Source organism: Cyanistes caeruleus, chromosome 6 (genome assembly GCF_971803275.1).
Source record: "Cyanistes caeruleus chromosome 6, bCyaCae1.hap1.1, whole genome shotgun sequence".
Taxonomy (NCBI): Eukaryota; Metazoa; Chordata; class Aves; order Passeriformes; family Paridae; genus Cyanistes; species Cyanistes caeruleus.
In genome coordinates, this window is record NC_141706.1 from 43,433,551 (window position 1) to 43,555,446 (window position 121,896).

Sequence of the window (121,896 nt, forward strand, 5' to 3'; positions counted from 1 at the left end):
AATCCAGCACTGGCCTTGGCAGCCCCTCGAAGGGGGCATCGCCATGAAAGGGGCATCACCACTATGCCCACTGCTTAGCAAGGACCCTGGACTTCACACTCCCCAGGGCAGGGCTCACCCCTGCAAAGAAGAAAGAACTAGATGTTCATTTCCTCCTCCCATCACCTCCTCTCTCACTTGCCACATCATCTTCCCCACTGTCAGCCAGACCAAACTCCCTTTCTCATCCAACTCTGCAGGCACCTCTCTGCCAATGTCCTTCCCCTTTTCCTTGCCTTCTTTCTGAGCTTTGTTTCGGCTGTTTTCATGCTCCTCACAGCCTGTTTTCTGACTCAGGGTACTGACTTCTCCAATGGGCCCTTGCTACAGCACCCAGTGCTGCCTCTGCCATCTGCACTGATCTCCAAGCCTGTGCTTGGCACTGCCTCCCATGTGTCCTTCACCAACACTTTTCAGCTGCTCTCTTAGATGTCTGAGTAGGACAGATTTCACCTTTTTGCCTTTCATGCTGAAAAAGACGGAAATATGAATACCCTGTCGAGTTCAGTGCTTACTGTCTGGAGTGCTTCTATCAACTTGATGGCAGTGAGCGCAGTGCCTGGCAGTGCTCACCGAGCTGGGCCTTTGGATAATGGGGATATTTATAGTATGTGCATTGCTTATGTACCGATAGCTGCCAAAGTAGTAAACAAACAAATGCTCTCCATAAAACAATGAGAAAGTAGGATCATAATCTTTGATCGATGAATGAAGATGACAGGTTTAAAAAGGCTTCCTCGCTCTTTTATGCAGATTGCTTTTCCAACTGCCTGAATCTCAGCCAGCATGAGGAGGCTGAAAGTCTGGAAATGGATTGGGAAGAGCAATTCCACACTGCAATCCACCCACTGCTGGAGAAGGATGTGAATGTGTGTCTAGCACTGACCCTACAGGGCAAGAGGACAGTCTCTCCAGGTGCCCAGAGGGACAGCCCGGAGCCGCACTGAAAGAAATGCACCATGCAAGCTTTACCTGCAGGAGAAGGATATGGACAGGGCATAGACAAAAGCTTGTTAGGCCCTTTGAGACAGATCTGCTGCTCAGCAGGGGCTTCCCAGACTGGTGGAGACCTCAGTGGGTGTAAGAACAATCTTCTGCAGAAGCTGTTCTGAAGGGCATTTCACTGAGGTTTGCAACCTGAATCTACTCCGGGAGGACAAGTCTAGGCATGGTTCATCCAACAAGTCCCCCAACAGGATGCATTAGAGAAACTTGTTAAAACTAAGATCCATATATTGCTCTGGATCTAAGCTCTAAATTAGTGTCAAATCTGCCTGCAAACTCTAAATTTGCATTTGTATTTCCCTCCATATACCTGCATTAAAATAAAAATATGCTCAGGGCAACTTCATATATGTTTGAATTCAGATAAAAACTAACCAATCTGCGAGTCTGAGCATGGCTCCATACACCTTCCTGGAAGTCCAGAGATTTAAAATCTGTGATCTTGACCAAGATATCTAATAACTGATTAAATTCCATTTAGATGTTTGTTTAGTCACGACCTCAGTAAATTGCAGTATGAGTGGTTAAAAAAGTGGCTCAACAAAAAATGTGGGACACTTGTACCACGCTATAATCCAAGACAGTTCATGGTGGTTTTGAACTATTACATGTCAATGGCCTGGCTTCCAGATTGGCATGCAGTAATAACTACAAGTTACATCAGTGGGTGTTCCTATCTTTGAAAACCAGGCCAATGGAGACATTCACCTTGAAATTATATTAAAAATATTAAAATATTAGTGTGGACCCACTAAAATAGTATTATTATGAAAGATCTGTATTACCCAAATAAGAACTATTATTTGTTGATTGAAATACAGAATAAAATTAATGTTGATGACTCAACTAATAACTTCGTATTTAAACAACAAGTTTCAAGCAAAGGCTCCTCAGGCATTATGGAGATGGGAAGCATAAACATGCCATTACAATTTTAGGTAGGCAGAATGCAATTATCCAAATTGGATTCTGGCCAGAACAATGGGCACTTACCCCCTCCTATTCTTGTTTTTAAAAAAGCTCCCTGACAAAAGCGACAACAGCTGTTACGAGAGAGGAATCCATCAGTTGCTCACACCACCCACATCCTTGATTTAAACATCCTAAATTTCTACCACAGACAAACAGCAGAGAGAAAGAAACTGGCCCATCACCTACACATGGAATGCTGCGTGCTAATATTCTCCTTCCTCTTGGACTTTATGTAGGAAAAATTCAAATTTCTTGCTTGCACTTGAACTCCTTTAATTTTTCCTGGAAGACGGGGGTCCAGAGCAGCTCTGAGTGGGGTGAACCTGCTGGGAAGATATTACCCTGTTGGGCCAGACTTACTGACAGATGCAGGGGAGAAATGGGTGTCTCCTCAACCATCCCATACCCCTGCCACTCTACTGTATGCATAGCACTGGTAACACACCTGCTGCTGCATCTTCCCCACCTCTCTTTGCACTCTAAGGCACTAGGATCTTTCCTGATAAATGGGCTTTGCATATACAGATGGTAATTTTCTTTGTGCCCACTGAGTTGAGCACGAAGACCACAGCTTACAGGAACTCTCCCTGTGCCAAAATGGGACTGCAGAGCCATGATCCCCTCTAAAACCTATTCCACAACTTTACTATCCCAAAATAAATAATCTCAAAAGACAAGCCTTTTCTCTACAGTTTCTCCTTAAATTACAAGGCATTATGTAGTCTCTCCAGGATTCAAGTATCATCTCAATCACAGAACAACCTCTAATGGCCATTTAGGATTCACAAAAGCTGTTTCAGTGGAGCACTCAAGCCTGACTCCAGATGATCAGAAACTGCAGATCAGGAAGGCACTTACATCCTGGAAAAATGATAGGACTGAGGTGCACGTCCAAATCCCCCCTGGATAGAGAGGAGGTTATTCACACTTTAAAATGTTTTTTGTTTTTGGGGCTCAAGATTCCCAGAAGAAATGCACTGGACCAGTATTGAACCCTGCCAAAAAAAAAAAACAAACAATATTATCTCTGTCCTTTCCTCCTGAAATGCCTCCAGAGCTGTTAGCAGACCAAGGCTATTCTAGAACTAAAAAGGGAAATTTATTCAACAAGCACTATAGCAGGTGGCAGCTGCTAAACAATCTGCCACCAATCAGCAGTTTATGAAAGAGAGTAAAGAATCCAATAATAACTCACAGTTGGGGAGGGAGACACCAAGCTTGCAGTTATTGAGGGAAGCTCATAACAACACAGAGTCAACTCTTCAGCAAAATTATTTCTCCTAAAATCTGCTTAATTGCTGAAGTTGGCACTCCCTAGCTCCTGCAGTCAGGACAGCCACAGCTGACCCACCATAATGTAAGCTGTAGGTTAGAGCTGGGGGGCTTCTCAGGAGGGCCGAGTTGGTAAATACTGAGCCTGGTGGAAAACCCAAATATTTTTATCTCTGTTCTTTTGACCATTTCCTTCTCCTGGAGAAAAGTCTATCCTTATGCAAGAGCTCTGGATTTTTAAGACATCCAGCCCTTTCCAAGATACAAGTATGCAGATCAGTCAATGGCCAAACGATTTTTATCCAATTCCTTCATGGTGCCAGTCTGGTGAGGTGGACCTCAGGCTGTACAAAGTAGGAGGAGGATGGTGAAGGTGCTGTGCCAGAGTACCTGAGCCCATCTGCAGGTTCCTATTCCACTTCATCTCCAGTGAAATAAGTTTGCTGTGGTTACTCAGAACTCAAAATCCTGCAGGTATGAAATCAAACAAAATAGATCTGAGCTCAGCTTCTGAGGACTAAGACAACTCCATCCAGCCTCATAGTAAATCTATTTTTTCCAGTTATATTACAGCACCATCTACAGGCCTCTCTTGATGGAAACCTTGCCTCAGACAGGTTGTTTCACTATCTGTGTATAAATATTTTGTGGTTAGCAGCATGTCTAGTGCAGTGACAGACTGCACAGTCCAGCTTAGTGTAAATGGGGAAAAATGCCATTAGACTGGGCTGAGAAAATAGTTGGGTGACAGATGACAGACAGGTTTGCTTCTTCAATTAGTACGTTAATTACTGAGTGACCTTGGATTTCAATAGCTTGACTCAAAAACACAGTGTAGGGGTCCATCAATTCATTTTTACTTTAAACATTCAACTAAAAATGCATTTAGTTATACAGTTCTGTTTAGAACACTGAATCAGAACTGCAAGAGATAAAAGTAAAAATGCAGAAATCAGATTTCAGCTAAAGATGGAACAATAGATTTTTTACTGCTATAATATAGGATGAAAATACTACTGTCCATGTAGGACCACATATGTGAATGTAGTAAGTGGATCCACCAGGATCCATTATTCTTGTCTTAGCTGTTTGACACAGGCAGAACTCTCTACAAGACATCTGGCTCGTGGCTTTCTGGAGACTATTATTTGCTAAATTACATGAAAGAATGAAAGAAACTTAATTGCTGCTATGCATTTATAAGATCCTGGGATAAGCATTGGTTCCATGTGAATGGGATGTGATGAAGCAAACCTACAGGACAGCAACTATTTGTAGTAAAACAGCATCTCTTCATGCAAAATTTATCTGCCATAAGAAAGTGATTCTGTCTTCATCTGAAGCATCAAGCTACAAACACAGTGTAGACTGATAATTTCTGGCACCAAATGCAGTCACTTGAAATCCACAAGAAAGATCCAAACAAGTAAGAGCTAAATGGGAACCAAAAACTCCAAAGACTGGGGTGGGGGGAGGAGGGGGAAAGGCTGGGAAAACTTTACTTTCCTCCTGATGTTATTTGGCTCTTGAGAGGGGAAATGGTATTTCAAGATGTTCTCTGCAGCTAAGGAGAGAAATGGGCTTTCCTTTTTTGATAGGAAATTTAAGAAAAATCACATGTATAGAAAACCTAAAGCTTTAGGACAGAATATTAACCATCACAAGGCTCATGATAATATCACAAGTGCTGGCAGCACTTTGTGAATCAGCACACAAAGCCTACTGGAAATTTTCAGTTTTTGAATCTCTGCCATGAAAATAATTTAGTTCTAATATGGATGTCATGTGGGGACCACATGCATAAATGCCTTTTAAATTACATTCTCCCTCTCATTCCAAAATGGAGAAAAGGTAAGTGGTCAGGGGGATATGCACATGTCACAGTTACCACCTGTGCAAGGATTTTGTTATCTAAAATGAGGTTGTCTTGAATACTACACATCTTATGGAATTAAAAGTCATGAAGTTGCTGTCTTATTGATGTGTAACAGCACAGAGTGCACACCAACCGCTTTGGATTAATTGCACATATAAAAACAGATTTCTTTTTTAAAAGCCTGCACACAGAGAAGAATCATTAATTTCACTTGAAGTGATTCCCAAACAGGATACGGAGCCTCTAACAGCCCTTTGGGTTGAGCCAATTGTTTTGTGCAGGTGTTTAATCCAAGTGCTCAACCGCACGTAGGGAACAGTCGTTCTGCAAGCACCGGGTGGAGTGGGAGCTGCATGCTGGTGTCACATAACTGCAAGGGGTTGATTCCTCAAAATCAGCAGAAACCTCAGGAAGCTGCTAATTCTTGTAAATAAGAGCTTGGCTTTTATGGAGCAAAATGGAGCAGAAAACACTGAAGTACATGAGAACCAAATCCCTTCTGCAAAAGCCTCTTTTATTATACTAGTGAAGCACTAAAACCTGCCATAAACAAGCTGATTGCTCATTTCAGCCTCTCTCTCTGCAGTCAGGAAAAGCAACAGCAACCACAGACTGAGCTGAACGGCTGGAATAGGAAACATCTCTTGAAGGTCAACGTTCCTTGTATTTTTAGGTTTCATTAGAATTTCCTCATTCACACGGACTTGAAAACAATATATATACATATAGGATAAAAGCTGAGCTGCAATTGTTGTATGTACAACACATCCCACCCTTTTCCCTCTCTTTGTAGCATTGCAGTTTGATAGCAGAAAGCAGGCTGCAGAAAGATTGGATGGCTCTGAGGTGACGGAAGGGGAGAGGTTCCAAGGCATCACGAAGAATTTTTGAACCTACCACATCTGACTGTGAGGAGCCTGATGAAAAGAGAGGCTCCCTTAAAAGCCAGTATGGTATCTAGTGAAACAGATTGCAAGCCCACCTCTGACTTGCAGGAAAGCAGCCCTGCTGCAGGAACCAGGTTGAGTCATTGGCAGTGTCCTGGGAGGATGAAAAGAAAGAAGGGGAGGAGAAAGTCAAGGAGGATGCAGGAAGGCTGCACCCCACAGCCTTGCACAATCAAAATATGTTTCCAAAGGGACAGTGACTGCAAAGCTCTGTGCAAGGCTGTCTGTAGAGACTGAGTCACAGTCTCAAACCTCTTGGGACGTTTTGTCCCAGTCTCTTTCTCAGAGGCCACCTGCCACAGCTCTTCTTTCTCTGACTCAAGTAGGTCCTCAAAGTGATTCCCATTCAACACTTCTGAAATTAACTCCAGGCAGTATCAGTTTAGAAGCTTCTAGAGATGTGGAATCAAGGAAAATAAAAAAAAAGTAGAAAACTATGAAATGGGTGTGAAGGCTACACATGACATTGTTATCAAAACCCAGAAAGCCCAGGAGTTCAGCCCTTAAAAATGGAACATGGTCCCACAAGAATCTGCACTCCAGCCTGTGCTGGTCCAGAGCTAGCAACAGATTTCACTCAACTCTACATAAAGATCTGTGCTGCTTTAAGTATTGTCAGGCCGAATACACCAAGTTACTGAAGCAGCTGAAGCGCAGGAGCTAAGCCATGGCAGCTGTGTGACTCACAACGCCCGGCGTGCCCGCGACACCGAGAGACGCGGTGAGCGCTTCCCAGCTCGGGGTGCCCCAGCCCTGCCCGCACCACACTCCTGCCCACACAAACTGCAAAACAACTTCTTCCACCAAATGGGATCGGTGCTATGGGCAGCCTGGAAGGGAGCACACGAGCTCAGACTGGGTTTCACCAATGAAATGTAGCTGGCACAAAGCAAGTGCATTGACTAATGAATTATTCCAAGATAATTAACAGTCTGAGGGAGATATTTGCAACTGTTTAATGCTTACTGTCAAAGGAAGCCAGCACCAAGCTCAGCACTGCTTCACCAACTCACAAAGGGAAACAAAGCAAAAATACAAGGGAATAAAACATCAATGAAAAAAATATGGCATCTGAGAGCTGTTAATTATAAAGGTGCACATGTTGGAGTAACAAGTATGCCAACAGAGTTTTATTAGTAGACAAGAGATCTGGATTTGGTAGCTTTGTAAAAGAGGCAGCACCCAGTGGACCCAACACTGGGCTGGTGCAAACAGCATTTGACTGAAGACCATGCAGACCTGACTTTGGCACTGTCTGCATCACCCAGCTCCCTGGAAAAACTGCCTGCAAGGTGCACAGGGAGCTGCAGGGTTCTGTGCTTTTCACACACTAGGTGGTTTCATGCCTGGTGTTTGATATACATTTGCATCTTTCAAGCCCTAAAACATGTTTGTTTTTCAGTCTGCGTACTGGCTGGAAGCGTAACACTCAGCCCAGTAAGGTGCTGGGCAGCTGAAGCCCCAAGCACAGGCAGAGTGGCAGCTGGCACACACTGCCTCTGCAGGGAAGACACCCACAGGAGATTAGTAGTTTACACATATAACAGGGATAAATAAATGGCAAATAATCTGATATCAATCTTACAATGTGGGGTTTTTTTTACTATGCTCGAGGCAACTTAACTCAAATGCTTCTGTGCAGTCATTATGCACAGAGCCAACATGAGCTCCCACTTATTAAAGCATATTTAGCACCCGTACTCTGAAGCTCTCAGATCAATGGAGTCCACAGTCTTAATCTCACATTGCTCTTGCTAACAATGTGGTTACTGTAGTGTTGGCCCCGATTCTCAAAGGAAAGAGGATATTAGAGCAGAAACCTCTGGTAATGAAATCTTGTGTAATGAAAGAGTGTTTACAGTGAAATGTTCACATGTTGCCAGCAAATCAGAGCCTTACAAGGTGATTTCTGAAAGCCTCTGTAATTATACAAGTGCCACAAAGTGCAGTTGGGTGGCAGGCAGGTTATTTAACATTTATTGTTACCACATAACACACTACAACTCTGCAAGCAAAAAGGGTGTGAGGGATGGCAGTAATATTTCACAAAATACACACAACATAATTAAGAACCACAGGCTTGGAACATTTATAAGTGCTTCCAGTATATGTTACTCCTTATTAAAAACAAACTGCATGCAGCTCAAGAGAAAGTCCTGTAGATAGCAAGAACCTGTAGAGAGCAAGAAACCACAAGGGATAAATCTTTCCAGTGGATACTAAAAGAGTGCAGCAGCCATATAATGAGGAAGGAAGATGACAAGGAGAAAGCCTGTGTGCTATGGAAGTGCTACCCTGTGGGACAAGGTGTTTCAGCCTACATTGTAACTGGTGACAGGTGAATCAGAGCAATCTTCTTGTCACCAGTGGTATGAAAAGACTGGAATCCTCACGGTGCTCTAAGTGTGGACAAAGGCTGTGCATCTGCAGATCCTCTGTATGCGACGATACCTCAATGCAGAAAGGTTATCTGTGTTGTGAAGGGTTGCAGGATTAGGCCCTCAAGGTAAGAATTCAAGCAAAGGGGAGCAGAGTTACTTGCATGCACAGGTGTTTTCCCTTGTGTCAAGAAACGTAGCTAAGACATTCGCTTTGGGCTTGTCCTCTGCGTTGAAGCTTAGTGACTAAAACCATCTTCACCTCTTGCAGATCTAATGTCCATCCTGACATTCAGCAGGAATTTGGCAACCCTCATTCTGCTACAAAAATAGTAAAACTTTCATATTTGAAACATCCTTTCAGGATGTTCTCAGAAATATCACCTTTCAGACAGATGTACCCATGTAATCATCAACCAGTGGATCATCTACCTTTTACGGTATCCCACATTAGTTACTCTCTCTGCAACCAGAAGGTTCATAAAAAGACACTGGTGTTTGGCTCCTTGTTACCAATTTAATTTCAGAGGTGGTGTAGGGGTTAATAGATCAGGTACTAAGAAAGCCAGGAAGCCAGATGTCTCCTCTGCACGAACAAGCATGCTAGAAATATGTCTGTCTGCTTGGCCAGCTCTGCCAAGATCAGCTTCCACTGAGATCACTCTTTCAGGATAGCACAGGTGCAGCCTGTGAATCCAGTATATTCATCAGCAGAGCCTGAAAACTCTATTACAAATTGGAGCTCATTTGATCTAGACACCATGTTGATACATTAGAGGCAGGTCCTAACGTGGGCTATTCAGTGTCTGAACAAATAAGGCAGATAAAGACTTGGAGGGAAAGAGACAACACAACTCCCCCATGATCATAAAATAAAGGAAGAACCAGGAAAAGAAGTGCTGTAGTCTACTCCATCTGCTGTGCTGTGCAAGGACCTTCTATTTTCTGTTCATTACTTGTTAATTATTTCTGAATGCTGGAGAAGGCAAAAAGCTAAAGACAAACAAGCCCCCATAGAGTTAGAAAATATCCCTGCTGTAATGCAGACTGAGATTGGTTGAGTTTGCAGCCAAAAGCATTCCCAGGAGAGGGAGCAGCACTTTCTTCCACAAGAAAAGGGCCGTGGACGTATAAACAGAGACAAAGCTTGAGACAGAAACTTGGAGAAAACTGCATCATGGAAGCTGCACACACACACGAGCAGGCTGTGGCTTTCAGAGGATGGGAATGTGCACTAGCAGGCTGCCATGTGCAAGCACATGATACTGGGACACAAATGTGCCACAGTAAACCTGACTCCATAGGGCTGCCCCAGTCCTGCACTCTGCTGAGCTTCACAGGTTTTAAACATCAGGTGGCCTGGTCACTCTAATCCTGTGTCCCTGTAAGCTAAACAGCAGACATAAAAAACCATCTTGGTGCCACTGAAATCCCACTTTTCTCTACTGAGGAACAAGTGTCTGGTGGGCTGGGTGAGCACTTTGGTGGACAACTTGAAATGATTTGAAAATTGAAGTGTGGGAATGTACATATTATCAAAGGTACTCTGGCCCAACACAGATGCTGTAGATGCTTATGCAATTTGCACAGTAAACTCACCTAAGACACCGAGCTCCAGGAAGTATCTTCCATTTTGAGGTTTTATGTCTCCTCAAGTCAAAAGTCAATAAAAATTAAAATATGACAGCTGTATAGAATTTTATAGCAACAGCCTCAAAATTGTGATTTACATAAACGTTTTTTTCTTTGTTGTAGACAAAATATGAGGGGCAATCCCTTGTGAGTAAAGACATATCCTTCAGTAAACAAATTTAAAAACCTGATAATGATAAAGGGCAAGGTTTAATTTTTAAGTGCTTGCAGTACCTGTACCAGTGCACATATCGTTTATGGCTTTGCTTAACATTTAATCTTTACCTTTTTTCCCCCCCTAAAAAAAAAATTCTCAGATAAATTTCTAACATATATCCAGAGATATTTTAATATAAAGTTTTGGGCTTTTTTTAAGCTCTTGTATGAACAAATTTCCAAGTATAAGAGAACTGAGCAACAGTTTTCTTTGTCAGAGTTAACAGTAATGTTGTGTCAAGCAGAAGAGCCCAACTTTCCCTGCTGTTTGCAGCATTTATTACAATAGTGCTTAAATGAGCAATCTGAAGCTGCCTGCTTTCATTTCTTGCCTGAGCTCTGCCCTTTCCGTGGTGAATTCTGTTTTGACTGGGCAATGGGGACTGATAGCCACTCCTCACCCGCAGGCCCCTGTTGAGCGCAGCAGCAGAGGGAGAGTGCAGTCAGACATGAACACCACTGCCAGCAGTGCATCCTCAGGACAGCAGGGATCTGATGGGGCTGGGGCAGGCAGCTGCTGGATCCCCAACCACCACCTCTGCTCCTGGGGGAGCTAAAAAGTTCCTAGTGAGGAACTTAAACAAGTGGCATTAATCCCACTGCACTTGACAACCAGCAATTGAATTACCCCTCTAAAAGAGTGTCTAATCTTTGAGCCCATTTAAAGCCTTGTTCTCTAGTCACATTAAAAAAATAAGAGCTGTACAAAATTAGGAGCTGTACAAAACAAGAAGTCTATTTTATTTCCTGCCTGAGAGGTCCACAGGTTACTCAAAAGAAGCTACAGCACTGCTGTATCATCATGAGCACTTTCATCTCCCATTGGCTTCAAAAAGCTCTGTGAACTCTTAGCAACTACTAAAAACCAAGTCAAATATAAACAGATAACCTAAATTACATGCACATTTCCTTTCTCATTCATCTTTCTCTACCCTACAGAAATGCTGACTTTCCTAATGATGTTTTAGACATATTGGGAAAGTGTATAGCCCATTACATAGCCATAAATATAACTATGGAATTACACTAGTTTTCTGATTGTCTAAAGAATTAGTAGGGACATGAATGCCCCAGCTTGCAAAATCAATCTGCATATTCAACTTAGATGTTTACCCATCAAAACATTTTAATTTCCAGTTCAAATCATTATCATGAATTCTGCTCTGATCTTCTCGCCAGAGATGTAACTCAAGTAACAAAGATCAGAGAAAAAGCTAAAAAGGAAATCAGTGAAAGTTCTGTGATGAGAAGGTCAAAATATTGTTCAGATTTGAAGAGAGGCAGTGGTGGTGTCTATGCCAAAAGAGAATCTGTATTACTCACTGCTGTTCCCCAGGTGGGTAGCTTTGCCAAGCATCATATTCTGCTGGGTTTCAGCTACACTTGTGTGGATGTTGATCCACAGATAAAGGACCATAACAGAGGGAGTGATCCTCATAAACGTGCTCCTGCACCACTGATTTGGTTGCAGAGCTATAATAGTTATTATGTTACCACTAATCCTCTCTTTCCTGGTCAGCTTTTACATGTTATGGCTGAGACTGGAGTTATTTCTTTTTAGTGGTACTTCACACAGGTCTCTTGTTCACACAGGTCCAGGCAAAGTTCAACTCAGGCATGCTTTAGAAATGCCACCACAGCTTCACAGACCACAGACAACAGACGTGCAAATTCATGGCCACTGTAAGGCACGGACAGTCAAAGTGGTGGTGAAGAGCTTCCACTGGTAAAACATGTGGGAATTTCATAATAAATTTCAAATAACATTCAGAAAGGTTTAACATACTCACTGCAGATGACAAGGATCCTGAATAATTGCTCCAGGAAGCATGTGCAGTATACAGCCATTTCAGTGTAATAAATCAGGTGATTTGGTTTGAATGCATGTCTCGGTGTCATCACTCCTGCATGGATCGTGCTGCCAGACCCCAGATAAAGTGTCTACCAACAGCCTCAAGACAGGGAGGGACTGGTTGGTCCTGGCCACCAGTGGGGTGGCAAGTTTCCCTCTCCACAGCAATGCCTGTGTATGAAAAACAATGTGAAGTAAGCAGGTTGTTTGCAGGCATAAACACACATTTAATCTGTCTGCCTCTAAACATGCACTGTCCAGAGCTGCAATTAATTTACAGATCAGTCTGTCACATCCAGACTCCATCTAGTTCCCTCTCCAATGTTTTCTTACAGATCTTTGATATGAACATGATCTGTGGATGGAGATACAAAGAAATAAAATGGATAGGAGTAAGATTTGAAGTCCATCAGCAATTTGATTCAGCTTGTAACTATGAACATTAATGGCTAGGGTAATATCCCTGGTTTTAAACAGTTTCTGGTATGGAAAATTGGAAAACCACAGTAACTGGAATCAACCTGATGAATTTAGTACTAGAACAGTGTTTTGGAGGGGGATTTATGTAACTTATGTAAGTTCTGTTGCTTTCCTTGGATCAGCTCTAGTGTGGGGCAACTCTAACATCAGGTAAAAGATTTTGATGTGTCCTTGGTATAATGTTATCCAGCCACACTTTTTATAATTTATTGGTAAATTTTGAGCAGAAAACAAAAGTCTTGAATTTGTTTCAGCAGACATTCTGATAAATGTCTCATAAAATTTATAGCTTTCCTCCATTTTGTCCTATCCATTACATTTTGCCCTGCAGCTCTGTTTGAGGGTTGCTTTCTTGGTTGGTTTAAAGGATTTTTTAAGGGGAGACAATGAATTTTTTTTTTAAGGTAGAATTGCACCTGCTGCATTTTCAGTATGCCTTTACAGGTAGACTAATCTAAATCTTCCTTACTTGTCATTTTCCTAGGTTACAGTCATGTTTCTGGCAAAATGAGATGTGTTTTCAGTTTACAGGATCCAGATATGATTTACAGAATTTCCAAAGGTTCTCAGTGTTGATCTGTTTTCCTTTAAAAATGACTTTCCATTTGCCAGCAGTGTGGAGAGGACAAACTAGCACAAAGCACTTTTGAACCTACCCTTAGTACACTAAACAAAACTACTTTTTAAATTATTCTTCTTCTATTTTCTTCCATAACTTCTTTACTCACTCTTATTCTACTACTTATCTGTGGTTATCACATGGATCTCATACCTTCAGAAATGGGTCTCTTTTCTCAAATCTAGACACTGTTATTTGACCTAATGCAAAATTTGTTTTCTTTTCCTTTCCTTCACATTTCTTGCCTTTCAATGAGCTTCACTATTAATAACCTTTCTAGCCTTGCCATACAAGGGTTATTCCCTCTGAAGGCACACTGGTAACTTTTATCAAAGCACACTTCCCCATGTATCTTGTGATCTCAGCTCCCAAAATCTCTAGAAACTTGCCTGCAACTGAAGTTCAATTTACTAGCCCATTATTTCCTATTACCATACTGCTTCTTTCAGAGACTAAGATAATGTTAGTTTTCTTTGTGTCCATTTACACCACTCTGCCTCCTTATAGAACTATTAAATACTCATTATTAATTCATTCTGTATTCTCCTACAGTGAAAAAACTCATCACACTCCTATCCCTCCTGCTTGCCAAAGACCAGCCAGCAAGCAACTCATCTGAGACCACAAATGCTAAAATTTATAGATGTGGCCACTTTTTTTGTCATTTCCCAAAATAACACAAGTTTTCTCAGAATTGCATTTAAATTAAATAATAGCTTTTTAGAAACATACACTCTAGATTTTAAGAATTACCACTGCTGAGAAACCCATTGCAACCTATATGAATTCGACTTGAATTTGGCTAACTTAAATTTTGTCTTGTAACAAAACTACAAACAAGTCAACCCTAAACTTTCCTTCAATGCACATAACCAGATGCTTGCATCTGTAGTTCATTGATGAACCTATTTATGTTGCTATAACCATTTTGGGTGATAGACCTCAGCAGGGGACAGGTTCTCCATCACATGTGGTCTGGCAGAGGGACAGTGCCACCAGCCTGGTCCTACCCTGCGTTCTGCAGTGTGAGCACTGCTCTGTGCCACGGTGTTGCTTTAGGGCCTCATGTTACCCAGACATGTTACCCATGTGTTTGTGTAACTGCTGAGGTTTTGCCAGCAACCTGAGACAACAGAAAATGAACTAAAAAAATCAATCAATTCAACATCCAAATTTTCTTTCTCAGTTTTTCTTTCAACTTTCTGCTCTAGGTTTCTGCAGTTCAGTAAAATCTTCATTCTTAGCAGCAAGAAGCTACATTTTTCATGAAAGGAAGTTTCAGCATCTGTGGATGCTAATCCATGATGCAATTGGTCATTTTTAGTGATTCTTTTTGACTCTCCCTTGCTCTAGCCAGTGTAAACTTTTACCTTTTACACAAATGGGTGTAGGATTGGAATCCCCCTTACATAGCATTAGTCCAGCAGTATCAAACCCCACTTGTGTAACAGTTCTGTTTAAAACAGTGGAATACAGTTCTAATGCTCAGGAATAGATAAATATATCTTGGCATTTCTACCCAATATTTATAAAAACCTTCCAGGTCAGTATAACTAGGTTTAAAAATATCTTATATGGCAAGACTTCCTAGATTCCTATGGTCCTATTTTTGCCAGACCTGAAGCTCTGCATGAAAATGTTCAGGACCACATATAACAATTCACACACATAATCATGCAAGCTAGACCTGTAGATAAAAGTGTTTATTTAGAAGGGAGGAGGCTAGGGGTCAGAGGCAGGAGTGAGAACATAATAAACACTGAGTAAAAAGAAACCTTTGATACAACATTAATTTTCAAAAGGCAGACTGAAGTGGTTCTGCTCCTTATGGCATAGGAAAAGTGCAGGAACCTCTCTGGCCAGACATGTGTTTAGAGGTAATGCCACTAAAAGTGGGGGGGAAAAAAACCCAGAGCTAATTTGTAGTTCTGGCTTTAAAACTACCTTTTTCAAGAGTGCATGGGAAGTGCAAAGCAGACCTCAGGACGTCACCTGCCCTCTCCTGCTCTGTAAGGCATAAGGAAATGAATCACACTTGCAGGAAAGCAATGTGGCTGATGTGGCCTTTAACAAAACACATTTCTGGGTGCCTTGCTCCCCCAGCTCAGCTCTCAGCCTCTCCCAACAGGGTCAGAAGGCACCTGTGATGCTGGAGCTGCTGGTGATATCACCCGTGTGGCAGAGGCTGCACATCAGGACAGGGAGTCCACAGCCACTCCCATTTCACAATTCTTGGCCACAAACTCTTTTCCTGGGTCGGGACGCTGAATAAATTGGCTATTACTGTCTTGATAAGCAAACACAAAATATTCCTGAGCCTGTAGACCCACCCTGAGAATTTTTTCCCTTTTACTGTAATCAGATTTTTCCACAGGCAGACAAGCCTGGGAAGGTCTTCTTGGAAATCCCTCCCCAGAACATTTCTTTGGAGCCAACCTGATGACAAAAGAGCGAGTAGCTCATTAGCTATGAGGAAAACTCCGGTGGCCTTGCAAATGACCCTTGCCAGGAGATTTGAAGGCAGGGGACCAGGGCTTCCAGGAGCTCTGTGTGCCTTTGCATGGGCCTGGTGGGCTGGCCTGGGCTTGGGAGGAGGCTGGTGTGGGCTTCCTTGACTGGCAGGATCTGGCCAAACAACAGTGGTTTGACAGAGCTTAAGCCATGAATCATTTCCAAACACAAGAACAGGCCTGCCAGTCCTAAGTCTCTCCTGAAACTCTGGGTTTCCCAAACAAAGGCAAAAAAAGGTGAAATGAAGCAAATCTCTCCTGGGCTAAACTACAGACTATGTCCAACCCCTCCCCACTTGTATTAACCCTAGCAAGTCTAGGTGATACTCTTTGTATCCAAAAGAGCATAAAGCAATATTAATTTAACCATTAGTTTTGATTTATAATTTATGACAAATCCTTTACTGAACTTAAATACTTCATGCAAAGAGAGATGCTTGCACATGGGCTTTTGGTGCACACACCTTTTGGGGATTTAATTAGAGGCTGGTTTGCTAAGTTGCACACCTAGTAGGAAGCCTGGCTCTTACTCATCTTTCTCCTAAAGTAAACCAAAGTAATGGGCCTCATGCAATCAGCAGCAATGGGTCTGATCCTTAAAAACAACATTTGAGGAAGCAGGTGTCTTCCAGCGAGCCTCGCGCTCCGCAGATGGGCTGGGCAATTAAGTGCTGTGGGAAGAGCTGCATGGCGCTGCAGAAGCCATACCAACAGCTTGGTAATGGCACTGTTCTCATGAGGAAAGCAGGGTCATTATTAAGTGGATGGAAACTGTTGGTTGTAAAAGGCATTTATACAAACGTAAACCCTTCTTTACTGCCACATTAAATTTATCACAATGCAAAGAACTGTCAGTAAGAGGGTGTTCAGTCTTCCCCATCTACCACAAGCCCATATAAAGCAGATAACTTCATCACTGGTGTCTTAATCCAAAACTATATGTTCAAAAGTTGATCAAAATACTAATCCTCCCTTAATCCTTTGCATTCCTGGTAGAATACCTTTCATTTGTGATCAAGGTAAAGTCAGTTACTGATTTCATGACATACTGGGAGCAATGCTTATATAGGGTACTTAACACCTTTCCTTATAAAAGAGAGGGACAGAAAGAGAGAGAGAAATCGTTCTTCATGAATGAATTTGCATGCAGCTATTACAGCAGATCTATGACATTTGGTTTGAAGAAAAATGCCTTTACTTTCTTTCATAAAATTTCACTTGTGCTTTTCATAGCTAGCAGCTGAGAAGAAACCTGTCTTCTCTGGCTTCCATTTTCTGGGGAATAGCAGCTCCACAAGCCAATCCATAAGCAACAAGCAAGCACCACAATTTTTTGCTGGAAATCTGAGCAATTTCTGCAGCACTTGGAAAAGCAGAATGGAGAAAAAGAGGCTGGCTGTTACCCAGCTACAAGGTCTGTACAGCTTAACACCCCACCAACACCCAGAGACAGCAGAAGCACTCCCAGAAATATGAAAAATAAAAAAAAAAATTAAAAAAAAAAAAAGTCTGCCATAATCTTTCCTCACTCTGCTGAACATCACCAAGACCCAACAAGTAACTTTAACAGTCCTATCCATCACTAGGATAACAGGATCTCCTGCTATCATTAGTTTCCAGTTCAAGTGGTAGTAGTCTCTGCTGAAATGCTTAAGGAGATGGATGAAAATCCTATAGGTGACAGGGAAAAGGCAATTCATAGCATCAAACAGTACTCAGTTCAACTGTTTTTATTTAAGGAAGTCCTTGTTTAAAACCAATGCTTTGCTTTTTAAAGAGATGTTCTGGTTTTTAAACAATGTTTTCCAATTCAAGCACTATGAAATATCATTTCTTCCTGAAATACACCCCCACATGGCACACTTAAGGGACATGGTCTTGGACTAGCATTTCTCCACAGAAACCTGTCTCAGTCAATGTACAGATTGAAAAATTAAAATCAGAGCAGCAACTAAAGCCTTCTTCAATGAAGCTGACTGGGTTTTGAATGTAAAATTAGTCGTGATGCATAATTAAGAAAAAAAATCAAAACACCCAGCTGTTTTTTACAAAGGAAGTCAATTTCATTTAGTTATTTGTAAAAATATTTTCCCCAAAAAGAAATTAACAGGTGGATACAGACTGACCTTGAAGTGTTACACCATTATCTTTTGTGATATCCAGCAGAAAAAAAACCCCACAAATTATTTTATAGGCACCTGGCTAATTATGCCTTACAAATTAAATCCTCATTTATCTATATGCACCTAACAGTACCTATTCATCGCCTTCACTTAAAAACACATTGCCCTTCTTTCTAGCCTTGTTAATTTCCAGATGCTAATTAAATTTAAACTCATAAGTGTATCTGTTTAGCATGCATGACTAGATCATCCCTCAATATCCATTATCCATTGTACATTCCAACATGTTTACCTACTGCTTTTGTTTTGGTTTGTTTTGTTTGGATCCATTTCCATCAGTTTAAAGGAGGGAGCTTATGAATTTAAGTTTCCTATTTTGATGCTGGGTGGATGGATTCTCAGGCTTAGTGCTTTTGTAAACACCTTTGTCTCAACCTACTGTGAGGCAGAGGTATTTTCAGGTTATAGCATCAGAATATGATTAATATAAGAGCAGAATGGAAAAAAAATGGAAAAAAATGAGAAAAAAATGGGAAAAAAATGGAAAAATGTTTCCATCCCTCTGCAAAGCTGCATATGGAGCATTTCAGCAAAGACAGAAATTCTTTTTTTCCCCAATCCTGCCCTGCCCATTGCAAAGTCTGGCTAAAATATGGTTTTTTTATTCCCTGCTCCACTCAGTGCAAGGAGCACAGCCCAAACTCATGAGGAAGGGCCTGGGACTGCCATGATGGAAAACAGCACCTGAGTTCTAGCCTGATTCCTCTCACAGTTTGCAGGATCTGGCCAGGAGGATGACCTGGCAGCACAGCTGAGCACTTCCCTGGTGACCTGACAAGCAGGTACGTGACTGCCTTCAACTTCTGTACCTGACCAAGCACAGAGCCTTGGAGAGAAGTCCAAATGGAGAAAACCTGAAAGGTCTCTAGAGCCCTTTCTAGAGTTCTCACTGCATCTGTCCAGACTCGCAGCACTGGGCAGCAGCACCCTGGCTGTCCCTGCAACTGGTTCACACACTTCCCCAGCCAGCATCTGGCTCTTAGGGGAGGGACAACAAAAGACAGCTATTTCTTCTTTGTTTCTGAGCCTTCTGTACCAACTCCATGGTCTCAAAACCTGGTCTACTCCACACTCTCCATTTTTGTGTGTTTTGCACTTTTTTGGCATCAACTAATGCCGTCAGCTTTGGTCTGCAACTTAGTGACTGAGATTTATTGTCATGAAGGACACTCGTTCTATAAAAAATCCTATGATTTCAACAAAAGTCTCTATTTCAAAATAGGATTAAAAATCTGCTTTTTAGCAGTGGAGAGCATTTTGGGAAAAAAGAAAAATCTGCAAGTTTTGTTCCTCTTCTGTCTCCCTTACTTATATTTCCTTACTGAATTACATCAGCCAGGGAGGAGTTCAACCCACTTTGACATTTCACAGTGCAGACTGCATATCAACATAGCGTTCCCTGCCCTTCACTGAAATTAAACCTCAGATCTGTCTTAGACTCCTAAGTATCTCATTCCAGGTTGTTCCTTCTCCCCTGCTATGCTCTGTCCCCCGCCATGACCACAAAAAGCGTGACTTCCAGCACGGCTCTTTCAGTCAGAAAGTTCCATGTAGATGGAAAATGTATCTGTCCAGGAAGTCTAGGGTCAGAGGAGCAGTGAGGCTCAGTGTCCACAAACTTCCACTAGCAGTGGCCATTGCAGCACTTTTTAGGACACAGATGAATGCTGATTCAATACAAAAGCTATCCAGTTATGACTGAAATCAAGTACATGCTGAATTGCACCAGTTCAATGCAAAACAGCTCCTACCCTCCATTTTTTCTGTGAAAAACATGACTGTGCAAAGCCTACTTTTTTCTGTTAAGAAAATGTAAGTAAAACATTCCCAGTGTAGAACTGGTACATGTGAAACTTGTACATGCAATGCTTACTTAGGGAGAACTCAAAAACTTGGTTTTAGCATGCCCCTAATGCATGTCCCCAAAACTACCAAAATACATCACTGCTCACCAATTTAGTGAAAAAGATTCTTTAAAAAAATTCGGAAATATTCCAAGAAGGATGGTTTGACTGATGCATTTGGCTTTGAAGATTACAGAAATGGCCTAGTAGGAAGAAAATAGGAAATACAGCTCTTGCCACGTGGGCTGGTTTTACTGCTGGTAAAGCGAGGAGACTCCTGCTGTAAGGAATACCTGAGACTCAGTTTGCTGCAAAAGCAGAGGCAAACAATGGAGGCTACTGGTTCACTTACACACCACCAATTCAGTGATTTGCTTCGGCACAGGATCTGCAGTGATATTTCATTCACTCTAACACAGACAATCATTATCTGCATGTGGGTGCTGAGAGGACAAGGCACGAGCGTGGAAATCAAGGTCAAGGAAGCAAGAACTCCCTAGTTTATCCCAGGGAACAGTTATTCCATTCTGCAATAATGCAGGTTAACAAATAATGTAATAAAGATTGGCGTGCTGCCAGGATGACTGAATTGATTCCTACACAGCACAGCACAAATCTTTTGATCTCCCCATAAAGAATGGGAAATTATAGCCACAGTGTGTACCTTGCAGGGAAAGCAAATAAAAATGAAATGAACATTTCTAGCAGTTTTGACCTTGCTTTGGGGAATACTGCTTTAAATTTGATTGCCCTGCCCACTTATTATTTCACAAGAAGACACAAGCAAGTCACAAAGACAGTTTTTAGTATTCCCTTTGATGAGGTAAAAAACTGGATTGTCTTCTCCCACCCACTTTTTTTTTTTTCCCCCTTCGTTCTTACACTCAACAGAAAAGATTTTATCCAGGCTTTGATTTGATTTTCAGGATTTCTGGTGGGAAATTCTTACAGCAGATATTTTGCTTCCATTGGGGTTTATGGTGCTATTCTGTCTAATTATTTCTGGCATTTTGCCCATCAAATTGTGAGTTTCTTCAAAGGAACGAAATGACAGGAGGCCTCCTTTAGAGCAATCATGGATCGGGTTTGAATTTTGTTGTCTTGGAAACAAGCTAGTTCTTGTCATTGAATATATTCATAAAATAATGGTTGAAACATCGCTGATAATAATGGGCTCTTTCCTTGTCAAAATTCATGTTCTGGGGACTTCGCTGCAAGAGACTCTGTCAAAGAGTTTTTGCAGATGTTGAAGATAATTTCAACACCTCTTTTTAAAATCTCCAGCTCAGGATTCCCATCTCTCCACACCTGCGGCCAGCTCTGTTGATGGGAGGGGTCAGTGGGGGTTAGGAAATCCCCAGCATCCCTTCACAGCCCAAGGAGCACCAACTAACTGCATCCCTACACCTCGACAGGCACCCTCCTGTCCCCTTGGTCAGCCAACAACAGATCCAAATCGGGGGGTGAGCACCCAGCATGGAGAACTCAGTCTGCATTGTGATTAGGTAGAAAAATGTATTTACCCCTTTCTTGCTGATCTAAGTCCCCACGTTCGGGGTATTTACACTCTCTGTCAGGGGTCTTACCAGCTTTCCAGCAGGTTCTTCACTTTTCAAACAGATGGATATTGACTGATGAGTAAAACCCAGAGACCTAGAGAGGTGGTGCTTTTCAGGAAGACTATTTAAACCAGGAACCCCCTGTCTCTGAGCTTCTGTATCAGTTAATCTGCCTTTGGTTTCAGGTTTTTTCATATTTCCCTTAGTTTTAAAACCAAGGGGAAAAGAGCCCCTGCATCAAGATGCTGATGGTTTCTGAACAGCGTGAATTAAACTGAGAACTGTGCAGGACTTGACAAACTCCTGTGTCTGAGACTTCTTTTGTGTGTGTCTGTGTGGACGTGCATGCGTGTGTGCACAAGTGTGGCACACAAATACGGAGGAAGAGGGGGTGAAGCTTTAAAAGCCACCAGTGGGGACAGGTCATAAAAAGCTTCCATTCTGCCAACTTGTCCGTGAAGCATTTGGCTGGATATAGTAAACCTGGGGGACGCTTGAGAAAATTAAAACTCTAAATTATTATGAGTGAGACTAGCTATAATAGATCTGCTGTGAGAATCTTACTAGCAGTTTTATGATTTTTTTCTGTCCTTCTCAAATCACTACATAATGACACTCAATACTCAAATGTCTAACAAGGCCATTTAATGTAGCCTGCAGAAGAGGATTCTCCTGTGAAATTTTACTACAGCCTCTTTAGCACAAAGCTTTCTCAGATTATTAGTAATTTGCATTAGGTCTATTTAATTTTGAGGAGTGCCAGTTCAGTGACCACATGCATATTAGAGCTTAGCAAGTGCATGTGTCTAAAAAGTTACCAAAAGGTCATAGGAATTCTACAAGGCATTTGGGATTTTCAAATTTTCTCTTCATTACAGCAAGGGAAACCAGCACGAACCTTTTCATGAGGCCAGAGCCTCTCATCTGAGACATGATGAGTTGCAATGCTATGCAATGCTCATGTCCCTGCAGCAGAATCCTCTTCCACTATACATAAGAGTCTTTTAGCAAAATTTTCCCATTTCACTGTGGAAGAACAGTCTGATGATAGGGAAAAATCCTTCCAAGAATTCTGAAAGAAAAGCACAAAAAGCACAAAGTTCCTTGCAAGAACTGGTAAGAGCCCCCTCTTTCCAAGCAAGAATCACATGAGCTGGTGTGACACATATGCTGTCATGGAGCTAGGGGGCACAAGAAACTCCATGGCTCTTGAAGACAGGGCTAACAGAACAATCAAATAAAAAAGGATAGCAGCAAATAAAAGCGATAGAAAGAAAAGTCAGCTTCCTTCCACAAAGACATTCCTACTTTCTCCTTTCAAAATATCCAACTTCATGCTTTAAGTGTCTCTCAAAGCCTACAAGAAGTGTAACACCAAAATGAACAGGTATGACAAACCTTTTTTGAGAACCCAGTTGCTTGGTAGCTGTGTTTCAGCACAAAGGCCACGTCCTGCACCCAGCTGTAAGGTTAAAATTGTAATATAGTGGATGTAGCAATTGGTCTTGGAGCCATGTAGTCTCCTGACACAAACACCAGATGAAAACTGCTTCTTCCCCTTGGTGAGATGGAAAAAAGCCAGAGTGTCTGCTGTCCTGTGCACCAAGGGCACATGAGCTGTACACAGCCTCACCACTTTGTGAGGATATTTTTATGCTTTGACTACTTTACACACATGCAATATTTCAGGCTTCTATCACAGCCACCCGAACACCAGAAAAAATATGATTATACTTGCTCAAGAAAGCAGGAACTTGCCAACAAAATTAGCTTGTCCTTGTGAGTCAGACACTCCAATCAAGATTATAGAGTCTCCTACAGTAGGTCTGAGAGAAACACAGCTTTACAAGGACAGAGCATTTCAGGCTGTCCCACACCAGGATTCAGAATTGATTGGTGTTATGTGTTGTACCATTGCATTAGTCTGAATGTACACTGAAGCCCAGGAAGGTGAGGAGCAGACAGGAAGGAGAAAACTCTGAAATCTGTTCTTCGTAAGTCAATGATTATGAATCAGTTATCTAATGAAGCAGTAATAGGAATGATGACTAAGTAAAGTAGCTAATAAAGCTAATTTATGTGAAGTTGAAATTTTTAGTACTGTGCATTAAAATAAGCATGATGTCTCAGCATAGTAGGGACAATATTAGTGCTATATATACCAAGCATTTGCAATGCTTCAGGATGGTAATACAACTAGATATGCTGAGCTTCTGCATTTCTGATTGAAAGCTTGGTTCTTCAGCACAGACCACCCCACTGGCCTTTCCATGCCACCCCCATGCTTGCTGCAAAACACACCCCGTTCAGAAGTCCTGGGTGCCAGTATCTTCTCAGCCCCACAGGGAAAGAGAATAAACAGATGAAGGGCCTGATAAAACAGACATTTTTTCCTATTACCAGCGTCTCCATTTATTTAGGTTTTTTTTTAAAAAAAAAAAAAAATGAAACCAAACACGAGCATCTTACTAACCTTGACTGGAATGAACCTGATATTCTGCAACACATATAGTGGGCAATAAACTATGGCACATATAGCATCCCAATACTGCATTTCCATTTTAACTGCTCAGCTATGAGAGTATTTCACTCATACGCTAACTCAAATGATTACAGATTACCTTAATGCAACTTGCTCTTTTTTTGCCTTCATGGGCTTCAGAAAATTAATAGGCATAAGCAAGCTTGCCAGGAAGTTTGAAGGCAGAAACAAATGAAGGTCTTGGGAGCCCAAAACAAGAGCTACTTAACTACTCAAACTATACCCTTCTGAGAGAGGAAATGTGTAGTGTGATACATTTGTTTGCTGTCACTGGCAGGAAGGCCTGCCAGGATAGCCTCACTCTTCTGGCACATGGTCAAGTTCTCTCCCCGCACACAAAGTCAAACTGAAGACAGGGGCACAGGGACACTCCAGGGCTCTTGCTACCTTTGGCTAAGAACACTTTTTCTAGAGAAAAGATAGCTGTGTTTAATCAAAAACTGATATTTGGGATAAGACTTCACAGTTCAAGCTCCCAAGCGAAGAATTTGAATGCACCCATCAAGGCATCGGTTCATCCCAGCACAGAGGTGAAGGGCAATGGGTGCACAGAGATTGCGTTCTTGGGACCCCAAAGAGGCAGAGCAGCTGGCAGCTGCCACCACCGAGACACAGAGGAGCATGTCCAAGAGCCCTGGCCAGACAAAACAGCCCATGCCACCACTCGAGCACACTTTGCCCCAGAGGGACCAGTGCTCACCGTACAGGATTGCCATGATGTGGGACACACCAAAGTGCTCATGCACAGCTGCCTGCAACCCAGCGTCCTCACCATCCTGAAATCACAGTAGGAACTTTGAAAGTTGATTTTTTTTTTTTTCTTTTGTACTGGTATCAAAAGACAGACAATACTTTATTAAGATGTAATTTGGGGGCAAGAACGATCTACCAAAGGCAGTAGCCAAAGGGCCAATAATTCTGAACACAGGCATTTTATTGCTTATCATTTCTCCTAACCATTCTCTCTCCCTCTCTGAGCCTCCGCCCATGAAATTGAAAGATTTCTAGTAGAAATGCCTTTGTTGTATCAGCTTTGGAAATATGGATTACACTATTCTGTGAAAAACATTTATTACTCTGAACTGTGACTTGGACATTGTTGCATTTCTAGGGTTATAGATTTTCTTTCAGCTAAACTAAGGCTGTAAGTCACAGTGACAGTTGTAATGTGTGTAATACCACAGTACCAGATTCTATTACATACATATTTTTGCTAGAGGTTTATGATGTTAAAAATATTTCTTTTTTTTCTCCAATACCTTTCCCTACCTGTTGTGTAAATATATTGGAACCTATAACACTGAAGTCAATTTCCAGATGAAATGTGCATGGGAACAAGTAGTTTTAGCTTTTTCAAAAAAAAAAAAACAAAAAAAAAAACAAGGATGGGGGAAGGGTACACTGCATAAAACCTAATTATATTCAAGCACAATATTGAATTGTAATAAAAGATGAATGAGAGAAAGTGTGTGTCATTGTGAGGAATGAGGAAGGTTACAGAAAACTGAGACTAGGGAAGGATTTATCATGTGTGATGCTTCAGGCATTGTGTTGAAAGACCTGCAGACTTATTTGCAAGACTGTTTTACGGGAAAAATAGAGCAGTCTACATAGGAAAGGATTACTATAGATTTTCATCCTTTATACAAGACAAAGATACAAAGATAAAACACTGTTTCTGTTAAAAAAAGAGAATCTGTGGAAGAAGTCCCAGTTGCAATACAGAGGGGGAAACCTTTCAAACTGAGCTCTGAGGCCATCAACTGCATAAATTCAGGGAACAGACAGTTGTTAAAATACAGCTGATCCATAATTTTTAATGTAAGCACAAAAGTGTGCTGGGTTTAAAAAAAAACCCACAACTGCAACAACTAGAAAGCTTTCCAGTTTTGCTTGCAAAATCTCGGTGCACATATACACGCAAACAAACCTTTTGGCTGGTTGTTAGAATTCAGCTCTAGTACAGTCATAACACAGCTGTGGAAGCTGGAGAAATAATGGCATTCGGGTTGTATTAGTATGCAAACGGGCATGCCAACACTTCCACTCCACTTCCAGAATTCATCCAGTATGTACATGTCATGTTTCAAACCAAATAGGGCTGGGAACCAGGAGGGTCAAGTACACCTGACATTCCTTTTCAGCCATTCCTCCTTAACCTAGCACCCAGCTGGGGCAGTACAAGGCTGCTCCACTGCCTCTCCAAGCAGAGGTGGGATTAAGATGCTCTAACACCACTCCTCACAAGCATGAACCTCCTTTTGGCATTATGTTTAATTGCTACAGAAAGACTCTGGTTGGGCTGGCCTGTGCACCAGACCCACAGAGTGCATTGGGAGATTAAGCTCCCTACCAAGAAGTATGTTCTGCTCTTCCATCGTGCTTCCAACAACAGAGTTCAAAGGCCTCTAAAACAGGAATATCTAAATTAAGCTTCAGGAGGTGTTTATCCAGCTCACAAGGGTATTCTGCTCTCTGTTTTACAAATGGAAAAACTGGGTCACTGAGAGGTTAAGTAACTTGCCCAAGGTCATTGTGCTGAATCAATTTCAAAACTAGGATTAGACGGAAATTCATTCTGAGCATCTCATCACAGAAACACAGACAGCGTTGACTTTTTTCTTTCCAAAAGAAGCTACTTATATGCTAAGCTATTTAGGGTTGAAAGGCAAAAGTAAAGAGCTTATTTGAAAAGTGAAGGGATTTGTTTTTAAGGAGTTTAAATTCAAGGAAGAAAGAAACAGGATGCCACTGTACAACATCCCCTTCAGACTTGGAGCCTCCTCTTGGGTACCCACCAGTCAGCTAATGCAGTCCTTAACCCCAAAGGCTGCACAGCCTGTCCACATGTCAAAGTCCAATCCATAGCACCCCAAAAAGAGCCATTGTAGCAGGGAGGACAGGTTCCAACCCCCAGGGCTCTGCATCCCCATGCATTCCAGTGAAGGGAAGAATGGGATCATGACCTCTAGCCTGCACCTCCATCTCCCACACAGCAGCTTCCCTGATGGCACTGGGCAGCTTGGAGCAATGCCAGCAGCCTCCCAGCCCATGACAGCTAAGAGCCAGGATGGAGAATCTGCCCTCACCCTCTCTGCCCACCCCATCAAAGATGTTTGAATGGCATGGGGGCATTGACATTTCAGTCCCCTTCTGTAAACTCCACTGCATTCTGATTTCTCTGTGTGGAATTAAAAATAACATTAGGAAAGAAGGCTTACCAACCACAGAAACTCAATTATTGGGGCTGTCAAAACTCTGGCAGACTTCAGTGCCACCAGGATTTCAGATGCAATCCCCATGACAACTTTAGCTTGACCCTTCCGTACATATGAGCTATGATAATGGCTACACAGCTTTAAAAAAGCTTCCTTTTTTTAACCACAGGCAAGTGCATCTGGGCTGATTCCCACAATGGATCACATTAAAGGGGATATAGCACACCCTTCTGAGCTGCTACACAGCCTTTTATCTCGTCTGCAGTCTCAGAGAATCCAAAGCTTCAGCTGGGCTTGAATGAGTTGCATGAGCTATTAGGAGAAGAGAAGACAAGGGTCACTAGAACAACAAATGCCCACTATGTTCTGCTGCTAGTAAACTCATGTCTATTAATTGCAATAAAGTATCAGGTTATATGAGCAAAGTGACACACAAGAAGTTCTCAGAAAAATAGATAATGACAGGAAAAACAATCAGGCTGCGGGTTTTGTTTGCCACTCCCCCAGAGACTATGTAAATTGAAGCATTTTTTCTTATGCAAAGAGTGGCACCATGTAAAGAACAGAATTTGCAAAACTGCTGAGAGTCATATGGAGTATGAATACGCATTACAATTACAGAACCAATTTTTAACTGCCAGCAGCAGGAGCAACTCCAACAGCAACACCAGCAAATGCAGTGATGTCTGGCTGGGACCAGCATCCCATCATATCCATTCATGTATGACCACAGAAGGACATTCTTAATCTAAACAGCATCTCATCCAAAGATACATTCAGAGATCTACCCTGTTCTGCTGGAGGGCTTTGAGAAACACTAGTGCTAACAAACACCTAACTGACAATGTCTTCTGGAAAATGTGTTATGTATTCTGGAAAATAGGGGAACTTTCTGAAAACTTTAGTGCCTAAAATGAAATTTCACATGTATTTAATTCGTTCTTAGGCAAGCTTTCCTTTGTGTTTTGCAAAACTCTTTTGAAATTACAGAAAAGCAAAGTAACTTATCATTTTTCTGTGCAAGTAGTGTTTTAGATACTGGCCTTTGTTCAAAAAAGGGGCTGTGAGGTTACAAGATGACCTCCACAGATTAACTAACAGGTTTAATAGCTCATCTGAAATATGACATTAACATTGATTTTTATACTTAACAGCCTGCTGAAGTCTAGAGCACTGGCACAAATTCATTCCATTTTCCATTTGTCATAGAAAACCTCCCAGTTTCACCCCCTCCCATTATGTGGCCATCACCGCCACTCTCCTTGTTCCAAAAGAGAAATACATGCACATCATGCTTCAGCTGTGCTGCTACCAGCATTGTCCAGGCTGGTGCAGTAGAGGTGTTCCCCCAGTTACAGGCAGCACAAATGCTGTCTGAGAGCACAATTTAGAGATGTGTTACATCCTTTGTGCAGCTTTTGACCATGGCACACAGGAACAGACCAAATGACATGCTCAAGGTCACACTAGGAAGCAGAGACTGACCCTAATTCATATCTTCAGGGGTTCCCCTCAAAGCCTACACCACCTGCATGCTGCCCTTCAAGGTGCCCACACAGGCCAAGCTCCTCTTTCACCCATTCATTTGGGGAACAAATGCCAGAGAGGATGTTTCCTAAACCTAAAAGAGCTTTCTTCTGGATCCTAAGAGCCAGCCTCAGGAGTCAATCCAGATCAATAAGCCTAACAAGCTTCTGGAAGCATTTTATTCCAACAAAAAGCTTTTGGGAAGGGAGGAGACAAGACACACACAAAAACAACACAGAAATCATACGTGCTCAGGAGAAAGGAGCAGAAATAAATTGCACAGCACTAGACAAAGGAGAGAAACTGTTCAGAGATCAGATTGTGCCATGGTGCTTCCCAGCAGTCACAGGTAGCTGGACTGGTTAAATTCACTTTCCATAACACAGTGTTATTTGTGAGAGCTTTCAGCAGAAAGTGATCTGCAGACACCTTATTATAAACTTCTGCAGAGGTGAAGTCAGTCTTGAAAAGCACTTCTTGTTCTGTCTTCTTCCTGCCTGCCTTGTTCCTCACATATCATTTTCTTTTATCAAAATGGATGGCAGTATCAAAATTGAAAGGAAGTAGAAGCTGTGAAAATAACAGACCCAGGAAAAGAATTTTTAATTTTGCCTCAATTTCTTTGATGATGAAACCAGTGCTGAATATTAAACAAGTCCTGAGAGTTGAACATCAAGAATAGCTGGAAGTTTTGCTTCTGTCAGAAATGTGAGCAGAATTCCTCTATGGCCCACTTCAGCTTCTTTTTCAGATACAGATAAAACTCTCCTCAATTTCCCTGGACAGATCCTGCTGTGTCCACCCTATCCTTGGACTTGCCTGTGGCATCCGAGTTTGTCTGTGTTTTAACCAGAAAGGGTAGGGAAGCTTTCCTCCATTTAAAACCAGGGCAGATTTTTATTCCAATACTTAAAAATAATTTCAAGAAATTTATTCAGTAAATGAAAAAACTTTTTAAAAATACTGTGATAATGATTATTCTATCATTCTGTTTGGTTTATAAGAACTTAAATTACACTTTAAGGCCTAAGGGCAAAGGAAAACAAATAACATTTTTCTTTTTGACAAAATCCAAAACCACAGTGGAAGACGCTTTCCAAACTAGATTACAGTAATGGTCTCTTCTAGCCCTAAAAACCTCTGAGCCTCCCTTGATGTGATTAATAATAAAATTGTATCTAGGGCAAACAAAAAAGAAAGTTCCACGTTGCCAGCCCTGCGCAGGGACAGTAGCAATTTATAAAACCTGAAGCAGAAACACTACCAGAGGCAAAGGGACTGCTTCCCAGGAGGAGCACTGCAGAATCATGCTGGAGGGGCTAGCTGCTTCTCCCAGCATGGAGCAGGGGTGGCAAGGGGAGACAGCGACAGCACTGGGTCCTGGGACGGGTACAGAGGCACTCACTGATGGTGGGTGAGGAGAGGGCTTGGTTGGACAAGACTTTCCATACGCTTCCCAAAACAAGGGGCTTGAAATTACAGAACCCTGGCCAATATTTTGTGTTGCATTACATGTTAAGGGTCATAATAAAAACATCACTTATTAATTTTTAATCTCACTTCCTGAAGCAATGCAGTTGATAGGATTGCAATGCCTGAATTTCCAGGTTCTACTTCTATCCAGTAATGTCAAACCTGTTGTCCAGTTTTATCCAAATCTGACAAGAGCATAACACTTCTGCTAAAAAAAATATCATATGATGCCAGAAAATCTATACTGGAGATATTTTATACATGCTATAACCACAGGACAAGTTTTGATCAATCTTTGCACTCTGTTGGGCAAGAGAGATCCTCACCATGAGCTGCAAATGAAGTTCAATAAGTTCCACTGCTCACTGACCTCGAAGCAAAAGGGCTGCTATGGGGAGTTCCCCTCTACTCCCCCCATGCAGGTGGGAAGCACCCAGGAGGCACCCAGCCCTCCTCTTCTCACCATCCAACCTGGTCAGGTCCAGAAGACCCTTCTTACCAACATTCTCTCCACTGCCATCAGAAAGGTTCTTTAGTCTCATGCAGAGCTTTTGTGGTGCCACTGTGAGGAAATACAAAGACTGTACAAGGACTTCTATGGACGATTAAAATCTGACCACTTTTGCTTGTGTCCACCAGCAGAAGTGATGGTGATCTGCATGCCCAGCACCTGCCAGAAACACCTGCAGCACTCAGGAGCAAAGGCAAGCAAAACAAATGACCCAAGGACCATGCTGCCAAGTGGGCAACAGCTCAGGAGAAAGTGCCTGCAGTCCAGATGCAGAGGCAGAAACTGAACAAGTGAGAAGGCTCCCAGCAAGCCTGCACAAGGGAATTAGAGGAGGAGGATCTCAACAACTCTCCTACCTAATTCCATTTCAGTCTCTGGAGAGCACTAGGATGGTGTCATGGTTTAACCCCAACCAACAACCAAGCCCTGTGCAGCCACTTGCTAGCTCCTCTACCTGCAAGAGCAGGGAGAGAACTGGAAGAGTAAAACCTAGGAAACTTGTGGATTGAGATAAAGACAGTTAAAAGGAAGAGCAAAAGCTGTGCAGACAAGCAAAGGAAAACAAGGAATTTATTCACTACTTTCCACAGGTGTGACCAGGCAGATGTTCAGCCTTCTCCAGGACAGCAGGGCCCCATCATGCATAACAGTGACTTGAGAAGCCAAATCACATCACTCCAAATGTCTCTCCCTTCCATACTGAGCATGTTTCGTGTTTTGGAATATCCCTTTGGTCAGTTTGTGTCATCTGCCCCAGCTGTGTCTCCTCCCAGCTGCCATGTACACCCAGCCCCTCACCAGCAGAAAAGGCCTTGGCTCTGTATAAGCTCAGCTCAGCAATGACAAAAACATCTCTGTATTACCCTTTGTTCAGCACAGATCCAGAACAGAGCCACTGTGAAGAGTTAGCACTACTCCAGCTGAAACTAGCACAGATGGCTGCCCTGCCTTCGACACAGCCACTTTGTCCCTGAGCACTACTCAATCATTCCACTGCAAACCTGGAGCAGGAGAAGACACTTCACTGTCTTGCATTAAGCATGTTAGGGACTAAAACAGAAAATCCAAATGCTGTCACAGCTGCTCCCCTACTTTTCCTTACCAGCTATCACACCTTTGCCCTTGCACCCACTATACCACTCTTTGGAACCCAACTGCTTCCAGAATTTGTGCTTACTATATATATATATTTATATTTATATATCTGTATTTATATTATATATATTTATATGTTTTATTTATATTATATATATTTACATATTTTTATTTTTATATATTTGTATTTATATTTTATATATAATATTTATTTTTATATTTGTATTTATATTTTATATATATAATATTTATTTATATATTTGTATTTACATATATGTATGACTTATCTAAGAAGTTCATGTGACTGCAGAAAACAAAACCGCAGATGACCAAGCCTCCCGATGACCCAGCATGGGAGCACCGGCCAGGAGCCCGGCAGGACAGTCTCTAAAGCAGCACTTCAGCACCAGCACAGCTTCTCCAGCAGAATAACCTCACAAAGAGATTAACAGGCAACTCCAGTGCCCCCAATGGACACACAGGAGCAGCTGATGAAGGGGGTTTTTGCCCAACGCATAATCGGAGCACAAAGGAGACTGATCCTTGCGCTAGAACGCAGCCTGACAGTCCCCAAACCGCGAGCCCAATTTTGCCTTTGTTGTCAGAGTTATTTGAAGGGCTGACAGACCAGCTTGAGTTGTGCTGGATTGCCCCCTGCAGCCCACGGGCTGCATCGTCCCCAGCTCAGGGCTGGGGCATAAAATCAATCCCCGAGAAAAGGCTCTGCCATCATTTTAATAACATTTTCCTTTCTGACTGTAACCAGAGAAAGCTGTTTTGCCTGTTTGTTTCCAGATGGTTCCATCTGATTACAAGGGGAGCTTGGCAAAAGAAATTACCTTTTAAGAAACACTACAGCCTCACGTAGTCTTTTCTTTTGCTTGTGGAAAGCAAACATCTTTTCCTAGGTATTTCCTCTCTTTTCACAATATGAAAAGTTGAGGAAAGAGAGAGAGAGAAAGAGGAAAGGGACAGAGAATAAGTGATAAAATTTCTAATTCTCCCAGGTAAATGAAAGCAGCAAAGGAGATGTCAAAAGAAAGTGCTTTTTTCCCCCTCTCTACACACTTCAAAGATATTTATCCTTGTATAAAAGATACAGTACAGATGGCCAGAGATAACTTTGAAGACTGCACAGAGCACAGAAGTGGAAAAAACCAGGGTAGGCCCTATTTTGTTTAGCAGCAAAAGCAGTACCAGATAATCAGTTATTTTACTCATGTACTTATGTCTCTGCCTCACCACACTGCTGTGAAACTTTTGAAGTATCATGGTTTACTTGCCAGTAAATGCTGGACTTCAAAGGAATAGGAAATGGATGCTGAATGGCAAAGTGACCTTTTATTACCCCAGCTACAGTTTGTAACCTGGAACGTGACAGAACATTTTTCATTCTACTTTAACAAAAAATATCCCACAAAAGATCACACCTTCAAAGCAGCTTCAGTCCAAACATTACAGAGCAGTTTTGACAAGATACTGAAGTATATTTTCTAGTTCTAGTCACGCAGCATGGACCAGGGTGACAGGAGGTTAGAGCTCATTGCAGAAGTCTCTCTCTGGCTTCATTAGCTGTCATTATAGGCTCTTTTCTGGCCTCAGATATTGCCCTCTCACTATCTCCAGATGTTTTCACTGGCAGAAGCAATCTTCAATTTCTGTAGGTAAGTGGCTGCTACTGTACAAGGTGGGTGACTGAGGTCTCCCCAGTGAGCACTCTCTAATTTCAATATTCACAACCCAGTGGCACATATCAAAATTTGGTGGCCATTTTGCAAATCTATCTACTTGAATGATATTGCCTCTTAGGAATCGTCTCACCATGAGAAAAGCCACCATACAACATCTTGTGTTCATGTGTTTAGTGAATTCACCTTCAGCTAGTGTAAAACAAAAAGATTCTGGCAGAGATTCAAGATGAACTATTTATTTGAGGCTTCACAGTCCCACCAAATGAAAGCAAATGAGTAGCTTTTGACTGCAAGACAGGGTTCATAAGATACACTACAATATAGTATACAATACTACAATATTTATATTGCCTTGGCACTGAGTAGTTTGGCAAGTAATATGGGTCTATCCGTGCATCAGTGCAACCCAGGAAGGACAGCGACGATTTGTGCTACTACACCTAAACTATGTTGTTTAAAATGCACTAACAGCGAAGATCCCATCACTACTTCGACTTGAGCTCCTGGCTCTAAGTCTTGGCACAATTTCTAGTCTGGGCAAAACAAAATGAGCAGATGTGATGCTTGTCACATCACCATCACTCACATGACATTAAAATACAGCACTCTTGTCCTGTTTTGGCATGCTTGGGTGTCCCTAGGCAGCAAGAGCTAAAGACAGGCAGGGAATTTAGCTCCCCCTGTCATACCCAGCACAGTAAACCTGGCATCTCTCCTTGTAGGCCCCTGCTCAGAGAGGCTGGCACTCCCCAAGACCTCCCCCAGGCTCAGATGAGATCTTTGATCCACCCTCACCTCCTACCACCCACCCCCGCTCCAGCCTTTTTGTTATCTTTGAGGTAAAGGCTGCAGGGCCTGACCAAATCCTCTTATGCCAAGGATGCAGAGAGGATGAAAATGTATTCAGTAGAAAAGTAAGTGTGGAAGGACTTTGGAGAACAGGGAGAGTGAACTGCAGCAACCATATGATGACAAGCAAGGTCAAGCTGATGCAACACATTGGCAAATAGTAGTCAGGACACAAGAAATAAAAAGAAGGGAAAGACAAAAGCCTGAGAAGAGAAAAAATATTATACCTAAAAGGGAAAAATGTTCAGCCATTTGAAAATTAAGAAGAATATAACTGGAAAGAAATATATGCTAAGAATAGGTGAGAGAAATAGGAAAAATGGATAAAAAAATCACAGTCAGAAATTCATACAAATTCCATAGCAAAGTGGGAGACTAAATGAAGTGCTCAACAAAGCAAAATATTAACATTATTGGCACCATATCCTATAACCATTTCAGGTGTATTATGATGTGACTGAATGAAGGTCTATTTCTTTCTGCTTTTCCAGAAATTGAGAACATGTGATAGTGCATCCAGACCAGGCAGAAAAGAAAACCCAGTGGTTAGGAGGGTAAGTCAGGACAGGTGACTTACCATGTTCTTTTCTTCATCTGTAACAAATGGATTTAGCACAGAAAAAGTAAAAAGAAAGAAAGTATAATTGGATTAAAGGAAAGGTAGGGGGATCTAGAAAAAGAAAAGTATGGCTAAAAGAACAAGGCAAGAACTATTCAGGATAAACATTATGGATTTTTAAATACTATCAACATTTAAATATGGCACTTTAGAAAAAAACACTGACTTTAATAATCCCATCTGTGAATTTAATTTCCCTAAGCTTGAGAGGTTCTAAAGTTCCTCAGTCAAAGGTTTCTCTGATGACATCCTTGCTTGACCCTGAAACATCTCTGCTTCCTCCCAACTGGATTTAAGGGTCCCCACCATCCTTGAGAGGGAGATGGGTATGTACCTAACAACAAAAAACTTGCATGGGGAATTTTAAAAAATTTCAGATGAGCTACTCAAAGAGAAGAGCTGGAGAAACCTACCTCCCTGATACAAAGAAATTAGAGAAGGCCATACTGCCTACACCACCCCAGCTGAAACCAAAGAGTAGAAACTCCAACTGCACTTAGTCTGTGGTTTTTTTAGAGAAATAATTTTTAAAGTGTTTCTCTCCACCTGGTGAGGAATAAAGCTAGCATTTTGGCTGAATGTCAGAAAATTTGTAAACACAAGCATGGAGCCTCCATAACCAGCTTAAATCAAGGTTTTCTTCCAAGCACGCTGATACAGAGAGTGTGTGGGAGACAAATTTAGACATCAAACAAGGGCCCGCACAGTAGAAATCCATCTGGCTACACTCAAAAACGGGCATTCACTGACTCAGACGTGCTTTTACATTATATACTAAGCCATTTGGATGACAGTAAAACTGAGCCAGTCAGAAACATCATCATGTTTATATCTGCCAGTTCTGCCAGGATAAAGTTGGTACATCATTTATGAGCATTCAGCATTCCACAAGGCTCACAATATGGGAAATTTATCTACGGCCTCCTGTACATAAATAAATATTGCATTATCTCCTACGCTGGTATTACTGATATTGTGCGGGAACAGATTTTGTCTTCCATCAGCAGACTGGTGGAATTTAATAACATTTGTGGTCATCCCATCCAACTGGAAAGACACATCACACCCATTACATTGAATGGCTCATCATCAGCTGAATATATAAATCTGAGAGAGCTGCAAACAGCAAGAGAGTGACAGAGTCTTTTATTGAACATGGATACATTTTTCTCTGACAAATGGGAGTCTCCAGGGACTTAGAATTTGTCAGTTGTGCACCAATAGTGTGCTCAGTATTGCACATGACTCAATGAGAAGATGGGCCTGATGAATTTGCAATCCAAGGTACTGAATTCTGGAAATGCTCTGGTTGAAATATTCACAGGCATGAAATTAATATGAAATGTCTGGTGGATTGGGTGATGTCTAATGTCCATGGAGAAACAAAGTGGAACATTACATTAAAATCAGAACTACCACCAGAGTTTTGCAGTCCGAAGGTTTCTCGAATAGCAACCGATACCAGCAGCAGGTAGCAAGTTGCCATCAGAAACACAGCAGCAGTGAATGTCTCCAAGGCTTTCTTTCAGTTTATATGGTGACTTTTTTCTCTCAGTAACCAAGTCCTTCCTCTACAGGATGAAATATATTGACCAAAAGACTGAAAACCAGTTCATGGCCCTCTGCCTAGGACTACATGGCCATTAGACATTACCTAAAGGTTGTGGCAAGTTCCTGTTTCCCATATGTAGGTTCAAACTGGATTTAGCCCTGGAGCTTCCCTCTAAGTGGTACCTCAGCTGTGGTATTTCCCCACTACTTCCATATGGCATTTTAAGACATCTCAAATACTCCCATGATTGCAAATTCTGGTTTAGATGGCAGCTGCCTTCTTTTGCTTCTGCTTACACCATTTCTCTTTGAAGCGACAACACTCCTCAGAAGGGGACAGTACCTGCTGTGTTCCCACCTTCTCTCTCTCTCATCAGGGACTGAATTTGGTCCTAACCCAAATATGTGATCCTTGGGAAGCCAGAGGGACAATGACTCTTCCATGAGATCCCACTGAGGAACTCACATATGACTTTGGCCAAAGTCTCATCAAACTCCTCTCTTTATATTTTCCTGACTCAAGGTCCACTTTCAGCCATCCAAAGACTTGTCTTTTGCCTCCTGCTGCTTTGCTGTAAAGCTGCTGCCTATCAGAGGAAACTGAGAAGCAGAAAATGAGGTAGAGGCTTTGCCATAGAGCATGAGAGATTCATTCCTAGGGCCAGAAGACCAGTGCCATGGGAATAGCCAAAACACAGCCAGCAGCTGCCTGGGCACGGGGAGCAGAAAGAGGGAAGGAGATCAGAAGATGTAAAGGTGATGCAGAGGTTTAGGAGACACCTAGACGAAAATCCCTGACCAGGCATCCTTTGAGTTCAATGGAAGTATGATTTCACTCCAGTTGCCACTCTGGCACATGAAAAAGACACTGTGCTCCCTTCCTCTCCAGTGAGATCTCACCTATTCTAACTGCTCTGAAGTGCTGCTCCATTAACCCTGCTCTGGATGCTGTGCCTTATTTTAATCTCTGTTCTTTGCATGAAGAATAGAGTACAGTTGAGTAAAAGTAGACTTTCAGCGTAAAGTCTAAGGCATTACAATAAAAGCAGAGCACATCTCAGGTGTAAGAACCTGTTCTTAGCTGATGCAAACTAATAGGAGGCAGGTCTAATTCCAGCAGTTTCCCCAAAATCCTCCAGCTGTCTTTTTCAGTTATGAGAAAGATATCAGAAAGGCTGCTGAAATTCGATAATACAGTGAATCTGCTTTTAAAAGAGACTGAGTTCTGGGATCATCCCCATTTCCTCTGGAAATCCCATGTGTTATTTCTGAACCTGCAGACACCATTATGTTTTTTTAATTAAATTAACTTCCAATAAAGCTGCTTATACTGGAAACAATAAAACTCTTTCTACCATGTCACTCTTCTGTCTTTAACACACATGCAAAACACACAGAAGCCTCAAGAAAGCTCCAGGCACTCTAAGAAAAGAAATAACCAAATACCACCAAATATTTAATTTTCTATGCCGGAAATGAGAAACAGGTGTAATTAAAATAACACTTTTTAAATTAAGTGACCTCTCTTGACCAACCATCTGTGAATAATTCAGATTTTTTTCCCATTATTACTGCAAAATTAAAACTAGGGCATATAAATGACGAGATCCTCTTTAACTATCTTTAAGCACCAGCAATATATATTTTCCACCAGTTAAAATCCTTAATGATACCAAAAATCTGTCAAGCATAACTCCCCCAATTCATTTGCCTGAAACCATCAATATTTTATCATGCATTTGCAGTTGGCTTTAATTTAACAGTCCAGGTTACTAATCAAACAAAACACCCAAGTCATTAAAAGTTAGCGTGCCATTTAGAAAGTGCATTTCACGTTTATTAAAATATCTTTCATGGAGCCATTAGAAGGCTAAAGTTTTAATTACAATCAGATATTTAGTTCTACTTCAGTTATGCTTTTGGCACTCTCTTGCAACTGCCTTGATTAATCTTCCAGACAGAGCTCATCCATTACCTCCTGAAATTATTTTCCTCTTAACTTCTTCATAATTCATCTTTTTTGTTCCCCCCTCCAAACATGTAAAATGCATTAAAAAGGTGTGCACAATACCTGCCTGAAAGATAAGTCATTAGAAAGATTCCATTTCAAATGCAATTTATTCTCAAAAGTACCAAATAGCCATAATTCAAACAGATGTATTGAAATTGAAATGTAGGTTTTCTTGTCTTTGTTGTCATTTTAACTATTTTCCTACAAATGAGAGACTAATCTGTGCTGCTCTTTTTCCTGTCTCAGGTTTTGAAATATACAGTTCAGCTGAATTTTGCCTGGGTAATTCTGAGGGCATCTCAAGCTCACACAGAGTCTCTGTCATAGAAAATTTCCCATTTTTTTCCTCCTCTTTAATATAATGGTTATATTGCAATACATTTTACCAAACTTCTGTGCTGAGACCATTTCAATGGCTCTTTTCTATCCATTTTAACTAACATCATATGAAACCTCAGTCAGCAGTAATGAGAATATACTCTCATGTTGATTGATATTTTAGAGCTAAACAAACACCTACACAATGTCTTGCAAAGCTTCACCCTAAAGAGATGTAGAGTTTCAAGGACTGAGGAAACAAATTTGGAGGAATTAATCTGACCCAGAGATCCCTTTCATTTCCAGCTGAGCTTTGACATTTCCCCTGGATCTGGCATAGAGACAGATTCAAATCCTTTAAACTGCACATTTCTTATTCTACATGGTTTTTTTGCTGGAGGTATAGACAGATTTGGATTACACACACAAAAGCAAAGCCTTGAAGCTGTCCAAATGGACAACTGAAGATCAAGCTTGTCACCCACTGGTTTAGATTCTTAGGCACGTTGTATATTACAGCCCCTTCTCCAGGGCTCAGCCTCATCCTCAGGTTGAACAGGATCAGAGAATGGTCTTCTCAGACTCTGTTATGCATCATCATCCTTTAATTGATCCATAGCTGCAGTAAGTCTATTGAGAAACAGACTGGAGAGCTCTTGGCAGATCACAGACAGCCCTTTCCTCCCCCACAGCTGCCCATTGCCTACTTCCAGGAGTCTCCTGGGGAGAACAGGCTGGCCTGGCTCCCATCCCAGACCAGGAGCCAGGTAACATGGGAGAGAGGTTTAGCCATGCTCCCAGCAGAAGGCTCACAACAGCACCACAAAAACCCTTAACCTGTCTCTCCTCCTTCATCAGATAGATCCAGGGCCACAGCCACCTGCAAAAGGAAACCTCTATGTTCCTGTTGGTCTGAACCAAACACAATTCAACACCTCTCCTTACAGCAGCATCTCACTACAACACTGAAGCCTGGTATTTCACACCAGCAGAAATCATATGGTGGGAGGCAGGGAATAGAAAGGATTCAAATAAAGGCCTCTACTCTCATTCACGTGGTCATCAGAATTGGCTCCAGGCAGACTCAGGAGGAGAGCTGCAGATGTGTTTCAAAACAAATCTCAAGCACTTAGGCAGTGAAATGGGAGATGCTTGAAGAGTCTCTCTCCACGGCCCTTGTACAGCACTGTTTGTACTGAAAAGACCGCCTTTATTGTCTTCTGTGCTGGAGATTATTGATTTCTTTCTTTTGAACCTATCCAATCCATTTTTTAATTGGAAAATACAGCAAATTGCTTTAAGCAGATCTGTTAAAAGCAGGTTTGAAGGGATTTTCCATTATATTCTTAAAACAACATTTAAAAATCAAAGTTAAGAAATGGGAGCGTATAAGGAGGAGGAAGGGAGATGGGGAATTACAGGAACACATTAGAGATAGATGAGATACTGTGGTTCCCAGTAACCTCGGGTCTCTGCTGCCTGTCACGTACTCCAAGGAAACACAGGAGGAGCAGAGCTGTTTCCAAAAGAAAAGGAAACAAGTAGATTGGGCTGAAGGATGTCCAGGTTCGGAGCAGAAGAAAAGCTCATGTTTAGAATGAGGGAAGGCCCTTTTGGCTGTGGGCACACAGTCCGGGGAGCAGCCGGCCGGCGGTGCCGGGGCGCTCCGAGCGAAGCCCGGTGCTGCAGCACCATCTAGTGCCGCTATGGAGAGCGGGAGCGGCCGAGCCCCACACTGCCCCGAGGGACACCCTGCTAAAGACAGACCCTGCTGAAGGGCGAGCCCGACACCATCCACATGCGGCTTCGCCACAGCCAGCTGGGCCAAGGGAAATTCTGGCTCCGGATGTGGAGCACCGGGCTGCGGCAAGAGAAACTGAAGAAAATGTAGGAAAACTCTTTACAGCTCTTTACAAGAGTGAACGGCAAAAGTTTTGGTTCTGACACTGATGACACTGCATTTAATTTGTCTCAAGAAAAGGATTTATATCACTAAGACGCGGAGACACTCGAATTTTGCACGGAAAATTTTTTGTTCCTTTAACTTTTTGAAAATAATCCTCTTCGGTATTTGACACTTTGTAATCATATAAATTGTTTAGATCCACCCCCCAGCAGAACACTGAGCAATAATAAACCAAAACTATGTTTAAGATCCTCTCATAAAGGACATAAAAGACAATTTCTGCAAGTGGAGCCATTTAAGAGAAGCAAGCCAGGGACATGCCCTTACCAACAGAGACCCTGAAATCCTGTCCTCGCTGGAGTACGGTGAGTGTTACTGCTGATTTCAATGGGACTGTGATTTCTTTCAATCCTCCTACCTCTCATCATGGCAAGTGCCAGATGCTGATGTAACTTAACTGAAGCCTCCAGTCATATGTACTGCACTTCACTAAATTCACAGGTGTGCCAAATAATGCAATCTACTGGAGCTATAGGCAGCATGATAGAGCTGAATATAGGAAGAAAATTGACTGCCTTTCATACAGGGCTTCAGTATTGACAGCTGATTGCTGTACTTCACTTAAATGAAACAAAATCTTCAGAGAAGCATATTGACTAGTCTATGCATAAAAATCATTCCATAGCTGTAAAGCTGGAAAACACAGACTTTTCCTGAGAGCAATATTCTGCTGTCCCTTAAGAGAGCTAGGGCTCAAGGAGATGATACTTCAATTACTGAAATTTTATTTTCCTCTAAAAATTAACTAAATTTTCTTGTAAGTAGTAGAATAAGGGCTGCTAAACCAACTAGAGGTGGATTTATTCCTTTGGTTATAGAGTACCTTTTCAATATGGCACTTATCTCTGAAGACTTTGCACGCTGTAGTGGTAAAGAAACACATTATTGATGGTAACATTTTTAATAACAATAAATGTTAACTTTAATAAAAACTCAAACCTAAACATAATAACCAGAGACCAACAAAAATGCCTGTTGCTCTTTTGGCACAGGTGAGATATACTAAAAGGAGTGGAAAGCATCAGTTCTTTTTTCTTTACCTCTTATCTTTGGTGGTAAGACTAAAGGAATGTAACACAAAAACAAGGGAAAAATCTAATGTGGAACTAATGCAACATTCACCACTTATTATGTGATTATTATCTGATTATTGTTCCCAATGATATTTCCGTTTCTCTAATCTTTAATCTTCTTGTATGTAGATTGAAAGACCTTCAGGGCAAGACTCTACATGTCTCTGTAACATCTGACATAGTTGATCTGATCCTCCTCAGATCCTCATCAACATCTGATCCTCCCTCTAGCCTCCAGAAATTTATTAAATTAAAATATACAAGTGATAAGAGCCTCCAAGCTTGACTCACAGAATAATTTGGGAAATACAGTACTTAGTTTCTTATCACTCCTAGGTACTTTGCCAGCTTGCAGAACTGGGAGTCCTTAATCAGGTGCCAAGGTTCCACTGGCCTGAGCAGAAGCAATTGCAGCATGGATGACTGACCAGGGCCAACACACAACCAAGAATATGCCAGTGAGGAAAGATCTTGAAGGTCTTTTCCAGCCTGGATGAGTCTATGAAGCATTAATGGGACCTTGCATGTCCTCTTATCTCCCTGGCAAATATGCAGCTATTGTTGATGACAGGCTCAACAGAAGCATGTGCATGCACATTACCCCAGAGCACACACAGTCACAGATTTGCCCTGTGTTTTACATTGGCTCAAATGGTTTTGTCACTAAATGTCAAACTGTGTCCAAAAGGAGGCCCAGGTGCTGCTCAAGCATAGCAGTGCTTTTCCACAGCTTCTCCCTTGTTCAGGGCACAGACATGCAAGTAGGAGTCATGAGGTGGGAGATAAAGAGAAAAACGTGTTAAAGCAGAGACCTGCTGTAAGGAGCATTGCCCCTGTCTGGTCTGGATGCACAACTTTCAGTTCTCCCCTGCATTAAGGGGCTAACCCTTTATGTGGAACCATGGCCATAAGTCACACCTGCCAAAGAGAGATTTTAGTACAACTTCTCTCATGTCCCTTGTGAATTCAAACTCGCATGTCTCTCATAATAGGTGTGCAGCATCCAGGGCCAGGATGGTGTCAGAACACCAGACTAAAGCTATTCTGTTTTTTCAATGAATACTTCCTTGGGCCACAAGAACAAAAGAAAGTCCAGCTACATCCTTAAAGCTTCAACTCAAGAGAGAAGAACAAATTCTTCTTCTAGGGAATACCTGGATGTTTGATTGTAGGGATTCATTAATATTAATTGTTGTGTTTAAAGCAAATTATCTTAGAAGTCTTTCTGAATATTACATTCCCCCCCATAAGTAAAAAACTACTGTAATAAAAAATTTGGTAGCCATCAAAAGGATAGATGAGCTGAGGAAATATAGATGCAAGATCTCCACAAAATAATTTGTCTTTCCCAACAGTTCTAGGAAAGTTTCAGAAACTTTGATTAGGGAATGATTAAATAGTCATTTAGCGCAAAATGCATTGTAGAGTTTAAACCATGATCAAACCAGACACAAAACCACAAAATTCTTTTTAAGTTTCTAGAGCATGCATTTCTTTGAGGGCAGGGCATTGCCACTCCCACGTTCTATGAGTATAGCAGCATACCACTTTCATGCAGGAAATGAAATTTGCCTTCTTCACCCATTAGTATGTGGTTATATGTGTTTACATGATAGAACAAATTAGTAACAAAAATGTAAATTTTTTTTTTTTTTTAAGAGACAATAAAACCAGTAAACAAAGCAGGGAGGTGACTTCTGCCAGTTGCTCAGCCACAAAAACTGTGGAAGACAGAAAGGTGTGAGCCGGAGGATTCCTCCCTGCTGGGATCCCACCAGTGCTACAGAGGAAAATGAAACCCTGCAAGCCCACAGCAAGTAAGCTGCAGTAGACAAAGTGGAATTTAGATGAAGAAGCACCAGACAAATCTATACAAAGCTCCAGTGCTCCTGATGGGAGTCCTCCATGACAACGACACAAACTCATTCCAGGAGGGCTAGGTGACTATGCTGATTCAAACAGAGATAGTTCAATGCTTTCCCTAGATTTGCAACAAAACGTTCGGATATTTTGAGTACTTTGAATATTGACATGTTATAGCAAGAATCATTGCTTCTAAAACCCATGTAACTCACAGAAAAGAGGGTGTCACTATGGGACAGAGAGCAAGGCAGCATGTCACTGTGACCAGCCCTACTTCAGCTGCAGCATGAGGAACAGAAACACTCCTTCAGGCCTTTCCCACATCTGATTTTTTTTGCTTCCAGGAATGATCTCTCAGAGCAAATTTGTGCCAAGCAGCTACTCAAACATCTCAGGAGTATTTGCAGCATTCAGAGTAAACACAACAAAAATGTGTGTTTGAAGGAGCAGAATAACAGCTACCAGCAGGTGGTCCAGCAAATAAAATAATTTAATCTCAGCAACCATCTACTTGAGACTGACAGCTCTCCTTCCTTGGTGCTTCTGAGCAGTGGGGAACAGTGGCTGAAGTACTCTGTTAAACTAAGATATTACAAGATGTTGACTAAATGTGAGAGATTATATTATTTTAGAGGTCACAGTCTACTACAGAACAACCAAAGAAAATATATAAGCAAGGATAATGAAATTGTTAAAAAATTACACACACACACAAGGGAAAAAAAACACCACTAAAACACTTTTTCTGAAGAGCAGTCATCAAGAGGGTGTGCAGAAGAGTTGATGGCAAAAAGGAATTCATAGTGAAAGATGGTCAGAAATACTAAGGCTGGTAGGGAGCCAAAGCATAGCTAAACAGCACAGTAACATAAAATTAGACTGGAAGGCATTTGGCGTAAAAAAAAATAAAAATAAACCCAGGTATATGGACATGTCAGCAATACCATTTTAACTGGCTTATAAATCATTACTCATGGTTTGCTAATGTCAAGAAACAAAGCTAGTAATAGTACTAGACTGGATAATCAAAGTTAACAGTCAGTTAAGGTGATATTAATTGTATTTGACTGATGAGAAGGGGCAGGAGAGTGAATAGCTGGCAGAGGGAAAATGTAAAATTTGATGCCTGCTAAATGAGGCATGATGAATAATGGTTTTTCTTGTCAAAACCACTGCTAGATTCCCCTCAAGCTGTGAGCGGGTATTCAGGAACACGTGTCTGGTTTTAACCAGGGGTCTGATCCTTCTCCTAATAAAAAACAACAAAAAATATAATAACTGATGCAAAAAGGAGCTGAAAAAGACCAAGGTAATGTCCTACAGTCACAAGTTGAAATTCCATCTTATTTCACAAAATGTACATCCAAAGCAAGCTAAAAACAATCCAGGGAGAGTACCTATTATCTTGCATGAACAGACAGCAGTTGTTGACAGGAGTTAATAGCGTTTCTCAAGAAACTAGGCTTAATCTGGTTTTTGTTGAAACATTTTTTCCCTGTATTTATTAACAATAAGTTGAATTTCTGACAATATACTCTCTAAACAAAGCATTAAAAGTGGATCTCACCTACATAAAATAATACAGCAGGAACATAAGTCATTCAGATCTTAGGATAAGGTTATTCAGAGTTAATATTAGTGGTTTCTGTTTATCTTGCTTGCTAAATCTTCCCAGAAATTGTTCAGTTGTTAGCCTGCTCTATTTATATAAGCAGTTGTCCTGTTACAATGAGCATGAGGCTAAATTGCGCTTTTTTGGGGAGGAAAGCAGAAATAATTGCATCTGTTGACTGCAGTCTGATGTATTCTAAGATCTTGTTTTAGAGAATCAGGACCTTTCCAATAATCATTATTTAAAAAATGAAATTGTGGTAGGGCAACTAATAAGTCATTACTTTCTTTAGTTTTCTTGCTAAGCACAAGACAGCTCTGTCCAATTATTGGGTCAAGAGCCCCAGGGGTTATACACATAGAAACTTACACCACATAACAAACCAATCAAGATGCTGAAAGTCATATACAGAACAGAGATGCGCAATAAAAGCAGCAATGCTTGAGATTCATTCTCTCTATAAACGACCTTTCAGATATTTTTTCTCTATTGTTGCTGAAGCAAACTGATGCTAGATGTTTAACAGCAGGCTGTAGAAATAATTTAGGCACAGAACAAGCAAAGCACATCCTGGAGATGAACTGCTGAGCAAGGAGACCAACAGACCCATCAAGGTCCCACTGCTTCCAATGAAGAAAACACTGAGCAGCTACTACATAGCTGGATTTCTAGTCTCCAAATCCAAACTTTTAAATCAAAGGTCAAAAAATCAAAAAGAGCCTTAGCCAGCCATTCCATTACAGAGCTTCTCACATCTTGCCCAAAGCATCTGTTGCTGACCACCTTGAATGAGTGTGAAACAAATAGATCCAGTCATTTCCCAGATTTCTAGGCACACAAAGGAAATCAATGTTTTGAGAGATACCGAATTAGGACTCCCAGCCCACTAAATCATGGGGTTGGAAATGAGACTACATCACCAGAGTTCAGGCCAAAACTCAAACTTTCCCAAATTTAGAGGAAGTTCTAATTTAGATTAGTCCAAGTTCTAATTTAGATTAGATTAATTAATAAAATCAAGGGTCTGCAAAGTCTGTTTATGAATCATGCTAATGGAATCTATGTTACAAGTGTACAGTGCCACTGAGGTAAGTGAGGAGCCCTGAAGACCTTACAGAGCCCTTCCAACTCTTGCAGGCAGCACAAGGCACAAGTAGAGGGCAGGCTGAAAAGCAGATGGGACTTATCTGCAGAGCAGGACTTAAATCCAGCATCCATCTGCACTGTAAATTCAAAGGTGCCACTAGTCATGTGTTAGTACTAATTAACTGATCCCAGGAACCTTACATTTGACAGCTTACTTTCATTATCTTTGCAGCTCTGTGGTTACCCGGTTTTTTTCTAGTCCGAGAGCTCTGCTACACTGCTGGAATACTCAGGGTACTGCCTCTGCCAAGTTCTTCTCACTGCAGAGGTGGCTCCAGGCTGTCCCTGCAATGATCTGTAACTCTTTTCTCAGACACAAACATGTCTTCATGACTCACACACACCTACAGCCACCATCTAAACACTGCACCTTCTCCATCCCTCAGACACAGCCTCACAGAGCCTGTCGAGATGCTCCAGCATTTACCCCACCAATGGGAAATGCATCAACAGCCCTTTGCAGATGACATGGAAGCATCTACCTCCTGACCACCTATACTGGGAGAGGTGGCAGATGAAGCTGTAGCCTGGGTGTGTGCCAGAGGAGGAGTCTGGCTTTATGGGCAGTGTCTGAGCAACAGAACAGGCAGAAGTATGCATGGGCCCCATGCAGCCTGCACGCTGCTGCTCAGACCACACTGTCATGCATCATTCAGAGAAGACACTGCATGCTATTACAGCCTTCTATCTAACAAAGCCCATGGTGAGGAAAGTACATACTTACTACCCAAGCAGTAAATAATTCAAGGTTTTGATATCCCCTGTTTTGCAGAAGTTTTTGTGACAGTCTTTTATATATAGATTTTTTTTTTTTTTTAATTGCAATGTTTGTGAAAGTAAAAATACTAGCACTGGAATGGCATAAAAAATACCACATAAACTTGTAAGCAGATTCCCACAGAAACTTCTTCAGCCCAGCCTGAAATACCCCTGCCAATCCTATGCAAAACTTGCCATTTCACACAACTGCCTGCTGTTGATGCAACCTTTCAAAGATGTCCAGTTGAGGTGAATTACAGAAGAGTTCAGTATGTCTCAAACAGGCACTGGGAAGAAAACACAGTAGAATTTGTTGTTCAGGAGAGGGAAAAGCACTATTATGTATGTGCCTTGCTGGAAACCAGCCCTTCATTTATTTCTAACAACAGGGTCTCCCATTCTGCACTCATTTCTGCAAGGAGCACACACTGGTTGGTTTAATAACATAAATGTAAGCAACACACAAAAAAAGGGAACTTTCACTCCTTTTTGATTTTTCCCTCCTCCTCCAGCCCTGCATGCATATGAGATTTCCCCCTCCATGTGACTTCATGTTGATTTTAGTAATATGCCTCTTACACAAAGGTGCTGAGGTTGACTGGGACCCTTTGTGGGTCATCTAGTCCATCCCCTGCTTTGCTACAGATTTGTAATCTCTGTGCTACAAGCATGCAAAAGCAGAACATATGCAGGAGGAATTCATCCATGAACTTCTCAAAGGACTCAAAAGCCTTCTAGCCTATTAACCTATCCAGACATCACACTTCTATACTTTTCCACCAGAGAGAAAAAAAGGTGTCTTCATATGGCACCATGAGAAACAGGCTCCAGTAAACTCCCATAAACGCACAGTGGGGATCACCCGGAGGTAGGTGCAAATGAAGGCTTTGTAAATTCACACATTTATTAGCACTGTCTATTGTCCATGGTTAAACTATTGAGAAGGTCGTACTGCCACTAGGTGTCATCAGCCAGAAGCTGCAGCAATTCAAGTCACTTCATCTGTAAATAGAAATAACACCATTTGCAGCTCCAGCTCCATTCCCTGAGACGACTTTGATAGAACCTGTAGAAAGAGCCCCCACGTAAGAGCTGTTGTTTACATGTGCTCACACAAACGTGGGCTGAGGGTCTCCTTGTGGAGGTTCTTGGTGGGGTGAAGCAGGGACAACGTTTATCTGTGGAATTTTTGAGAGAATCGATGGAATTCTTTTATTTCAAACCAAGAGGAACATCTGTAGCATTGAACTAATATGTAAACACAGTACAACAGCCTGCAGTAAAAAAAAGAAAAGCATGTGGGCCACATCCCTAAAAGCTGTGTCTGAAAATCGGGCTCATGCAGATGAGCTGAAGGCCGGCTGTGAGGCTTCCCACTCGCTCACAGCAGAGGGCTGTGTTGGGCTGAGCAGAACCAGGACTGACAGCCAGGAGACTTAGCTACAGAGGAAAAAAGAGGTTTTAAACAGAAGCAAATCCTCAGGTCCCTCACGGTAGGACAGGGAAGAATCAGGAAGGACCAATATGATCTCCTCTCAGCTTCCCCCCTCACAGCACTGGAGGTCCGGCCATCACCTTCGCTTCATCCCAGTAATTCACTGTGAACTCTGGGCTATGCAACCCCTCCTCCCCTGAAATAAGCTTACTTTTCCTGTGGTCTCACTCAATTTCAATTCCAAACATTAATTTATTTTGTTACACACATTTATTCCAGGAGAGAGTGGTTCCTTTGCTGCCACTGTATAAATCGATTGTCCGCTCTTTGCCGTAGGCACACACACATTTCTGCTTGCTCCACTACAAAAGCGATACATCAGCACTGACAGCGTTTCTGGGACAAATGTTATGGATGATTAGAAACCCAGGAATTGTAGAGCAAGTGCAAGGAAATGGAGCTGTTATCTAAGAAAGGAGATGTGTGCTACAACATATCCCTCAAAACACCACAGATCCTGTGTACCTGATAGAAGATGAAATATTTCATTTCCATGATATAAGGTGGGATATTCTGAAATATATAGTATGCACTGTTGCTATAACAACATGTCAGGAGTGCTACATCACAGCATTAAAACTGCAGATACTTGTGATGGAGCTTGATTCATAAGCAAAGAGACAGAAACCTACAAGGCTGCAATGAGCAGAAGCCTGAGGTCAGATCAAATACCTTTAGGGGAGGAGGGGAAATAGAACTGCAGGATTTGAACAAGGCAAAAACAGCATTAGTTGGTAGCAATGACCACTCAGCCCAAACAGCTGCCTAGCACCAACACTGCTTCATCATAACAGATTCATTTTGCTGTAATGACAAATGTGTCCCATGTCAACATGAGGAAGAACTCTGTTTCACCTCTTGTATGACTTAGGCACATAAGTCTGACCTTAATGGCAAGAGGTGTTCATTTAAGGGCGAGCTCTTCTGTTCCTGGCATATCTTTAGAAAGATGAGTTCTTATTTTGCTCACTGTGACATGTCGATACTCTGAAGAAATGACAAGTCTAGATAAATCTATTGGTGAGCAGCTGCCTCTCATGTATTTTTGAGAAGTAATAGTCCTGGAGTCTCCTGGAGTTTTATCAAGGGAGCTCTCTCCTGACAATAATATGAGGCAGAACATCAGCAGAGAGACATTCAGTCTTTATGGCACTTAGTGTTGAGCAGGCTCTGTACCCCACTGCTATTTTCATTGTTGAGTCACCCAAGCACTGAGGCACTTCTCACAGGAACGATTTGTATAGAAACCTATTTTGAGAAGGATAAAGTTCACTCTCAGAGGTACAGTGATTGCACATCAAGCAACTCAGCCTGTTCTCAAATGAGTCACAAAAATCTCCTCACAAGGGTAAATGTCAAGGTACACCGGCCATGAGTCACAGCTGTCATTCTCCCTTCGTTTTGAAGGGTATGAACTGTCAGTGAGACTGAGACAGAAACATGATGCTGCTAAACTTGAAACACTAGAATTACGCATTTCTACCATCATTTAGACAGGTTTGTCCTGTAGCACTATTTCAGGTGACTGAGTTAGCACCTGGACCAGAAAAGTGACAATTTATATAAATAGGAAAGAGCAAGAACTGTCAGAAACTCACTATCCCACAGTAGCAGTATATTTCAAATCTCAAGTCTTATATGAGATAAATCTCATTTAGAGGTTGTGGATTACTGTCTCCCTTTTTATTTTCCTATGCATCCAGTACAACCTAGGAATGGAGATTAGTCTGAATATAAACAATCTAATCAAAGCAAAAATTAGGCAGTGTGAGAAACTGACAAGGAGGTGATATATATTTTTCGACCCTCTTGAAAAAATGGTGGGTCTCATTCAAGAGGTATAAATCAAGAGGACAAATTTAAGGAAGTGCTGCTTGGGTTTTTTTCAGACAAAACTAGTCTATTCATACCAGCCTGATACACACAGTGATATACTAATACAAACAAACTAATCCCACTGTCACAAAATTTGAGGTCTTGAATAATTTGCAGCTAAATTCATTGACAGTTTACAATGAAGCTTAATTGGCTCTAGATTATTGCATTGTATTTTGTACACCTGGCTTTGTTTTAACTTCAATTAGCATTGCTGACATTGTAATCCCGTCATTGCTATTATGCTGACAAGGAACAAGTGTTTGCACATGTTGTCTATCTGCCTCCAGAACATAAGCTCCATGACAGGCTGCAAGGTTCATCATTACTGAGTAGACTGTCCCTCAGTATTACACTCAGAAAGCACTAAGCGTCTAAAATCATGGGCCAGTCCAGATTCAACCTCCTGTTTTCAGTGCTGACAGCTGTGAGCACCGCAGTCAGACCACCCTCATGCAACATCAGCACCCATCCCTGGGGACTGCAGGGTGCACCTACAAGAGATAAGCACTGCCCAGGCACAGCACCACACACATCTGCTTACCTTCTCCATGTCCATCACAAAATCCAAGAGGAGTGACAGCAGAGTCACTAACGTTATTAATCAATAACTACTATTAATTTAATAAATGCACATTCCCCTATGCAGGGGAATAGACAGAGCAGGGATGTTACAAAATCACCAGAACTGGTGATGCCTCAGGTTAGACAGGCATTTGTCTAGTTCAACAAAGCAGATGCTGCTGATCTGCACAACTGGTCCTGCACTTGGATGGGACACGAGCAAAGCCATGTCCAGCATCATTTTTCCTGTGGAACTCAGATTTTGCTATCCTAACATTGCCTTGCTCTTTCTCTTTGTCTGTTCATCAAAACAAACCACTTACTGGCTTAAAAACCCACAAACATGCAGAGAAGTGAGGGTTGCTTCCCCCTTACATCAGACTAACTTTGACCCTTAGCAAGCTGATCATTACACTGTCTGAACAAAAGGAATTAAAGAGGACTGCACCAACCACTCTGCTCAAGGTCACCTCAGCACCGAAAGCACAGGCTGGAACAGTGTCACACTAGTCCCATCTGCAATAAATAATTTGGGTGTATTGCCAAAGAGTAGCTGAAACACTTCAGATCAAGCAGTCAGGTAAAATACCTTCCAGATTAGACATAAAACCAGAGTGCAATTAGAGGTGTGGTTAGGAACATACCCAGGCCAGTCCCACACTGTCAGTGCCCAGCAAACACATCTGACATGGTAAAATCACCTATTTCTGCCACATTTCACCATGGAGGCAAGATTCATATGGACTTGTGAAAACTACAAAAGCAGGTATTTGTTTCTTCCCCACACCAGACACTTCTGATAAAATTAGCCAGCGCTCTGGTTGTACAAGCCTTCCCTGACAATTCCCAATTATTAATTCAAATTCCCCTCACAATTATTTATTATAATTAATACAATCAATTATTAATAATTGGACCTCTGTTACTATCCAGAAGCTGTGGCTGGGAGAATGCAGTAAGTAATCATCAGGAGTAATTTCATGGCAGACCAAGCCAAAACAACATATGGACACTGTCTCATATGGGGATCTTCTAAATAATCTATAACTAGCACTCCACAGTTCTTTCCTAACCAAAATATCTACAGCTACTGTATGAAAACAACTTCAGCAAAGAAACACAAGTGTAAATTGAAAGAGAAAGCTAAAAGTCCTGGGCTTTATTTGTTACAGGGTATGCTAAAAATGAGACCAAATAAAACCAGAACTGTAGGGTAATAAATATGGAGAGGATATCCACAAGGTATTACTAACCTTGCCTCAATAGCCTTAAAATGAGGAAAAGTATAACCAACCAAAGACTTAGAAAATGGGATGAATTAGGAAACAGACTTTCAGTACAATCAGAAAGAGCACAAATTTAAAGTAGCATGGAAACTGAAAGTGAAAACAGTGAGCAAAGAGGGGAAAGAGGGCCAACAGCAGAACAAAAGCAGGAGAACAAGAAAAAATAGCAGACCTATCAACTTTTGCTCTTCCTAAAAATAGGAATTCTCTCTCCAAAACATCACCAAATTAAAAACAACAACAAAACCCAAACAAACAAAAAACATGCCAGATTTCAAGACTGAAAATACTTCCCCTCTCTTCCTTCTTTTTCTTCCTGTTTGTTTGGGGGTTTTTTTTAACCAAAGAACAGGCTTAACCTCACTTGGTTTATTAAAGATTTTGACTCTGCAGAGCCTGCACTTGGGTGTGCCTTGTTTGGCACTGAGTTGCAATACAAACAAACTCCAGCTGTGATGCACGAAAAGCTTAGGAGCAGCAGAGAGCTTAATGACTCTAATTAATGTCTGTTTGGACCTAAAATGAGGCATTGGAGACTCCAGATAAACTTCAGCATGTAACACATTTCAAAGGGGAATTAGGAACCAGATAAATATGAGTTTGTCACTACTGTGCTCTGGATATATTTGCAAAATGGAGATGGTGATGAGATCAAAGTATTTTCTTCTGTGCTGTGCCTAGGCACAGTCATTCTTTTGTCTCCCTTTTACTTCATGGCAGGTCAAGAAAAGGAGAAAGATGTGAAAGAATATGTTTAACCTAGCTTCAGACCTTTTAAGCACTGCAGCTATGTCCAGACTTGACGTGAAACATAAACCACCTAAAAGTACAGGTTCATTCCCTGTAACAGGTTTTCAATACAGATCTGCTTTTCAAATAAAAAATGACTGAAAGTCAGCTGTAAGTGAGGATAAAAAAGACCAGTTTTATCAAAGCTTTCATTAAACCCACAAGCCATAAAATAATCATAACCTTTCTGGTCTCTGTGCATCACAAGGGAGAGGCCGCATCACACAGAAGGCGCTTCTGCCACTGCTCAAAAGCTGAGTGCATTTGTGGGCACAGGCCATCTTCACTCAGGTCCACCATCCTCAGAGCACAGACCTTTACTTGGCTCCATATTCTCCTGCTGAGGTTTCAGTGGCTGTGATAAAAGCACAATTAAAGGCAGTGTACAAATACCATCCGCCTGAACTTACAGTCCAGAAGCCAGGATATTTACTCCTCACTCACATCAATACTCCTCCTTACCAAGCAATGCTACACATGTCCATGCTTTTGTTTCATCACCTAAGTTCTCCTTACTGCCTACTTGCCCAGGGTTGACCACAAATACGTAGATGCATAATAAAAAGAACCTTAAGTCACTGTCCTGTTATGTAACAGATCTCCCTTTAGAGGTGTCTGGAACACATCACAACAGGTCTGGCTCTGAGGCCCATCAGCTCTCACCTTGCAGTGCTGGCACAGTCACCAACCCCACACGCCCCAGTCCCCAAAGATCCTCTGAAGCCAATTCTAGAAAACAAAACAGGACTTGAGGCTGGCTAGGGACAGAAAGGTGGTGGTGGCTAAATAAGAAGATCCTGTAAAAAAAGGGTTATTTCATCTTCTTGTGAGTAAGAAGAGACCCGAGACAGCCAGCATGTGGCAGCAAATGTGTGTACAGTAGGATACAGCGTAGCATGCTCACAGAATGCATGATTACCATACCAGACCACTGTGAACAATCTACAAACCCCTCAGCAGAAACTGGCCACCAAAGGGTTAACTCTAACTCAGAACACCCACTTAACCAATTCCCTCAGCTGCCAGTTGGTCACAGCCTTCAGAAGGGGCTTCTAGGAAAAAGGAGTCAGTAATGCTTTCTGGAAGGCTCAATCTCCCCTCAGAAACACTTTGTGAATGCGAACTATTGACCTCAGACACAGATAATCGTTGCAATTTTCAATGGTATATATATATAGTGGCCCATTATTAAAACAGTATTTAATGACCAAAATTTTGACATAATTTCCAGTATTACTGTCATAGTTATGAGCTCCATTCAGGAAGACAAGAACATTCAATACCAGGTAATCCCATCTTTCAGATTATCACCAGCTTTTCAATACCATATCATATAAAATGGCCCACACTTCAAATCAAGGTTGAATCATTCTATTACCTGACCAGAAGCAGAGGGAAAAGGTATGGAATTAATTTGGATTACCCAATCTTTGGCCCTTCGTTATGTCAAAAGAGATTGTGTTTAGCACCACTATAAATCTGCAGGAATTAAAAATCTTGTATTTTTTCTTCTCAGTTATCCCTGATCACCTTCCACTTCCTCAGCTGCTGCCAACCTCTGTGTTAAAACTAGTGGAAATCAATGTGCACAAGATGAGCAGCAGGAATCCTTGTCCCCAGTTTTCCAGGGCATGTCCTGGTCACACCCCTCACATTTGGGTTGCACTGCAGGGTGCACATGGGGTACTGTCACCAGAGCTGCATCATGGAGGTGGCAGTGCAGTAAATGCCCAAGGTGAGGCATTAAGTAATGATAGGTGGAGTTTCATATGACTTTGAGAGGTCTCAAACAGTATCATAAAGCTTATGGAAGTAAGCCCTACTTGAACACCATCCCAGGGAAGGCAAGAATCCTTTTACACACAACTCCCTAAGCACAGCCTGAAGTGCAATCTAAATTAAGAGAAGCTTTTTAGGCAGTTTACCAGAGATATACTCTTTATGAAGTACAGCAAATGGGACTGTCACCAGAAAGCATATTTTAATTTTATTCTTCACTGAAGTTCAGTGTACCTAACTGTAAGAAATAAGGTAAAAAAAATCTCATGGAACTGCTCTGTGCTGCCACAGACTGAACTATCTGCTGTGCTGTAGTCAGCTCAGGCTGTCTGAAGTTCTCATCCCTGTGCAGAGCTGAACTGTTAAGCCAAGGACCTTGTATCAGAAGCTCCCAGTTGATTTGCCCTAAGAGCAGAGCTCTCCAGTTTTAAAGCCCTCAAACTGGCATCCTTCACCAGTGAAGGATTCACTTCCTTCACTTTACAGAAGCATTTACACTGAGTGCAAGGAAAATACAAGTGCTAATGCTGTGAGAATAGACTTTCCCTTATTTCTCACAAATATTCAGCTTCACTACAGCTAAAGGTTTGAATATTAAGTAACCACTTACAAATGGAGAATAAGTGCTAAATACACTGCACTCAGCATTCAATACAGCAAGGTAGCACGATACCTCCAAACAATCCAGATTCACTACGATTAAATCCTGGCACTTGGCCCATCAGCAATACCAATCCCACTGACTTGAACAGGGCTGGGATTCCTCGGCATTTCAGCCAAGCTACTTGCTACCCTAACAGCAGAGTTACCTAAGCCTGCTCTATTTGAAGACACCTAGGAAATTGGGCAGAAAAAGAGAAATAAGAGCATTGGCTGAAGACAACCAGAGGCCTCATCCTCTCCTTGCCACTTGCTGCTGTGCCACCTCCATTAAGGCACGGGGCTGGCAGAGGTCCCATACAGAGCACAGCGGAGCCTGCGGCCACCGCACCTGCAGCTCCTCACACTGACAGCACAGACATGGGAGCACCCAAAGCGACAGGCTCAACCTCTAATGGCTTCAGCAGAGTTTCCAAGCAAGCTACAACATGTTTTCTCCAGATAGAATATAAATAAAGCCTAGAGAAAAAGAAGAGTCACTACATTTTTGCCTGCTGCTATGTTCTCTGTATCCTACAGTACCATTTTCTCTGTTTCTACTCAGTTTCCTTTAAGTCACCAAAAGGGGGACTTTCAGCAGTGAGTATCAGAAAACCACCCAGGGTTTCTGTGGAATTTGTTAGCTTTTCATGTTCTGATGACAATCCAATGATTCTCCCAGCCTCAGTACACAAAGCTCTGCTCTCCATTTCAGAGAATGGAGAACCAGCCATAACACCAGGGGTGGGGAGCACAGCAGGACATAGCCCCGTGGATGCTGACAACAAAAATCCTTTCTGACATGGAAGGTACAGGAACATGAGGAAGCCTTGCTAGACTTGGTGCTAACATGTAAGGAGGGATCACCTGACAAATCAAAGGTGACAGCAACCAAGGAATGGTAGACTGACTGATCCTTTGGAAGGCTGAGTAAAAAGGATTAAGAAAATTACCTTCAATACAAGGTAAATTTAAAGAAAGATGCCTATTACAAATTCATTCTGTATTTTGGAAATAAAAAAAAAATAACTCAAGGAGGAATTAGCGTGCCAGTTCATCAAAGAAATTACATAAAAGCTCTTTATTCACCTCAGATATAAACAGGGAAGTATATGGAAGATAATCTAGGTCTTACTATTAAAGATGAATGTAAAAGAATAGTAGGAGAGCCTAGAGACAAAATCAGGAATGGTAAGACAAAGTGAGATGCAAGTAAGAAACATTAACATGCACACTTTGGCAGCTAGAAGAATAGGAAATTGAGCTTAGGAATTCAAAAAAGAAAAATATTTTTAAAAGGCACAAGTCCACTTAATATCATCACAGAACAGTCTTCACTAGAAACATCAGCAGTATGCAGATGGTTAATAGAATTCATATCAAAACCAAAAAAAGGTAAAAGACTACATATGACACTATTGCTTAAGTATTTCCAAGAAAAATACTTTAAAATAAAGCAATAAAATCAAAGAAAATTCACAGATTGCTTGAAATTTTAACCCAAAATCCCCAGTAAGAACAGTAAGTTATCATAAGTTGGCCATCCTTTTTCATATTGGTCAAGTATGATGTTTTCTGTTCTGAGATAATAATAATAAAAAACCACACACACACAAACAAACAAACAAATAAAAAAAACCACACACCAAAAAAAAACCCAGAGGAAGTCGGTAGCCATCCTGAAGAACCCACAGGCAGTTTCTAGAAGGCAGAAGATCTATAGCACATCTCCAACAAGGGGAGGAAAAACAGAGGAGCTGGAAATTAAAAACCTGTCATGTTCAATTATTAGAAAACTACTAGAATAAATCATACCATCTGTAAACCCACCAAAGGTACTAAAGTATATGAATGGTAGGGAACAAATCATACCAAATCAATCTCATTTCCTTCCGCAATAGATCAACAGGTCTTATGGACAGGGAAGAAGAAATCAATGTCAAGGCTCAGTTTCAGTAAAGGTCTTTGACATTACCCAGTATGACAAACTTGTAAGTATGGAAGTTGCAGAAGCATAGCTTAGATCAAACCACCATAGGATGCCTGCAAAAGCCATCAGACACTATTCCTAAGGAATAATTATCTGTGGTTCCCTTTCAAAAAAAAAAAAAAAAAGAAAGTACATTGAGGTGGATATTTCATGGATAATTGCAGCACTTCAACTTCATTCAGGGCTTTCACTAATAATTTGGACAATGGAAAAAACAACCTTATTAAGTCTGCACATGAGAAAGTAGGAAGAACTGCAAGTATACTGGATGGCAAACTGAATTCAACATAAACAAACTGGAAAGCAGTTGGGACATGGGAAAAGGACACAAACCAAGCAGGAATTTATGTCAAGCACTGTATTTTCATAATAACCTCCAATTTAATGACTTTGGGACAGGAAATGGCTGGCAAGGTAGCAGCTCTTAGGAGAGGGGAAGGCAGCAGATACCAAGCAAAAGGCAAGTCAGTATAATGCCATCATGAAAGAGAAACATTGGTCAGGGATGTATGAACAGGATTATTTCATGTGGGTTTCAGGATACAATTTGTCTATTTCAGTTGGCACTGATAAGGCCTCGGATGAGGTAACATCCAGTTTCAGAAAATACTTGAGGCAATTTAGCTTATGGAAGATTATTAATTCCCTGCCTTGAAGTATAAAAAAACTTGTTGCAAAAGAACAATCACACATCTTTCCACATGGTAGACAGGACAGGCTTAAAGAAATGAAGGATTATGGTTAGAAATAAGGAAAATCATTATAACTGGAAGGGTAGTATCTCCCCACCCCACCCCCCACCCCGAGATTACCTGGTTTGTTTCTTTATTTGTACAAGCATATTACACATACAAAAAGCATCTTGAAAAGACTGATAGGGACAAGAAAAATCAGACCAATTTTTAGCTTCCAAACCTACAGAAGACCCCTTAAAATTAATCTCCAATTGGAACAGAGCTCTGCAAAAGCACACAGTTGGGAGCAGCTGGGGAATCAGCCACTTGCAGACAGACAGATGCCATTTTCTTTTCACTAGTGCAAACTCTGCAGCTCACTTGACAGCATCCTTGTTAAAGAGTAATCCTTGCAGGGTTGTCATTTGCTAATGGCTTTGGGAGAAGGTTGTTTGTAGGAACCTTAGATTTACAGCTCCTTTAGAAGCATAGCAGTTGTTTGATGTTTTTAATCCGCTAGACATCCTGGCTTGTTATACCAGTACATCAAGATGATATGACAAACAGGCTAATTAAATGGAGAGCAGGGACTATTTTCACAGGCTTCACCCCACACTGTAGAGATGAGCTCTAATTCCTTGAGTGCTGTCATTCAAAACAAGTCACTGAATTTAAAGTTGTTGCCAGGGGAATTGCAGGGATCAGGTGAAGGTGCCCTGAGGTATATTGAGTTGTCAATGGAAAATCTGTCTCATTCCCAGAGGGAAATTTTCAATCAAGGTGTAAAGAAAAACTGGAAGCTAATGAACTTGAGGCCGAATACACAATGTGGTTGAGGGATACCTAGCCTGGACACATGCTAAGAAGGATGCTACAATCTTCCTGATACTCTTCTAAATTTATTTGGATGTGAAAGCAATGACTGGAAGCTGGATTTCCCCCAGGTGACTGACCATACTACTGCATTTTAGCTACCTAAGTTAAAGCTGACATTAACTTCAGCTAGAAAGGGTAACCACATCGTGTACCCATTAGATTGGACATAGAGACAAGAGGAATTCAAGTTGCAGGGATGTTTGCCTAGATCTCAGAGACCTTACAGTCCACAGAAGCTAAAAACTGGCTTTAGCAAGAAGAAAAGCTCTCTCTTTTCAGCTGCTGCAAAAGGCCAAAAAAAAGGGCTACTCTCTGACAAAAGGCATCTAGGTGGCATTTTTCAAGTGTTCTGACCCCTACAATAAAAAAGTTCTTTACAAGGTGGTTTTTTTTCTTGCGAAGGAAGATCCAGGGCTGGGAGACAGCAGAGCATTCCTTTTGAACAATTCTGAACCACCTACCATTCAGGAATTCACAAAAGAACAGTAACAGCAATTCTATAATAACTAAAAGGAAAGAAAAAATTACTCCATATATACTTACTGTGAAAACAAGCTTGTTTCCCCTGGTTTACGGTTTCAGGCCTTTCACGAGAAGAACAAGCTCCCAAAAATAAGCTTTTCAAGTTCCACATGGAACAGCCTCAAACTGAATGAGTGGGAATTAGATTCTTCTTTTTGTTCTCTTCCAGAAACAATACTTTACAGAAAATGAGAGGAAATATTTTGATTTCTTAACAGCAGTCATTCAAGTCTATGACATGTTAAGTCCAAAATAAAAAAGTCCTCAACTGTGAGTAAGAATGAATCAATGTTTAAGCCCAGAAGACAACTCAGGACACATATTCCAAGGCAAAAATAACAACAAAGTACAGGGCAAATCCATGAGACACCTCTGAAAACAGAGCTCATGAGAAGATAAATAACTGCTCAGTATGCAAGCTGTTCAGTTTTATAGGAAAGATACTTGCAAAATATTGCAGCAGATGCCTCTCTTGTTTTGTTTTTTTTTCTCATTTCAAGCTCAAAAAATAGTGGGGCTTGTTCTGTTGGTTTCACTCTTTATGTTTTATTGACTAAAAACAGCATTGAGGGAAATACAGTGTTGCTGTAAAGATCATATTGGAATCATGTCACCACTTTCATCTCAGCACCTTCCCTATACTTTCACTCTGTCTTCCTAGGAGTTTCTAACACTGGATTCTGTATCATTCTCCTAATGCCTACTGCCTCAGTTGCTATTATGATCCATGTAAATACTTTTCTCACACTCCTTCACCTGACTTCTTCTCTGGTCTTTAAAGAACAATAGAAAAGCTGTTTCAAAAGGGCTTCCTCAGATCACCTAGCCTCCCACTGAAAGCAGGACTAATGACAACACTAGTTCTAATCAGGTTAGTCATGGCTTTGTCCAGAGAAGTCTTAAAAACCTTCAAGGAGAAAGGTTTCACAGCTGCTCTAGGAAACCTGTTCCTAACTCATAACTATCTTTATAGTCTCTTCTGGATAGTTTCTTACCATCCTTCTGGAAACAAAGAGCCCAAAATCAGAAACAGTATTGCAGCAGCTGCTTCAGCAGCATGATGAGGACAAAAATTTTCCTCAATTTGGTGGCCACATTCTCCTACCATAGACTAACATGCAGGCTGCCATAATTGTGTTGTGAATTCACTGCTGGCTCATGTTCAGCACACACCACTGATTTCAAGGATCTCTCAGCAAAGCTGAGAATTTTGCACTTCTCCTTGTCAAACAACTTGAGATTTCTGTCAGCCAAATTCTGAACCCAGGCTCTATCCTGCAAGCATATTAATTCTTTTCCCCAAAGAGGAACATTGACTAATAATTAGGGCCAGCTGTGAAGATACTGAACATCAGCCCCAGTATCACCTTACAGGGTACTCCACTTTTAGCCAATTTACAAATTAACATTGAGCAATTGATCTGGGTACAGTGATCCATCCAGTCCAAACCACCAAACAGTCCATTCATGTTACTCATAGTTCCTCTGGTCCACATGCAAACACTGTGGGAGAGTGTGTCACAATCCATCCTAAAGTCAACGTATGAGAACATCCACCACTGCCTGTGCTGACATAACAAGTCATTTAATCTTACAGGGCCATCTGGTTGTCTAAGCAATGCTTTTACACATCTCCTTTATAGCCTACTTATTTCCACTTTTTTTTTTTTTTTTTTTTTTTTGTCTTCTAGTTCATGAATAAGCACCTTGCTTATATAAGTAAGCCTTAAAAAAAAAATTAAAAAAAAAAAAAAAAAAAGTAAAATTCACCCTTACAGGCCAGATGTCTGAGCAGACACTCACCACAGTATCACAACTGATACTTTCCAGGTCTTGTTTTCCTTTGTTAATGTAATTCAGTGCTTTACCCTCAGCAACTCCAGTCTCCAACTGTCAAAACACACCTGGTAACTCAACAGGTGAAATAAAATGGACATGAACAGATTTCTGTTTCTCTTATCCCTGTTTCCTCAACATATCTACTGTCTTGTCTAGGCCTGAAACTATTGAAGAAAGCATACAGTGGTTGAAACCAGTCTAATGCACGATGCAAATGGTTTATCAGTAGTTTTATGGAGAGTTCCAATGATGCTGAAATGTCAGACAAAAGAGGGTTTTCCATCAAGACTGCTTATCACTGGTAAATCATGTGATATATATGTTGGCTTTGAAATGAATGAGTCATCATCTATCAAATTAGAGATTAGAGTGTAATTGTACCTGCTCCCCAGACTGCAGTCACCAGGTAAAGGAGGAACAAAAAACTTGAACTACACTTGTCGCTCTTCTGAACCATCCTTAAGGTTTTTCAAAAGGCACAAGACAGAACATTGGTGCTCACATGTGCACATGACACAGAGCAGGGGCAGTATGGAAACCCAAGATGTCATGCAGATACCTACAGGCCATCTGCCTCACACCATGCAGCACAAAGCAGAGACCAGAGCTGCTATGCTTTACTTCAACTTCTTCATGATTCCTCACAAACACTTGACATTTTTTCAATGTAAGCATAGCTTAATATAACTCTCTTTGCATGGAAATGCAGAGAAGTGGCACAAGTCCTTCTGCAAGGTACTTGTGATCTCACCATTAGACACCATTACATTGTACAGGCAGGCACTGAAGCTGTGTCCTGACCCAGAAAGCCTCACATCCACAGAAGTTGTCACTTATTCTCTGGGTACAGATAGCCCCTTGATCCCTCTCCAGTGAAGCCCACCCTTCCATTTCATTAGAAAGCCAAGAGTTCAATGCCCTCTTTGTGTGTGGTCTAAGACAAACACACTGCACATCTTATCCTGTCAAGCTGAGCTGAGCACTACTTTTTTTGTCCAACCTACTGAAATACTCTACAACATAGAAAGGATTTTGAAGATTTTTTTTTAAAAAAAAAAAAAACAAATCTAACAACAAAACACACCCCACTTCATATAATCACCCACTAATTCTATCCTGAGTTTGGGAACTATCTGAAAATTCTAATTAAAGTTCAGGAAGTATTTTCTAAGTATATAAACTTCTCAGATCCTGGAACAGGAGGCTTTTCTCAAAAATGCTTACTTTGAGCTAGTAACATAATATGAGCAAAATAATAAGCTGCCAGTACTCTAGCACCTAGATAGTAACTTGATATTCAACTTCAGAGTGCATCCATGCCTCTGGTTCACTCCTCAGATGAGCTAATAGGATAATGCCATTATTCCAGCAAGAATATTATTCAAAGACATCTTCCAGAATTTCGTAACCTTACCAGTGTGTATTAAACAGCAACACAGAACAATGTGTTCCGAGGCAATCGTGTCTTCCTTTTTGAAGTATGTACAGCAAGAACATCTTGAAGAAAGAGAGGACAACAGCCAATCATTACAGAGGCAAGAAAGGAACATAAACCTTGGCCAGAAGATTTTTGGTTTAAATTCCAATGTGATTATAATTACTTGACCTTTCTGCCTCAGTAGACACAAACAAATTTCACAGAAAAGACAATACCAGTCATTGCTATGACAGTTTTTTTTCCAAAGTTCTTTTGGGGGTTATATAGTGCATCTTCTTGTCACTGTAAAATCTGGGTCTGAGATACGCTATCCATCTCAAATTACAGAGAACACAAAATGCAAGACATGCTGAGACAATTCCACCTGCAGATATGAGCATAAATAAAAAACAGATACATTAGAGATGATTAGCAAAGGCGTTGATCACGTGTTAGTTACAATGATGTAATAGATTTTTTACTTCAGAAACTGGATCACTGTTTGACTGAGGTGTATATCAAGGTCTGTTCAATCTTATCCAGCTAAACCCTCAGAAAGAACTCTTCATACCTTCATAACTTCTTAATATTCCATCATGCAGTACTAGTTAAGATGGATTAAGGATCTTGTGGTGATGCACTGAAGGTTAGGAAAAGCAGAGGGATTTCTGTCTAAATCCTACACCGGAATCTAGATCAGACCCAGATATTCATCTCTCTCCATTGCAAGGAGAGGGCAGATCCAGCTCTGGACCATGATGCCAGATTTTCTTAAGTCATCACTATACAAACAAAAGCCAGAAAAGACAAAAGCTATTGTGTTCACTGATGACTACTGTTGAAGGCTGACCTAGCAGATCAAACAGAGAAACAATGCATAAAGGTTTTCCTTTCCTTTTGTCTAGGAAACAAAACAAAACAAAAAATAAAAGAAAAAAAAAAAAAGAGACAAAAGCACCACACTGGTATCAGGATAACTTGTCAGCAAATGGGGAAAAACTGTCTTCCTACAACAGCTGTTGTAGAAAACATGAGCAAATAAAGCAGGTGCAAAGAACTTCTGGCACTGAAAACCTTTACTGGGGTGCCAGTTCCAGAGTCCACAGTTCTGGTATTTTACAGGATGACTGCTATGTTCGCACCTTTGTGCACAGCCTGTGGTACCCAATCTTTTCAAGTTGTGTCTCTTCACCTCAATATAACCTTCATTTGTTGTTAGACAACAAGCAAGTATCCCCTCTTCAGCATTTCTAATGCACACTTCATTTCTTCACCTGAATGGAATATGGCAATGCTTCATACCACACCAGCCGCACCAGTCTGCAGTAACAGAATGCCCATCTATCTCCCAAGACTCCCCTTTACAGTGCTATGCTTCTTTCACACCTATTTCTTTTTAATATTGATGGATATACAAATATATTTCTTCCAAAAAATCATAAAGAAAGACTCACTTTAGGATTCTCTGGTGTTTTCCTTCATGGGAAAGAAACCAGAAAATAAATCCCACAGCCTCTGTCTCCAACCTAATTGCTATGTAATAATTTCTGACAAGAAATAAACAGTATTTATATATGTACACATACTTTAAAAACAACATTTGTGCATATATATGTATATAAAAATATATAACTGATTTAAACCATACATACACTACACAGGTCCAGGATCTGTTTCCGGCTCCAGCCTGACATCCTGCAATACAATGCCTGTTTTGGTTAGAGCAGCTCCTGCAAAGGCTTGTAATAAATAATTCTACAGTACCCATCCCTGGAGGCAGCCAAGGAGCCTCTGCAGAGCTGGCTCTGGGAGCCCCAGGGCCTCCAGCACAGCAAGTCACCCTGGCCCAGCCTGCCTGTCTCACAAACTGGAATTATCAGTTCTGCTATATGACACACCTAATGCATTTTTAAATGTTTATTTCTAATGATACAATCTAAACCCCAAGAGCTATTACTATTAAAACATTAACATACAGCCACTTGCAGGTAATTTTTTTTTCTCATTTCTCACAATTTTTTTTTTCAATTTTATCTACTAATGCCTCAATTGTTATTAACATATTTGAACAAAAGCGTAGCTGACAACCTCCAAATGATACTTGAACTGCCTTCGACATCAAACTTGCAGAGAAAAAACTTATGGTTCTAGCATAGAGGATATGATCCCCCAGCTGATACAACAATAAGGCAGACTGCAATGGGGAAACAACTTGGTAGCCTTCTGATTCATTTATTATTATTCAAATGTCATGATTAATTAAATCCCTACTAATACCCCTACTTTAAAAAAGAAAGCTCTGCTTTGTAATTATCACCACTTGAACCATCTCTTCACTAGCTCAATCTAAACAAAAGGACACACTGCAAAAATTTTCTTCTAGAAACTTAAACTTCAGTAAACACATATTTTATTAATGAAATTACTCCATTTTTAACAAAGTATTCAGAAGCTAAAAAGAACTGTCCAAGACTAATAGATTCTTGATTTATACTAAAAGAAATACTGGAAAAGACTGTACTCAAATGAGCAAATTGAATTCAAGTATGGTATCAATCAAGCCAACATAACACAAATAACTGCAAATTAATGGTTACTTTTTTTTCCTCAACAAAAAGCAGATAGCTAATAAAAGTCAGTATATTAAAGGCCTTTTATAAAACATTCCAAAATTAAAAATCATGCTTAACCTTCCTAATGCCATCACACAGAAGGGATTTTCTCACCCTCATAGAAATAACATACCTACGGCTGAAAAAGAGGTTATCAATCATAGTGGTAGTTTGCAAAGAAACATCACAATCAAGTATCCATTTAATCCACAGAGAGACTGGATTTATGCTGTTACTTCAAAAAGAGTACGTTAACTTATCATTATCTCAATGTATACACTTAAAATGTTCACATACATCTCTGGATACATTTAAATAAAAACACAATGAAACACCACCAAAAAATAAAAAACCACAATCCCAGAAACCTACCCATGTTTTGTCAGCCAGCTATTAAGAAGTGAAAGTACTGAATTAGACTCCTACCAACTTCAGTAAAGCTCAGGTTTATCTAAGAAGTTTAAGGCTCACTGGTTTTAGCTCCCAAAACAACAACAGGGTTTTTAATCAAATACATATGAAGTTTTTAAATACAAGGAAAAACACTCTCTTCTCATGAGTATATGTTTGAGAAAATGAAATAAATCTGAAAGAAAATATCTCAATAGATACTGTACATCTACAATTTATGATGTCAACAGACGCTGCATAAAAGACGTAACAGTACCGATTATTACTGGGCCATTAAAATCACAGTTCTTTGGTCAAGTATAACTTTTGGAAAGTTATGAGAAAAGCAAGCAACACTAGGAAACACATTAACTTCTCCAAGAAAGTTTTGCATCAAAGTTCTGCTTTTAAACTTTTATTTTTTTAAACAACAACAACAAAAAAAATTTGTCCACTTAGGAAAGTTAAGTTGTCACCATCTTACATTTCAGAATACAAAACTGAAAAAAATCCCTATTAAAAAAAAGACAGGACTTCAGCCAAGTATTCAGCTACTTATTGCTGTAGTTGTAACTCAAGTCCCTTGAAATCCCTATGTTTTGGTAGTTTGTAGCGAAAACATGTTTGGAACACTAGCAGCAATAGAAAACCCCTTGAAAACCTAGACATAGTTACACTGTTGAGTGAAAATCAGCAAAAACCATAGCCATTGGAACATAATAAAGCATCCTGTAAAAGTGAATTGGTAGCTAGAAAAACAGGGCTGATTTAAAGTGCTATCCCAAAGCCATATGTGGGCGAATGCCAGTAAAGAAAAGTCCATTTCCTCCCTCACCCTACCCAGATAGCGCCCAGAACCACAGCACTACTCCAAACATAACGAGGCTTCACTCTGCTTCAATACCTCATCTCCCCCTCCCTCCTGCAACAGACAGAATGCTTGAAATAATTGCTAATTCCAAATTCAGGTGATATGCACAAATATACTGTTGAACAAAGTTTGGACAGCAAACAGTACACCTGAGTTCAGTCATACAAACTAACTTTTGTAAATAGCATTAAACTAATATATCCATGTCTCTAATATGAATCTAGATGTATTTTCATACAAAACGCATTAATAGAAATATCCAGGCAAATACATACCATACAATAGCAAAAGCTTTAAGCCCCATTTAATAAGATGACTTTCTGATTAAAAATAGAAGGCAATTAAGATTTACTCAAAACTACAATTAAGAAAAGCTTTCACAGTGCAATATTGAAACTGTCACAAAGTTAAGAAAATACTGATATCAAAGTACAATCACAATGTTAAAGTAGACAAAACTACTATACAAGGGCATATCTTGTAAAATTAAAGGGAATGAACACAACACAGGGGACATCTCACGTCCCTGCTCTACCTATCCCATTTATCTAGTCTTCAGAGTCATAATTGTGTCTTTCAGACATCAGTAGAAATCTTGGTAAAACTAAGAGGTTCATTCTTCTTTGTAGACCAGATTTCAAAGCCCAGTTACTTCTTGAAAATACGATCTTCATCACTGCACAATTTCAAAGTAGTGCAATATTGCCATGATGTGCTGAGGCATGAACACATAGCCTGTGTACAGCGCCATTCCAACAATGGAAACTAGCATGGAATCTGAATTACAGTTGAGGAAAAATGCATCTGAAATAGAAACCGCACAAGACATCACAAACAACAGCATTTAAACTTTAGTGGTTACTATCTTTTAACGTTATGTTTCTGAAAAAGACACGATCAACTGTATTCAGTAATTATAAACCACAAAATAATCTACTGAACACTGAAAAACAGAATGCCAGTAGAACAATCAGCTGAACTGCAAAGGATGCCTTGCCAGTTATCCACTGCCTTGTCAAGCAAGAGGACAGGCCAGAGCATGGAAAGTGTGATGGAGAACAGAAAACTCAGATGGGCACTGAGAAAACACGTTTTCACATTCATCTTCTCAGATGCTGAGCAAGTCTTGCAGAAGCCGGCCCCATTCAGCTAAGCAGAAAAAAGTCCAGTACCCCAAAAATCCAAAATAAAACAAAACTACAATAATATGAGCAGCTTTACTGAATAACACCGTTTTTATTTGTGGATGACCTCCTTTTTAAGCAGACAGCATTAGATGTTTTCCAACTACTTCATTCACAAAGCCTCAGAGTTTCAGCATAGCTTTGAGTCATGGTGTGTACTTAAATAAACACACTCATTAGTACTTTACTATAGGAGACTGCACTGCAAAATAAACTTCACATGAAGCTATCAGCTGAAAAATGTGCAGACAACCACTTTATTAGCTGAACTAACAGGGAACAATTATATAGAGAATTGACACAATAGCTTATAAAGTACACGTACAGTTGGATTTTTGTAAAGCTCTATGGCTTTTGAAGCTTTATATAAACAAATTCTGGCATCAGATTACTAAAAGATTATGGTTTCAGAAAGGTTAAATTTTCAGAAATTCAAAAGTACACAAAATGAATAAGCAGCTGTTGATTTCATCCAGCTACCTGCAGAGATTCAGTAAACTTAGCCCGAAACACTATAAAACACACAGAGAGATTAACAAGGATGATAACGCCAGGCAGCAGTACTCAGTTTCCACAGGTGAAACCAGAGGAGCTGCGCGTGCAAATCAAGTCTCCACAGCACAGGCGTAACGCGCTCTATGAGCGACTCACCCACGGCACAGCAGAGGTACAAGGTGTGCCTGTTAGAGCTGCTTGGAATATTTATAGTCCCAGAGGATTATACAGTAAGAGATACTAAAATGAAGGTCAACTCATAAATCCACATTTCCGTATCAGGGCTCACTTCTGATACTGGAGCACAGCCACACACCATTAGCTCCCAAGGCCACCGTGTCCGCACTGCATCCGTACGGGCACCCAGCAGACATGACCCACCTACAGCCAAAGTACCCAGTCTGAGGACAAAAGCATTTTTGCTGATCTGAGATCAGAAGCGACGCTTGTGCCACATTTGTACATTACGTGGCAATTACAATATGATCATTTTATGAAAGTAAACATGCACATACTTTCATTTACTTAAATATTTTGCACAAGATAAAAAGGAAAAAAAATATTCACAAAATTATAATTTCAGGGAAAACAAAAATTAGGTTTCCTCAGTGATACAGGCAAGGCATAAAAGGAAGAAGGTATGTTAACATGGAATACAATATAAGAAGCCCTACCTGAAAAAACTGTGCACAGTAATTCTATAAGAACTTACTACTTCTCTTTTCCAGTAATCTCCATTTCTACTGACTTGACACAGGGAAAAATAAAACTGCTCACACCACTGTAACCTGGGCAACCACTTGTACATAACAAATGTGAGTTTCTTTACAAAACTGAGCAGAATCTCAGTAAAAGCAGCTTCTTGCTGCTGCTTATACCCTTCTCTATGTTAATGTTTTAATGCATTTCTCTCTCTACCTCTCAGCATTAACTGGAGATAGCTTAGTATTGAGACTCATACGATGTCTCGTATTGAGACATCATTTTAAGTTAAGATCAAAACAGTCACACTTCAGAGAAAAAAATACTTGTGATACCACAGCAGTACTTAAGAAAATGCACTGCCTGGATGAAAGGGCCAGGTAAAGAAGCAAACCTACAAATAGTCTTTATAGAGATGCCTTTACATGAGCATCTATCAAGTTCCTCCACTCTAAAACAGCCAAGCAAATTTACCAGCTTGAGGATTAAATACCCATGTAATAAAAGCCATGTGACAAAGCAGCGTGAACGCCTGGGCTTGCAAGGTTTTGCAGCGTGCACATTTACTTTCCTCTAGGCAAAAATACAAAAGAAATCATTAAGGGCACTTAACAGAAAGCTCGGGATTTCAGTGCAAAAGACACAACTACCGTAACTCCCAAGACATAAACTTATGCCGGAGAGGAAACGGACTAGGCTGCCAGACGCCCGGACACAGCATGCGGAACAGCAGAGTGAGGATTATTCCCAGGCCGGGCAGGATGTTAGTTTGGGAGGGTGAGGAGCTGAGTCCCCGCCAGCAAGGAGGGGTCAAGCCTCGGTCCCAGGCGGAGACTGCCGCTCCTTTGGCCGCCGCGGGCTCTGGTCGCGCTCGGCCCCTCAGGCCGGCTGCCCCGGCCCGGCACGGCCCGACTCTCCTCCATCCCCAAGCAAGCCCCGCCGGCGGCAGCGCCCTCAGCACGACCACGGCCCGGGCGCTCCCGAGCACCGCGCAGGGCCGGCGGAGCCGCCACACTCGCCCGGCGGCCTCGGGCAGCTCCGGAGCCGCCGCCGGACACAGCGCGACAGGGACACGGGGCAGCCCCGGCCCCACACACACAGCCCCGGCGCCGCACACGCACCCCCGGCCCCACACATACACCCCCCGGCCCCACACATATACCCCCCAGCCCCACACATACACCCCCCAGCCCCACACATACACCCCCCGGCCCCACACATACACCCCCGGCCCCACACATACACCCCCGGCCCCACACATACACCCCCCGGCCCCACACATACACCCCCCGGCCCCACACATACACCCCCGGCCCCACACATACACCCCCCGGCCCGCCGGGCCCGGCCGGCAGAAGGATACTGAAGACGGTGCGCTCCCAGGGCTCCAGCATGTAGAGCGCGGTGACCAGCAGGTACTGGTAGTACAGCCACGACATCTGCTTCCACGCCGAGCCCAGCGCCATGGCGCTCCCCGCCCGCCAGCGGCCCCACGCCGGGCCCAGGCCGAGCGGAGACGGGGGCGGTGCAGGCGGGACCGCCCTCCCCCGGCCCCGCCCTGTGCCCGGGCGGCCGCGGCCACCGGCAAAGGGGAGCCGCGGCCTGCGGGGGTGGCAGCGGCCGCCGCCGGCGCTCCCAGAGCGGGGGAGAGCGGCGGGGCACACGCCGCTTCCCGGCCCTCCCCGCTGAACGCCGACATCGGGCCCGATATGATTAAATTATACGGCTGACCCTGAACCTGGTAACCTCTCGGCCCGAGTCACACCGAGGAGATAGACGGTGCTGCAACCTGCTTTTTGTCATCCTGTTTAATCTGAATTGACGTTCAGGGAATCGCAGGAGAGCCAAAGCCTGTGCTTGGCAGGGCCTAAGGGAGACATCTTAAAAGTGATCTGCACGAGTCTTCAGCTTCTCAGTTGTCGAAGAGTAAAGTTCACCCAAAAACGTGGTTCAGATAAATGCGACCTTAAGATAGGCCAGCCCTGGCAAGATTAATCCGTATGAATAGGAAAAACAAAGAGGTGATGAATCAGATGTTTACTGTGAGTGTTGCTAATGTTACACTACCCTCAGGCACTCAGAAGCAGAAACTAGAGGGTGTGTGACACCCCTGCCGTGACTGCTGTTTGGCCCAAGACAAATTCCCAGAGACTGGTTTGGGACTGTGTGATTAGGAAGGCCCTTGGCAGTTTATGCTGGCACTGTAGAAAGCACGTGTCAAAAGCCTGCTGGAAGGGGATGTACACAATTATCAGGCACCTTAAACGAGCAGAGCATGTGTTGCAACTTGCAGGCCCTGGAACCAGGCCACCAGTTGGGACCACACATTCCAAGTGTGCACAACATAGATTAGAAACTGGAATTGACCCACTGTACTTAACTCTGCTTAGTAAATCAATTTGCAATTATATTACTGAGCAACGTGATTCTGTCCTTGTAGCCATCACACCCCTACCTTCACCTGTGCTATTTATACAATGAAAAATAACGAAATACAACCACAGGAGAATGCACTTTTGCTTTACTTATACAGCTACAAAACACAACTATAGGACCAGGAGATAACTGAAGAAGAAAAGCAGCTGGCAATGAAAACTGAAGACTTATTTTGTGTGGCATGAATTTGAAATGGGATTTGATTTACCCTGAAGACACTTAGACACATCTTTGCAGATTTATTTGAACACTAGGAGAAATGAGAGCATTCACACATGTTAATATCCCAACAAAACTGGCTGTGGGAGCTGTTGCCACTATCCAAGTCTGCTGTTGCTTGTTGCAGTTGCTGCTGGAGGAGTCCTGTGTTGGTGTTGCTGCTTGAGTAAACGGTGGTAATCATGAAAGGCGCCTTTCTGTATAAATATGTCCAAAGTTCAAGGACAAGTGGGGTATTCATCATAACTAAAGCATTGCTCCCATTCAAAGCTGCAGGAACAGTATCAACATAGAGCAAACAGGTCCAGTCAGTCCTCTCTGTTCCTATAACAAGACGCTCTGCAATTCAAGTGGTAAGGCGAGAAAAATGCAGCAGCAAGAAAGGACCTGGGATGAGAGTAAAGTTAATGCCCAGATGAATGCCAGCTTCAAGATCTCCTACATCTGCCCTAGCCCACCAGGTAAGTGGCCCTTCACACTTTTTTGGTGTGATGCATACTCATTGGAATTTTTTTCTAGTTAGCCCCTTATGGAAATGGACATTATTCCTCTGTATTGTCTCCCCTCCTTCAGCAGCTCCATTCTGCCCCTGCTTAGGGACTGTCATCACGTAATTGTTTTCCCTGATACCACCCGCATCGACACTTGATCCCTTGAACTACATTCTCACGTGTTCATGTTTCCAGCAGGTCAATGCAAACATCCTTAACCTGACACTACAGAGAAACTTTGTGTTTCACCTGGAACGTGAAGAGAAGTAAATCGAGGCCAGCATGCTCTAGAGCACAGACCGTATTCCCTACTACATGTGTGCCTCCACACTTCTACCAAGAAACAGTTCTTCATACATTCAAAATTTCCTGTGTACACCTCTTGGCTTGTGGCACACAGTAAGAATTTATCCCACTTCACATGATCCCACAGCTATCTAAGACTGCAAGTTAGATACTTCAATAATGAATCTGAATGTAGGTAGCAAAGATGAGATTGAAATCTTGTCTCATGCATGCCCCAAACCTCAGAACCAGTATAGCTCCATTTTGTTCATAGGTTGCATATGCAGAGGAAAGCACATCATACTGACCAACCACATGTTCAGCAGCTGCATCAACAGTTCTCTGTCAAGTAGAGGTTAAGTTTCTGCTGATTTGAAAATAGTAATTCACTGTTTTTCTTATGTAATCCTGACAGAAAAACCAGCATGTTTATTTCTTCCTAATCTCGTGTAACAGCATAGAATGAGTGTGTGTAGATCAGTAAAATACCACACCAGGGACTACAAAAGGTAACCAAAGAGTTCCAAGATTTTATTATAATTTAAGGCACAAAAGATGTTATTCAGGTTTCTACCACTGAAGTTCAAATATTTCTGACAATTCCTTAAAGCATATATAACTAGTTATTTCTAGTACTATTACAAGAAAAAACACAAAGATTTTGTGGGGGGTTTTTTTCGGACATACCCATTCAAGGTACAGTTAAAAACATCAGTCTATAAGAGATGTTAATTACAAATAAAAAGCAAGGGTTTGCCTCTTGGGCACACACTTGAATGAAGACAGGGAAGAATCCAGTATTGACAATACAGTGCTTCACAGACATAAATACAAAGTAGAAGCTCTTTTTGCTTCCATTAAAAAGCTGTAAATGTACTAAAGGAACAGAAAAAGCATACAAACTGGTTCTATGGTAATAGATCTGACTACAAATTTCTTCTTAAAATCTATCATCATAAGGAAAAAGGACAATAAAGTCCAGTACTTTCTTCATATACATATTTACATGTACAACATTTATCTGTATTACTAGGCATTACTGTGCATGTTGATTTATATGATCTGTGGTAGAACAGTCCATGCCAGCAAAATCAATATAAGCTCATCTTCCACTCAGTATAAAGAAATTTTTTTGAGATCTTAATGAACCAAAAATCCAAATCTCATGACAATTCCTTATCAGACTTTCTTGGTTTTGGCTGGGACAGAGTTCATATTCTTGTCAGTAGCTTGTCTTTAGTCTGAGAATAATGTTCTCATGAACACCGTGATGTTTTGGCTGTTGCTAAGTACTAAGACCCAAACAACAGGCCCTGAGCCAAAATTAACCTCTAGATGAACATTTCAGTCAAATATTATGTATATATTCACTCATTAATGAAGTATTGTTACATGTATTCATTTATTGGCAAAACACGTATTAGCCTTTCTGTATCTAGAAACCCAGTAAGGTCTTATTAGGGGAGTATAGCATCAAAGACAACTCCCTTGGTTCCTCCTGGAGCCCTGGTGAGGCTTTAGGAAAAAGCCAATAGAAGAATGAAATGAGAAATTATGTCAGCTTGTTTAACAGTATAAAATCTGGGCTACTCTCACAGCAAAGTCAGGGGAGCCTCATTGCCCACAAAGTGGACGTGGCACTGGAGTTCCTTTACAGGGCGTGGCTCTCCAGTACTTTGCTGTGACAGCTTCCCCCCACAGCTGATGTTTTGAGGACTTGGATGATGGCCTAGTATTAGGGTAACTAGTGATGCAGCTTTCTTAATCACTGTAGGCATTCTTTCATAGTAACGATTACATGCATTGCTTATCTTATCTTTTTGTAATTCTTTGCTAAGGATTACATGCATTGTGTAGCCTATACTCCTGTGATTCTTTGCAGTTTTGCATTATAGTAAATTACACTGTTCCTTAAGCTGGTGCCTGTTTGTGTCTGTGTCTCTGACCCTGCTCACTGGCAAAACACTAAGTGGTACTTAGGGTAAGTCAAGGACTTTTCAGTGTCTCATGTTCTGACAGTGAGGAGCTCCACAAAAAAAACTGTGAGGGAACAGGGCCAGGACAAATGACCAAATTGGGCAAAGGGATATTCCATACCCCAGAATATCATGCCCAGTATATAAACTGGGAGAGTTACCTGGAATGCAGATGATCACTGCTCAAGACAAGCTGGCTCTCGGTCAACAGGTGGTGAGCAGTTATGTTGTGGTGGGTTGACCATGGCTGGACACCAGGCACCCACCAAAGCTGCTCTATCACTCCCCTCTGCAAATGGACAGGGGAAACACAGAAAAAGGTCCACAAGTTAAGTACTGGGAGAGCTCACTCACCAAATACCATCATGGGCAAAACACACTGAACTTGGAGGTATTGATTGCATTTATTACTAACAAAATCAGAGCAGGATAATGAGAAGTACAATAAATCTTAAAAACACTTTCCCCTAACTCTCCCTCCTTCTTGGGCTCTATTTCCTCCCTCACCAGAAGTTCAGGAAGACAGGGAATGGGGGTTAGGGTCTGTTCATCACCCATTGTTCCTGCCACTGCTCCACTGTAGGGCACCTTCCACAGGAGACAGTACTCCACTAACTTCTCTAACATGAGTCCATTCCACAGGCAAGCAACAGTTCTTCCCAAATTGTTCCTATGTGGGTCATTTTTCCAGAGTGCAGTACTTCAGGCCCAGCCTGCTCCCAACATGGGTCTGCCATGGGGCCACAAGTTCTATCGGAACACTTGCTCTAGTGTGGGGTCCTCTTGCCATGGGTTTGCAGGTCCAAATTTTCCTCCCCACTGGGGGAGAGGGTGGTAGAAGTGAGCAAGCAGTTGTGTGGCCTAGATGCCAGCTGGGGTAAAACCGTAAAACACAGACCACATGTGCAATTCTACCAAGAACAACAGACTAATGACATCAAACATCTGACTGAATGCTGTTTATCCCTTGCTATAAATATAAGCAATGCAGCTATGCAAAATCAATTACTATAAAATATTTATTCCAAGAAGCTGTTCTAATACACTCTGAGATAAGGAATGGATAGTATATATACAGGGAATGACTGTAATATACAGATCTTACATGGTATTTACAAAATATTTAATTCCCAACGATGCAACCGCCTGATGGTGGGAAGAGTATTGCATTCATATACACACAGTTAACTGCATGCCTTTTATAAACTTTGCAAAAAGTCCAACCATTATAAAGTTCTCAGATGAAAATGTACATTTATAAGACCGCATTTTTAAAAAGGTGAGTGTGCCTGCATTTCTAACACTTCCCATGCTCTTAAAAACAGCACAGGATTTTTTCCCCCTGCATTTGCACATTAGGAGTGGCTGGCCAGAACATTGAAGAAGTGAAAAACTTCATCTTTATCCATTACTGCTACTTCAGTTGAGCACTCAGTACATAATACTGGATGATATATTTCCTCTTCTTCTTGATTTGATTGTGTAGAGACAATTTCTTTGCTGTGCTTCATTTTCTTACTTCTTCTCTTAACCTTCTTTCTGTATTTCAGTACTTCCTCTTTGTTAACAACGCAGTTCATCACAAACATTGCTCTGTACTGTGTTTTGTAAGATTCATGTCTATGGAGAAGGGGAGAAAATGCAAGTCATACCATTCATACAACTCTGCTTCCAAGAAATCTGTTACCATCCCTGAAAGTGGGATTAAAGACAGAAAGTAACATGCCAAAGGGCTGACAGCCAAATAAATAGGAATTTTATAAACAGAAGTCACAGCTACAAAAATAATAAAAACATAGAACTGCAGCCATCTGTTGTTTTTTTAAGGCATTTTTTAAAAATACTGTCTGTTGCTGCAAGAAAACACCCTGGAGTACAATGGTATTGGTACTGCGGAATTATGCATTACTACATATAGCTCATAATAGGCAAAAGATCAGGAAGCTGTGAGGGTAAATGATTCAGCTACTGGCATTGACATCCTAAAATGTTGTGCAAGTCTGAAATTCCTTATTTATAAATAATATCATTGACATATCACACTAGAAGCAGCATGTCTATAAAAAAACATAAAATTTCAGCTGTCATAGGTCTTAACAATTGTGTATCTGGAGTATGTAGCAAAATTCAGTACTGTAGTTCAACATAATGCAATGTTCCTCAGGCTGCAATTTTAGAGCAGCCTAAACCAAGACAACAGTGGCTGCAGAAGTCCAGTCTTGAGTTCTGCTGGCTTATGTGCTTGTATGACACTGTGTTGAGCTACGTCAGTGGATTAAACCCAGGAAAGACCAGTATGACAATAAAAATAGAGAGTTTTCTGTCAGCTTAGCAAACTGAAAAACTATAGAATAAGGTCAAGGAGTATTGGAGTCAACAATGCAAAAACAGAGAAATACAGGACTCAGTATTTAGATGATTTTAGGCTGCTGTGGAATTTCATCCTCAATCACCAAAAACACTCAATAAATGACAGGTATTTTATTTCTCATTTCAGAAGATTTCTTTCTTCTTTACTCCCAGTTCTAGAGTCCTTCCCTTAGCATGGGTTAGGAGCACTAACTAGGCCTGCAATGCAGTCAGAGACTGAAGAGTGTCAAAACATACTGTGGATTCTCACCTAAATACCTTCCTGGGACTTTTAAATTTAACAACACTCAAAACCGTGACTGCTAAGTCTCAAACCAATTAAGAATACACTATTTTGCTTAAACCTCCTTCAACAAGGTATTTTTAGACAAAAATAACCTGGAATAGTTTTATGCCTCTAAGTATCAACCCAAGATATATATATAGATAGGTATTTCTAAAATCCCCTATCTGCCTGAAATGCCTGTTGAATCTCCACAATTATTATTTTTTTTTAAGATTTTTAAAGATTTTTTAAGATTATTTTTATTTTTTACCTTCTCCACTATGCTAACGTTCTACCCTATTCTTCCACATCTCCACACTGCAGGTTAAACTGATCATCATTCATACAAACCAGCATCTAACCCTAAATCTGACTCACATCTACCTGCCTTCCCTTTATGAGGGCCACCTTGCAAGACAGAGCTGATAAAAGTCCATAGACCAAACTGAATATACTAACAATTCTACTGACAAAAAAAATGAAATTACAAGAAGACCCCTTATTGTTCACTGTTGTTACCTCTGGCAGTCCAGGCACAATGTTGTCATGCAAGCAGGGCAGTTCAGAACAGCATCACTATTTGGAACAGCTGCAGGTTTTGCCTGCCACTGCTGTGGCACTGCTCTTCTCTGGTTACGGTACCTACCAATTTGAGAGAGGAGGAAGCGGAGACAAAAAGTGAAATTACATGCCCTTGTTGTTGGTCATAACAATTCAATGTCAAACTTTTCTTTGCATTAAAATACACCGATTAATACTTGGCTCTTTCTGGACACCATTTGCATTAACTCAAAAAACACAGATGAGAAGGTGAGGGGAAAACACATACCAGTATCTTTTGATTTACAGAATACTTTCATTTGGTGAGACAAATACAAGTCTGGCATGAGAATTTGTGCCTAATAACCCGCTCCTCTGACTAAGTAGGTATCTCAAGTGCAATGTCTGCAGGCAACATTAATTATCTTATTCAACAGATTTAAGTGGAAAATTTTACTTCTGCTGCAACAACCATTTTTCTACTTCAACCTTCAAAAAACCCTCATTAAAGTAGCTTTCTATTGTTCCTGTTTTCTCTGAACATTTTGTGGCTCACTAAATTCAAATTTTCCAAAACCAGAAATACAGTATTTATCAGGAACAAATATTAATCAACAATCAAATTATCTTGCAACATTTTAATTCACAGCATGGTTGTTTAAATGAGATCTACAGACAAAACTAGCTTACAGAATTTGGAAATCTTGATTTAAAAAATTTTATAGTTTTGTGTAGTTTTGAAGACTCAACTTCCATTACATACACCTAAAACATTTTACAGGATTTGAAGTTTCTTATGCTTTACGTTTATATATAAAAAGCAGTCACACTGCATGGATTTGACAGCATTGGCTTTTTCTCTACATTTACCATTTTCATTTAAAATTTTCAATTGATGTTAAGCATCTTACAATTCAAATATTTATGGTTACTTACCCTCTCCTCTGTGAGTCTACCCACTCTTGGTCTCTGTTGTCTTCTTCTGGGTCATACAGCAGCTCATCGTTGGAGAGAATCCGACGTTGCTGATGTTTTCTGTTTTTCCGGCTATCCTGTGTATCTGGAAGAATTTGTGCAAGAACATGTTACATCCATCTGACACATTATATATCAAAATATACAATTTCCAATTTTCATTTTCCATCCTTGCAATAAATCTAAACTGAAATTTAAATGCCTGGCTCATCTCTCCTTCAAGTGTAACCCCAAAGCATTACACTGGGATACATCATAGAATTGCAGGAACTACATTGAGATGATACAGGCTGTTAATTCCCCTCAAAAATGCTGCTTTCACAAACAGCCTCTAGACCCCTACCCCCCACCCCAAAGAGGATTTTACAGGATCTGACTGAGTGATACTATAAAGATGCCCTCCTCTTGCCTCTGTCATTTACCTTTTTTATCTTCATCCTCTGAATCAGAATCAAAGTAAATGTCATCATAGTATTTTGAAGTGCTGGCAGATCCACTCAGACCAGTACTTGAGGAAGTACCTACAGGTGAAATTTGAAGTGGTAAGAACACCCCAGTACAAGGAGAGAAAGTATACAGCCCAGAACAAACCTTTACTTTCAAGTTACTTTGTCCAGAGTGTTCTGTTCTACCTGGGTGTGTTAAGTAACAGCCCTCCCAGTTTATTCCCACACCCTTATCATTCACATCACTTGTGTTACTTCATTTACAGGCATTCTCAGAGCAGAGCTGCTCCCTCTCTCTCAAAGATGAACCTCAGATAACATTTGAAGCTAAGTTTCTCCCAACACTCCCTTTAGACACAGAGGACATCACATCAAATATACCTGTCTCTGCCCTATGTCATACACACAAGACATCTTTAGTCATGTGAAAGAAATACAAGTGTGGCATTGCTTCACAAACTTTGATTAAAATAAAATTCACTAAAAAATGTCCCCCAAAATTTCAGACCCAGAGAAGTTCAAAAAATACCTAGACAAACTGCCAAGCAGCCACTCTGCACCAAAATTCCTATTCCGTGCTGTATGGATGCGGTGATGTAAATACTGCTACGTATTCTTAACTATACAACCAAAACCTAAAGATGATTTGGCCATTAACACATAATTCATGGTTTCATATGCAAGCATATGTTCAGAGTAATTTACCCATTTCAGGTGATTTCCATTTGCCTTCCATAGTCTTCATGGTGGTGTTCAGTTCTGCTTCCATCTCCTTTTGGAACTCATCATCACTGGAAGACTCACTCTCGCCAGTCAGGCACTCCCTTATCAGCTTCCGCTTCTGGTCAGGAGTGCCATGTAGGAGCACATCCACCTCATCCTCTGAGCTACAAACATTTAAGTGGCACACACCTAATTATTACAAATAGGCTAAAACGTGGATATAGTCACTTGGAGAACGACCATCTGAATTGTGTGGGTGCACTGGAAATCACTTCTATGTTTATGGGCAACGTACATATTAAAACACTTTATTAGCTTAGGGGTATTAAAACTGGTTTAAAGGCAAAGGAGCTTCAGGGGACTGCGTGGGGCCTGCCACAATGCCCCTGCAGCTCCTGCTCCGCGCAGGGAGCTGGGCGGTCAGAAATGTAATTACACCGGTTTCAAGGAAATCGCCGCGGCCGACGTGAGGCCGATCCTCCTACACTCCGCGAGCAGCCCGGGGTCGACACCCACTCACGGCCTGGCACCGCCACCGTCGCTGCGCGCCCGGGCCAGCACAAGCCAGGCGGGGAGTGGGGCCCGCCGCCGCCGGCCCGAGCCCACCCCCCGGCCGGCAGCTCCAGGCACCTGCTGAGCGCTCGCTCCTCGTCGCTGGGCTCCTCCACCACGTACGGATCGTCCTCCTCCCGCAAGCGGCTCATGGCGCCACCGCCGCTCGCCCGCTGCCGCAGCCAGGCCTGGCCCGGCCCCTTCCGGACGCCCCGGCGGCTTCCGGCGGGCGAGCCCCGCCCGGCCCGGCCCGGCCGCGCCCCCGCCGCGGAATGACGCCCCCGCCGCCAAGAGGGGGCCCCGGCAGCCCCGGGGCCGCCCCGCAGCAAGAAGCGGGTAGGCGGGTCTTTTCCCTTTTCTCCTTGGAGCTGTAAGTCCTCGGGTCACGTTTGAAGCACTTTTTTCCAGAGTTGCCGATCCAGAGTCAGAGCTTTAAGAGACACACCCAATACCAAGAGGCTTGGAAAAAATTTAATGAGCTAGTAACACTCAACAGCGAGGACTAATCTAAAAACTGTTCTCACATCCTACTTAAAATATTTACAATATTGTTAGCTATATATACATTGTCATTGTTATCCCTCGTAGTCTATTTATAGATGAGTTCCTTAGGAATTATACCTGTTACATCTAGAAAATGAACAGCACAGTATTAGTGTAGTAGGCATTGCTAGGAATACTCTCTGTACTAGGTAAGTTGCCAAGACCCACTGGGCACTGGTCATCGAAGCCTGAGGTGATGGGTACATGAATCAAAGCACAATGCAAACGCCCCTGCCTTTGATGTGCAAGGCAGGAGGGTAAGGATACTACACTGTGCAATTCACCCTATCTGAGGAGAACAAACACATCTGTGCGGCAGTACAGGGCATCTGTAATCACAGAGACACTGACTTAGGCTGAACTGCATTTCCAACCGTACCATTCACGCAAACTTTGCTGTTCCACTGAAGGCCTGAAAACAGCATATATTGCTTGTAAAGCAGCAATCCCACTGTGAAGAGTAGTTCATCAAGTAAAGCCTAATTTTATGACATCGTGAAATTACACAACATAGCAGCACCGCTTGGAAAAGGTCATAGTTCAAGGAAGGAGACCAATCAGTACAACTAACAATATTGGATTCATAGTCTATATCTTAAGTCCAGTTAGCAGAATGAGACCCTTTTCCATTCCTTTATAGGGGATACCTTCACTTTTTTCCTGAAGCAAAACTTTTTATCCGTATCACAGCGGGGAAGTATTACTTTTCACTGATATTTTATGCACCTCCTTCTGAACTCCCTTCTGCTACTTTATTTCCCCTTTCTCAGAAGAAACCCAGGAAGTTCTCTCAAATGTATTTCTGCCAAAGAAATTGCAGAGTCAGCCACCAAGCTCAAAACAATTTAAGTACACTGGAGAGGAAAGTCACAGACAAACAGATAAAACCTGAGAATGCAAGTGAAAAAGTACTGGGCAAGTAGTGTCAGACCAATCCAATACTTAGTCAATGGTTTTTACATGATGAATAAAGGAAAAAAAAATTAATCTAATTTACTAGAAAATACTAAGCTTATAGATGATACAGTATCTGCATCATTTTAGAAAAATCACTGATTTCATGGTTTATTTTACAATAATTGGATTAGTCTACAAGTTAAGGCAAACATACTAATGCATCTGCTTTTCTTTTTAAATCATAGTTATAAAGGTTACACAAAGTTCTCCAAAATTTCTAAGAAATGTTCACAATTGAAAAAAAGATAAGTTTTTTGATATAAGTACATGGAAAAAAAAAAACTAAGACAGTGTATACAATGCCATTATAGTAACAATATTCAAATATCTAATGGTAATACTTAGGCCATTTGAACAATGTGCTTCAAATGGTGATCTTCAGAAATTACTTACAAAGGTAAATAAGATTGCAGCCGTATCATAGTATTCATAACATGAACATTATTATATTGGCTATTTTCACAAAACCCGAGCATTTGGTTTTTGAACAATGAAAGCATATAATGATTAAATAAACATGAATATGTATGTATAACAAGTATGCTGTTCATATAGTCTGGAGCTACTTTCAGGTGTTTAATTCTTTTGAAAGAAGAAGCTTGCTTATGTGCACTTTGTCAAAAGTTTTCTCCAGGGAACTGTAAATGCCTATTTAAAGTCATGAAAACAAAATCCAGAGGAGGGCAGCCCTTGTTAGTGGGAGGACGGAACGTAGCTTATGTGTCACCATTTAACACTGCCAGGCAGCTCTGCAGAAGCTGTAAGTTACCCTGTAAAAATAAAGAAAAATATCACCACATTTGTCTTCTTTCTTTTAAGCTTGTGACAGAACAATGTTCTTTTAGATAGCAATGACACCACTAAAGACAAACAGACAGCTTTTAAACTTATGGAAAATTATGTGTAATTGTGTATTAAAAGCTTTTTTGAATGTAGGAATATAGCATCATGGAAATAAACACAGTCAATTTGAGATTAAAAAATAAGCATTTAATACTCTTTCATGTCTCTTCCTAGAGGTCTAATCAGGCCACAAATCCATTCACTGCAGAGCACTCTCTTAGCAATGAAATTCACAGTGGCAAAGTTTAAAATATTTTATATAGTAGGACCATTTCTCTGTCTCTAGAATGAGATTCCCAAAGTGTAAATATTCATGTGTTACACTGAATACTATATACACCAACAAATATTAAACAATTCATAGCACTCGGAATCTCCTCTGATCATTTGAGCTGACATCTTTGTTCAAGGAGGAGGCCTTGTAAGACAGCAGACTGATTTACATGCTTAGCCAGGTGATTTAGCCATCAAACTGAGTTTAGCCTTTACAGGTGGAGCTACAGAAATGATTATTAGAACATTAACTCAACTCTAAGCCAAGCTCTGGCCTCCCTTCCAAACACAGGTTTTAATCTTATTTAAAGGATTCTGGCTCTACCATAAAAATATACAGACTGGTTTTCAGGTATCTGAATGAATTTAGAGAATGGATACCCTTGTCAATTAAGCAAATGTGATTGACAAGCCAGAATTTACTTTGCAGTAAAAACCCCACCAAAAACAACCCAGTATTCATATGCGCATTCATTTATGCTTACATCATTTTAAACTACTAGTTATTCACTATGAAATACCTGTACTACGTTTGTTCCCAAATCTGAAACCTCTGTGTAAGAAAAAAATGTTGGGCTGTTGACAGTGTTAGGAGTAATTCTTATCAGGTTCAGATAAAATGCAGGAACAAAGCAGTTTGAATGCCCAGTTATGAACATGGAAGAAATTGCTGACTTCTCAAAAAATTTTTGGATCAAGAAAGAAACATATAGAGAAACCTTCAAACACACAAAAGCGTGTAAGTATCTGTGATTTGCATGCCTTTCATAAAACAGTCCACAGAAGTCCTAAAGAATTTGTAATTACTTTTTCAGTTAAAAGCCACTCCAAGTGACTTGTGATAGATAAGCAAGACATTCATCCCTCAGCCCCAAAAGGTAAACCATAATTCTATGCCCCCCTTCAGGTTCTTATAATCCAGATTAAGCAATTAACTGATTTAAAGCCTTGAAAGCAGATTCCCAGTTATACCTACTAAATCCTTCTCAGTCTTATCCAGAAGACAGCAATTTCAATTCCAGCTTCAACAGCTTTTTTGTTTCTTTATGTCTATACTGGCAGAGGACAGTCACAAGCTATTTTTTAAAAGGCTTGTAATTCAGTGACATGAACAAATTCTATATAAGCAAGATACATAGGGACTTGGTGGCCCATCTTTGTGGTGTACAGGATTCATAAATTTAAGGTCTCTGTTACTGAAAAGCTGATTATTGACTGTAATGAACTAATGAATTGAAAGGAATACTTCAGTCTGAAGTCTTCAGTCTTCAAATGGAATTCAATCTGAAGGACACTTACGGACTGCACACATTACCTGTAACTGAAGTGTGACAATAATCTTTTGGCCATCTTATTGCAGAAGCAAGAGGTATATTTGTAATTGACAGACCATTATGTAGCCCTCTAAAAAAAAAAAGTGTTACCAAGACATCTGTGCTGGTTTTGGCTGGGGTAGAGTTAATTTTCTTCTCAGTGGCTAATATGGGGATGTGTTTTGGATTTGTGCTGAAAATGGTGTTGATAACATAGAGATGACATCATTATTGCCAAACAGCTCTTACTCTGCCTTTTCTGCTTCTTGTACTGGCATGCTAGAAAAGTAGCTGGGGGTGTATGGGAGCTGGGGGGGGGGACACAGCCAGGACAGATGACCCCAAGTGACCAAAGGGATATTCCAGACCATATGGCATCATGCTCAGTATATAAGGTGGGGAAAATAAAAAGGAAGAGAGGGGCATTCAGACTGTTGTCTTCTCAAGTCACTGTCACACATAATGCACCCTGCTCTTTTGGAGATGACTGAACATCTGCCTGCCCATGGGAAGCACTGAATAAAGTCCTTGTTTAGTTTTGCTTGTGTGCATGGCTTTTGCTTTCCCTGTTAAGCTGTCTTTAACTCAACCCACGAGTTTTCTCACTTTTCTGAATTTTAGTTGCTAGCTGAGGTTAAACCGTCACAACATCCTTTACACCTCAGTAATTTCCAGACTAAGCCAGTCAGTCTACTAAAATTTTCCAAATAGGCACATAATTCATTTTCATTAGATCAAATTTACAAAGTTCACAAGAACCACCTTATTTGTATTATAATAAATCAAGGACAATGGAAGCTGTGAGCTATTACTCCTTGTGGCTGCAGTATCTGACATATTTCACTTACATCAGCATAGCTTGAGAAAGTTCAATATATTCAGATTCAGAAAAGTGTTTCTTGCCAGCTTGCACTCCTAAACTGCAGATATTAAAACTAATGGCAGAACCACAGTGACAGAAACATCCTTTTCAGGAAAGAAAGACTTACTGAAAAAACATTTCAGCAAATCCTTTAGCACTGCATTTTGCTTACTGCCTTCTTCTGTAAGTTCCAGGTATCTGTTGCTAGTAACACAAATTCTTTTTCCAGAAAACCCAGAGAGGCAAGCGTGTATATATTAGTATTTGTGGAAAATGTATGTTTCTGTTTATTTATGTGAAGGAATTGTCTGTCCTAGTTACAATTCATATGTCAAAAGACTGTAAATGTACAAGAATGCTCTAAGTATGTGATTATAATCTTAGCAGTTTCACAAGCTGTCAAACCTCCCTTCCCTGAACATGAATTCCAATACAGGAATACCTCAAAATCCAGCCATTTAAAATACTGAACAGTACACCAAATGCAGCTTTTGCACCAAAATGGCCAAACATTGATTCAGGTCTTACATTAGCTACAGCTGCACTAAATCATAAAGAAACACAGAGCTAGCAAAACAGAAGCTAAGCACTACCTAGGGGGAAAAATCAGCCAGAATGGCCACAGAAAAAGAAACATCGATATGTTTAGAGTAGGTCACTGACCAATGATCATCTAAAGATTCAGTTTGGCAGCTATTCTAAATAAATCTAGGGTACATGCTGCTGGTAAGAAGGCAGCTCTCTTTTACTGCCAGACCCTCCAGCCAAAACTGTGTGTTTTGATACAAGCGATATTGTGAAAACAAGACAAAGTAGGAAAACCCAGAGCAACTTTCAGCTCCTTCTTACTATGCAGCTGCACACATAATTGTGCCAACATAAGGGGAAGGAAGAGTCATGTATCATCATCCTTCCTGGCAGCAGTCTGCCCTTTCATCAACTTAAAGCAAACTCAACCCACAGTCTGATTTTTAGCTATTTCAAAAGTCTTGAGTTGTAATTCAAAAGGGTAAGAGGATATTAATCATACTTCCAAGTACTATGTTATAGGGAAATAGTATGAACATAACTGGGCAGAGAGGGTTTACTTAGAATTTGTATATAAAGTGTCCCTATTTTACTGAGTTTATTTCCCTATGGCCCTCAAGTCTTCTACAGCTACAGGCAGGTGTAGCTCACAAAATGCAAGCTGTGCCTCAGAACTTTCTCTCAATTCTTCGGTCACTGATTTCCTCTGTGCAGCAACCTCTGTATTTTGATATTTGTGTTTTTCTTTCCACACAGAACAAGTAACTTTAAACAGCAAGTCAAGCAGCAGCCTTCATTGTGTCTGAATTCCTTAAGAAGAGCTTCTCAGGTGAGTTCAGCATTCACTGCTACAGCACATTTCACTTCCACATTTTTTGTGTGAGGCAGCTCCAAACCCAAAAAACACATAGTTAGACTGATTCAGAAACAGATGCATCTGCATGGCATCTAGTCTGGAAGCACTCACTACTGAAAAAGAAAACCCATAATAGAAGACTTCTAGCAAAAAGCTTCAACAGTGGGTATCTTCTGTCCCCAGACTGCTTCCCTGCTTAGCATTTTTGCTGAAATCAAACACTTAGACTTGGGTAACAGGTCATGTTGCAAAGTTTGTCAGTGCCGTGCTCCACACTCGATTGACCAAGCAATTGCCATTTTGTTGCTACTAAAACTTCACGTCTGCCTCCAGTAGGTGTCAAATCACAGAGACAGAGACGGCCAGCATCAGGCAAAGTATTTTGCCAAGAACCTAGAAGCAGGGGGCTTCTGATCTGACATAATTAATTAACTGCCTACATGAAAAACATAGCTTTCTTTTATTCTTTTTCTTTTATGCTTCTACTCTTCTGGCTGTACTTCAAGAGAGATTAGATGTCTAGAAACAGCCCAGCTTAGCCCAGTCAAAAACAGAGCTACCTAGTCCTTGAAATATGAGTACTGTTCATGATTTGCATTTCAGTCATATTCCTCTAACATTGCTCTGCCCCATCAGGGCACAATATTACATAAAAAAACCCCCAACAAACCAGTCTTTTAGTATCTCCATCCTTCCTTTTATAGAACAAACCCAGAAAGTCTCCACCAAACCATTTAATCCTTCAATACTCCATACAGACTAATAAAAACCTATCCATAAGACTCTCTTCAAATACCTTGGTGATTGCATTAATAAGAACATTTCCCATTATATAATGTTGAAAAATACAATGTTCTGTACTTGTACATTCTGTAATAATCAAACCCAGAATTCGCAGAAAGAAAAACATAGCGACCGAACTGATCCATCTGTAGTAGCAGCTTAGCTTGTTTCAAATATGAAACAGAAGCATTGAAAGAAGGGAACTTTCAAACCTAGTGAGAAATGAAACGTCCTTTCATTCAACAAGTTACAGTACTTATTAATGTTTCAAGATTTATCATTCTTAGTCCAAATGACCTTTTATTATGGTAAAGCTTTAAAGATTCAAAACTGTCTAGTGAATGTTGTGCTCCATGATGAAGTAGGTGAAAAGGGTCAGCAAAAATTGATCTTCAAAAGCAGAACTACAATTGAAAGCTTCTCTTACAGCTTCATGGACTCTATGTTAGTAAAATTACTAAGACAAGACGAGGTAAGTCACAGACAGGCTACTCAAAGAAATGCATTGTAAAACACAAGCTGTGTCAATAAACTAAAGCTAAAAATCTTCAAGCACTTCCAGGAATACTGAGGACACAGGAAACACATATCAGATTGAAAGTTACAGAAATTAAGCATCTTCCCCCTGTATTCTGCAGTTATTAGCTGACAAAATTCAAGAGAATATTACTCCAGCGTTGTGACTTGCATAGTTAAAAAAAGGGATTCTTTAAGGATACTTTAGAAGACAGAGACATTGTCTAAGCATTCCACTTCAAGGCGTGTAGAGACCTCAGCAAGAGTCAGTTACAAGAGATGATGAACAGTCAATGATTGAAGCAGGACAGAAGCACTCCCTTACTAAAGCACAATATGGCAAATCAATAAAAACTGTTGCAAGTAAGACTGTTAGGACTATTTAAAGTAAGAACTGTTCATCTGAAAAAGGAGTCATGTGTTCCATACACTACTGATTGCTTTACCAGCAATATATAAATATCTCATTAAGCTGAACTTACACCTGCAACGATCTTTTTTAAAAAAGTCCCCAAACAACCCTTTTTACAGTGCACTAGTTTTATAAGCAATGGGTTTAGCAGAATGAAGAGTGACACCATGAACACTACTGAAAAGAGTGTAAAGAAGCACTACACCTCCTAACAAGTTCTTTCAACAGATATATTCTGAGTTAATTCACAGCTTCCTAACAATGCAGTTTCAGATTTGAAGAGAAATGCTAAAGAACTGATTTTTAAAAGAAAGCTGCCCCCATGTATATGACTGTTCAACTAAGAGACTGTTGTAGTCGTCCATGAAATCAAATACATTTTGAAATTTAGAGACGGTACAGGCCTCTTAAAGTTCTTTTTCCAGAAAAATTTATCTTCCTGAGAAGGCTATCTGCAACATGCCTCTTTTGTTAATAGTTTAGAGTTTAAAGGCAAAAAGGTTCAAAAAGCATGCTCATCATACCAGACAGGCCGGTGTGATCTCATGCTTAATATCCTATACATCAAGGCCCAAAACCTGGCTAACAGGAGAAACTGCTTCCTATCTCATAGTGAAATGGTAGGAGAAAGTTTTAAAAATAGGTTAAGTTTTCAAATTCTGCAGCTGTAAATATCAAACAGACAAATAAACATAAAACTGAAGGCAAAATTATCTTCCATGACATGAGATTCCCAAAGGCACCTCAAGCATACCAATGTCTCAGAGACACTTGAGCTATACCTCAATTTCTCTGTGATTAAAGGAAGCTCATCTTTCTGGACAATACTTAACTTAAAATTAACCTTCCTGAATGTGAAGTGTGTATCATACAGCTGTAGTCATTTTGGTTAATCAAGCATATAATATTCAAAATTACTTGAAATATAGGCTAAAAATTATCAGTTACCTTAGCATGCTTTAATTCCAGTTCTGCTAGTTCCACCAGATTTTTTCTGAATGCTGCAACTCTTCTTGTCTTAAAGTCTATCAGTTCTATAGGAAATAAAAATGGACTCATTAACAGTATCCCTGCTAGTAACCTCAACTATTAAAAGACATTCCTTGAGGATGAAGAGGTAAAGGGTGAGAGAAGAAAAAAAGAAAAACCTCACATTTAATCTCAGCACATTCTGGGCTCAAAAATACTGAGACTCAGCTGGAAGAAAGCAAACCATCACTGCAGTTCCTCACCTCTACGTAACCTTTTGTGGACACAAAGCTCTTTTGAAAATAGACTGCCAAGTGGATACTTTTAACACTTGTTTCTCTTATTCCATCTGCACTGTTCTTTCAAGGCTGATACTTGAAAGTCTACAGGGAATACACTAAGCTAAAACTAGGATGAACAACAGTATGCCTTCTGCATATACTCTTGTGCCTAAGAGGATCACTCATTCTCCATTGTCTCATTTTTAGGAATCATTAACCAGATTTACAGGCTTGAACAACTCTTCAATGATAAAAACAGGAGAGTGTGGTGTTTAAACCTTGAACATATCTGCCACAAATGATGAGTCAGATACCTACTAACTCACTGAAGTATTAACCTAAAAAAGACAGTAAGTTTCCAGAAGAAAAGTAACAGGTAAATAAGGTTCCTTTTCTTGATTAACTCTGTCATTCAATGAAATATCATTTCATTATTTCTCCCTTCTCTAATGTACTATCATATCTGCGACAGATTGGTGCCTTCACAGAAGAAAGCATAAAACCAAAAGGGGAATTTTAACAACACTGAAATTTTTTTTGCTATTACTGCTAACAGTTATAATTTTGTATCCTAGCTTATTTATGTAAAAAAAAAAAGCGTAACAAGTAATTTGCACCTAGACTGCTCTGCCTATCAGAACTATGAGAAACCAAAGAGAAATGTAATTTGAACTTTCTAAAATAAATAAATAAATATTAAAAGACCATATACCTGCTTAGAAAATGGTACAAAAATCTATTGTCATTAATTACATTTATTATCATTAATAACATACTAAAATATATTAATTTTCAAGTAGTAACATAGGATCAAGGACTACCCAAATACCTTGTTTTGCTGATTCAGAAATTTTCTCAAATTTCTGACAGCATATTTGCTGAGTAGTTTCAGCTTGCAGCACATCTTTATTTTTTGCTCTTGCTTTATCCAGTGCCTTATTAGCATTTTCATAATCCACTAGTGACCTCGATCTTCTGTATAGGAGATCCTATTAAAAAAACAAAGGTTGTATGGAGTTTACAAGATTCTACCCAAAGACTTTATTATATTCCAAGTAATTTTAAAAAATCAAATTAATTTTAGTCCTTCTTGCTGCATTTCAGTTCTTACTAAATTATTTGCATTCACTTTACTTCATCCTGTAAGTCACAGGAATGTCCATACTAGATCAGATCCCCAACATAATACTGTTTGATCTCCATCTTGTCTGACAGAGGCTAGCAACAGATGGCTTAGATCATACTCCAAAAAGCCAAAGAAGGCGAATCACGGGAAATTTCACAGCTTCTTAGATTAGAAACAAGCTACATTTAGATTATGTATTTGAAATACACACAGAGCCCGAGAAACAGTAGTAACATTTTTTGTGCAACAGTTCGTGATCTTCTAACTACAGACATTTTCTGTCAAATGCTTGCTCATCCTGTGATGTTATTTAATCATTTCACATCAAACAACAGTAAGAACTGAAATTTTCTGGAAACACAGAATATCAAATTCAGCCTGTGTGTTTTTGTATCAGTACCAGTAGATTATATGGAATACCCAATTTTAATATTTAACAAAAAGCAGAATTGCTTGCAATTACAAGCACCAAATATGCTGCAAACAGCCTTTCCACTGTTTCTCGTTACTGCATGATTTGGCCTTGACAAGTGGCTCACTCAGTTCCACACAGTCCCACATCACCAACTGCTTTGTTACTCCTTATATTCAACAGAGACAGGTTTTACAGCTAAGGGAAAAATTGCAGGCTAGAGGTGGCAGTATTTTAATCTATCTATATTGTGAGTTGATGATCCCATATCACTTTCTCCTTTTTTTTTCATGTTAAAAAAAACACAATTTCACTGAACAAAAATGCATGAATTCACCTTAGCAGCTTGAGATTCCCTAAGGTAGTATTTCAGAAGGTCAGAAAGTTTAAGATCTTCATCTGCAGATACCCGAGCCTCTATTTTCTGGAATAACAAAACAAAACACCACCACCAAACAAAAACAAAACAAAACAAAACAAAAACAAACAGTAAGCAAAAGGATCAACTTAAAAACATCCAGACTTTGGGTTTTAATTTGTATGATACTAATTCAATGTAAAATATACAGTACAACAACAGATAGTCTTTTTCTAAAACTAAATCAGGCATTAATTATAGGATACTTAAAGATGCAAAATGAGAAGCAGTATTAGTATTTTGTATTAAAATGTAAGGAATAAGCTACTCTGCAAGCAGTCATTGAGAACTGGCTTTCTATACTAAAACTGTTTTTATTCCCAATAGCAATTATATTTATGATATGCTAGAAAAATGTAGAGAAACAAACTTATATTAAGAGCTATATAAGCAGTTTTATGTTATTGTTGAAATCAAAGGAAAACAAATTTTTAAGGCATCTTTGCAGACTAACTGTGTAACTGCATGCGCTAAATGGTCTAAAAAGCCAATAAACTAATAGTGGCTTGCATTTGAGACAGATTAGAAATAGAGTATGCATGTGCATTTCTCAAACCCTAGTTTTTATTAAAATAATTCCTGAAATGCAACATTTTGAGCCAAAGCAAGTAATTCTGTTCATTTTTTTGAAGTATGTGTTAATGCAGATACAATTCTGCATTATGTTGATAAATGCACACATTATTCATTTGAAAGTTCTCCTGATACATGGCATACATCTTCTCTCTACCAAGCCAAACAAGTAAGGCAAAAGAGAAGATATTTGAAAAACTGGTTACAAGAATAAGCAACATTCATTTTGAGTCAAATAATTGCAGAAACTGATCTTGGCTCCAGAAAAAAAGCAGCATGACCCCCATTTTTTTTCTAGGTTAAGGATTCAATTTCTTCATTTCTTTTACCCATAACAAGTTCTGTGATTCCCAGTCACAAGTACGAAAAATCTCTTTGTATTTTAGAGGAACAGCAGCTTTACAAGGGTATTACAGCAGACTGCCTATAAATGTTTAGTAGACTGAAGAGTCCGAAGGTTCATTTTACAAAACACATGACTGAAATCTTACGCTTTCTCATTCCATACTACACATTGCTTAAATGCTCCATCGAGAAGCACCCATATTAATCCACATATTAATGCCTTGTTGACACACGATGTCTGTTTCATAGTTACATACCCTTGTTTTGTCAAATAACTCTGACACCTTCAGAAAAAACCTGTGAAAAGAAAACAGCTCATATTACAACATTGTTTTCAACAGTTAATTGCCTTCTAGAACTCACACTACAGTCTGTGTCTGGCAATAAAGACTGTGAAGGCATCGCTTACAATTTTAATTCATAAAACTCAGAACATACTAGTTTCACACTTCCAACATGTGGGAACTGCAATCTAAGAAAGGCAAAGGACAAACAAAGGATAACAGATGGATATTTTTAAATAAAGAATAATTGCTCAGCTCCTAAAGGATTCTTTATACTTCTGTGAATTAAACCCCAAACACCAGCACTCTGGTCAGTGGTCTTACACTATTATCAAGTGTCCTTTAAACAAATTTGAATGTACTTTTCTTCACACAGTAAACATGACATATGTCCTACTTGGAATTCAGGGATGCTGAGCTACAGTGTGGCAACATCTCCATTGCAGGAGACAATACAAAGCTTCAGTCTTACAGCAGACTGAACTACAGTCAAATTATACTATTTTGACAGAAGACAAATGAGATTTCTGACACACCCTAATGGACTACAACAAATATCAATACTATCATCAAAGTACCTGGTATATAAGCTATCACCACATTTAAAAGTATATCACAGCAATTCAGATAAATTAGAAAGTTAACTTTCATATTCATCTCCTATCTGTCATCACACTGACACCAACATCATGCTAACTAACTATGTGGGTATGTTAACAAGCACTGACATCTTTAAACTAGTTAACTAATTTTTATTGTCAGTTTTATTTGCTTCATCTTCAAGCAGATCACTGAAAGATTAAAGGACAAACATCTGTACATATATACACCCTTCTTAAGTTTTGTGGATCTCTGTTGATTCCTTTGTTTTCCTAAGAGCAGTGAACTTGCCAAAACAGCAGAGCTATTTTTCCAGATGTTGGTACACTCAAAAAAAATCCATATACTCAGACTGAGACCCGTGCTTGCTGCATATGTCAAAGCATTTGTAATATTTTTTTTTTTAAATGGTGAAAGAATTGTGGTGTTTTCCTTATTTGTGAGGACTTTTCCATCTCAACTGTGCAATTTTCTACAGACTGTAGAAAGTAGCATTTTTTTACAGAGGAGTATTAAAACAAAAGTGTTAAATGCAGCCTGCTAAAGAAATTAAATACTAGAAAAGAAAATGTCTAAATGTGATACAGCTGTAATAAATTCTGGTTTTCTCCTAACAAGAGCTCAATCTCAGCAGGTCACCATTAAGACTGCTATACAGCAAATTACCCCGTAGGTTATTAACAATATCTTACTTGCATATATCTGTGGAGTCCTGCGTTCCTAATGCATATAATGAAGAACCAATTCTATTATAGTCATCCGCCACATCTAGAAAAACAAACAAGCACTTGTTTTACTACCTCATTTCTTTTCTTTCTGAAAATTTTGAAATTTCTTTCTTCAAAAATAGGTATTTTTCGAAAAGGACGTGCTTTAATACGTAAGTAGAAATAAAATTGCAATCACATCACTTACTAGGAAGGATAACTTCACACAATAAAAACAGTGCTTTCACTAAATTGCACAGTCTGTAATTTACGTAGGTGTATTTTATGCAATTAGAACGTGTTAGGTGAATTTATTGTGCAATTTCTTTAGGTTTTATTTTGGTGGAAGATGTACACACTTAATGGTTAAAGTCTGAATTTAAATTTTCTTTTAAAACTACTTGGAAAAAATAATATCACAGTTCAGCAGTAACAAAAGGTCTGTGTGCTTGAGAGCAGTTGACTACAAACCCCAAACTACCAAAAATACAGCACTATATATACACCACGTTTTCTAGCACATCCCTATTTTTAGGAAACCCTTACCTCTTCAACAAGCAGTCACTGGTTAAAGTAGCATTAGTGTCAAATCACTTTAAACAATGAAATTAGAAGTAATATTTTTAAAAAGGCTGCATGCTAGTTGAGGTATTGCTATATAATCAACATAAAAAATAAATTTTTGCACACAGAGCTTTTTTAAAAAGCTCTAAGTATTAGCTCAATGGATGATGGAAACTAACAGACCCACGCAAGAAACAGAAAAATACATTTGTTTGTTATTTCTTAAGTTTACATGCCTTTAAGCATAATTATTTTTTCTTAATTAACACAACCTTAACAGATTGACAGGGTCAAGCTTCCACATAATTCATTACTTCATACATCATCAATGCAGCTGGTTACAGTGAAGAATGGTTTAAAGAAGCAATTAATCTCCCCTTCTATTCCTCCCATTTCAACATCAAAATGGATTTTCTGCTGGAAATAGCAAGTCAGTGTCTTTGCAAGCCCTGCAGCTCTCTGTTGATCATGTTATCCATAAACTACAGATTGCCCATTTCCAAAACAGGTTTCCCAGGTCATTGCTCTACTCCTCCAACCAGAATTTCAAAAGGCGCCATTTGTCCCAATTCACAGTTTGGCAGAAGTTGTCAATAAACATCATATGTGATTTGAGCCTGGAAACCAATGAAGCTTTGTCATGAGTTTGATCAATCCTTTCCCATCAGATCCTCTACAACCTCATTTCAAAGGATTTTCCCAGTTCTACAGCCAATGTAAAAGCCTTCCTCACGCTGTAAATAAATCTTGACACTTCATTACCATGAATGAAATTCGGTTCTCGTTTTAAGAAAGCAACCAAAACCACCAGAAACCACTTCAGGCAGGAACTGAATACAGACACAGGGCTCCCTTAGCTCACTGAACCATAACTGACTCTTTCCATCTCCTAGCATAGATACTAAAACCACAAAAGACTCAGAGTTTATACAATGGCAAGAGAAGCATCTGAAGAACACAGAAAAATCTTGGTTTAACATCTCATCCAACATCCATTTTAGAGATCTTTATCAATAGAGATTCATAAAGGGTTTGTGACCTGGTTTTGTATGAACTGTAGTTGATAAACAGTACTGTAGACAGCAAAGACAGTATCTGTAAATCAGACCTAAACTTCAAGGAAGTAGACAGAATCTGGAAGATCAATTTTGATTTATCTAAGCAGAAAAAATCAAGGGCAACACAGGTCAATTCCTTCTGAGCTTCTCAAAACACAGTAATCCTAAATTAAACACAGTAGTCCTAACCCGAAGATTTTTCATTTTCTCAAATAAAAGAACTGCACTTGAGAAGACCTTCTAGAGCTTTCAGAAATCACATTAGCTAGCACTCAGCTCACAAAGACAAATCAATAGGCAAGCGGTAACTCTTGTCTCAGTAAAGAAAAGGGGTCCTGCAAACCAGGCTGCTGAATGTACACACTCTTGTCTCCTCTCTAAATAGTTAAAAAATGGAAACCTAGTCTACAACTGGCCCACACAGAGTTTGCTACGTGCAGAGGTAACTTTGTCAGCAAGGAAATGCAATGCCCAGTTTGCCAAGAGATTGCACTCGGTGGAATCAACCACATCCAACCAAGAACAACTACACTAGGAGTAAAATCACATGCACTGCCATCTTACCCACCTCTACACCTAAACGACAGAGTCCGACTTCAAAAAAATATTAATACTTAAAGTGTATTTCTTTCAAGCAGACAGCAGGAAGAATCAACCTGTCCTCAGTGTTGCACCAGGCTGTTCTTACTCCATCTAGTCTACTGCAGCAAAGCCTAAACTTAGAAAGTCGGATTGAACTTCTTTACATTCTGAAGGCTACACTTGGAGAAAAAGAATTCACTTTTCACATGCAAAAAGAAAACTAAAAATTACTTCTCCTCACAAACAACTTCTGTACACTCTAGTACTATTTTCACCCTGGAAAAAAACTCACTTTTATGTGATCTTGTCATTTTATCAGATTTGGCAGATGCATCTTTGACTCGGTTGTGATATTCTACAAGGAATGTTCTCTCATGTTCAAAGAAGTCATCCACATCCTACAAAAAAAGGGAACAATTAAAAAAACAGGATTTCACCCACTCTCTACAGAGCAATTTCAGAGTAAATTTGCACATTTCACTGTTGCTGTGGCAGGAAATGCATCTGTTTTTATTGTCTAAAGCACCATTTATATGAACTGTTTCATTTTCCACTTATATAATGATCTTAAGTTTTATTAATAATTCAGTAAGAATTAGCAACAAGCATTCTAAAGGTCTACGTAACTAGACATGAATGAATAGCAAAGGGTCACCAAGGGTGACAAAAAAATAGAATACATGTAATCTACCTAGAAAAAGGGGAGAAGGCATCAAAATCACCAAGTAGCACAGAGGCTGTGGTCTCACACAAGATGAGCTCAGAACACTGATCTTAATGACAGACTTCTTTCAATTTCGTAAACACAGGTAAATGTTAGTATTGTCTGTATTATAATTTGAGATAATTGGTTTATACTTATTTTTAAAAACCATCTAAAATAACACAGATGCTCAATACCATGGAATAACCTACAACACTGGGCTTTGAACAATTTTCTTATGAAACTGGAAGTTACTTGGACTTTATATTTTTCTCCAAGTCATAATTAATCCATGATTATATCCATTTTCCAGCAGTTTCAAAAAACCAAGATTTTAAGCCTAGAAACTTTTAGCTCTTGCAAAAATTGCTACCAAATCAATCAATCAAGAAAGAAAAGAGATTAAAAATCATCCTCTGCAGAATTTCTGCTTACTATAGAAGTGATCTTGTAGCTTTTGGAAAAGTAAAAATTAAACTGAATTTTCATTACCTTTTTTTTTCTCTCGCTTACATTCTTACATCTACTGGAAAAAAAATATAACTTCTACTGCTGCTCCTTGAAACAGTAGATAGATTCTACAAACACTGGGAAAATTCACTCCATTAGTAACCTCTCAACAGAAGCAGTTTTCAAACCTAGCTCTCCTTTCCACTACATAAAATAGCAGGCCTCAACAACAAAAACCCAACCAGATTATCAATTATCTATGTACAAACAAAAGGTGCTTAATCTCAGAGTACAGAAAGCCCACAAGAAAGCTCTCAATTATTTTGTATCCAGGCCACAAGCTCTCAGCCATGGTCCGCCACTAATTCTTAAATTAGATAAAAATCCCATTTTGTACCTATGTAAAATTGTGCTTCATCAAAAAAGGTGACAACAATGTTAATACATTTTAAATCTTGCTATGTTAAGCAGTAATTACCTTTACTCCTGAAACAATGACACCATCTGCTGATTTAACCATATTTTTGAAGAAGTCTTCAAGTTTCTCTTTCTTATTTTTCCCACGAACACTCAACTGAAAAACAAATTAATTTATCAAGTTAATTTATTTTCTGGAGGCAATAGAAGCTTTAAAAAAAATTAAATAGAACTACATACCCCTACTTGCTACACCTAAAACCGTTTTCCTGTTCTCTGTTTATTCTTATACTCTGTACTAATGGAAACACAGCACCTTGTAATGAAGACTACCTCGTTTACTAGATTGTTTGTCATCTAAAATACCATTCTAGGGGGAAATAAATAAATAAAGATCAGCAACATTCTAGCACCTGTAGATAGTACCAAATGTACAGAGTGTACATTTCAGTTATCAGTAACAAGTATTTCTCATGCACAGTATTGCTGAGTTGATGTAATGATAGTTAATATAACCATGTTTCACTCTTTGGTGAATGACAGATCTTTGACTTCCAGAGAATAATGCTGGTTTAACCCTCCTCACACTCCTCCTGTCCATCTAACTTCACCCAGTTTAGGTAAACTGAGTGCCTGAACCTGTAGCATTTCTACATCAAGCAACACAGAAACCTCTGTAACATGTTTTGAATTAAGTATGTATGCAGTTGAGTCAGTCTTTGTAGTAATTTCTTCCACTCAATATTGATTCCTGCAATTTTAAAAAGAAACCGAAACTCTTCGGAGAATAGGAGCAAACAATAGTTGTTTGTCTCCAACACCAAAGAGTTATGAATCCAAAAGTACTCTCCATTATCTCAATTCAGTATGTTACATGAGGACAGCCACACTAGCCTAATAATAAAAAAAAAATTAACCACATTTTTACACACATCATCAATAAAAAGGTTTTACTTATCAGAACATTTCATCAGAAATTCTCTCTAATTTTGTTAGCAATAAAATTTACACCACAGTTTCAAATCCTAACAATTAGTGTTCCATTTTGTTGCATCATCTTCCCCACAGCAAAAAAAAAATAATTCAAAGAGTGGAAAAGTATACTGTTAAGTGAAATCACCACCAAAAGCTCATCTTTTTAATCCAAAATATACTGGATTTCCAGTAATATTTTTCATGCTGAGGTTAGAGTATATAGCGCATTTGGTTCCCCAGGTGGCAGAAAACAAACTTCTACAGACTAAATTAATTTCTAACTTTTACAATACAAATATGTCTGGCATGAAGGAATTGATGTAATTTGCTCCAGGAGGTAATTCCCTCTTAATCAATTTTCCATCCTACCATAAAAGTACATCTTGATTTCTCTTGCCAGCAATTCAGTTTTCAATACTCACATCCTGATTATATTCCAAGAATACATGGAAATTTAAGTCCTTTCTCAAAATAGGATGTGCTGCCACGCGACACAAAAACACTTCATGCATTGCAACTGTCTTCTTGAATATTGCCAAATATTCACTAAAAACAAGAAATAAGACAGACATAAGAATTTCATATGAAGCAATTAAGTTTGAGATAAACCTAGTAAGCAGTTTTAAGAGATCCTCAGTAAGGGTACAAAATTACAAACCAATATAATGGAGTTTATTACTCCAGTGTTTGATATAGACATAAATAAATAAATAATGCAATGTTAATACTAGGGAGAAATTTTAAGCCCAAACACATTACAGAGAGACCTTTAATGAAGAATCAACAAAATACACTCTAATTTTTATGGTTAGCTAACAGACACTGGTTCGCTGAAAGTGTAACCTCATTTAATTGTCCTTCCCCCAGCACCCCAAAAATCAAGAAACTGAGGTAAAGACTTGGCATTAAGGCTAAAATCCCTTGGCACTGTGTATTGATGTGCAAATTCCTTCCTCCCCATCTCCATCCCCTTGCCCATTTGCACCCTCCTTACTTATTTGTATGTTCACATAGTTTTGTTAGCTGTTTAGACAGTCTTATTTCATGTTAAAGCACCTAGTCTTTTTGAGCCAAAGCTTACATTGATGTCTTGCTTCTCATTAGTTCTAAAAGTGAAATTAAGAGCTGCATTTGGTAGGTACAACAAAAAAAACATTTAACCACAACAATCACATAGTTGCCCAGTTCAGCCAACTCAACTTCAAAGCAATTACTCACTTGCAATTTAATTAAAGAGGAACGCACTCTTATCAATACAAGTTTGCCAGAATTCATTGTGCTTTGCAAATTCAATGAGCAAGATGTAACTCATCTGAAAATGAGGAAAGGGCTCTTTTTCCCATTCTGAGGTCAAACAGTGAAATTATAATCAATGCTTTTCCTTCCACTATGTGCAAGGAGGTTAAGATTTACATACCAGCAAACCAGCAGGGCCAGTGTTGGGAGATGTTTGATCTCAGTGAGAGTAGTAGTCATTCAGTGAAGACAAAAAAGGAGGATGCAGAGGATGGAGGTGGCAGTAGAAGAAACCCAAAGTTTTCTGTGTTATCCAACCCCTAACCAGACCACAAGAGAATCATGATCAGGGCCGCTGGAAAACCAGATTCTTTAAAATCTATAGTGTTCTGCTAATTTCCAGTTTTCTGCATATGAAGTGTATATCTACTCTGCTATAAATTATGTTGTACATATCACTAATACAGAGCTTTTTAAGACATTTGCTCACAGCAGCTGAAGTTCGGAGAGAAAGCAGCAGTTCTAAGAGTTCTATGTACTTTTCTTGCCAATTCAGAGCTCTTGATGGAAGCAGTCAAGAAGCAGCGTAAATATACACTTGAAAACTGAAACCAATGACAGGAAAAAGATCAAAGAAGTGAATGCATGATAAAGAAAATGGACGAAGCAAGGAGAAACTTCACTGTGTAACTCAATATGGAACAAGAAGCTTCAGAGCAGTTAATTCAATATAAATTAAATTCATAGTAAGGGAAAATAGTATTTTCAGGAAGTATATTCTCCTTGCACAAAAATTTAAAAAAAAAGTGTCAAAAAGGAATTTTCTAGTAATCTTCATATTTCTTGGGGAACAGAAGGTTGGCATCTATGTATACAGTACCAACCACATGCACAACTCCCTACTCCAAATCACTGCGTGTATAACCTTAAAGTCTCATTAGACTTATAAAAAGTGGAACACCAGAACTAAAAAAGATAGAGGTTATCTCCTCCCTTTGCAGATGCTCTGTAAAGAACAGGATCTAAATACTTTCTTTCTTATAAAAGAATGCTTAAGGACAAGCTGATTTATTTCCTGTTTCAGATCTTCCATGGAATTATTTCTACAATTTTCCTAATGGCACTGATCATGATCACTAAGATTAACCTTGGTTAGATAGCAACTGGATTCTCACGTCTGTGTTTCACAGAGAACCATTACAGTGAAATCAGAAACATGGGACAGAAAACAGCATTAAAAGTTTTGGAATATAAATAAATTAATAAAGTAGTAATCAAGTCTACATACGCTTCCAGTTCTTGTTTCATCTTAGTGAATTCTTCTTTAGTCATTGATCCTTCCCCTTCTCCAAGTTTCTGCAGTTTCTCCCTGGAGGCATCAAAGTCAGGCCTGGGTGGTGCTGGTGGAATCTGGAATTGAATCCAATTTTTTTTAAGTTCTCATTTTCTCGATCAAACAACACCCATTCACAGTACAGGAAATGTAGACTGCCTGCAGCTTTTTAATACATGTTTCTCTCTTTCATCATTCATTACAGCATTTCTGGATAAAGTCCCTCATTCATGAGTTATACGTGCTGCATTACTATACCAATTTCGGTCAAGTGTCCTTGAAGATTACTAAAGTATTAACTAATGGCTTCAGTTTAATTACAGCAGAAACCAAATAATACTTCATTTCCCATGACAATGGCTTAAAACTTGAAATAATTATTTTTTAATTAGTTTTGGTTTAGCTTATTTGGTAAGGATTATTTCTTGTTTAAAGACAAAAAAAAAAAAGAATTCCACAACTGTTTTCACACCATCTATGTCTAACTCCCCAAAACTTTAAACCAAGAAAACCATTCCCTATTGTTTGCAGGCACTAACTGTTTCTTGCAGCACTGTTGACATTAAAGGCATATGTGTTGAAATAACAAAGCCCCTGGTCAACAAGGCTCTAGGTTAATTTTATAATACAGTACATTAACACTGAAAGAGAAAACACCAGAGTCAAACTAAATCTGAACTGGTGCCAGGAAAGGAACACAGAACTAATTATGCTTAAATTTTAGTTTACCGATATTGGCCCATTACATTAGCACATTACAAAAAAAAATAAAATCCAGCATCTTGACAGTAAATTATCTGAAGCTAGTCATTACCATACTGAAGGTCTAGTCACTTCAAATAGCTTTTTTGACTAAGAAAAGACTAGGTCAAGAATGCTATGACCATCACAGATTATACTCATTATAATGTTCCCACTAATCAATTAGAAATATCTGTTTACCCTCTGAATCAGTAAACATCCCTCAAACACAAAACAAATACCTAACTTTTATACCAAGATGACAAATATTCCTATTTGCAATTAACATATGAAGAGCAGCACCATTTTCAATATGCAGTCTCATACGGTGCCTGTTTTGAGATCTCTGTTCCTGGAAGACCTGAAATTAACTTCCAACTGTAAGTTAATATATATCTTGAGGTTCCTTGTAGTTCTACATGGCATTTAAATTATTTTTTCCTTCCTCTTATTTATGGAAAGAATGATTCTGATCTTTATAATGAGAACTCAAAAAGTCTAATTACTTTACTCTGCCATTCCAGCTAAAACAAAGGCAACATGAAACTTGTAACCAAGTTAAACATTAGCTTGCAAAAACAATACCACCAAGTTATACACTTCAACTCTCTCCCACACTTTTAACACAGTAGCATAAAAATATATTTAAAGACAAATTAAACTACTCATTTCTTAGGAGTAAAGGGCAAGAAAGTATGACAGTTACTGTAGCTTTCTTCCAAGCTTGCTTCAACCATTAATTTTGTGTAATTGCATAAAATTAAATATTAGAGAAGCTGATCTGATTTTATAAGGAATGAACACCTGCTGTTTCCACTGCATTTAAAAGCAGTCTCAAGTAGTTTTGATCCAGCCCACAGAAAACAGCACATATAAACCAAAAGAATACCATTACTTACAATATAGCCAGCATAGTCCTCATTCTCAACAAAAGAATCATGTAGCCAAATAAACTCTTCATGTTGCCGGACAACAGAAAATTCATTTTGTTTGAAATTTGGTAAGGAACTCTGAAAGAGTAAAAGGAGGTAGAATTATGGGGGAAGGAGGTAGGAAGGAAGAAAAGCTCAACAAAAAAAATCCACAAAGTTTTTCATTACTACATGAGAAAAAACCTTGAGGGAACAACAAAAATGTCACCAAAAGTTCCTACCACAGTAATTACCCTCATCTTAATTAGCAATCAATTGGCATGGGTTGCCATGAGAGGTTGTGGAATGTCTGCTCTCATAGACATGTCTAATATCTTTATCAATTTAATCCTCATGTTCTGTTTAGTATCTTTATTGATGATCTGGATTAAGGGACCAAGTGCCCCTTAGTCAGTTTGTAGATGACACCAAGTTGGGTGGAGGTGTTGATCTGCCTGAGGACAGGAAGGATCTGCAGAGGGACCAGGACCAGTTGGATCCATGGGATGAGGCCAATTGTAGGAGGTTCAACAAGGGGAGGAGCCTGGTCTGTCCTTGGGTCACAACCCTAGACAGTGCTACAGGCTGGGGGAACAGCTGGAAAACTGCCCCATGGAAAAGAACCTGGTTAACAGTGGCTGGACAAGAGCCAGTTGTGTCCAGGTGACCAAGAAGGCCAGTGGCATCCTGACTTGTGTTAGAAATAACATGGACCAAGGAAGTGTTCCTCTGTGCTGGACACTGGTGAGGCCGCACCTCAAGTCTTGTGCCCAGCTCTGGGCCCCTCATGACAGGAAAGACACTGAGGTGCTGGAGCGTATCCAGAGAAGGGCAACAGAGCTGGTGATGGCTCTGGAGCACAAATCTGATGAGAAGCAGCTGAGGGAGCTGGAGGTGTTTAGTCTGAAGAAAAATCAGGAGTTGACCTTATCACTCTCTACAAATATCTGATACTAGGCTATAGCCAGGTGTGAGTTGATCTACTCTCTCAAGTAACAGGTGACAGGACTAGAGGAAATGGCCTCAAGTTGCACCAGGGGAGGTTTAGATTGGATATTAAAAAAATTTCTTCACAAAAAGAGTTGTCAAGTTCTAGAAGAGGCTATCCAGGGAAATGGTTGAGCAAACATCCCTGAAGGTATTTAAAATACCTGTAAGAAGAGGCACTTAGGGTCATGGTTTAATGGACTCAGCAGTGCTGGATTAATGGTTGGACTCAGTCTTAGAGGTCTTTTCCAACATAAGTGATTCCATGGTTCTATAATTGAAACCCAAATGGACAAATCCTGAGCAATGTACTCCTGTCCACTCTAATTTAATGATGAGAGTAAGGGAAGAGCTAGGATTAATGATGTCCAGATATTTTATCCAACTTTAATTATTCTGTCACTCTACAATCAATAAACATTCAAATATTAAAAAAAAGTCATAAACAGCAGTAATTAAAAATGATCCCTAAATGTAATACAATTACAAAATATGTTTTTAGAATCTGAAATTATAGTAAGATCTAATCAAATTTAAAAAACTATACTGAAGTATATTTATGTATATTAAAGATTCTACCTGCAAATAGGCTAATTTAATAGGAATGGGAATAAGCATGACAACACATCAATACAAAAAGAAATTAACATAACTTTCTTCTAAACAGTTTTTTAACTCTTAATCATCTTTTTCTTATGCACTGCAGCTGCACAGTCTTGTAAACATTAGATAATTCTACTTTCTCATTTCCTTTGGATTGTGTTACACTTTGTTTCAACAATCAGTTTAAGCAAACTCACTTTCATATATAATTAAAAACTGTTGCATGTACAAACCCAGATTTTTACCTTTGTATGGACTGTGAATTTCACTTTATCCCTCTCACTGAGTGCATCTGAGATATCCACTTGCAGAGCAGCATCAGTCTGGAGATCTACATTTATTGCTCTAAGCTAAAGAAAGAAAAATATATTTAGCTTAAAATTAAAAAAAAAAAAAAAAGGTAAACTATGTCCATTAATCTTCCTTTGAAATTAACCCTGATCCTGCAATGCTGAAGACAGATCACAAAACCCTCCAACATTAAAGGATTATTTCCAGCAGAAAAAGAAATTGCAGTACTCCTTACAAGCAGCCATACAAATAATAATCTCCTTTACAGTACTCCTTGTTAGTGCACTATTTTCATTTCTGTAGATTGTTAACTTGCTAGTAATGGAGATGCTCAAGACAAAGTACATTTACAGATAGCAACAAGTATGGCAGGTCTTTCTCTTTATTGTCCCCATTCCTCTGAACTGACATGCTGCTCTAAGTAAATATACTTGTAAAGCTAATTATAAAGATATTAACAGTTGGAAAGGTACTTTTAAGGAGAAAAGTGGTTCTATATTTCAAAGAAGCAAGAGCAGTTATAGACCTGATTTACTCACACTGTCTTACACTATTCTTCTGTTCAACATACCTCATCATATAATGAAAAAGCTTAAAAAGAATATCCTGAACTTCACAGAGCTAAGTCTTGTTGGAAATATTTTCCTGAAAACCCCAAAGCAAAAAACTCAAACCCAAGACTTTGATGTGTTCAAAATGAGCATGAGAAATGGCAAAAGTGCAAGGAATACAAGTTTTTTTCCTACAAGACATGAAATCTGAACTCTTTCACAAAATAATTCCAGTCACATTGAAAAAAAAAATAAAAAAATTTGGCAGTAACCAGACTCAAGGCTTCAGTACTTGGTGCAACCTCATCTAGAGCCCAACTGGAAATTCAAGTCCCCTCACCCTTGCACCCTTGTTGTTCTAGAGGAATCTGTCCCATGACAATTTCATCATCATGACCAACAGACATTTGGAATGTTTTTACAAGCACTAAGGCTAACCCTGAAATCTTTTCCAATCACATTGTGAAAAAATATTTCAACATCATGCTCACAAGGCATACTTTTCATTGAGACATGGTGTTTTCTTTGATGCTGCATTTTTTCTACAAATACCCCATTCTACAGTATAAAAAATGCTTTACTACAGAGATTGGGACTTTTTCGCCATAAATTTTTTTCAGGATTGCATTTTTAAGTCAATACTTAAGTACAAAAATGCTTTAAGTATTCACAGTACATAGTACAGAGGTTACACATGAGCAGATTTGAAGGTAATGCTGTGAGGCACTGGAAAAGCTTTAGGACAGAAGCATCAACCGTCACATCTCGTTTTCCATAAATTACCTTTATCTTAAATCACAGTGGTCAGATCCCACTCTAGTATTGCTGTGAACCTGGAGGCACGGGCAATTCTTGCCTACGTAGCAGCAACCAGACTCATGGATCTTAGAATTAGTGTATTAAAGTAAACCAGAATCATGTAGTCTAGCATATTCTTCTAAGGTTAGCAAAATGTAACAGTTCAATAGCTCTTACACAAGTAGCAATAACTTTTCCTTACAGTGAAGTTGGAAATCATTAAAACAACAGCAATTCAGACATTGCTTTTTGTTTTGTTTTCCCAAGGTTTAGAGGGTCACTGCCTCACACAAAGGCGTGTTATCACGGAATGGTTCCTTGCAGATCACGTCTCAGAGGCAGAATCTCCTAGCTCCTACTGAGTTTCCAATGTGCTTACCATCTAATTTAGGAAAGAAAAATATAATGACATACCAATGTCTCCCTTATGTCATGACACCGCATTTTTCAGCGTGTAAAAAGGTTTTTGTGGTTACACTGTCTGGGGTACTGTTTATTTTTCTCCGGTCCCCCCAGAATACATTAACAGACTGAGTAATCTCAGCAAATAATCTGGATTATCTAAATGGTATTTTGTAGTCTTTCACATGTCACAATTATCTCTACCAAAATACTTTTGCATCTCCTTTTATTTTTCTTAAACGTAGTACTATACAAAATTCTAAAATTCAGTATAACAGCTGATCAAGTTTGTCATTAGAGCATATCCAGTGCAGTGCAGCCTGATCATATGCACCATTCCCAACTTCAGATACAAAAGTCCTATCTGTGTTGAGAAAATTAAGAGCTAAATATGACAACTTCACCCATGACATACAACTGTAAAGGACTATTTGCTTGATTTATACTAAGTCTGTAACAGTTTTGAAGAGTTTAATCATATGTTAAATTATGCCATGTAGCCTGACTGCCAACAGGGAATGTTTTCATCTGCAATGGTAATGAAGCATTTATGAAAGGTGTCAAAGACAATCAGAAAGTTGAAGGACTTTAAATGTATTCATGTGACAAAGCGATTCACATTGCATTACTGGAAACTGAATTCACAAACAACATCATCACACCACAAACTTAAACAAACTCTGCATCACTACTTCCAAAATAAAACTGCTACCAATGGATGGTTTTCTAGTTACAAAGAAAGTAGAAAATAAAAACACTGAAGTCTGATAAAGATGGAAACTGAAATGAAAGTACCTTAAAGTATGGAAAAAATAGAGATAGGACAGTGCCTTTTTATCTTGCCCCCCTCCAAGTCTAATACATACAACATCGCATAACAATTTTATGCTTACATATGTAATCTACATCCATGCTGAACAACTTGCAAAACAAAACCTGCTTTAATTACTTTACAGTTTCCTATGCTATACCAAGAAAGTCCCTTTCTGTTCAAAGGGTCTAGACAAAAACCAGAAGCCAAAACCCAGGCCAAGCCATGTTACAGTACTAAATGAGAACACAATGCAAGGAGAGGATTTAAGATCTAAACTCTTGCTTAAGGATCAATTATACTTCAAATGATAATGGAAGAAATCTGGTACAGACAAAGGAAACAACCAAGTGTTACATTCCTAGGTAATGTCATCCATTAACAGTAACTTCCCTGCTCTAAGCTCTTTCAAAAATGTTAGAGTAAAAGGACCCTTTCTTCAGCTTCTTTACAGGCAGATAAATACAGAGTAAGGCAACAAAGAATAATACCTTTACAACAAAAGCTTTCTAGGTGCACACAGTATTATTTGAAGTTTCACAGCATTAAGTTTCCAGACCTGTTCCAAAGGATAGCTCATTTCCACTGAATGAGTGTTAGCTTGTCAGCTAAAGTTTATATAGATATAAAATACACAAGGCACTACTAATGGAGCAATACTACACCACTTTTGAAAGCACGTATTATGTTAGAGAGAGCACAGAAATCCCAAGAGCACCCAAGTTACACCAAACAAACTCAAGACTATCCCATTTCCTACGTGAAATTCAGAAAAGCAATTCCCAGAAGTTCATTTTATGCAGACCATTTATAATAAGTTCCTTCGACAGACCACCCACTGCTATTTCCTCAAAGATGATTCTCAGTGCTGTTTTACAGTTCTCCAGAAAAGGCTCCATATGGTGTAACGCCATTGTCTGAGAATTACTCTTCTGTGTGGCATCAGCATAAATTCCAGCCCTCTTTCATCCCATCACCCCAAGGTTAAACTTAACTCAACTGTAGCCAACAAACATGTTCCTGCAGCATTAGAAGAACAGTCATCACAGCAATATCTGAATTCAACAGAGGCAAGAGTATCGATTTTCAAAACTAAAAGCTCAGTTACTCCAAACAGAAGTTGCCATCCATGTTTTCAAATAAAGGCTTGACCTACTCATTATTTAACTGCAGAGAAAGGCAACAAATCAGAACTAGGGAAACACTTTCTGAAAATATTTCTGAAAAAATAAGTACTTCCACTTATAATAATAAAAAAAAAAAGTAGTACAATTTTGAAGATTAAAGCCTAGCAAATCCATTCATAAACAGACTGCCATATTGCTTTTGATTAACTTCCCATGTCACAAACAAAATCATGCAGATGACAACCTGTGTTTCAACCCCAGGCATTTCCACAGAAAAAAATTAAACCCCCACAGTGATCAGTGATTGAAAATAAGAAACCCTAAAAATATTAGAGAAAGGAGAAGGCCACTGTTCTAGTTTAATTCCTCCATACTGGATGAAGATGCAGAAGAAAAAAAAAAAAAAAAGACTGCATTTGGCCAACTGAGATGGTAAGTCAGTACAGTACAAACAGTACAAAGAAAAGTAAGTTTGTACAGTACAAACATACAAACGAGACTTCTAAGAGATTTCTTGAGGTTTTCAAATTACATTGTGAACTCTTAACGACCTGTAGTCTTAGAGGGAAAACAACCAGCCAAACAAACAAGTTTCACAGGAGGTCAGATCTGCATTATTATGTTCTACCTGCACCTTCAGATAAAGGCAACTTAACTGTGTGCATCAAAGGCTGTTCCTAAGTTCCAGGGACAACCTATATAAATAAAATTCCACAGTTAGTAAGCTCTTCAGTCCTTGTTCTGAAGGCACTCAAAGGACAACAGTTACAACCTCCTCTCTCTTTTATCCGACGTTCTTAGTGAAGTAGCTGTATACCTAAAGACAAAAGCTTTATAGTGGCCAGAATTTGGCCTGACAGAATATTAGAACGATTTTTTAAATTTCTGGCCATAAATTGGAACATAATATGCACTGAATTGAACATCTGACTATGGTGTGCATGGTAAAACATTATACCAGCACAGCGTTTCTCAGATTTTTGTGTTTTTAGTAATATACTATACATTATGTATATACAGTCACTTCAACAACCACCAAGTCAAGGGAACCTAAGCAACCCAGAAGCTGCTCTCCTACCCGGCTCACAGTTGGTCTTTCTCAAGATACTAAGTGACAGGGGTAATCAGTCTGACTAAATTATAGTAGGTTAGCTAATTTGTTGCTTAAGTGAGGCAGGCAGGTTAAAGACAGATGGATACAGCAGTCAGAAGAGAAACTAAGGCCAGAAACAGGAAGGCAGAGAAAAAGGTCTTCTCAGTAAGAAACGTCATTGTGGCATCCTGTCCCAGCAACAGAACTTCTTTTCAATAGTTTATTATGCAGTTTATTATGTGTCTGCAATGTAAATGCCCCATTGTTATCTATGGGAGAGCCCCCCGGGCCTGAAGGGAGAAGCGAAGACAGGACTGCATTACCCGAGCCCTAGACCGCGGCTGGCGATGGCACCTGGAGATCCCCAGGGCTGGTCAGCCTGGGCAGGACCGGCCCCGCCAGGCGGGTGCAGCTGGAGGGGGCCGCAGGGAGCGAACATCCATCTCCGGCCACAAACCCCTGCCAAGCTATTCCAGCGACAGCATGAAAGAACTGTCCTTCCAAAACTTGGGTGACAGAATAATGAAGAGCACACGCAACACAGACGCCGATATCAGCGGGAGGCTGTGCCAGGAGCAGATCCTGGCGGGCGGACGGACGGACAGCCAGCCAGCCAGCTCGGACGCTCGCCACCCATCATCCCGCCTCCCTCCGACACCCACGCGGCGGGCTCGGGCCAGCAGCGCCCGGAGGCCCGCGAAGAGGGGCTGACCCCGTTTCCCCCACGCCCAGCCCCAGGCGCCGGGGTCCCGACGCCTCCCCGCGGCACTTACACCTCGGTCCTCCTCCGAGAGGAAATCTGGGCCGTCGTCCAAGCCTTCCTGCTTGGGGGCGAGGCGGCGGCGCGGGCAGGGGGCACGGAGGGGCACGGCCGGCGGCAGGGAGGGTGAGGGGAGACAAAGCGCACAGGTTAGCGAGTGCCCGGCCGCGCCGCCCGCCCCGCCCCGCCCCGGCCCGGCTCCGCGGCCGCCCCGGACCCACCATCATGGCTGCTCGCGGCGCTCTGCGCCCGCCGGAGCCGCGGCCGGGCGGGGCTGCGGTGCGTGGGGCGGGCCGGGGCGGGGCGGCGGCGGCGAGCGGCGCCTCTCGCGAGGGAGCGGCCGCTGAGGGGAGGGAGGTGGAGGGAAGGGAGGGCGCCGGGCGGCGCTTCGGCGGCGGCTGCGGGCGAGGCGGGGGAGAGGGGCTGGCCCCGGGCAGGGCGGTGGTTGCCTGTGTCGCAGCCGCGCCGCGCGGCCGTGCGCTGTTACGGTCGGCCATACCGGCACGCGGGTGTTGAGGGCGCTGGGCCTGCCCCTTTTGCGGGGCGGCCGCTTTGCTCGGTGGAAGGCGGTGAAAGCTGCCGAGCCCCGCAGGGCAGTGCCTCGGCGCTGCTCTGCGCCGCTCCCCGGCGTGCGCGCGAGAGACGGGCTTCGCACGTTCGTACGAGCCGGGGCGTGAAACCGTGCAACCACAGCGCGAGAAGTGGAGAGGCTTCGAATCGTTGGGCAGTTAGGTGATTTACGACTGATAGTGTGCCTATTTCACACTAAGGAGTGGAGCTTTTAAATGCCCCTTCGTCTAATGACAGGGGAAAGGTCAGCATTCGCACACTAAGGCGGGTGTAAGCGTGGATGGAGACTATGCCTGAGACTGCATTTTTGTGTGAAACAGAACGGCCAAGAAACAGCCTCAGGGTGGGGCTTCACGATCATAGTCCCTCCCATCTCGGTGTTGCCGAGGGATGCGGGCAGGTGTGGACATCAGCACTCCTGTGGGCCTGCACTGACGTACAGGAGGGCACCAGCCCAGCCGCAAATTAAGACTGTAACAAATTGGTGGTTTCCACCCTAGCTGGCTCCCTGGCCAAGCCCACAGTCAGTTACAAGCACCAGTGGGACAGGAGCACCGCTTGCCACAGCAGCACCGTGTATTTTGGTGGAATAAGGCCATCAGGAAACTGCACCTTGAGACATTGTGTTCATGTATAGCCTCAAGATAAGTGAAAATAATGCTTTCTGAACTCTGCACTGCTTAGAAGGGTGCTGTAGGACTCAGAAAAGGAAATAATCTCTTAAAAATTGTTCTTAGTATGGAGAAAGGTATTTGACTATGCATTTTGTAAATAATTTTTAAAGCTGTTCTTTAAGCAATCTTCACATATGGAGCTTGTTTCTGTTTTGATACAGACATGTGCAACATTATCCAAAATATTGACTTACTACTGTGGTCAAGAGAAATATTTTATAAAGTATGGAGAAAGAGTATGTGACCTCCGGTGAAGCACCAGCTTTGTCATTCTGAAGAGGTAAACAAAGTCACACAGGAAACTGATTTCACCTGCATTAGTATCCTGTTCTGTGCATGGTCTGGGTTCAGTATTGTATACCATTCCGCTCAGCAAACATCTATTTTTTTGGAAAAAATAAAAAATTGAGACAGATTGAGTTTTCTTTTTTTATATGTATTATTTACTGCTGATACATTTTATCAGAACCAAAGAATCCAGGCCAAAAAGTTGAGGAAGTGCTTCATGAGGAACAATGACATAATTTTTTTCTTATAGGGGAGAGCTAAGTAGATCAGCTGGCTAGTATGAATCTCACAGGAAGACCATCTCAGTTTTGTCTGTAAAATAATAAAGTTATATAGTTTTCCAGTGTGGCTCTGGGAGCAGTCTGGTCAAGTTTTGGATGGCACAGAGGCTCATAAGGGACCTGGCCTAGTGAAAAGTGTCACTGTCCACAGCAGAAATGTTCAAACTAGGTGATCTTTAAGATCCCATCCAACCCAGCCCATTCTATGATTCTGTGATATTCCAAAACAGCAGCAGTGTTATGTTGATACCAAAGCTGATACCAAAATTATTAATCTTTCATCCTACCCTGATCAACTCAATTAACCAGGTCCATCTCTTGCCCTACTTTTCTCCCCATGCTCCTCCCCTCTGGCAGAGCAGTGCATGCTGCCTGCTGTTTCTGCTTCAGCAGCTGAGACAGATCATATCAGACATGGGGACACCCTGGCTAGGAGGTGGGAGAAGAGTATTACCTTTTCTCACTGCTCTTCTGTCAATAAACCTGCTCTGCAGCTCTAGGAGCAGTTTCCTTTGACAGCTGAGCTCACCCTACCTAACAAATTTCCATCTTGGCTGTTTACACACTCTTTTCTATGTCTACATAACAATAATAAATCAAGTCAATGAACTAAATATAACCCAGGAAGAATGAAATTACAAGTTGTAACTGAGACAATCTGACAGTCCTTTGGTATGACTGCATTCCTACCCTCATGCACACACCTGGCTGTCTACACCAACTCTGGTCTTCAAGCAGGCCCTTACTCCTGTCAGCCTATCTCACCAGCAGGAAAATTACATGGGATAAAGGAGGGGGAAGCTCTTTTAACAGTGAGTTTCACTGACTCTGATAAACTGGGATGGCACAAAGGAGAATGCAGTTCAAAACCAAAAGAAAGGAAAGTCTTGGGGCTTTCAAATGACATCTAGAGAACTTATTCCCTTTACTAGCAGCATCCTTCTTTTGCTCTAGGACACACATTGACGCAGCTACTCATTTTTGGTCTCATTTTGCCTTCCTTTTTTCCTCATTTTTTTCTATTCAGGTGCCATGTTTTCTCAGTCTCATTATCAGCTGCTAAACCCGCGAGGCAAGGGTCAGCATTATCTGGAGTTTACAGAGCTGTAAATACAAAGAGGAACCTTTGTTCCGTGGATTTCGAGGATCCCGTGCCAGTTAGGGGAATGCTGTGGAAACCCGTAGGTCTCCAGATTCTTAAAACACTGCCACCTGCAAACACCCAGTGTCAGTAGATGGTGCTATATACATATTTTTCGGAATTCTTTTCGGCCGAGGTTTATCCAACCAATAACATTTCCTTTGTGTTTGAGCGTGTTATCCCTGGAAAATCAGAAGCCATACAATTTAAGAAATATTCGGCTTTTATCAGAGAATCACTGGGGAGACCTTAAGTCTTCCCACACCATGGCATCATGTCATATAGTACTATCTGCACTGGATGACTCATCATGGAGTGATTCAATGAATGCAAGCATTTGATATAGGCAGGAACTGTAGTTCTGGTATTTCATTAGCTGATAAGTATTTCTTTTCAAGTGTGAGAAACTATTCTTCGTGCACTTTTTTCTTTTTGAGAAGTTTCTCGACTTCCCTTTCTAAACCTAATTACTTAGTTTCCTTCAAACTACCTCATGTACTTCACATGCTCATGTGAAGCTCAAATACAGCATCTTGCAGTCAAACTGTGGTAGTAAGGATAAGTTTTCCTGTATCTCAGTAACAGATTGATTTCTCCTTTTTTTTTTTTTTTTTTTTTTTGTCTTTGAGATGAAAATACTTTATGCCCTTACATAATTCCTTTAACTTTTCTGTATTGATGCTAACTGAAACTGTATTAAGGAACCATATCATTAAAGCTTTATGGTGGGGCAATTTTCTTTTTTGTGACAGAGCAAATAATTACATTTTGTGAAAGATTAATCAATATTTATCTTTTATTGCTGTGGAAAACTAGGGTTTTAAGTGTAATGTTCTCAGAAGGTTAAGGCTGAACAAGAAAAAGGCTTCAAAACCTTATTATAAAACCTGTCTAAAAAGCTCAGTTAGCAATAGAGGCTTTTTACCTGTTATGGAGATAGACCATTTTACAGAAAAAATTACTATCAAACTAATCATATTTCCTTAGAACCAAAAAGAAGATGTGATATGTAGGACGATAAGAACAGACAGGGAAAATTGTATAATATTATACAGAAGAAAGAGAAACATAGCTTAGTACCGCTCAGTAACTTCTAGATACCCAGAGGAATAGTAATTTCCATAAGAAAAGAAAAAAAATTCTGTTTCTCAATGTGGAATAGTCTTCTGTGAATTCCAGAGAATAATGGGGACATATGCAAATAATAAGGATGTGTAGGTTTCTATTCAGACTGCAGGGACCCAGAAAAGGCTCGCTCTGAAGTTTTAAAAATTCTGGCCTCCTTGTGCAAGATGTGGACTGTATGTATGCAGGTATATTGTAGTGCAATTTATCACACTTCTTCCCTAGGAAAGAATCAAATTCTTTTTAAGAAAGAATGTGGTATTATAGACACTGTCTTTGTCTGCCATGAATGACTTAATGCCCATATAAAGCTACACTGATGCAGAAAGTTGAATTTATCTAAAGCCTCATTTTTTCACCAGTGCCATGAACTAACACCAAGAAGCTGTAAGGGGAAGAATATATTGTGCAGTACACACTGTTAAAATTCACTTATTCTGAGCTCTGACCATATTGACAGTTTTTTTCTTCTTTGGATTGCATGCTGTTATTAACTTAATCATCATATTTCTGTAACAGATTGTAGGTGATCACTGATCTGCACAAGTTCTTCATTACAAATGGATGCAAAAGGAGACTACATCTCTCATAGCTCCTATAGGATTTTCTAGGAATGAGCCTATAAAGAAGTTCTCCCCTCCCTGGTTCACGGAGATACATAGAAACGTTTAGAAAACAAGTCACAGACTGATCAGCATTTCAGCTGTCTACTCTGGATTTAAAGCGATTGAACTCATCTCTTTTCCTAAACTGCAGTCTCTTCTTTATAAACCAGTTGAAACATGGAGTACTTCAGAGAACAATCTGAGAGACTCCTTTTTGATCATTCTTCCCAATTCTTAATGTCTTTTTTTAAGAGAAAGCCAAAATTTCCTGCCTCACCTTTGCTCCAGACTAAGGGTTTTACTTGTACCAAGTACAGCATAAAGTTCTTTAATTCTTTACTGTAACAAAATTTATTATTACAACAGAAAAATAAAAACCTTTTCAGTGACATGTCAGCTGAAAACAGGGAGATGGTTTTCCCATGTTGATTATCAGATTTTTAATTTTACAGCTGCCTGGTTTAATCCATGTGCTGTGAAGGGCAATAAAAATGCTTTGGGATATCAGCCTCACAGTAGTCTTAACTCTGTCAGTCAGTAACTGCAATGGTAAGAGTGTTATGGGAGACTTCTCCAAAGCAGTGTTATTACTCTTTTTATGTTAGATGTTGAGGTGAGTTTAAGGTAAAAATGCCAGAAGTCCATTTACAGTAGTGCTTGTCACAGCTAGGAAATACTAAAATAGAAGAAAACCCCTCAGTACAAATAAGGCCTTGTTGATGAAAGTGCAACCAAGAAGGACAAAAAGCAGATTTGCTAAGACTGACCTCATACACACCATTCCTCAAAGGCCAGCTCTGCCCCAGCAGGGCAGCACCAGGCAGGGAAGACAAAGCAGCTCTTGTCATGTCTTGTCACTGGTACAATAGTGGGTATCAGGAAGGGCTGCACAGTGCTGCTTATTTTGTCAGAACAGACTGAATGACACTTTCTGGCTAACTCAGCATATATCAGCATTGTTTGGGACTACTAGTCTTTTGCTCCCTGTTATCATATTTCCTTTTATCCTAATACTTTTTGTTTTTCTCTTTGATAATTTCCCCCTCTTTTTTAATATTTAGCATTTTTCCTTCCTAATATCTTATTCTCCTTCCAATCTGTCTCTTCCTTTCTCTTGGTTGGATCACCCCATTCTATACCCCAATTTATTTTGGTCTTGACTGAGGGCAGTAGTCTGTTCTCTCTTGTTTATTGCAAAATTACTACTTTCCCCTCTCTCCCAAACCTTTAGATCCTCTGTGTAATCAGCTGATTCCATTTTTGTCTCTTCTTAATCTCTGTCTTAGATTCAGTCTTCTGTTCTCCTATTCTGCTCCTCACTGGCTTCTTGGTCACTGTTTTTTGCTGTCGCATTCTTGAAAGCGACACTCTTCTTAGTTCTCCTCTGAAAACCTTGGATGTCTCCCAGTATTTCAAGATAAAAAATGAGGGATGGGACCACCATGCTATTTAAGATGATTTATTGCTCAAGTAAGCCCGATAAGATATCAGTCTCAAAGGCATGAGATTTGGAGAGGAGCAACAAGTCAGCTTAAAGGTAGTCACGGGTTTCTTCTTCACACAGCAATATATAACATTTTGGTCCAATAGACAGTTAACACAAAACTTGTTTCTACTTAATAACCAATCACCTTTGCCTAATTTTGCTGCACTGCGTCTGTCTCTTAGCCACTAAGCTGACAAGGTCACATACTCATACACACACCTCTATTATAGCTTCTAGATCCCTAGCCTGCTCTATAAGTCACATTATTACAGCTCAAACCTCACACTATTTGACCTAATATAATTTCTTACTTACTCAATACAAATTCTTACTTATAACTATAGGAACATAAGTTTATAATTTTTCTGCCTAATGTTTGTGTACATTTATCATTACATTAATCCGAGTTCATTCCAAGGCTGGAGATTGAACCCTTCAGCATCTGTGGAATTTTCCGTTTTTCCATTTCCCACACCAGTGCTTCCTCTGAATGCCAGTAGTAGCAGGCCATCAGTTGCAGTGTGAGAGGATATGATGACCACTAACATGTTCTGCTTGAGGCAACATTCACAAGCCAGCCAAACACTGTGTATTCTTTGTCTTCCTGCACATATCAGGTAAGCCTTACCTGGCCAGCATTCTAAAGATTTTCTGACCAAAATGGTCTCATTCAAAATTATCAAAGATACGTCAAGAAAAAACCCCAAACATGTTACTTCTGAAATGTTTACTAGAGAAAAAGCTTAGTTCAATAGATGCCATCAAGCAGCATTAAACCAAGAATCATCTGATGCATTATTTAATGGCCAGGAACAGCTCTTCAAATGTGGTGATATCTGACTCAAAAGCAAAGCTGCTTCCATCTCCAGGTAAATCTGTTGTGACATTCAAATTACAGCACAGCTGCATGGGAGTAGCCACCCTAAGACACATCCTATGTTTCATTTATGGTCTCAAACTCCTGCATCCAAATGTATTCCTTTCTATGTAGTATCTGCAGCGCCAGAGGTATTAGGACTTGTGGGGTAGTCAGAAAAAAAAAAATTGGTCCACATAGACATTGGCTGGCCAACCAATGATTCTTGATTCTGACTTAACAGCTATGGAGATGCAGATGCTTGTTAATTTTAAATTGTGTTGGACAGCCAGTTGCAATGTGAGGCATGGGTTAAAGTGCAACCACAGAAAGCACTCACTGTTTAGCTTCACAGCAGTTTTACTTCCAGCTGTCTACTTTTGAGTTAACATCTCCTGAGACAGCTTGACTCAACTGATGGTGCTCGCTGCAAGCAGCCAAGATGTGCAGATTGATGATAATAGCTGCACTGAGTAAGTGATTTCCACAGTGTGACCACCAGCACTCAAGCTGCAGCCAATGCTTCCAGACAGGCCGGTTCGCTCGGTTTGGAGATGCTGAATGTAAAAGAACCAAGGGTGCAGTTTGGATTAAGCTCGTTGTCATCACTGAACTCCAGCTGGCAACTAAGTACCACACAGATGCTCACTCACTCCCCACTTCCCACCCCCGTGGGACCAGGAGGAGAATCAGAAAAGGGTAAAACCACAGGGTTGAGAGTGCTGGTTTTGCATTAATTGACATTTGGTAAGAAGGGAAGAAGCCACCCATGGAAATAATTTTTCTGAGAGAAAATAATTTTTCTGAGAAGCTGCTAAGAGCTTTCCTCCGTGCCCGGCAAAAACCAATAGCTGGCTAGGTCTGAGAACTGACATCCTATTAATCCATTTAGAAGTTGGGTCCGCCTCTGTGAATTCCACATTTTAAAGATGGGCAAGCCCATCTGGCTGTGAAGAGGTAACGGGGCCCGGAGGCCGCAGGGCCGAGGCCGGGCCGGGCCGGGCCGGGCCGCTCCCGCCCCGCTGACACCGAGCCCTGCCCCGCCCCGTGGGGCCCGCCAGGCCCCGGGAGCAGCTCCGGGCCGGCTCTTCCCCCAGCGCGGCCAGGCCGAGCCGCGGCTCAGCTGAAAATCCTGCTGCTCCCAGATTTTCGCCAGAAACTGCCGGAGATCCTAGCGTCACCCCAGCGCGGCCCCGAAGAACTTTCATCGAATGCAGCTTCAGCTGCAGCCCGGTAAAGATCGTATGACTACCCGCAGGCCTGGCGAGATAGTAACACTTTCACTGCACAGATTAAACTAGAAAAACATTGATCCTCTCTCGAGTGAGAGAAAAGGACAGAGTGAAGACACGTAGAGAAGCAACAGGAAGACAGCAGGGAAAGGAGTGAAGTCTCAGATGGGAGGAGAATGAGGAGATACCTTAGTCTTGGCTGGAATTCTTCTGGTGATGCACTAGAATATCCCCTTTAATTCATTAAAAAGTATGGGGGGATGGAGTGTTCAAACTGCAGATGTCAGCAGAGGCATCCATAATGAAGCAAAGCAGATATTGAAGTAGCTGTGATCCCATGAGAAGCTTGAACAGAGAGAGAGATGAGAGTGATGAAGACCCTTTGCCCCAGGGAGACCCTTTTCCCAGAGATGAAGATGATCCCAGAGATAGATGAAGAGAACCTTTGCTTTTGAACAGCTCATCCTTAAAATAGTACCCCATAAGTTGACATGGCCCATGAATGCAGCTGTGGGAAGGCTGTGAAAGATGGGAGAAACTTCACGACTGCAAATTTTCTGGGCGGCTTCTATTTGTGGAAATTAAAAGCCACGAAAGATCTGTTTCTTGTGGAGAAGTCTCCATGGCCTGGTGAGAGAAACTCCTCTCCCTACAAAAACTGATGAAAGACTAATATAGAGGTGTTAACTGATTGAAAATCTTAGGTTTTGTCTCTACATTGTCAGTTGGGAAAGAAAAGAGGTTGTGGGGATAGGAAGAGAAGTGTTCTGAAGGTTTTGTTCTTCTTCTTACTATTTTTATAGTTCTGTTAATAAAGTTTTCTTTATACCTTCTAAGTTTTGAGCCTGCTTTCCCCTCCTTCTAATTCATATCTCACAGCAGAAAATGAGTAAATAATTCTAGTAGGTGCATTGGTGATTTTAGCCACTGCTAAACCCGCTACAGTCAGGATAAGAGCAATTTAATACTTGAAATTAAATAATAATAGTAATAATTGTAATGAAAAGGTAGATAACAGAAATAAATAGAACTCAAATTAAAAGAACAAAACAGTGATGCACTACATAATTGCTAACTATCCACTGGCCAATGCCCAACCCATCACCAAGCAGCATTCAGCGCCCTTCAAGTAACTCCTCCACTTTATAAATCCTTTGTTCTTGTCTTTGGTTGGTCACCCTCACAAAGCTCTCCCGGGTTAAAATACAAAGAAGAATCAGAAGTAGGATAAAAGTACACCACTTATGGATAAGTTATTCTAGACTTATTTGATATATTTGTTTGATAAAATGATTTTGTGCTCTTTACAAAGATAGATTCTAGACCTGATCGTGCTGTACTCCTAAAGGTATTTTTTTATAATATTAATTAAGATGAGAATCAAGACTAACATATGAACTGTAAAGCGTATAAGAAACTGACTGAAGAGGAGTCTTCTGTCAGGAGAAAGGGGAATTATTAATGGAGTTTCCTAGATTCACTTTGGGAACAACCTTATTTAATCTTCTCCTTAATGATCTTGGCACAAAAAATAGTAAAAAAAATACCAAGTGAAATCTGCTAAAACAAAAAACTGGAGGGTACTTCTGATAGAGGATTGAAGTCTCACACAGGAAGACCTTCACAACCTCGAGGACTGCAGTAACAGAAATAGGATGGAATTTTTAGGGAATAATGCAAAGTGATGATCATAATTGCTTAAAAGAAATTTCTGTAAGAGCAGAGGAGAAAAAAGAATTAGATATACTAGTCATGTGATATAATCAGACTTCTATGGAAGAAGGCAGAGGATCTTGTGATGCAGAGAAAGCAGTGCATTAGTATCTCCATAATCTCCATAGTGTTAAAGCCTGGTCAAATGTGTCCAGAAAAGATAGATTCAGACTGGACCAGGTACCAAGAGGTGCTGCTAGAACAATGAAAGGGATGAAGAAGGAAATATCTTGGTGTGAACATATAAAAGATAACATCAGAAGATTAAAAAAAAAGGAGGGGGGAAGGGAAGGCTATTCTGAATAAAGAACAATACAAGGACAAAACAAAATGCCCAAGAATATATTTTGGCTAGTATTAAAAAAAGGCATCAATGCAGGATTCTGAAACATTGTCTCCATCATAGTACTAGAAAAAAAATAAATTAAGTTGCACTTGTTACATTTGAGGGAGTGGGGAGGAAGAGGGGAAATATGGATTGATTGCAAACAATAGCCAGTGATTGGAATGAAAGCCCGATCGGATGGGATCAGGTTCTCTATTCTCTGTCAGGCAGATTTGCATAGAAAACCAGTGTGCAAGCTTTCACATGTGCTGTATGGAGTCCTGACCTGTACCATGTCTGCAGGCATGGGGCTCGCTGGTGAGACTGGCTGACATTTCGGGTGCTGTGGAACTCCATACAGTTGGAATATGGGTACCTTGGTGAACTTGTGTACCTTTGGCTATATGGAGTCCTGTACTTCAGCAACACACGAGACCAAGCAATTCCCATGTGAGAAGTGAACAAAGCAGCTTTGACTTGTTCAGTGAATCCACTCTGCCAGCCTGGCAACATGTGGAGTACTGAATTTACAGCAGTAACTGATTTTTATAGCAGTAACTTAGAGGGATGCCTATCTCACTTTCCAGATTGTGAGTGCATGGAAATATTCTTGGCATCTCATCATTGGAGCTTAGGCTGAGAAAAATACATTTACCTCTGATCAAAGACAGTGATCAGGAGATGATTCCTGAAGGAATTAAATTAAACTCATGGTGATGTTAAGCCATCAAAACAAATAAAGAATTGTTCTGACAACTTAATCTGATTCTTCAAAAAAAACCTACCCAGCTTAATAAAGAGAAGTACTAAACAGACAAATAACATGAGTAAGGCATGTGTTAGATGTGGAGATGTTCATGTTATGATCTCTAAGAGCTGAATCTACAAAGTGCAAAGTGAGCTATATATGATGTTGTATATTACACAGACATCACTGGGTCTGATTTCTAGATGTCTGCTCCGTAATCACTGATAAACATAGAATATCTGTATAGAGGCAGAACCCAGGCAAACAAGACCCTGACCAGTAACCAGTGTCCTTCAAGGTGCAAAGTCATGCTGTATTCAGTGTGAGGGTGCATTAAAGCACTGATTTGTACCTTGGCAGTATCAAAGGGTAA

General features: G+C 40.4%; 3 protein-coding genes and 2 long non-coding RNA genes across 8 annotated transcripts; 2 read left to right on the forward strand and 3 right to left on the reverse strand.

The window, feature by feature from the left end:
• Positions 1–65,325: 65,325 nt before the first annotated feature.
• On the reverse strand, positions 65,326–70,771 carry SPTSSA (serine palmitoyltransferase small subunit A). The gene is made up of 2 exons (XM_086894105.1): positions 70,571–70,771; positions 65,326–67,603 (listed from the first exon to the last, which is right to left on the reverse strand). The coding sequence occupies exons 1-2, from the start codon at positions 70,671–70,673 to the stop codon at positions 67,500–67,502; spliced, it is 207 nt and encodes a 68-aa protein (XP_086750231.1). The 5' UTR covers positions 70,674–70,771; the 3' UTR covers positions 65,326–67,499.
• Positions 70,772–70,815: 44 nt separating this feature from the next.
• LOC147652627 (uncharacterized) lies at positions 70,816–74,553 on the forward strand. Its single transcript, XR_015288342.1, has 2 exons — positions 70,816–72,323; positions 72,549–74,553. It is a non-coding gene; the product is annotated as an uncharacterized LOC147652627 (long non-coding RNA).
• EAPP (E2F associated phosphoprotein) lies at positions 73,149–80,732 on the reverse strand. Its single transcript, XM_086894104.1, has 6 exons — positions 80,564–80,732; positions 79,916–80,097; positions 79,187–79,285; positions 78,726–78,849; positions 77,769–77,891; positions 73,149–76,234 (listed from the first exon to the last, which is right to left on the reverse strand). The coding sequence occupies exons 1-6, from the start codon at positions 80,635–80,637 to the stop codon at positions 75,970–75,972; spliced, it is 867 nt and encodes a 288-aa protein (XP_086750230.1). The 5' UTR covers positions 80,638–80,732; the 3' UTR covers positions 73,149–75,969.
• Positions 80,733–80,940: 208 nt separating this feature from the next.
• SNX6 (sorting nexin 6) lies at positions 80,941–110,976 on the reverse strand. Of its 4 annotated transcripts, none has more exons than XM_086894102.1 (15): positions 110,701–110,976; positions 110,493–110,540; positions 104,892–104,996; positions 103,045–103,155; positions 101,360–101,481; positions 99,258–99,381; positions 97,922–98,017; positions 96,583–96,688; positions 94,072–94,147; positions 92,753–92,792; positions 91,497–91,583; positions 90,451–90,610; positions 89,320–89,405; positions 84,348–84,422; positions 80,941–82,755 (listed from the first exon to the last, which is right to left on the reverse strand). In XM_086894102.1, exons 1-14 carry the CDS (start codon positions 110,974–110,976, stop codon positions 84,381–84,383), a joined length of 1,479 nt encoding a protein of 492 aa, XP_086750228.1. In that variant the 3' UTR covers positions 80,941–82,755; positions 84,348–84,380. The 4 variants fall into 4 exon arrangements, with proteins under 4 accessions (XP_086750228.1, XP_086750227.1, XP_086750226.1 ...); XM_086894101.1 differs by having other exon boundaries at positions 110,493–110,543; XM_086894100.1 differs by lacking the exon at positions 84,348–84,422.
• Positions 110,977–111,204: 228 nt separating this feature from the next.
• On the forward strand, positions 111,205–112,142 carry LOC111930026 (uncharacterized). Its single transcript, XR_002864996.2, has 2 exons — positions 111,205–111,797; positions 111,885–112,142. It is a non-coding gene; the product is annotated as an uncharacterized LOC111930026 (long non-coding RNA).
• Positions 112,143–121,896: the final 9,754 nt, after the last annotated feature.

Excerpts from the sequence above, each read along its gene's own strand:
- EAPP (XM_086894104.1), bottom strand. The coding sequence starts at position 80,637 with ATGAGCCGCTTGCGGGAGGAGGACGATCCGTACGTGGTGGAGGAGCCC. Across the intron at positions 79,286-79,915 it reads ATGGAAATCACCTGAAATGG|GTACTTCCTCAAGTACTGGT; the intron begins GTAAATTACTCT and ends TTTCACCTGTAG. Across the intron at positions 76,235-77,768 it reads TTGTGCCTGGACTGCCAGAG|ACATGAATCTTACAAAACAC; the intron begins GTAACAACAGTG and ends CCTTCTCCATAG.
- SNX6 (XM_086894103.1), bottom strand. The coding sequence starts at position 110,976 with ATGGCCGACCGTAACAGCGCACGGCCGCGCGGCGCGGCTGCGACACAG. Across the intron at positions 98,018-99,257 it reads TCTTGGAATATAATCAGGAT|TTGAGTGTTCGTGGGAAAAA; the intron begins GTGAGTATTGAA and ends TTTGTTTTTCAG. Across the intron at positions 92,793-94,071 it reads GACTCCACAGATATATGCAA|GTTTTTTCTGAAGGTGTCAG; the intron begins GTAAGATATTGT and ends TTCTTTTCACAG.
- SPTSSA (XM_086894105.1), bottom strand. The coding sequence starts at position 70,673 with ATGGCGCTGGGCTCGGCGTGGAAGCAGATGTCGTGGCTGTACTACCAG. Across the intron at positions 67,604-70,570 it reads CTGGGAGCGCACCGTCTTCA|ATTCCATGCTAGTTTCCATT; the intron begins GTATCCTTCTGC and ends ACTGTAATTCAG.